At 37.2% G+C, this 144179-nt stretch overlaps 3 protein-coding genes, 3 long non-coding RNA genes and 1 other non-coding gene across 11 annotated transcripts; 4 read left to right on the top strand and 3 right to left on the bottom strand.

Annotated features, from left to right (window-relative positions):
* Positions 1-28309: 28309 nt before the first annotated feature.
* Positions 28310-31082, top strand: LOC135074459 (uncharacterized). Its single transcript, XR_010257849.1, has 4 exons — positions 28310-28541; positions 29089-29303; positions 29481-29708; positions 30587-31082. It is a non-coding gene; the product is annotated as an uncharacterized LOC135074459 (long non-coding RNA).
* Positions 31083-46891: 15809 nt separating this feature from the next.
* On the bottom strand, positions 46892-47680 carry LOC135074933 (uncharacterized). The gene is made up of 2 exons (XR_010257920.1): positions 47523-47680; positions 46892-47092 (listed from the first exon to the last, which is right to left on the bottom strand). It is a non-coding gene; the product is annotated as an uncharacterized LOC135074933 (long non-coding RNA).
* Positions 47681-47887: 207 nt separating this feature from the next.
* On the bottom strand, positions 47888-49167 carry LOC135074934 (uncharacterized). The gene is made up of 4 exons (XR_010257921.1): positions 48947-49167; positions 48565-48859; positions 48401-48463; positions 47888-48192 (listed from the first exon to the last, which is right to left on the bottom strand). It is a non-coding gene; the product is annotated as an uncharacterized LOC135074934 (long non-coding RNA).
* Positions 49168-94926: 45759 nt separating this feature from the next.
* Positions 94927-99111, bottom strand: LOC135074443 (deoxyhypusine hydroxylase). Its single transcript, XM_063968738.1, has 4 exons — positions 98760-99111; positions 97952-98272; positions 97452-97641; positions 94927-96896 (listed from the first exon to the last, which is right to left on the bottom strand). Exons 1-4 carry the CDS (start codon positions 99037-99039, stop codon positions 96770-96772), a joined length of 918 nt encoding a protein of 305 aa, XP_063824808.1. The 5' UTR covers positions 99040-99111; the 3' UTR covers positions 94927-96769.
* Positions 99112-101239: 2128 nt separating this feature from the next.
* LOC135074932 (globin-2 A chain-like) lies at positions 101240-106722 on the top strand. The gene is made up of 4 exons (XM_063969298.1): positions 101240-101330; positions 103788-103943; positions 104567-104792; positions 106339-106722. Exons 2-4 carry the CDS (start codon positions 103789-103791, stop codon positions 106456-106458), a joined length of 501 nt encoding a protein of 166 aa, XP_063825368.1. The 5' UTR covers positions 101240-101330; position 103788; the 3' UTR covers positions 106459-106722.
* On the top strand, positions 105890-105961 carry Trnam-cau (transfer RNA methionine (anticodon CAU)). Its single transcript has one exon. It is a non-coding gene; the product is annotated as a tRNA-Met (tRNA).
* An 8664-nt stretch (positions 106723-115386) lies between the features above and the next one.
* On the top strand, positions 115387-139281 carry LOC135074442 (cytoglobin-1-like). Of its 5 annotated transcripts, none has more exons than XM_063968734.1 (4): positions 115387-115469; positions 130078-130238; positions 136304-136529; positions 137255-139281. In XM_063968734.1, exons 2-4 carry the CDS (start codon positions 130084-130086, stop codon positions 137390-137392), a joined length of 519 nt encoding a protein of 172 aa, XP_063824804.1. In that variant the 5' UTR covers positions 115387-115469; positions 130078-130083; the 3' UTR covers positions 137393-139281. The 5 variants fall into 5 exon arrangements, with proteins under 5 accessions (XP_063824804.1, XP_063824807.1, XP_063824805.1 ...); XM_063968737.1 differs by lacking the exon at positions 115387-115469 and adding an exon at positions 115503-115624; XM_063968735.1 differs by lacking the exon at positions 115387-115469 and adding an exon at positions 127368-127477.
* Positions 139282-144179: the final 4898 nt, after the last annotated feature.

Here is a 144179-nt window from a genome sequence, read left to right as displayed (position 1 = left end):
AGGCAGGTACTATGGGTTAAATTTTGTTTGGGAATTAAGCATTTTGTCAAGTAAAAGTTTGTTTTCATAAAAAAGGAAGAGACAGTATATTTATTTAACTAACTAAATTATAATATTTTCCAGATGTCTATGTTCTTCTCTAATAGTGACTACAAAATAATACTGTTTGAGTGACTCGCCTACAATTTTTATTTATTTAAACTGTCCATTGCCATCGTCATTGTTAAACAAAACGTCATTAACTGTCAATTTCAATGAACTCCAAATTCCTTTTCACTTTAGAAAAAGCTTTTATTATCCTTATCGCCTTACGTTATTGAGTTAATCTGCATCTGCAATCTGAGCTCCCAGTCAAAGCAGCTCAGATAAACGGGAATCGCATCAGGCCCACCATTAAAGCAATGAGTGTAATGGTCAAGGTTGAGTTATGCTCTGTGCCCAGTTCTGAGGCCAGTGAGTTTTAGCTGAGCGGCGATGCTCAAACTGTGTGCAGCCTTCAGGCGGCCATATTAGACTGTCTTCTTCTTCTTATTCGTTACGCTCTTGGCAGAGCGGTCGTGGTCACGTTGAGGCGTTGTTCACATCGGTTGTAGAGGCGGATACAACTCTCCGCACGATCTCCCTCCATCTGTCTCTATTGGCAGACTGTCTGGTGCAGTCACATACGCCGTCTCCCATTGCTGCTTTCACTTGGTCGGTCCAGCGCATTGGTGACCTGCCACGCGATCGGGTTCCTTCGACTTTTCCCTGGACGACCAGTCGTTCTATGCATATTAGACTGTACCTGCCTACATTTATGGCCTGTTTAGCAGTGGATTTAGTGGTTTAACAACGTAAAGCGGTGGAAGATTTTAAATCTTCCCGTTCCACTACAATTAAAATTATGAGCTTCGAAGAAAGAATGATAAAACTTTATTGGCACTGCGTTTTTGTTTTAGTAAAACAATAATCACAAGTAGACATACGAGCCAGTGATGGATAACACCTTATTGACATACTAAAAGCCATCGGGGCAGATTTTAACTTATGCAAATAGGTCGGAAGATAGATAACCTTAATTTCGAACTCCTCCTATGTTCTTCTGATTAATTTCGTTGCGGGTCCAATGACAGTTTAACTTTCCCCCTGGACAAACTTGACCTTCACTGGTTGGGTTTTTATTGGCGGTCAAGCTCTAAATCCTGGCTACACAGGAATTGTAGTGGTGGGAACCAGAGGTGGGAACAGTCCCGTTATATAAATCCCTGATCCAAAATTCGATGCACCCCACAGTAACCACAAAGTCTGAACCTCTTGTGGGGATACTATACCTATCTGAAGTTTGGGAATCAACTATGAGATCCAAAGGCTAGTTCACACAACTACCGTTTTGCCGGCTAAATGGACCGTCGAGCCAGCTACCTCAATAACATTATGTTCGGCCGGTTTGGACAATTATGCCGGGCGAAAGCCGAAGCTGAAATCATGGGAGTTACCTACTAATTCCGTATTGTTAGTCAAACGAGACAACAGACAACACATTAGTAATTTGTATTTTAGATAATTGCTAAGCTTAAATGTGCTAGTTTAGCCTTTGTTTACTTATTTAAATAGCAGTTTCATCATTTATTGATGAACACTACAATGCTTGCCGTTCATTGTGGGAAACTTTGGGGGAGGCCTTTGTCCAGAAGTGGACGTCATTTGGCTGAAACGAACGAACGAACTAAATGCTTAATTTTGGTAGGTATCGTCTGTTGTGGTTGATAAGAGAATGAAGATAATTATTTCGAATTAATTTGGTATCCCTGACCTCTTTTTAGTTAAGGAAAAATTAATTAAAGTTGTGACATCACTTGGAATCGGCAGGATGCTAAACTCCTCACCAACGCCAAAAGTAAAGCTTAATTTCTAATGAAGTATTCAACTTTAATAATCCTTACAGGTAATCAGTACCTCATATCAAACTCAAAAAAAATGATTTCCTAGCCCTAGGTTATCGTTTTAGAGTAGGTATTTTAACGGAAAATGTCTCATTTTACGTATCTACAAAATCAATGTAATTAAAACCACTGCAAAACAGAAACTAGACCTCGTGATATAGATTATCGCGAACTAAGTTGTAACAGCAATCCACTCTAGCAACATACGTCTGTTACAGCCAAACCCAGCTTTAGGTACTGGTAGTAAATGAAAATGTGACTGGCAACACTGGCAAGCACCTGTCTGGGCGATAGTGCAGAATGTAGCGAAGATTTATACCAAAATACCGCTTTGAGCGGAGAACGGTCGTATCTAACAACCCTTTCGCTAGAAAGTTCAGCATAGTATAGTATACACATTACCTACACATTGTAGTTCATTATTTTCTTCCTTTTTCGCAGGTAATCCTCATTGATTTTTATGTTCTTCCTTCTTTCAGTAATTATCGATCAAAGACTGTTTGTAGATACTTACCTGAAATAAAGGTAAGTACAAAAACTAACGTGAAACGTAGAATTATTATTTTACCTGATAAAAGTTTTAAATCTTATTTTTTAAATTTCACTAATTTGTGACAAAAGGACAAAAAATTATCTGTAAAATAATAATTTAACTTTAATAATGATCACATTTAGGACTATCACGCACCTTTTCCTAGCAAAAAACCCACAGATGAACGGAGATTTCTCATTAATAATATTACTTTGGGCACATAAATACTATTAAGCAGACTGTAACCGTTAATAAATCTTTAACCTGTGTCGCTAATATATGACTCATCTCTGGCACAGAGATAAGCCTTTAGGCCTAATTTCCACCAAGGCAGCGCGATGCGGAGACGAGAGATGTGCGGCGAAGCTGGCAGACTAATTACACTAAAGCGAAGCGGAGAAAAGCGCAGACGAGAGATGTGTGAGCTGTGCGTAGCTGTCAGCTGACAGTCTATTGCTATCTGAGAAACACCGCACCGCTCCGCACATCTCCGTACTACTCCCCTCATCTCCGCACCAAGCCGCTCCGCGCCGCTGTCAAATTCTATAGAAAAACAAGCTTCGCCGCTCGTTCATTTCCACCGAAGTAGAGCTGAGTGGAAATGTGCAAATAATGGCATCTGATCAGTTTATGTTCAAAAATAGTTTAAATTTTATGTACTAAAACATTGTAAAGTTCTCTCCTGATCTCCACGACTCAGGCTTGCCTAGTGTGGAGTCCAAGATTAATATAAAAAATGTAATAATTTTCTTGCAATGAACGATTTTTTTATTATTATTAGTATTTATTCAAAAAACTTCTCTGCTCCGCTCCGCACTGCTCCGCTTTAGTGGAAACCGGGTCTTAGTTTCCAGGTCGATGTAACAGCACCTACCACCGAAACAATAGGACGAAATTTATATGTAAAAATTTGCATATCACGCCTAGCTGGATTCAATCGTTGCGTGGTAAATTGTCAGTTTTTGTTTTTACATTCCTGAAAAATAAAATAAGTTTTTTACTCTACCTACTGCTGAATTTCAAAGCTTCAAAGGAAAAATAATTGTATTTTCAACTAGTAACTAAAAGCCATTATTTTCAGCCGGTTTCTGAATTATCTGATACCAAATAAGGTTACTCAAAATTTCTCAAAAGACAATGGGTATTCTGTACCATGCATGAGCGACCATCAATGGAACTAGTATCATTTGAAAGCTATTAGAATGTTAGAAAGCGATCATTTGGAAAAAAGTTAGAGACAAAAAGACTAGGTAAGTATCACACTAAATTATAAAGTTGAAAGTTTGTGAGTGTGTATGTTTGTTACTTCTTCACGTCTAAACGCCTTCAGTGATTTTAATAGGTATAGAGTTAGCTGACAACCTGGATTAACATATAGTTTTACTGCGGGTAACACCGCAGGGCACAGCTACTAAAAATATAAAATTGTACGTATATAGGTACAACTGCGCAATCATCACAATATTCTGATCGTTTTCGCGTAACATGACAAACTCAGGATCAAAGTGAAATGGTCAAAGAGATGTATTTCGACGACTTTTCGTAGGTATCGGTCGTTCACCCCTGAACTTGACAAAGCTTTTGAAGTTCAGTTCAAATGAACAAGTACACTCGGCAGATAATACTATGTATTGTATTGTAAAATGGTATTTATTGCAATCACATAAGATTCCACAGAGTTCAGCCTGACATACAGACGTCTGTACATATTGTTATTCAAAATACAAAGCAATGTGAAGCGGATTAGTACTGGGAAAAACATTCAAAATTAAATCTAAGGTGGGTGGACCATGGAAGGCCACGCTCCTTTGAAGGCCAACTATCAAAAAGTCGTAGTTATTGACATAAAAACACATATTCCTTCGGCTATACACTAAGATCCATCAAACTCAAGGCCACAGATGCGGCGGCGAGTCGCTCGCGCCGCTATTGTGGCAGTGCGATCTCACGATTCGTGGACTTCGGTCATCGACGTTACAATTGTTATTCGCGCGCACAGCAAAACGTACGTTTTTAGTTAGATAACCTATTATTATTTCATATTTTTTTACTGTGAATTGTCGTATAAGGATATGTTTATGGTACTAAAGAAAAAAATAATAGTTTTGCCTCGATTTAAGTTAAAATATTGGTAGTGTTCCCAGGAAAGCCAATGGTTCCTTATAAGGCCCATCAAAAATTTGACAGTTGGCCTTGCTAGGGTACATGGGCCTTACAAAGAACATGTACAAACCATGAACATATGAACAGTTACTTTTTAGTTATAAATACGTACCGTTACAGTTAAAACAATGTTTTATATTTATAATATTTTTATTTATAAGGGTTATTAAACTTTTTAACACATATTAACTCATTTTGGCCTTACAAAGAACGGACCCATAAGAAGGCCATTTGAGGTAAAAAAAAAAGTTTTTAATTTCATTATAATACGCGTTGGCAAGTTATTTGATGTCAATATAATACTCATTACTACTGTTTTTAAATAATTTCCATTAATATATTCTTAGTTATACGATGGTGTTCAAGTAATGTTCTTTGAGTTTTTTATAAATGATAAAAATATATTGAGCATTTAATGTTTTGCTTAAATGAAAGAGCTTATTATGTAGTTTTAGTAAAAGCGAATATATTAATAGTTACAACTCTATTTTTAAGTTGAACGACTGATGTATAATATTGGCCTTGTTTGGAGCCGTGTTGCTTGCAAGGCCATTTGGAAGAGCTTAACAAAACTTAAGTTTAATGAATACTGATTAAAGCTAGGTTAAAAAAAAGTGATTTATATGGTACACAATAAAACAAACTATTATTTAATCATTTGTTTTTTTCATTTATCCAGTTAATAAAGGAATAAAAAGCGTTTAATCGTTAGAGTGGCCTTCCATGGTCCACCCACCTTAAATTGTGTTTTGTTTAAGCCCAGAAATTATACAAGTAGAATACTGCGATTTAGTAAAATACTAGTTTTCCGCCCGCGGTTTCGCCCGCGTGGAATTTTGTCTGTTACAGAAAAAGTTTATCGCGCGCGTCCGTTTCAAAAACCGGGATAAAAACAATCCTATGTCCTTTCCCGGGACCCAAACTATCTCTATGCCAAATTTCATTAAAATCGATTCAGTTTTTTAGGCGTGAGAGCAAGACAGACAGACAGAGTTACTTTCGCATTTATAATATTAGTATAGATAGTATAGATAAATGACTGATACCTACTACAGGCATTTTATCGGCGGATAGTTTGGTCGACTCCTAATTTGTATGAGCACTCGGCCGATACGAATAGTCAATTATACTCACTGAATATCAAATCGGTTTAATGTGCGTAATTTTACATGTTCATACAAATTCACAGCCTGATTAAACTATCGACCGACAAGTCTGTAGTGTGCGGAGACTCAAGATTGTCTCTAGTTAATAAAACAATAAAATAAAAAGTCACAAAATAAATGTTTTCCATCAAAGTTATCTCAAATATCTCCGAAGGCTAACGAGATCGAACAGAAATGCTTTGGAACGAAACAAAAACTCAGATTACCCTCTTATTTGAATGGAACCTTAAGGATTGCTGATCATTACTTACTTGCCTATAGGCTAAGGGACAGCCTTCACTGAATAATTCGATAAAGAATATTAAGGTAATAATTTTAGTTTTAAAAAAATTATGAAACAATTTTTTGATGAATAAACTCGAAAACTAGCGATCAGATTCACGCTTCTATCATGTATAAAGAGCTAAACTATACTTGCTAATAATATTATCATATTAGTCAGTGAGAATACCTCATAGTTCCTAGTGGATATGTAAAAGAATGTGTCTATGAACTAAAAAAATTTTTGCATACGGTACAAAAAAAATAGACAACTTTAAAAAGCAACTTGTGCTTAAATAACCCTTAATTGTTAACAAAAATACAGTCCTAGAGAACTTTTAATTAACTACTATCTACGTGAAACATTTTTGCTGTGAAAAATTAACTGCTGTAAGAAAAACATGCTCATAATTTCTCTAAAGTAATTAGCTAAAATAATTGCCAATTACAGTGTAATCAATTTCACAATACGGGCCCCTAGACATTACCTTAGCATTTTTATATTTTCGCAACGTAATAAAAGTAGATTCGCTTAGGTCTTATCTTAGAAATGTACCAGCCTTTCTGAAGCAGAGAGGACTTACCCGTCGAAAACAAAAGCATAGAGTCAGCCTACGTTTAGAAAAAGTGCTAATAAACACCCTTGTGTGACTATGAATATAATTATGTGAATCGTGTTTGTTTGCTAATGTTTTTTTTTCTATTAAACGAAAATAAATTAACGTTTTTCCTAAAAATGTGTTCCTTTAATTAAACGAACACAACTCGATTCACTTTCAAGCGACAGATGAGGCTTTTGATCAGTTGAATTTCAATATTTAGACCAACTACAGTGCATAAAATCTATGTACGAATATGCTGCGTTACAAAGTGATGTTCAAAAGTCCATTCATTTTAGTTTCCCCCAGGGCTGCGGGTCTCTTTTGGTGGCAGTAGTCCCTTGTCTCAAAAAAATTAAATAAAAAACTTTCAATTTAGAAATTTTTGACTGGTTCAATATACATTTTTAGGATTTAGAGCGTTATGTAATACATCTTTAGTGTCAGACTTAAAGCACTCGCCACACTTCTGTGCTTTATTCTTTCACCAGGCACAATTTATAACAACGGATCCTGCGTTATGAAAGAAAACGTCTTTTTCACGTAAGATGATTCGTATGACGTTTCGAGTTTGAAAGTTATAGAGATGTCACATTACTAAACCATAGCGATTTATCTATCGATTTTTTCTAAGAGAGTTAGTAAAAGCTACTTTTAGAGAAATATTTTGTATAGATGTCATTTAACAAAAAACATGTTTTTTTTAATTACAAATATTTTTGTAACAATTTTTTATTGATAATATTCAAATTCCATGTACTTCGTGTTCAAAAAAACGATTTCTAAAAAGTACTGGTTATATTTCTTTACATTAAAAACTATGAATTTTTTTTTTTTTTAATAAATTTGTGGACAATTTCACACAGCGCCAGCTAGCCCCAAAGTAAGCAACTCAATGCTTGTGTTATGGGTGCTAGCTTAACGGATATACTACTTATATACTTTTTTTTATTAAATACATACATATTATACATATTTACACCCAGACCCGTCACATAAATTAAAATTCATCATTTCAATTTCTGCCCGGCCGGGAATCGAACCCGGGACCTCTCGGCATAGTAGTCCGTTCTGAACCACTACACCAAACGGCCGGTTTATTTTCGGCAAATTTATTTTCAATGCGTTTATTAAAGTCAACAATCGAAAAATATAGTTGATTTTTGTGATGTTTTTAATAACTAAGTATTCACTGCAATCGATTACTGAACCGCGGAAATAATCGATTTTGTTATACAACAAATACCCCAGCGCTAAATCTATTCCGTTTTACACATTGCGTACATTAAATAAAAAATATTTTTACATCGTATTTAATTAAAATATAATCAATAGACTCAGATTTTACTGTAAATATTTCAAGAAATGTAGTTAATTTTTTTTTTATTATATTGCTAATAAAATTCAAATATTTTTTCAAAAATATTCTGCATATGTAGTATGCGTAATATGGATAACCATGAAGTGTCATACGGATCATCTTAGGTGAAAAAGACTATAGTTAGTATGCTCACATGGCGTGGCATACTAACATGGCGTACATGGCGGTCCCAGCAGGCGTGGGACATGGCATTTTTACTGGCAATGCCTTTTAGTTCATGGTAGGTATATTCACGTCACTTTATAACAATAAGTTATTTATTGGTTCTAGATTTCTGGTTACTCGTTAAGTTTGATCTCTAAATAACAGAAAAATAAACGCATTTTAAAAAATAAATAAATAAATTTTACTACGACTAAAAGTCGATTGAGCGATTTATTATGTAGGGGGGCAAGTAGTTCATAGCATGCCATTAGTGCGAAAATTATGACCACTATAAAACGGTATTCAACTAAATTCAACTAAAAAACAATAACGTTGTAAGAGGGTCGGAAAAGGGTATGGAAATCTACCATTATAGAACCTATTTATTATCTTTCAATTTCATTTATAACAATGGTTCTAACTGGAAATCGGCTTACAGAAGCCAGCCAATAGTATGATGAATGACGTTCGCTTCGAAGCACAATAGAACCAATACTGTGATAGAAGTTTAGGTACTATTATAGTATTTATTCAGTGGTATAACGGAGAAGATTTGCCTTGGAACTGGAAAGACACTTAGTTTCAAAGAAAATCGTAACTTTGCCTGTCTTTTACAAAGTCTTTTGATTGTAGGTGACTTCAACTGATGTTTTATCTGTTTCTATTTCAGCATGAATACTATAAAATATATTTAAATATACTTTATGCTCGATATTTTAGGTACTTTATAGGTTTTAGAGTCACGCTGACGCACGCTGACCGTCATCGCTGACAGCCGAAATGTATGAAGCGTCGGCGCCGAGCGATAAGCGTCACTCAGGAACGTTCCCTTCAATTACATACATATTGATCTGTCAGCGCCGACGATCAGCGAGCGGTCAGCGCGATTTTAAAACCCGCCTTAATATCCAAAACAATTATTATAGTTATCCATGTTTTTATGGGCCTGAGGTCGAGTCCATTACAACAAGCCATTTCTATGTTTACCTACTCGTATAATATTATTGTAGAATACATGAAAATGTTTATTTAGACATTTAAAACGTTATTTTGTTTCAGGAGGATAATTGCAGCGACTTCTCAACAACAATCGCAACAATTACCTACTTGAGAAAAAAAAAGAAGAAAGAACATACCTCACACACTTGGTTAAATAATTAAAGTTACAAGCGATACTTATACTTGATTTCTTTGTCAAAATCATCCCCCATATACCCCCTACATTCAAGGACTCTTTAGTTATTGTAGCCAGCATCTCATAGCTGGAGACGACAAGCAATTTTTCATTCGTATAAATAAATGAATAACACCCTTATGACACTCGTAAATCCCCAATTCAGCAAATGGCGGACTGAGTGCCGATAAACGTTATATTGTTGTGCACAGAATTATTTTATCATATTGGTGTAGTGATGGGAAAAGTCACTCGAGTAAAATATTAATCGGAGCAAATGTATTTTATTTTTTACCGCCGATTTGGCGCGAGTCAGTTTTTTTTTACTTTGTTTAATATTAAGTACTTACTGCCCATGTACGCTGTAGTACTTTGCAGAAGACTAGCACCGATGAAAACTTTGTTACAATTGCAACAACTTTTTACCACTTTGGGTGTCACGAACTATTTGACGCTGGCTGTACTTTGATTAATATGAATACTCGTATGAGTAGTTACCTACTTTGATTAATATGAATACTCAAATGAGTAGTTACCTAGTGGTATTGCGCAGTCGCTCTAATAATAGATACTAATCAAATTAGTTTCACTCCGGTAATTCAGATCAAATAACAATTATTACGGTTATGCTTTTGACAATCACATGATAGACATTGTTTCATGAATTGTTTCCACTAAACAAACTTTACTTGATTATTGACTTTATATAAATTCGTAATTCCAAATAAGGGTGTTTTATTAAGGGTATTTCATAATTTGTATGAAAAGGAGACTTGCGCATGTGGGAAAATGCCGCATCCTAAGTTGAAAGTTCATGGGAAGCCGACTTTGCGTCATCAAAGTGTAACTTACGGCTGAGTCTTCCCACTGGAACCAAACTAAAAGTGAGCCAAGTCGCTGGTTTGAATTTTTAAATTGTTTTTCTTCCAGTGACTGGACCCACCTTCAATGTTTTAATATTAAATTAAATACCAAATCTAGAGGTGGGCCCATGGACCTAGCTAAAAGTGGGCCAAGTCACTGGAAGTATTACGGCGAGGGCTCACGCATCGATATTTTTGTTAAAATTTTAGTTTGGTTCACATCCCTATTTTCAATAAAATCACCGTATATTTCAGGTATATCGCTCTATTTCACCACATCACAAGGTTTAGTGTATCATAAAGAGATTTGTGAGGTACCGTGGACCCCACATCAGAAGTATGTCATGAAACCAACATAATCTTACATCGGATGGACTTGTTTTGACGACAACTTATATTGTAGTTTTATTGGCAGATTTTATTGCTTATTTCTAGATCTGGGGGGATGGGAAATGGAACCTGAGTTAAGGGTGAAATAAAGAAAATTAACTGATTAATGATTAAATTGTTATGAAGATAGGACTAAGGTCAAAAAAAAATTAAATACTTCAGATCTATCTCGATTTAAATGAGGGAGAAGAATAGATCCCACAATACAATCGTTGAAGATCATCTTCATTTCATTGAACGCAGTGCGCTTATGCTCTTTAACTTCTACAAAACTAAGCACAAACTTTTATAAGACAAAAGGATTTTAAAATGTTAACCTCATTTTATTCCTCTTAAGTTCCAATCCAAACACAGTTATTTAAACTTGCTATATTACATAAGGGCTAAGTTAAACGAGCATACCTACATAACCTAAATTTCAATCATGGTCTTTCAGTATATTCTTGGTTAACGTTTCATAATACGTGTCTATGACACGTTAACCAAAGTGGTAGAGGGAATATCTATCTGTCAAAGAACTAAACTGTGAGAACTATTGGTAATCTGTGGTAGGAGCAAAGCTTTCATGGAGACCGTGAATGACATGTGCATTCGGAATTTCCCGCCCATTTGATAATCCAAGGATATAGTGACCGTGAAAGCGAATGATACAGCAATGGAAAGCAAATGATACAGAATTGTAAACTGATAGCCGATAATTGTTTTGATAAGATATTTATAATCAGATTTGAGGCTCATATCAAAGATATTCTAGGCATTAATACATTATGTAGCTTAAAGGTACTACAAAAAGACTTATTTATTACATTAGGTATTTAATTGTAGCATCACTAAGTCAGTGTTTAATAGTAGTACGTAGTTGCTACTAAGTTATTTATAAGCTTTAAGTTGAAACACAAGTCCTTTGAACAGTATTGAACTCTAAGTGCCACCCCTAGCAAAATGTAACAAACTTCAATTGCAAGGACCGATCGCGGAACCTTCTAGATAGAATCATCAATCGGCCAAGATAGAGGTTAAAGCGAAGACTTTTAATTTTACCGTTGCCATTTAGTTCACAAAGTTCCCTTGGATCGTTAAAGCCATCGTTAAAACTTCCCTGTGATTTTTATAATATCTTTTATTATCTTTGCGAGGTTTTTAATACTGGCCTCCAATAAATCCTGCTTAATGTAGCTCCACGCGTTATCGTTGAGTTCTGAAGCGGAGAAATATTATATGGTTTTTGAGTGGAGCGGAAAAATCTTCAACTCATATGGCGCTTTAAGTTACCTTTTAAATTCATTCCGTAAAAAACAAGCATAAGTCATACCTTGCATCCATCTACTTACTTTTCAATATTGCGCAATGTATTTTATAACAAAAATTTTAGTTTACACAAACGAACTGAAGGCCTCAGTCTTATTAGGTAGGTAAAAATTGTATGTGTTGTAGTAGGTATATTTAATTAATAAGTAGGTACTAGCTTTCGCCAGCAGTTTCCCGCATTTCAAATTAATTGACAGTCAAATCCTTATAAAACTGGGATAAATTAACCTATCCTATGTTGTACCCTGGGTCTTAATCTATTTATTTTGCTTGCAACCGAATCGCTACATTGGTTTTTAAGCATGAAAAGGTGACTTGACACAAACAGACAGAGTGACTTTTTTATTTATTATAGGCATTAGGTAGAGAAGTAGAGATTACGTTATGAGCTTCAAAAGCGTTCCAGGAATCATCCAGAAAAGAACTTCTGAAACTTTTGTTTTTAGACATTAAAAGTTCTATAATCTGCAGCTTGAAGACTACTTTGCTTTATATCTAATTGATTAAATTGCATTCAGTTATTTTCAATACCAGTTTTTGCTCTGAAACTATAAACGAGATTAATAGTAACTCCTCGAATCTAGATTTTATCGTATTAATTTAAACCTTATAGCTGAAGGCATTAGTGCGATTTCATTATCATTTTCTAAATAGGTTTCTTTCCGCGTTTGAATCGCATTTCTTGCTACCAAACCGCAAAAATAAAATCCAGGCCAGTTCCAGTTGTCCAGTGTAAGTTGACCTCTGATGAATATAGAAAGCTGATGTATAGGCGGTTCAAGATAAAGGTAGGTTGCAGAGAAATATTACGATGAAATTAAGTTGAGATATTACAAGCTATCATACAAGGATGAGTTTTCCTCGCTTGGTATCACAGCAAGTTTGTCATCGGTGAAAAAAATATGTACTTAGTTCGAAACGTTAATTAGAAAATGTAGCAATACTTTTTTACTTTTAGGGATTCAGGCGTGCAGCATAAGCAAGCACCTAGAAAGTGTGTTTGATTATGTTTTGTTAAAATCAATCCGAATTCGTGTACAAGATAATTATCATTCCATAAAGAAGTTTTTTTTCTCTGTCTTCTCAACTAAATATACTCGTATTTCTCTGTCTATCGAGTATTTATCGAACTAATGAATAGAATTATCATATGATTCAATGAACCGTAATCGTAAACCTACTGTAATTAAATACCTAACCCGTCACATAGAAAGGGCTTTGCCCTTTATTAAGGAACTCCAGCCAGGTGAAGTGAGGTCTCTGGTAGAATTTTTTTATACATGACAAGGTCGCATTTGACCGCAATCGCACCTGGTGTTAAGTGAGATGCAGTCTAGGATGGTACATATCTGCCCTGTAAGTGCCTATTCACTCTCGCCTTGAAAAGGCCCGGATTAAAGTGTTCAGGAAAGACAGCAGAAGGCAGCGAATTCCAGTCCCTAGCTGAACGACTCATGTCCAGCAGTGAACTGCTATCTTCGTTAATATACCCATTACCCACGACAATTTTCTTGTCCCATCTCGGTTGCTATACAATATACACTGATAGACCTATTTTTGAAATTTTTGCATGTCTTGTAGACGAAACATGTTGAACCTGATTGTTTTTATCTGACATCTGTATTGTACCATGTTTCTGTGCAAATAAAATTAATTTGAATTTGAATTCGTAAGATACACAATAAAATGCATGGTAAATCCAGAGAACTGCTCCCAATTCAATAACGTACCATTATTTATTTCAACCGGTAGTGGTGACTGAGTTTGTTGTGGTGCTTCTTCTCAGCACTTGCCAAATGTTGGTCTCGAAGCGCTGGTAGAGCAAAAAAGTATGAGACGTGTATGTATTAAGTAGTATTTTATTTTTATTTTCTTGAAATATTTCACGATTTGTAAGCACTATTTAATAGTACGCACTAATAACGGAATTTTTGAATTTGACTTTGTGCTAAGAAGAAATCAAGTCTCCAGTCAGTATTATAATTTGACGAATCAACTCTACTACTTTACTAAGCTGCGTGGGAGGAAAATTCTTTCACCTGGATTCAGCCTAAAAACCTCTTTTACACCGGCATAACTTTAATTTATAAACCTGTAAAAACTGCGGAACATTGTTAGTCTACGGAAGTACGTAATTTATTCCTTTGAAAAACCAACTAGAGGTGAAATTAATTAAAAAGCCCCCAGAGTAGTACGGTCATAGTTCGCAAGATAAATAGATTGAACTTTTGAAGAAAGTTGGGTCGTTTTTAAATAAAGTTTGGGATTCAAGTTTATTCTTTTCACAAATTGATGTCTGACAACGGGTGAGAGATAATCATCATCATCATCATTCAGCCACAGGACGTCCACTGCTGAACATAGGCCTCCCCCAATTACTTCCACATCGCACGGTTGGTAGCGGCCTGCATACAGCACCTTCCTGCTACCTTTATCAGATCGTCGGTCTGATAGGAGATAATCTCACGTCATATTTCCAAGTTATTTTAACTTCGTCTAAAAAAAGAAAGCTAAGTCTATGGGTAGGTTTTCGAAGTTATGTTGTCGAAAAGTTAGTTTTAGTTACTTTCCAAGAAGTTCATTATCTTCTTTAAAAGACTGAAAACAAAATGGGGCAAACTATAGTCACTAACCGTATTTTCAACCATTTTTACTGGCGTAATTCAAAAACATGGGATAAAGTTTTCCAAGAAAATACAACTTTAAATATTATCGACTGTTTTTCTCCGAGATTCATTTTCGAAATTGATTACTTGTTCAGAAAGAGCTTGCAATATATTTTTGCTAATCCATTAGTGAGAGTCATGGGAAATAAGTTAAGTACACACTCACATAAAATTCAATGAATAAATGAAATATGTATGGTGGTAAAACGTGTTTTGTGTTTTTACTTCTCTCATGTTCTCTCCTCCTATGTTCTTCTGATTAATTTCGTTGCGGGTCCAATGACAGTTTAACTTTCCCCCGGGACAAACTTGACCTTCATTGGTTGGGTTTTTGTGGCGATCAAGCTGTAGATCCTGGCTACACAGGAGTTGCAGTGGTGGGAACGAGAGGTGGGAATAGTCCCGTTCTCTCATGTTAATTAAAACCTTTATACTCATTATAGTTTTAAGTAAGTAATTTTAATAAACCCATTATAGTGCCACTAAGATTCCAGAAAAAGAATAAAAGTATACGAGTCTAATATTTTCTAATTATTTGTCTGACGGACAAATAATTGAAGTTTTGTCATCTAGCCTATTATTATTCGCAAAATTCCTACTTGTAAACGTATTCATTAAATTCGAAGAAGGTCCATACGAAGAGAAATATTATTGAAAATGTTCCTGGAAATATTTCGAATTCCGAACGTCCTTTTACTATATGGGATAATATGGATTTGTAAAATGATAATTTGTAAGGCCCAGACAATATCTGTCTGACAACTAAAACGAGAATTTACAAGATAATAATTAACTTTTTAAAAAAATAAAACCGACTTCAAATGCGTGAACACAAAAAAAAACTAAAAATTAAAAATATTGCGTATAAAATAGTTCATCCCCAATTTTCCACCCTTGGGGGTGAAATATTTTCTTCAAATTCGCATGAAACCACCCCTTTGATAATACCTATTCAACAAAAAAATAATCGTTCAAATTGATTTATAATCGGCGGAGATATTGCGTATAAAAAAGTTCATCCCCAATTTTCCACCCTTGGGGGTTGTTTTTTCTATTATTAAATTTAAATGGGACCACCCTTGAGGTATTACCTATACGCCGAAAAAAGATTTGTTCAAATCGGTTCATAATTGACGGAGTTATCGCGTAACAAACATAGAAAAAAAAAAAAAAAAAAAACATACGGGTCGAATTGAGAACCTCCTCCTTTTTTTTGAAGTCGGTTGAAAATGATGTTGTCGCAAAAAAAACTAACGAATTAACTTAGGGTCTGTCTTAGAACATGACACACCCCGAATGGTACCATTTTAGTTCTAACATGTAATTAAATTAATTTTACTAAACTGTGTAATCTCATGAACCAAATAAAAAAAAATTGATTTTTTTTTACTAAACAAACAATTATTTCTATATCTATGATGTCCTATCTCTATGATGTTTAACCGATTGAGTCCCAGACGGCATTAATTAATGTCATAACAATTGATTATCTATTGTGTCTAGATTCGCGGAGCTTGAAGGATTAAGCTAAACACACACTTCACGCTAGAATTGATGGAACAAGCTCTTCCCTTCTATTCTATGTCTAGGGTAAAATCATATAATTAATAGGGTATAGTGGTACAATCATATGAGATTGATGGTAAGAGAGATCGCTCCAAGATAAATGTTGAGAGTTAGATTCTAGGCGGTAAATGTATTCTAGAAGAATTGTTTAACCACTCATTTAATCATAAAAAGTCACACACAAATCCAAGTTACTTTTACACCATCTTATTTAGTAAACTAAGCGACAATCCAACTTAATCCTTTAGCACTCAAAACAGAAATACGCTTACGCGAAGTAAGACAAAGCTCGCATCTGAGTAAGCTTAAACTTTTACAAAGCACATGCGGATTTAGTTTTTAAAAGCTCTGGGACAAAAGCGTCTCAGAAGTATTTATTTGACCATTATTGGTTCACAATTTTATTATTAAGATTCGTTCTAAAGGTCCGGTTTCTATACACAATTTAAGAGTAAACGAAAATCGTGTATTTTGGATTTTATGTTTGTTGTTAAGGCGGCTATAAAAATGAAACATTAAGTAAAAATGTCAACTGTCTCCCTTATTATTGCGAGATAAAAAAAATATGTTATGGAACCTTATTTAAGTATGAAAATGCTAACTTGAAAATTTCAGTGCATCTTACCACAGACGAGAACCAAACATTACAATAACACTAATGTGTACTCAGCTTTAATTACCCTTATCCGTGTACATAGGGTCATGACACCTGTTCGCGTCCACCTACCTATAATTTGAAAATACTCAACTTCGGTTTTGATAGTGTCGGTATAGTTACTTTCCGCGGTTTTTAGAGCAAATCAGTTTGAACTTAAATTTTCAGCTTGGTCTAAAGGTTGATTAGAATACAATGCCTTATGGAATTAAGTTCGCCTTTTGTGCTCTGTTTTTTGTGTGCAAAAAAGTTTAAAAAACTTTTTTGAGATACAGTCTATTAGACGTTAATATGTCGGTGGACGTAAACAGGCGACTTGACCTTACTGCAATAACCGGTTTATCCGTGTACTGCCGAAGCATCGAGCAAACGTAATTGCGTCAGCAGTCGCGTTTCCTGTCGAGTCTAGCTGAAGTGGCTGTTTGGGAATATATCCCGATTAGCTGGCTTGCTTGCTTAGAACAAAGGATGTACAAGCATAGTACAATGGTACAGCACTAAAGTACAGATAACTGGGTTTATACAAACATACTGGGTTTATGCCATCATATTTTGAACTTATGTGAGATTACGTAACAACACCATGAAAAAATTTTTCTCTATAGGTATCAGTTAAAGGATATAGGTTCCATATTTAGACCATTTACCCCATTTCTTAAAATACAAGGCTCTCCTCAGATTTATTAAAAAGAGGTGATACCCCGAATTTACTCAGAAACTTTTGCTTTACGGGTAAAATATTCGTAGTTCCTGTGTCAAAACGCCTTAAATACGATGAAAATAATTTTTCTCCCGCCGCGTTGTCTCTTTTTCGAGGAATTTAATAATTCATTCAGAAATGTCGTCCCGTGTTGCCAAGATTAAAATATAAAGTGTGAAAAACCTAGCCCTTTGTGCCCTTAGAAGTATTTCCAGGATAGATTGAATCCCTTGTTCGTTTAGGCATAATTGTAATGCCTTTGAGCTCTGAGAGATTATTTATTTTAGGATCAAAGAATTTTAAGCCAGAAACATTATTTCAAGTTCTCGGTTCCAGCCAAATTAGGTTGTCGACGGAGTGGAATCCACGTGGAATCCAGATGAAATGCTAGTCCAACTTAATAATTTATAAACGCAGATATTCAATTTCAACTTCTTTATTGCTCCATGTTGGTATACAAAGGTTCTTTGCCTAGGTGCAGACCACCCACTTTTAGTCAACCGATAGTTGAGCCCAATTTTAATTTGTACGAGAATGAATCGGTGTAATGTGCGCACTTACATACATCTCCATACTGATTAAAAGCCCGACCCAACTATCGGCCAACTAAAAGTCGGTGGTCTGCGCCAAGCTTACATAATTATTTGTTAATCCTTCACATAAAACATCTACAAGTTTGATGAACCTTTACAATAATATAGCTTCATCATCATCATCATCATCATCATCATTTCAGCCGTAAGACGTCAACTACTAAACATAGACATCCCCCAATGATTTCTATAAAATAGCTTAGCTAAAGGTATTTTTTTTTGCAATTAGGCTTTTTTCCATCCACAACGAGGAAGCTCTTGACTTTTCATTTTACGAATCAAAATCCATGCGAGCGAAACCACGGGACTATTAGATTATGTCAATTTTATAGGACTTTATGCCAGCATTTAAAAAAATTAAAGCGTACCAAGCAACCTACTAAATTACCCATAATTTATGAAGTAAATTGCATTACATTTAAAAAGGTACAGTACGTTTTAAAAACAACAAAATGAGAACATTAAGAGAATTCAGGGTAATATACGCGAAAATAAATACTGGGGATTTCAATCAGGGGAAAGGCGGGGTAAATTATCCCCATTCGAGGGTGATCGCGGGGTATTTACATTTTGTCGGAAACTCATTATCGTTTGGGGCAGGTGCATGGGAATGTATTCAAATGTATCTGTTGTGGCCAGATAAAGTTAACTGCGCCCCTACCACGGTTTAATTTGAACTTTAGGTTTTGTAGGCTTAAGATCTTTTTTATTCACGTCAGATTTCTAAAAAAAATTTGCGATATTGCGATACCGGGATCAGGAATAACGCCCGTATTCACAAACTATGCTTGCTTAAGTGATGCAGCGAAATAGAAATCGAACGCACAGCGTTGAATACAGTTCTGTGATTGGTTCGTGCGTGACCCCATGCGTTCATGCGCACTGTGAGACCTTATAGTAATGTTTGTGAGTACGCAAGTATCCTAGAAAATGTTTGCTTATTAGTATGGCGATGGCTTATTAGTGATTTGTCAATCTTATGATAAAATGTCAAAAGGTTTGGTTCATCAGGAAACCTATTATTCTGTAACATAGACAGTTACGTTTTCAGAACACAGATATTTAGCAAATATTTTAATAAAATCTAACAACATGTTTCGTATAATGAATTAAATTAATAAGTACCTAATTAATTAACGAACATGACTTTCAGAAAAAACTCAAGTACTTCTCTAAAAATACCCTGTAAATATGAGTATTGTACCTTAGTAAGTAAAAATTAATAATCTTGAACAAAACGAAATAAGTTTCTATTTACACGTTAAGTACCTTCTAAAATTGTTTTTAGCAATCTCACTAAGAAAACGGAATTCCAAAGTTAATTAAAAAACAGCTTACAAACTTCCTCCAAAACAAATAAGGCAAAAACACCTAATTTGCGAGAAAAAGATTTGTATTTTTCTATAACATTTCATGGTATTTTGAAACAGGATTTAGAAGGAAAATCTTTTATTTCGGATGTCGTGATTAAACTTATTTTAAACGTTACTTACAAGTTATTAATACTTAATTTAGTACCTCAACGAGCCGTAGTTAAATTACCTACTTATCGTTCAGTTCCTAAAACTCGTAGATTGAAGATTACACAATTACATCTTTTTTTTTTTTTTTTTTTATGTGATAGGAGGCAAACGAGCAGACGGATCACCTGATGGTAAGCAATTGCCGTCGCCCATGTACACCCGCAACATCAGTGAAGTCACAAGTGCGCTGCCAACCTTTTAAATCCCATTCCCCCCAATTGGGCCTCCGGTATCCTCACTCACTCGGCGAAACACAGCGCAAGCGCTGCTTCACGCCGGTTTTCTGTGAGGCCGTGGTATCTTATTAAGGCTCTTCGTCTTCAATCATCTGCTATTCATTAAATGCTGAACTTGAGAGGAATCTTTATTTTCCTGTAAAAATGCTAAGGCTTGATTTCCTTTTAGGCTGACATCGGTGACCGACATCAGCGGCGCGCACGATTACACACTAGTTCTATGTAATCATCTGCCGCTGACGACGGCGTTGCAGTGCGGTGCTTCATAGAACATTGTGTTTATTCGTACTGTTATGACGGGATATTAAAATGTCTTTTTAAAAAACAATTATTTTTTATTAACTGAAATACGTTTACTTTAAACACAGAATTTACTTAGAATATCCGAACTGACTCTATTTTGAATGCCCGAAAGTTAGAGGTCCTTACTGGATGGATGCCCGGTCTGAACTGCGCCTCCGAACTGGAGGTTCAGGCTCGCTGCATCGTGAAAATGCTGACTCTGCAGGTTAGGATGGCAATACAGCAGTTTAGCCAACATTTTCAAGGTGTAACAGCCCCCCGTTTAAGATGAAACTTACGCTATTTGCGAAGTTTCAGGATAGTATTCTAATTCTTGGAGCAGGTATTTCTGCTAATTCTTGAGCATTTTCCGAATCATTATCATTACTATTAGAGTTATTTCCAACCTTGTAACTAAATTTCGGGCATTTACTAATAAGCTTTTTATAAAATATAAAAATTAAAATTATAAAGATTACAATCGTTACACAATAAGTGAGAATGGGGTAATGCGAATCATATTCAATTAATGGGCTAGGTTCATTTAAAATTTTATCAACATCTGTTACTATCTGATTATTATCGACAGTTAAAAGTTTTTTCAATTTAACATCAGTTAATTTAAGAGGTTTCGTTTTTTCTTGTAACAATTTAAGCTTTTCTACATTGCAACAGTTATCTTTAATTAAATTAAAATCTGAATATTTTATATTTATTGTAAAATTTAAATTAGATTTAGCAATTAATTCTCTATTCTTGCAAAAGGCAATACATCCAGATTGTAAATTAAGGATGCCTGTACCTGATAATTTAGTCTCTGTAACTTGGGAACCACACTCTACGGTAAGTTTAGTAGGTTCACTTTCAACAAATATCCATCGGTTGCCCTTCAATTCTTGCCAGATGTCTATTTGACCATAAATTAACTTTGATTTACATTGTTGCGGTAATTTATTTACTACTTTTAATAACATTTCAGTTTCACAAATAGGTGTATGTTGTACAGACAAAACGTTTAGATCGCCGCATATATAGACTTGGTTATTTGGTTTAGCGCATTCCCCAATATCTCTGCTACATACATATGTTAACTTATCTCTACTTACAGCTACATAATTACAGAAAGGCACAATCATGGCAAATGTATCTGGATTTTCTTTATTATGTGGTACTGGTATCGGTAAAGGTTTATACAGATTATACTCAATTCCATGAACTAATGGTATTTTAATTACAAAAACAATTTTATTTATAGTGTAATAACAATTTAATTTTGAAACATCTATTAAATTATGAACAGTTTCCAAACTTAGACTTATGGGCAACTCTTGGTATTTCGGTAAATTTCTGACACTATTTATTAATTCATCATAAAATTGTTTTGGTGTAAGAATAGATGGATGAAGAGAGTGACTTTTAGTAAACATTATTGCATTAACCAAATCGTCAATTTTGAATGATAAAGTAAGTAAACTTGTATAGTTCATTACAGACTATATCCATTTTGGATTCTATTATTAACTTATTAGAAACTACAGATAGGTTCTTAACACTAGCTGACAAATTTTCAATAGCGTCATTCAAACGTGCTTCATTTACGGTAATGGCTGTTATGGTTTCATTGTAATGCAAAAGTGCCGTACTAGTCATTAAGATGTTGTCCTTAAGTTATGATGCAAGTTTTTTATCATTACGTTGAAGGGTTTGAATGGCGTTACCATATTTAATAGCGTCGTCTTCGTCCATTGTACCGATTATTTGTTTAAAAGCGGTTCCAATTCCGGCGAACCAGGCTGATCTTTTATCGCGATTTGAAATCAAATGTGAGATAGAACTATAATCTCGTTTTATGTCACTGAGTCTTGAAACCAGGGGTTGTAATAAACTATTACATTCAATATCTGAAATATAATCATTTTGTTGGCAAAGATACCTAGCAGTTCCCAGGATGGAATTTATATTGTCTATGTGAGGTTTTATATATGCTATGTCTACCGGAACCAAAACGTGAAGGTCATCACTGGTGATTCTAACTGTTCCAATTGGGTCGAAGTAAATTCCTGGATTCTCGTCTATCTGTTGCACTATATCTGAAGCGACAATGGTGAGGCTGATTGAAACCGTTCTGTAATATAATATAAAACTACATGTTATAATTATATAATAGAAGGAGAGAATTAGTTAAGACTAATTCTTATATTAAAATAAAATGCCTTAAGGGCAGTCCTAACTAACTAAGCTTGGGTTTGCAAGCTTCAGTTCGTCGTAGTGATGCTTCACATGTCGACGATTGATAAGTATCGATAAGGTGTTTCCTCCGTGTATTTTTACGACCTTATACGGCCCTTTCCATACCGGGGCTAAGGCTTTGCCTAGCCGGGGGTGATTTTTAAGGTAAACAAAATCACCAATTTTGTACTTCACTGCACGGACATGTTGATCATAATATGTTTTAGATCTTTCTTTGGAGGATGTTATATTTTCTATTGCTTTTTGGCGGGAAACCTTAAGTCGGTGATGAAGTGTTTTAATATATTCAGGGTATGTGAGGTCTTCTCGTAGATCATATACTGAATCTGGAATGAAGGGTTTGTGCCCAAAAACTAATTCATATGGTGTAAACTTAGTTGTAGAGTGAACTGCACTATTGTAAGAGAGCATGGCTGTATAAACAAATCTATGCCAATTGGTTTCATTATCATTAACATATGATTTAAGGTACTCTTTGAGGGTACTGTGGCTCCGCTCTAGAGCACCTTGTGTTTGTAGATGGTATGGAGCTGACCAAATTTGTTTTATTTTCAGAAATTCACACGTTTTCTTGAAAAGTTCTGCAGTAAAGTTTGTGCCCTGATCAGTTAATATAGACTTTGGAATTCCAAAAAGTGATATGAAATGAACTAGACATTCGCAGGTTTCTTCAGCTGTTGCGTTGGAAATGGGGTATGCTATAGAGAATTTTGTTAAATCGTCCTGTAGAGTGAGTATGTATCGTAACTTGTTAAGTCCAGCTTCAGGCAAGGGACCTACTATATCGAGACTAACCCGTTCAAAAGGACGTGTGGATGTTGTTGTTATTTGCATGGGTGCACGATTAATCTGTCTTAAGGCTTTGTTGGATTGACAGGCTGAGCAGTTTTTTACGTAGTGTTATATGTCTGATTTCATGTTTTTCCAATAATATCTTTCTCTAATTCTATTGAGCATTCTTTCAGTACCAAGGTGTCCGGCAATAGGAATATCATGGTTCTCTTTCATGATCTTTGAGATCTCACTGGGTGTAGGATAAATAATGTTGTTATGGTATATATTTACAGAGACAGAAGTGTTGTTAAAAAGGTATGTTAGCATATTATAAATTTTGACAAAAGAATGTTTTTCAAACGCATTTTTGAAATCTGATATAGCGAATTGTGAAACATGAGCCTCGGATAGTAGTTCAGTTTTTACATTTTCTAATGTTCGGAATATATCGGGGTAAGTTGCTTCGTCAAAGTAATGTACTTTTGTGAAAATGAAATAATATATTTTATTATTACAAGGGATTTTTTGATATCTAAAAAGTTCTTTTTCAGCTGCAACATAGGAGTTTGGATCATCTACTTTGGATAAGATTTCTTGCACATACGGATTTGAGTCATCTAAATCCAATGAAGTGGGGATAAGTATTATTGAACAGTTACTTTTAGTTAAACTTTCATTATGTTCCAAAATGTTTGTGTCAAAAGATTTATTTTTATCTCCAATTGCTTTAAGAAATTGACTGTAGTTACTGTTTTGTATATTATGTTCATTAATATTTATATTTTCTGTTTCAGGTGCGGTAGCGTGAGAAGGTGACGAGACGGGAGAACCGGTATTGGCTGATGGTGGTGGACGAGCGGCAGGACCTGGTGTTTCGACAGGTAAGGTATCAGGTTGTGGAGAGGGAATTTCTAAGACGTCGAAATCAACGTTGAGATCATCACTATGAGGGCTGATTTCAAGGAGTCCGAAATCATCAAGATTAATGTCGAGCAAAGGATCTTGGGATGGTGCTGGATCATTAAGTGGAGGATCTCGATTACTGGAAGAAGCAGGAGGATCATCGTTGTGAGAATTCTGTGGCTCAGTTGAATGTTGTACAGGATTTACTGGATAGCGGGATAACGCATCAGCGTTACTGTTAACTCTACCCTTTTTATATTCGATCTCATAATCAAACTCTTCGAGTTTAAGTCGCCATCGGACTAATTTTGATCCAGGATCTTTACAATTGAAGAGCCATTTGAGAGGCTTGTGATCCGTTAAAATTTTGAAACGGTGCCCATATAAGTATGGACGGAAGACTTTAGTTCCCCACACGATTGCTAAACATTCTTTCTCCGTTACACTGTAATTACATTCCGCTTTGTTCAAGGTTCGAGACGCATATGCTACTGGTTGATCCTTTCCAATGGGACCTTGGGACAGGATTGCGGAGATCGCGTGGTTGGATGCATCGCAGGTAAGGTTAAATGGCTGACTAAAATCTGGATAGGATAAGATAGGAGCAGTGGTAAGTTTTTGCTTCAGTTCATCGAAAGCAAGTTGTTGAGGATTTTCCCATATAAAAGGTTCGTCTTTCTTTAATAAAGAAGTAAGTGGTTTGGCAATCTTTGAAAATTCTGGAATAAATCTTCTATAATAAGAAACGAGCCCGAGGAAGGATTTGACATCTTTTGGGGATTCAGGAATGGGGAATTCAGTAACTGCTTTAATCTTGTCTGGATTCGGTTTGACACCTTCATTTGTTATTACATGACCAAGATAAGTGACTTCCTTTCTGAGGAACTCACACTTATCTGGTTGTAGTTTTAAATTGAATTTCCGAAGTTTGTGGAATACTGACGCTAAATTATTTACGTGTGAGTTTAAATCTGGTGAATAAATGACAATATCATCAAGGTAAACGAAGCATTGTATACCATTGAGTCCGGATAGGGCGGTATTCATTAATCGCTGAAAGGTTGAAGGTGCGTTTTTGAGGCCGAAGGGCATTCTGGTGAACTCGTAATGCCCTTGAGGAATATTGAATGCTGTTTTGGGCGCATCGTTTTCATTTAATTTAATTTGATGGAAACCTGAGGCTAGGTCTAAGGTTGAGAAATATTTGCTATTTCCAAGTTGATCTAATATTTCATTAATTTGAGGTAGGGGATATGTATCACCAATGGTAATATCGTTCAATTTTCTATAATCGACAACGACGCGCCATTTGCGTTGTCCGGATGCATCGAGCTTTTTGGGGACCACCCATATAGGGGATGACCATGGAGAATTGGAAGGTTTGATGATTCCATCATTGAGCATCTTATTGATTTGAGTATCAACTTCTGATTTGTGACATTCTGGGAATCTGTACGATTTGACGTGAATAGGATTTTGAGAAGTTGTCGTGATATCATGTTTTATAGCGTCAGTATAGGTAAGTTTTTCGTTAGGAAGATGAAAAATATCTGAATACGTAGAGCAGATTTCATGAAGAGCTTCAATTTCTTCTTTATTCATATGAGATGTACGGAGGAGTTGTAGAACTTTTTGAGTCCGTTCGAAACAGTCATAGGAATTGGAGAATTGAGAATTAATTGGTTCGACATTGTCTTTGATAGGTTCTTCCAAGGGAGTAAGTTTTAGTTTCAGGTTCGAGTTAACGGTTGTTGGGTTTTCGGATGTATTCAAAATTGAAATATTGATTCTGTGATTTTGTTTTACTTTTGTTACACAATTTGCAACAAACAATTGGTCAGAAATATGTTGGTCAAGAACAAGTCCTTCTTTTACATCTGGATTTAATACGGAACATTCAATGACGGTTTCTGATCGTGGTGGAATCACGTACACGGGGTCATTGAAGTAAAGATTCAAATTGAATTGATTGATCATAAGGATATTTTTGTTGTAATTAATATTACATTTTAAATTGCTGAGGAAATCGTTTCCAATGATTCCATCGTAGGGGAGGTGAATATCTTTAACTATGTGGAATTTGTAATTAATATAATTACAAGGGATTTTATCAGACAAATAAAGAGTTAAATTTAGATGTCCAAGAGTTGGAGTTGGTTTTTCTACAGGATCAATTCCTTTGATCTGAATAGGTTCTCTGATTATTTTGGGTCGATTTAGAATTGAAGTTCTTTTCAAAAGACTGATGGAAGAACCTGTAGGGTAATTCAAGTGCAATCTGTCATTTCAATCTATTCTATTTGTCATTTAGCTTGTTTAATCTGTGCTGAATAAAGTGCACAATATTTAAGCAGGATATGGTTGCACGCGGATTTTTAGAGAGTTAAATCTTTTGGCCAATAGAAAACGTCATAATAGTTATTATATGAACTGGGATTGGTCAATGACTTTTGAAATTAAAATCCGATGGCCTGAAAAAATCGGTTATCCAACAAACGTCAGTTACGCGCAAGGAGGTTTAGCTATTTATCCATCGAAGTTAATAAGGGAGAAGACATAAGACTAATTTTATTATTTGCCTGCCGCGACCCGGTTTTTACGAACAATGACGATGACGAACGATGAACCAGTAATGAGGAGCACACTTAGCAATGCTTCCAGGTTGCGCCTCGGTATCAATTAAGTAACATTTTCCGTTAAGTTTACTTTATGGCCAACTAAAGGACTTTTGCCGTCTCCATGGACAAACTCGAAGTATGATAACTACAGTCATTGTCAAAATTTTGCACTGCCATTGCCGCTGGATACCATATATCGCTACTATATTCATAGATAATAGACTTTCAGTTAATCGTCAAAATTGACATTGTTTTTTAAATAACAACAAATGGTATGAATTTTTAAATGTGATATTTTTATAAAGGTAAGTCCCTAAAACAACATTTGATAGCCTATTTTCTTTCGTTGGCATCTAAGTTCCTGTTTTCTACATATATGTTACTACTACCTATTGGATAAGTAACTAAGAACTTTGTCGTTTATTCCATGTGAACAAAATCCCTAAAAGCCCATTTGTAATAATATTCTTACTAAACACTGCTGAAAAAGGACTAAACTTCTGAGCTATGAACGTATAATCCAGTAGCATTAAGTAAGTAGGTACGTATAGCGACGTTGGAACTTGATATAGGAGTTAGCTGTTTTATATTTTTTTTCACAGCAGAAATCTTTATCTTTGATCTTAATATCTGATCGTACGTATTGTCTTTTAAAATATTACATTTGCCTAAATAAAAATAACCGACCTGCTGCTTATGTAAATTATAATTATTTATAACCCTACTTACAATGCATAACAATCATAATTAGGTATTATAACCCTACTTAACAATGCATAACAATCATAAGATAGTTTGGCGTATAAAGTAGGTAGGTAGGTACCTACTATCTAGGCCGAAGGTGGAAGCGATCGACCCGGAAATATTCTCAACCATCTCAACTATCATAATATGTATTTAGAACAGTCCCTCCTTACCAATGATATTATAGATAATACCATTGCTCCTTACCATCAATGCAATCGAGCAGACAAAGGACATTGATAAAAATCGCCCTAAGATTTTCAAAGACTTAGTATGTACCATAATTTTATGTATATTTTATTTATTTACTTGCAAGTGTCCAAACCTATCGGACAAGTTGCAGTTCGAAAAAATATTTTAAAAGTATTTAAACGAAATCAAAGTCACCGACATATTGACAGAGCAGAGACAGAGATGCGCTTTTTTAATTCGATTTAAGTAAATAATGGTATGATCGATTAGACTAGAGTCTAATCATTAGACCTTTAGACGGGCGCAGATCCGCCGCGCCCGCAGCGCTTCAGTGGATTATTGCATTTTATGTATATTTAATCACATTTATTTACCTACATTTACATATTTACTCTTTTCTTTAAGTGTAGACACTGTTTATGCATAAGTCCACTATTGCATGCCGTGGCAACCTATAATTAAGGCAGCACTTAGATTAAGTTAAATACGTTGTAAATATTGATTGTCTTCCAGTGTATGTCTTGTTGGTTGTCCTATTAAATAAATAAAATAAATATTTATAGCAACACAATGTTTAAAAATAAAATTTTTCAAAAACGATCAATTTAATCGATTATGTCTATTCTAAATGGACATCCCTATTTGTTAGTCAAATTGTCATTCACTCGCATCACCTTTTCTCTCTCACTCACTCTTGCTGTGTTGCTGTCTTGCTTGATCCTTCTTTGTGATTCGTTTGTGTTTTAGCTTTTATTTTCGGAACTTTATTAACTACAAACTTGGCTATTCAAACGGACTCTGATTGATTGCAATAACGACATACTCAGCCTGGGATTTACTGTTTTTGTGTGGCTCGGCCAAGGCTCGGCTGGTGGTTCTATGGTGTTAGAAAATGAGCAACTTAATTATACACAACAATGGGCAGCACCTCGATCGGTAAGTACCTACATTTTGCTCTGCAATCTTATGAATAAGTACTAGCCTTGCCAAACTTCTGAATTGCCATTCTCATGGCGGGTTGTCTTGAAATTAATGTTCCGCTATTATCTGTGGTTCAACCCTGGACAGTGTGGACAGCCAGGCCCGATTCGATTGTAAGAAACTAGTCGATGGTACAGCGCAATGGAGGCATGAGCGAAACAACAATTATGTTGACAATCCAGCTGGTTTTGGTGTAAATCTAAGGAATTATTTACTTTGACACTATCTCCCTGCTCTCAATGAAAGCTTGTTTTGTTTTGTTTTTTGGAACTAAGACTACTAGATTATTATTTTTTGTAACTAAGTTTGTAACACGTCATAATTAATTATTATAACAACAATGCTTATTTACTAAAGCTGTTTAACCCTACCCTCTGACCCAAAATTCTACTAACAGCACATAATATTGAATTATCATTTTTTTTATGGTTTGCGGCTCAATTTATTCAACGCACAGGAGTATGTGTGGCATGGCATGCAATGAATCTATTTATTTTTACAGGTTACAGCTCATGATCTTATATGCACAACATGTTGGACCCAAGCCCAAGATACAACACAAATGCATCTACTTCAAATCTTAGCAGAAAATGTGTGCTTTGCAGTAGAACACTAGAGCCTAGAACACGTTCACATCAGCTCATGTCCCTGAGAACTAACACTCAACATCATATTAACATCAGGAACATAATTGTGGAACGACTAACTCCATTAGAGGTAATGCACGCTAAAGTCCTTATTTAATAAAATGTTATTGGCTATACAATCAGTCTAATTCTTGTAAAGTTATTGGTTTCTGTAAATTAATACTAAAATAAAATAATTTAAGTGCGGGACATTAAAAAACTGATAATTTTTTTAAACTTATTTCTAATTATTATTATTTTTAAACAGGTTACTGCAAATGACTACATCTGTGGGGCTTGTCACTCATTATTGCAAAGAGATACCACACCTACTTCACAAGACTCTCCAGATATGCCAACCGGTGCCCCGGTAGGTCACCAACAAGTTTGTGTTGGATGTGGTTGTTCATTATTGCGAACTTGAAGTCATTGTTTGGATACAGAGAATAATCAAGATATATTAAACATTGTTCGAAATTGGATTCAACCCAGAGAGGTAAGAGCCCTGCCAGTTTTATAATACATAAAAATAATTATGCCGGTTTATTATAATAATAAAAAAGGTTTTTTCCGAATCAGCCTTCCCATCCTTCAACTCCTTCCATTGCTTTCAATCTGCCACTACTCTCATCCATACAGGTTATACAGGGTGGAAACGATAAGTGATCTCACTCGATTATTTCTAAACTACACAAGATATCGAAAAACTGGTTACTCATCCTGAAAGTGCTTCACGAGCTCTTTCTAACGGTATCAGTAAATAGTTACAGAATTAACTGGATCTATCCGAAAATTCAATGTTTTCAGCCTCCATACTAAATGTATGCCAGCCACACAATATTAAAAGTGTTATAGATCACTTATCGTTTCCACCCTGTATAATACAAATAGACTTATGCACGTTTTCACCATCAATCCCTAATTTTTAAGTAACCCCTATGAACACAAAATTCCTGTTATGTGTTACCATAGGGGTCACTTAAAAATTAGGGATTAATGGTGAAAACGGGCATTATATTATTAAAATATTGCAATATTATTACTTACATAATATTAAACATAATTTTTACTATTATAAAGCCAGTTAAAAATTCCCTGAGCCAAATAAACTCAGTAAAGTTTTATTTATACTTCCTGCTTAACAACAGACTACTCTTTTAAACTACCACTATTCTCACTCTCAATCCTCGTTCCTCATTCATCCCTTTCGTTTCCTCCATAGACCAATCATTCCTCATCATTCAGCGTTCAAATCATAAATTATCTTTCATCACTCATCTTACTATTCCGTTACACACAAAAGTCGTTAATCCTATATAAATATTGCTCTTCTTATTGTTGAACTGTGAATCTGATGTTTTATTTTATTTTCAGATTCGTCCTTCAGATCTTCTTTGCCATAGATACTATCAGAGAGCACGAATTACTACAGTTGGTGCTTATTTAATGAAGCTGAGGACCGGTGATTCAGATGACAGAATAGCTACATTACTTGGCATTTCAAGGAGTACTCTTACAAAATATGTAATGAAAGCACGCAGTATGATGGAGGAACATTTTGTACCAGCACATTTAGGGTTACAACATATTAGTAGAGAGGAAGTAGCCCAAAGAAACCTTTATGTTCCAGTCTCTTTTCGGGAAGCCAGGAAACGATTTACCACAAAGAAAGGCTATTGTCATCATGGATGGTACATACATACATTTATGTGCAAAAAAGTAGCAATTATGCATACCAAAAAAAAAACTTATTCCCTAAGTATACAAATATCGGAATCTCGTTAAACCATTTATGGTACTTTGTTGTGATGGCGACATCATTGATGTATTGGGCCCATATTTAATAGAAAATGTAGAACATGACCATTAATAAATAATAAGTACCTACATACGTATTTTCATTTATACCTACATAACTGCCTACTTACCCTTGGGTCGGAATAAAGATATTTTTGGATTTAAATGTAAGTAAAATATATTAACTTCTTTTTAAAAAATGTTTGGCTTTTCCGTAGGCATTCCTATTTTTCCAATACGCAAAGTTCTATTTGCTGCTATTCATACGGTTTGACAAAGGGGTTCTTTATCGATCTACGATTTAAAGTGTAATTAAGACGTCTCTCCTACATATCTATACCTACTTATAATAAATCTGTAGAGAGGTCAATTCTGTACATGAAATATAATTTTCAAAATAACTATCAGGGGGTGATACTGATGCCAAAAATGCAATCAGTAAAATTTTTGTCTGTCTGTCTGTCCGTCTGTATGTTCCTTATAGAAACAAAAACTACTCGACGGATTTTAACGAAACTTGGTACAATTATTCTTCATACTCCTGGGCAGGTTATAGTATACTTAGGAATTCTCACGGGAACAGGAATTAGCGGGAAAATCCTTTTGTATGAAAAATCTAAACCGCTTAAGTTAGACGCTTTAAATTTCGCACGTAGGTACTTTAGTAAACTAATTCCCACGGGAACGGGAATTCGCATTATTATACATATAATTCTTGACAATAAATAGTTTTATTAGCAACTAGCGGCCGCCCGCGACTTCGTACGCGTGGATCCCGTTTTACCCCCTTCATCTATCTTACGCGGTTTAGATTTTTTCGTTCAAATGTTTTTTCCCGTTCACGTGGGAATTTTGCAATATCCTGTTGTAACTAAGCTTTAAGTTTATTAAGATACCTACATGTCAAATTTCAAGCGTCTAACTAAAGCGGTTTAGATTTTTCATACAAAGGGATTTTCCCACGAATTCCAGTTCCCGTGGGAATTAGTTTACAAAAGTACCTACGTGCGAAATTTAAAGCGTCTAACTTAAGCGGTTTAGATTTTTCATACAAAAGGATTTTCCCGCTAATTCCTGTTCCCGTGGGAATTCCTAAGTATACTAACTATAACCTGCCCAGGAGTATGAAGAATAATTGTACCAAGTTTCGTTAAAATCCGTCGAGTAGTTTTTGTTTCTATAAGGAACATACAGACAGACAGACAGACAAAAATTTTACTGATTGCATTTTTGGCATCAGTATCACCCCCTGATAGTTATTTTGAAAATATATTTCATGTACAGAGTTGACCTCTCTACAGATTTATTATAAGTACCTATAGAAGATAGAAAATGGAAATGTACTTCTGTTATGCTAATAACCTCAAAATCTGAAGCATTTTTCCTATTGTAACGAATCTCCCGCTTATCCGTGCTTTAAGTATCTAGGTACACTAATATTATAAAGAGGAAAACTTTGTTTGTTTGGTTGTAATGAATAGACTCAAAAACTATTGGACCGTTTTTATTAAATTCTTTCACCATTCGAAAGCTACATTATCCACGAGTAACAGGCTAAATTTTATTTTGGAAAATAATAGGGTTCCGTAAAATATGTAGGTACCTAATGTAGGCCACGCGCGCGAAGCCGCGAGCGAAAAGCTAGTGGAGTATAAGGTGACAATCGTTAAGTAATTTCACATATAAAAATCATTATTTCATTGCTTGGGGGTCTTGGGGCGAACGATGTATGGACGCAGAACAATATCCTTTATTTTCAAATTTAAGCAAAAAGCATTATGTGGTTATAAAATACCTATGCTTATTTGCACCTAGTTTATCAATCACCATGTTAATTCCATGCTTTCTATCCAGTCGACTGCTCTAACGACAAGGGTGGGCAGTCGTTGAGATGACAGCGCGAAAATCGTCGGCATCCACTAATTATGACCCTTATGTACCACTATATTGACAAAGTTCTCCGTCTTCGTACGCGATATTGGAAATTTGGCATCTACCATCGGCTGATCTGACATTAGGCGTAGTCTGGCTTTGATATTCAATTTTCAACTGTATTACCTTGACAATCAGTTCAAAATTGATTACTAGAAAATTATTTGACAGACGATTTCTACTCTCGACAAATGCATTTGAATTAGCCCACTGAGTCAACTAGTAGACATAGAGGTATATCAGATACTGATGTTTGGATTAGCACATGTGGTAACGATTTTTTTGTAGGATCAGTTAGGATTTCGTAGACTTCTTTGTTTGTATCCTTACAGGATTTAGGAATTGTGGGTATATATTTTTCTGTTTTGATATTTGAATGGACACTTGTTTGGGGCTGGTTACCCGTGTGGTCCTGGATTTTGGAGAATTGGACACTTGCTTGGGGCTGGTTACCCGTGTGGTCCTGGATTTTGGAGGATTGGACACTTGCTTGGGGCTGGTTACCCGTGTGGTCCTGGATTTTGTAGGATTGGACACTTGCTTGGGGCTGGTTACCCGTGTGGTCCTGGATTTTGGAGGATTGGACACTTGCTTGGGGCTGGTTACCCGTGTGGTCCTGGATTTTGTAGGATTGGACACTTGCTTGGGGCTGGTTAGGATTTTGATTGGGATTTTGAATATTATTTATTGTGGGTCTAAATAAATTATTTCCCGTATTGTTAAATCGGGGACGCGGTGATGGCCCGGCCACAGGAGCAGGATTATGGCGGGTCATCAATTTTTGGATCTTTTCTTCTGAAATGGCTAGGTTTACGGCTTCATTTAATGTTGCGGGTTCTTTCATTCTGATAATATTTGAGATTTTGGGTGTTAATCCCAGAAGGAAGGTATGGAGAGCTAAATCTTCCATTGCAGCGATTTTTCCGACTAATTCTTTTGATTTTTTATTGGATAGTGTGATTTCTGTTAATAATTTTGAAAGGCAAGTTTCAATCCGTAACCCGAATTGATTAACGGGCTCAGAATTTGACTGCCTACATTCCTGTAATTCAGCAAGGAGGTGAGTGTAGTGCTTCTTTTCTCCGAATTGGGTTTTCAGGAATTCACTGAGCTGGTCCCAACTGTCGAAGTCTTTTATAGAGCAAGCTACCTCAGCCTTGCCTTCGAGCTGGCTCAATATATATTTAAATAAAATCGGCTTTTGTGTTGAATGTGCGAGAGAGTTGGCATTATTGCAGTTACTTAGAAATGAATTTAGATTTTCGCGTTTTCCGTCGAATGGTTTAATAAATTTGAACAAAACTGATATGTCTAATTTCTCCTCTGACGTTTCGGTTTCTGGTTTTGGCGGCATTTTTAATTTAATGTATTACTGAATTGATGAATATTATTTATGAAATATTTTAACTTGCTGAAAACAATGAACACGACAAAAAATAATATAAGAGCACAATAATTGAATGATTACGTAAAATTCACGAGGAAAATCTGTAATAAAAACCGACACACAAACAAAATAAATTTACGAAGAGACCCTGTATAAAAATATTGTTTAATTTAGCCACCTGGTTTGAAGACACTGCGAGCGGCGAGTACAGCGATAACGAAGGTATGTGAATGCGTGGGCGCCGGACGAGGCGACGCTTGTTTTGACTAACACTTACTTACAGGAACAGATATTAATTAAGTACAAAGTTTAATTTAATATGTTGTTACTCTAATGAATAATGTTAATGCTATGATATAGTTATTTTTCTAAAAATTATTCACTGGATGTTGTTGAATTTATCACTGAATTAGGTCTTGAACCGAAGTAAATAAAAAGTTGTTTTAACTCACAGGATGATGCACTTCATTTTACGATGCACTAAACGGGATTCGAAGTGTTGACCTTGGAACTGGAACACTGTAGTTGAACTCGTTGACACTGGACACGTAGACACGACTTGCAGAGCAGGATACAGCGGGATATAGAAGAGCGATGCGCGACCACTGGAGAGCCGGGATAATTTCGGCTTTGGATGAACCGGGATACTTCCGGCCTCTGGATGATGATGAGTCCAAACCGGGATGACGACGATGATGATGATGACGGACACTGGGCTATGATAGTTCGGGTGATGACGATGTTGGATGCGTGGCACTGCTGATTATTTTTGCACACTTGGAGACGTCCTTGAGATGTACTTTTACATCCCTTCTCGCTGACACCAATGTTATGACGGGATATTAAAATGTCTTTTTAAAAAACAATTATTTTTTATTAACTGAAATACGTTTACTTTAAACACAGAATTTACTTAGAATATCCGAACTGACTCTATTTTGAATGCCCGAAAGTTAGAGGTCCTTACTGGATGGATGCCCGGTCTGAACTGCGCCTCCGAACTGGAGGTTCAGGCTCGCTGCATCGTGAAAATGCTGACTCTGCAGGTTAGGATGGCAATACAGCAGTTTAGCCAACATTTTCAAGGTGTAACAGTACGCTCGACCGATGTACGCGACAGACGTCAGCGTAGGAGGAAATCAAGCCTAAACCCACCTACGGCCTACAACAACTTTAAGTAGGTACTATGTAGTCATGTAGTGAGTCCGCAAAAGCTTTAGTCAACCCAAAAAACATTCTTCAGCTGAGTGGATTGCTAAAACTTGAACTTTTCATGGCTGGTAAAATTAAGCTCTAGGCATTGATCTTGAAATATTTCAGCCATATTACGTCCACTGCTGAACATAGCCTCCCTCAATGATTTCCACGAAGACCGGTTGGTAGCGGCCTGCATCCAGCGCCTTCCTGCTACCTTTATGAGGTCGTCGATCCACCATGTGTGTGGACGACGTGGACGTCCTACGCTGCGCTTTCCGTTTTCTTTAATAAATATAAATTATGAAAACTATGATTGCGAACCTAGCAAAGTTATTCGAGCCTAAATATCCATTTCCCGGTATTTTTAAGGTACGGCGAACCCTAAAAAACCAATACTCAATAGTCAGTCTATTAAAAACCAGACCAATACATGGCATATACCATGAATGTCACCACAGACCGAATGCCAAAAAGGAGCATGCGATTCCTATTCATTTTTCATACTACTAGTAACGCCTTTGAGTCCACATTTCGACGCGAGCGCCTGCATTCCGCGTGTTTTTTTTTCCGCGTACATTTTTAATATCGGGCGCGACAGTCTCGCTGGACGGCGATGTCATACCATCGCGTACCTACAAGGGTGCTATGTTGGAACCACTCGAATGTATGTGCTCTAACGACACACTTGAATTTAGGCGAGAATAGGTTGTAGTCAGCAGAGTTTGTTTATTTTGAAAAACTAACTAAAGGCAGTTGCTCTGAATTGAAAAAACAAAATTATTCTAATCAGGATATTAGTCTATGAGGGAAGATTCATTTAACATTCGTAACACTCCCATTGATAAAATATTAGACATCACATTATCGGGCCAAATCAGTATTTTTTTTTTTTGTTAGTGAGTGTTATTGAGATACACATGCAATGGTAGCTAGTGGAGTACTCCAATTGCAGTGCAGTGATTTAGTTTGTGAATTATGATGATTGTAATTTGTTAGTTCCTTAAGTTTGGTTAAATTCTTTTAGGTGATCGACTATATGGGCAATGTAGGCTTTGAAGCTTTTTGCTGTGTCTTCTTTTCTAATTATGTCTGGTAGATTATATGGGTTGATATTTAGCAAGCGGGATGTCATTTCATGGTTATATCGGGCTGAAGCAAATCTAGGGCACTGTGTTAAGAGGTGTTTCCAAGTTTGTGGAGGCCAAATCAGTATTGTAAACTGTTTTAGTAGCCTCTAACAAAAAAACATCAAAACATGAAACATTGCAACTGCTCGATTTTAATGTATTTCTGTCGGCAACACTAAAATATGCAGAAGTTTGTCCTAAATAACCTACTAATGCTGTAACGGCCAGCTGAAATTGTTTTTAATAAAGTACGACGTTCTCGAGCGATGCTATAATTAAGGTGCTTTTCCTGTCCCACGCGGCTGCGGCTGCTCTATATGGATAGCGGAGTCTCCGCGATGACTCCTGTTTATAATGAAAGTATGAAACAACAATCGCGACCCCTCTTACTTTTAATCCCTAAAGTCACAGTCTCAATTACGCGGAGTCCTACGTCAGACAGACTCGGCAAAATACTGAATATATTTACGATCATTTATGAACGAACAAATAACACTGAAAACATAATTGGAGATTGGAAAATGATTGTCATATCGGGGATCCGATTTTGGGAATTAAGAATCACAGTCAAAGTATATTATACACTAGCTTTTGCCCGCGGTTCCACCCGCGTGAAATTTGGTTTGTCACAGATCGTTATAAATTATAGCCTATATGTTATTCTGGGTTATAAACAATAATACTGTAAAGTTTCACCAAAATCCGTTCAGTAGTTTTTGCGTGAAAGAGTAACAAACATGTTAACAACCAGACATCCATACAAACTTTAGCATTTATAATATTAGTAGGATATTTAGCCACAGTAAGGCCTAAGTAAGCACTTTAATTAAAAATCTCGCATATCCCTTGCACGCCTCAAAACTATGTAAACTTTTAATCTTCTTCTATAGTGTTGTAATATTTTGTGATCCACCTAAACATCTGAAGTGATTCAATCGGACTGAAACCAAACTAGGACCAAACAAAGTCGCACAAAGTGATTAGGGCGTAAGCAAACCTAGGTATAAAGCTTTTTGTACAACCCTCAACGATAACGAGGTCGCCAGGATAAAATGAAAACTATGCTAGAGGCATCATTTATTGATGATCAAGCAATTTCGTACCTGATGGGCGTGCATTTCATTCATTTTCATTTGAAAGAAACAAATGTTAGCGCGTGCTAAAAGAGCACAGCGCCACCTGTTATCCCAATTAAGAAATAGTTTTTGCTTACGTTTGTTCTTGGTGGGCTTGCTTTTACACACAAACTTATACACCTTTCAAAAGAATCCACGGGCTATCTGTCTTATTAGGAGTTGTATCTAATTAAAGGAGATACTCGTACATCTTAATTTAATATCTTAACAACCTAATCATAATTGCTTAATTTTTCCACAAAATAATTTTCCAGGCATTCTTTTCATTATCACCTCCGCCTTTATGAAGAGCTATTTTAATTGGGGTGAATAACTGAGAGAATTTTAATTATGGGGGGAAATATTTGTCACCTTTCAAGAAGGTAATCTTTTGAATTCCATCTATTGAATGTAATAGGGATAAAAACTCGGAAGGAATTATTTAAAAATGTATCAAAGTAGCTTTTTATACATTGGAACTAAGTAGGTATGTAGCTGAATTTCTTCAAAAAAGGTAATACAGAACGTTAAAAGTAATAAAGTAAGAGTACCTTTAATAATCCGTATGAAATATTAATGAACATTTGGAACAGGTTGAAATATTAACAAAATAATACCTATTAAGTACCGTGCCGTGTGGGGACGGCCGTAAAAGAATACTTTTCCCCACCGCCAACAGGAGGCGTGTCGTAAGAGGCGACAAACTCCTGTAGCACCGGACGGGCAGCAGCGTCTGCGTGCGAAACCAAGCAAAAAAACTGCGATCGCCAACCCGCCTGCCAAGCGTGGCGATTAGGGCAAAACCCTCCAAATGGTGGTAAAAACAAAAAAACGGCCCCTAGTCCCCGGCGGCCCCACTATCCCGGACCACGGTAGCGGTCACGGTAACGGTGGGGCAAGGGGTGCGAAGAATCCCCGGGGGATGCCAGGCTACCAACACCGACGACCTCTGGCCCTGGCAACCTATAACGCTCGCACACTGCGTACAGACGTGAAGCTAATGGAACTCGAGGAAGAGTTGAGCAGGTTACGGTGGGATATCGTAGGATTATGTGAAGTCCGAAGAGAGGGGGAGGACACCATAATTCTTAAATCCGGAAACCTGCTCTATTTCCGGGAGGGCGACCAGCAGTCCCAGGGTGGTGTCGGGTTTATCGTCCACAAGTCCCTTGTCAACAACGTGGTCCAGATCGAGAGTGTTTCGGCGAGGGTAGTGTACCTGATACTCAGAATCACCAAACGGTATTCGCTGAAGGTCATACAGGTATACGCACCGACCACGGAACACCCCGACGACGAAGTGGAGACCATGTATGAGGATATTTCCAGAGCCATACATGGCTCCCGGTCCCATTTTACCGTTGTGATGGGGGACTTCAACGCGAAGCTAGGTAAACGAAGCGATAATGAGCCGAAAGTGGGGCAATTTGGGTACGGAGAGAGGAACGCACGTGGCCAACTGCTGGCTGGCTTTATGGAGAAGGAGGGCCTCTTTATGATGAACTCCTTCTTCAGAAAGCCAAAACAGCGAAAGTGGACATGGCTGCATCCCAATGGCGCTACAAAAAATGAGATAGACTTCATCTTGTCGACGAAGAAGCATATATTCAATGATGTCTCTGTGATCAATTCGGTCAAAACAGGAAGCGATCACCGAATGGTAAGAGGCACATTGAATATCAGACCCAAGCTCGAGAGATGTCGACTGATGAAGTCTACGCTCCGCCCAGCGCCCATCCAACTCCAAAACCCCGAAAGCTTTCAGCTCGAGTTGCAAAATCGTTTCGAATGCCTAGGAGACTGCGAAAATGTGGACAAATACAATGACAGGTTCGTGGAAATTGTCCAAACGACTGGGTCTAAGTTCTTTAAAACCCGTCGTTCAAAAGGAACCAAAAAGATCTCTGACCTCACCAATCAACTCATGGAAGAGAGACGGAACTTGGTTCTGCAGTCCTCTGAAGATGCTGCTCAGTATCGGCGCCTTAACAGACAGATCTCCAAGTCTTTGACTCGCGACCTACGCCAATTTAATACAGACCGTATTAAAGAGGCGATTGAGCGAAACAAGGGCTCTAAAGTGTTCGCAAGAGATCTGTCTGTTGGCCAAAGTCAACTGACCAAGCTGAAGACAGAGGATGGCAGAGCCATTTCGTCGGGGCCGGAGATATTGGAAGAGGTCGAGAAGTTCTACGGACAATTATACACGAGTGTACGTGCACCTGTCACAAATCTAGCCGAAGACCCAAGAGCTAGACTGACCCGACACTATACCGAAGATATCCCGGACGTCAGTCTGTACGAGATTAGAATGGCTCTCAAACAGCTGAAGAACAACAAGGCACCGGGTGATGATGGAATCACGGCTGAGCTTTTGAAGGCAGGCGGAACGCCGGTACTGAGGGCTCTTCAGAAGCTGTTCAATTCCGTCACCCTCGAAGGAAAAACGCCTACGACATGGCACAGAAGTGTGGTGGTACTCTTCTTCAAAAAAGGTGACAAAACCTTATTGAAGAATTATAGACCCATCTCACTTCTGAGCCATGTCTACAAGCTGTTTTCAAGAGTCATTACGAATCGTCTCGCTCGCAGGCTCGACGACTTCCAGCCTCCCGAACAAGCCGGTTTCCGAAAAGGCTTTAGTACCATAGACCACATACATACGCTAAGGCAGATTATACAGAAGACCGAGGAGTATAATCAACCACTTTGCCTGGCGTTTGTGGATTATGAGAAAGCCTTCGATTCGGTCGAGACCTGGGCAGTGCTACAGTCTCTCCAAAGGTGCCAAATTGACTATCGATATATCGAAGTGTTGAGGGGTTTGTACAAAAACGCCACAATGTCGGTCCGCCTTCAGGATCGGGATTCGAAACCTATCCAGTTGCAGCGAGGGGTAAGACAGGGAGACGTCATATCTCCAAAACTGTTTACCACCGCCCTGGAAGATGTCTTCAAGCTTCTGGACTGGAACGGATTTGGCATAAATATCAACGGCGAGTACATCACCCACCTTCGATTCGCGGACGATATCGTAGTCATGGCTGAGACCTTGGAGGATCTAGGCACAATGCTCGATGGCCTCAGTAGAGCCTCTCAACAAGTGGGCCTCAGAATGAACATGGACAAGACAAAAATCATGTCTAATGTCCGTGTTGCACCCACTCCTCTGAAGGTTGGAGACTCTACACTCGAAGTTGTCGACAATTATGTATACCTGGGACAAACAGTCCAGTTAGGTAGGTCCAACTTCGAGAAAGAGGTCAATCGTCGAATCCAACTCGGATGGGCAGCGTTCGGGAAGCTTCGCCATATACTCATGTCCGAAATACCGCAGTGTCTCAAGACGAAAGTCTTCGAACAGTGTGTGTTGCCAGTGTTGACATATGGATCCGAAACGTGGTCGCTTACTATGGGCCTCATAAGAAGGCTCAAGGTCACCCAAAGGGCGATGGAGCGGGCTATGCTCGGAGTTTCCCTGCGTGATCGAATCAGAAATGAGGAGATCCGTAGGAGAACCAAAGTAACCGACATAGCTCGCAGAATTGCTAAAATCAAGTGGCAGTGGGCGGGGCACATAGCTCGTAGAGACGATGGCCGTTGGGGCAGGAAAGTTCTCGAGTGGCGACCACGGGCTGGAAAACGTAGCGTGGGCAGGCCTCCTACTAGGTGGACCGACGATCTGGTAAGGGTCGCGGGAAGAGCCTGGATGCGGGCAGCGCAGGACCGTTCATTGTGGAAAACCTTGGGGGAGGCCTTTGTCCAGCAGTGGACGTCATTTGGCTGAAACGAACCTATTAAGTAATGTTAAGGATGCGCAAAGAAGCGCACCTTAACATGTTTTTGTTCTTGAGTTTCCCAAATTAGTACCTGTCTCAGTAATCATTAACTTAATACGCACATTCATAGTTAAAAGTACTTAGGTAAGTACGTATTAAACTCCAAAAATGGCGCCATAATACTAATATCAAGTTTATATCCTACATACGACAAAACATAAAATTATTCTTTTAAAACATCAAAGGAGCACTCCAATTGATTACCCCTAGCAACACATCGGGTATTTGGCGAAGCTGTCACTTGAAAAAATGATACGAAACCATCGCGAAGCGTAACAACAAAATGGGGAAAACGTGTATTGTGCTGTATTTCATTGGGATCGCCTATTCACCCAAATGTTCTGTACTATCACATTGGAAGTTCGTGCAGTGGGCTCTCTTTCTTGTCACGAAAAAGCTAAATAATATATAAAATACGGAAAACGCAGCGTGGGTCTTCCACCCACAAGGTAAACTGTCTTTGCGCTGGAGTCGCTACCGAACGAACGATGTGGAAATCATTAGGTGAGGCCTATACTCAGCAGCGGACGTCATGTGGCTAAAATGATGATGATGTCATAATTTTAACTTGTAAGACCGAGGTCAACTAAAGCACAAAAATGCGAACATCAGGCCTTCCTAGCGAGTCGGGCAAGCTTCAGGAGTGGAGGCCAAATCCTCCAGTGCTTCTGGTAAGTTAGGAAGAGAGCAACTCCTGCAGTGAAGACTATATGATCTGATGATGATGATACACTCTTGAAGAAATGATCGCTCCGAATTCCAAGTATAATTCAGTTCAACCTACTTAATCATGCGTAGTGTAAACGGTTCATAATTACTCATAACATATCAACTTGAAACTTTGCAAGGGATTTAATGTCATCATCATCATCATCATTTCAGCCATTGGACGTCCACTGCTGAACATAGGCCTCCCCCAATGCTTTCCACGTTGATCGATTGGTAGCGGCTTGCATCCAGCGCTTCCCTGCTACCTTTACGATGTCGTCGGTCCACCTTGTAGGTGGACGTTCCACGCTGCCACGGATTTAATGTGATATTATGTTTTTGTTTGGTGTCAGAGCTAACCTAATAATAAGGGTAGATAAATTAGAAGACTCGGTAGCGGTTTCTCATTAATTCAGTTAATTGTGTTGGTAAGAAAAAAGTGGAACAGGAAAGATAGTAGGTATGTACATTTTTTAAACAAGATTGTAGTGAACCTACTGTAAAACCTATACGTTTATTTATACACTAGTTTCAGATGTGAATGAACGCGACTGAAATTCAGCTGAAATCTGTCTAGTGTCATAGAAATAACGGTAATCAACAAACAATATTGGATATCATAAATGAATAACATCCATCTACAGTCCCGCTTTTATCCTCAATCTTTGAAATACTTTCCTAATCTTTCGGACTGGCCGACTCGTGATCTGGAGAACGCGGGTTCGAATCCCGCCGCCGCACGACTATTGTGGCCACTCGTGACACAAGCATATTTAGCTTAGGACGAGGGGCTAACGGGACTATTAGTAATTTGTGCAATATCTTTATAAAAATAAAAGAAAAAATATTGGCCTCCACAACCTCTTTGGCTAGCGTGGGGAAGTAGGCCAAATGCTCCATTTGCCTCGGGTATTAGAGAGGGTAGTGCACCTGCAGTGGAGACTGAATGACTTGATGATGACGAAATCCCCAACCCGTCTGGCCAGCGCGCAGCGTGGGCAGTATATGCCAAATACTCCATTTACCTCTGGTACATTAGAGGGTCATGCTTCTGCAGTGGAGACTAAAGCCCGTATTCACAAACGATACATGCTTAAGTGAAGCAGCAAATCGAACGCACAGCTCTGTGATTGGTTCGTGTGTCACCCTGTGCGTCCACGCGCACTGTGAGATCTCATAGTAATGTTTGTGAATACGGGCGTAATTTCGTAAATTACCTGATGAAATACTTTACAGATTATTAAAATATGAGTACTTCTGGTCCTAACCCAGTGGTTCATAGTATGCCAGACTGTTCCTCGGGAAACCTAACCGATTATGTATGGCATATTGTGTCATAGTATGATATGTAGTTACAAAACTTCATTATAATAATTATAGCCAAGTTCGAGGATTCTTAGAATCTGTTATACCTATGAAATACGGAACCACGCATCTATACGTGTTTGTGAGTACACGTGCGTTTCCTGCCCGCCTTCCTGACTTATTGCCTTAATTATAAATACCTCAGCAGCGAGTGGCGCCCCCTCGTGGCGGAATTACGCAACGTAAGCTTTTCCTTTTTCTTAATATCGTTAGGGACTGCGATCACTGCCCCGGTGGTAGGAAAATGCCTACCCTTGGCGAATATTCGGCAATACACACGTGGTTAGTTAATATGTGGGGCACATCAGCTAATTATATGGTTTGGAGCAAGAGATTTACTTAAAAAAGACTTAATTCAAGGTTTTTTTTCGAATCCGACTGTTACCTTATGCGTGAATTACTCCTAGGCCAGTAAAATTCAATGCTAGATTCCATATAATATATCGTCATTAATACTTCATGATAAGAGGGATTACTATTGTGAACAGCTAAAAAGATACAATACTTAGCCAAAAAATTCTGGCAACGTAGAAAATGTAAATAAAAACGCTGACGCAATTTTGTATTTGTTTTGGTACTTTAGCCAATCTAACCACACTTACAATTTCAATTCCCATACAAAAACTTTATTGTATTTAAGCAATAAAGCACCAGAATTTTTAAATTGATCCCATTCGATTCAAACAGGGTTTGTTACACAAAATGTGATTTTTAAAAGCCGAAACTATAGAAAAATACTGAATTGTACAGACGACACATCAAATCAGACATTTTTGTTGCAAAATCGCCCGTATTACCTCTGAATAAGATGCCAATGTGAAGCTTTATGTGCCGTCGTTCGTACAAGCGTAGACTCAAAATAATTCGCTCTCATATTTTACGTTCGTTCTTCGAGCGTGACAACGCATACGGAGTGCAGAGTTGTGTTCTATACATTTGTCGAACACGTGCTAACTAATATGGCTACAAAATTCAGAGTTTTGGAACATTTTGAATTATCCCAGGAGATTTTGCTTATTATATGACGAGAAGTTTGGAGCAGTGGTTGAGAAAGAAGTGACAAAGACGGTGACAGAAGTCTAGAATTCAATCTTCGCACCTACAAAAATTTGTACGCTTTAGCTAGTTTTTTCAGTTCGCGTGAAGTTTTAGTCTAACACGTGGCATTAGAAACTTTGTGTCGATTTATTGCAATATTTACCCTTTGAGTAAGCATTAGGACGTCCACCCACAAGGTGGACCGACGACCTCGTAAAGGTAGCAGGAAGGTGCTGGATGCAGGCCGCCACCAACTGGCCATTGTGGAAATCATTGGGGAGGCGTATGTTCAGCAGCAGACGTCCTATAGCTGAAATGATGATAATGGTGATGATGATCATGATGAAGCATTAAATGTAAGTGTACAAATACTCTAGTAAAAGTAAATAAAGGTGAAATCAAAAACTACTTAAACGCTAACCAATAGCTATCTAATACTAAAGTCAGCATTTGCGTTTGTAACATTCAAACCTTTCACTGTACCTAATATAAAAATATTTCAAAGCAAGTATTCAATTCCCCTTCATACAGGGTGAGCATTGAAAGCTATTTTTGCATTAAAGCTATTCGAATACGAAATCGTTTCTAATGCAGCATCAATTTCGAACGGCTCGCTCAACTAAAGGAATCTACACACCATACCCGCTGACTTTCCGGCGGCTTGAAGTAGCTGGCTTTATTTCAATAGAATCGTGTCGACGCGACGACTTGAACTGAACAGTAAGAAATTATAGGTTAACGAGTGAGGGTGTGACTCGTTGGGAACTAGCGACCAAAAAGTTCGCAATACGTATTTGTTACAATAATTGGAATAAGGTTGTGTTGTCGACTTTAGATAACATGTCTGCGACTTGCGTAAGTAAGTGCTTATTTGCCCGCCGACACTCCAGAAATACAACACGCGGCTGTGTATTGTCTAGTGACTGATAGGCCTCAGCCTCGAGTTTAGCGGGCAGCGGGGCGGGAGCGGCGGCGGCGCGGGAGCGGCAGGATCTTATGCGTAAAATCAAATAGACCGGTTGCGTTGCGGGCCTGCGTTGCCCGCCCCGCTCCCGCGCCGCCGCCGCTCCCGCCCCGCTGCCCGCTAAACTCGAGGCTGAGGCCATAGCCGATAGCATCTGCCAAAAAAGTTGCTAATATCGCGCTGCCAAAATTTTCCAATTTCAACGAGATACTTACATATATGAGCTGCAAAAATAATTGCAAATAAATTATTAGAATTTAAAATGAAGTCGCCGACTAACCGCTGACCTAGCGAATCGGCGGGTCGGCAAGTTTGGTGTGTAGACTCTATTATAACGGCTCGCTCAACCTAGAGATGACATGTGTAACGAGACGCCATTATGCGTTTCCAGTTTCCACCACTTGTAAAAGTAGATGGGCGAGCACTTGCGTAAAATCTCTTTTAGGATTTTATTAAGATAACATTGGGGATGTGAAATTTTCAGTGTCCGGCACGGAAAGAATTTTCCTAGGAGATATCGACGATGATAGCAAATAACAGAAGAAAGTTTTGAATGCTCGTGATCGTTGTTTGTTTCAAGTGAAATCAACAAGATCAAAAAATAAAAAACTTACCAACCGAATTGAGAACCTCCTCCTTTTTTGGAGTCGGTTAATAAATACGTATTTTATCCTTCTTCATTTCATTATGAATGCACAGAAATAAACTACTTGGGCTAGGCAGAAAATGTTAAAAAAGTCATTCATTACCTATCTAAGTCATATTAATTCACCGTAAAAATTCAATGATATTTTTAAATACCATGCTTTTCAAATAACCCTCCTTCTCTGCAGTCGGGTAAATATACAGCCAGATTATTAACCAGGATAATATGGAAACTATGGAACGATGAGTGAACATTCATAAAGGGAAGATGAATATCCTCCTCCGACATAATAAATGGTCGCGCTCAAAACGCAAATACGGAAACGTAAAGACAAATTCTACACTGAAAATATTATTCTTTGGTCTGAATAGAAATAGGTCAAATCTAACAAAAATAAGGAGTAAGTATTAGGTATTCGGGTAGAGTCATCGCAAACGTTCGTATTTCTCCACTACGAGGAAGCTCTTGTTAATCTACACTCATAAAATGTTTCTATGGATCAAGATGTTTTTACAAATATTTGATCATCCTGTAATGTGGGAATTTTAAAATAATTCACAACACTTACAAAGAAAATTAATTTTGTTTATTCATTGTAACATTGCATAGTTAGTTAATACTATATTGTGGGATATTGTGGGTAAGTTGGCCGAGATAAGGTGGTTTGGCTTGCTGTGCAGAGCGGTACTGCCCTGGTGATGATGAATCCTTGGCAGGACAACGACGTAGGGTATGCTCGCCAGATCGAAGCTCGTACAGTGAACCCTATAACAACCAGACTCGGTTAGGACACATAAAATTATGGTCCATGTATGCCAACTTTATAGCCGACCTGCGGTCACAATGATTCAACCTACTTATTGTTGTTTGTCTGTGGCGGCATACATAGATCGGAACGGAGATTAATAAGGTTTTGAATATTAATAAACTAGTAGGTAGCATTAGCAAAATCAATTAATGAGGTGGTGGATGATACTTTCTTTAAATCGTGAAACATTATAATTATTGTTTATGTTGTGGCTAAATCAAATAAATCAATGAGGAAGCGTTGTAACCATGATTTCAATCCAATGATCTAGTAAGTACGCCATCTTGACTAGCTATGTGCGTCCTCGGCTGATGCAATAATTTAAACAAGCAAAATCATCCTTTCTAAACCACTATACAAACTAAATATAATATTGTTCACACTTACCCAATAAGTGGGGGATACACACGCACAGAGTTTATTATTAATCTTTCTTTGGATACGGCAAATAAATTTAAAGTAAAAATTAGGGACGTTACGACGAAAGTTTGACAGCACGGACGACAATAACGCTGCGTCTACTCAACTCCGACGTCCCGAGCGAATGAAATCACAGATTAGAGAGTATGTCTAAAGACAGATAGGAAACGGCCCTAGTATTGGTTAAACGATAAACAAACTGGTACCGAGCTAGATTGTCCAGTAGGTGGCGCTGAATACAATATGGCGTCTGCCGCCCACAGATTAAATATACCTGTCATACTTTTTTATGATCCGTTCCTTTTCATGTATTGCGGTTAAAAATAAAACTATTGAAGTATCAAATGAAACTTTATTGATGAAATATAACATGAAATATTTTGTTTACGAAAATCAATAAGCATTAAAACTATTGGATTTTAAAAGATTACAGTTACTGTTGTGATTACAGTAGGTACATTGTTTTAGTTTTTACATAATGTACTCACGGCTTGACATTTGTATGTAACTCATACAAAACAAGTTGCGTTATGACTTATAGTAAAATAGTTTTTAATGTTCTCCATAAATTCACACGTTCACTCTCACTTTGGTTATAGCCACTGTAAGCAGGCCAGATCTACACGTTTCTCACCACCTGTAAAATATATGAAATATTTGTAAATTAAGAGCAAAAAGATGCGCATGTCACCGTAAGACTGTAATCTCCTACATCATCTACATTCTACACTAATATTATAAAGAGTACAGCAGATGAACAAGTGATCTGTCTTATCTACCATACCTATCTTACTGTCTGTTTTGTTTCTAGATTTGCACTACTTTGTTAAATAAAATTAATTTACCTTGTCAAATGTGTACTTGTCAATCAATTACATGTACATTCACAGAATCTGGATTCCACCAATCTGTAATTAAATAATTAACTTTTATTTGATCCTAGTCGAAAAGCGTCAGAGGATAGTGTTAGAATCATTTTGAGGGTGTTTTAAATTTTAAAGATACTTACCAAAAATGTTCTTATCAACAGAAGTTAATATTCATCTAATACAAATCTTCCTAATTTAATGCATTTATGTCATGGCATAACTTGCAAATGAAATGAGTTCATCGTTTGTAATCAAGCATTCTTGGTCTGGTTTTATTGCTTATATAGGTTTCTTCTAAACTTATTTGAATAGGAAGTAAAGGTTGGTTCATCTGGATTTTAAGTAACAGTTGACAATAATGATCAGCACCGGTGATTCCATAGCAAGCACTTTTATTGTAATTGCAACTTAACACCTTATAAGTTCGATATTAACCTGAAACAAATAGGTACTTAGATTCACTGTATAAAACACGTATCATCATTCACTGTGTCCTGCAATCTATGCCTGCAATGTACCTACGTGTATTGTATTTTGGGTCCAAACTCCAAAGTATGTTGTTACTCCATGAAACGATCCATATTTAGTTTCCATTGATTTAAATGGAGTTATGAATGATATTGTAATGAAGATTTAATCCTTTGTGTGGTTCAATACTTGATAAAACATGATGTTGCTGCAAGCTGCAATAACCTTTCTCGAGTGGATATCTTACTTGAGAGAAATTTCTTCTTAACAAACATCAATCCTGTTATGAATATTAAGTTTTGTAAGGTATTCACATAAAAGTAATGTGACACAATATATTGTTTAAAGTGGGTATCCACATTTCTGTTTGTCCAGTGCTCTCGCCAGTCGAATAATAAACGCAGTATAGAACGCACGACGGGTCTTTTATTTATCAGTGGCGAACGAGGACGGTAAAAAAAATATGGCGGTTAAGTTCGGTGAATTTAACATGGACACAGGAAACTGGACTTCATATTGTGAACGATTAGAAATGCATTTTGTGGCGAATGGCATCGCGGCGGGAAATAGATTGCCGACATTAATATCTATTATTGGTGAATCGGCATACGAATTGATGGTGAATTTGTGTAGTCCGAGAAAACCGTTCGAAATGAAATATGATGACGTAGTGAAGCTTATGTCGGAACATTTGCAGCCAAAGACATCTATACTGGCTGCGAGATATGTGTTTAGGCAGCGATTTCAACATAACGGTGAGACAATCACTCAATACGTGGCTGAGTTGAAACGATTGTCACGGTCGTGCGACTTCAAGGACAGACTAGACGAAAACCTAAGGGACCAGTTCGTGTGTGGGCTACGTAATGATACTATACGACAGAGACTTTTCGCAGAAGAAAATTTGGATTGGGCAAATGCAAATAAATTAGCCAATATTATCGAGTCAGCGGCCCGGGATGCATCGGTAGTGGATACGGCGGAGGTAACTACCTACAACAGCGGAATCTGAGAAGGGTATGTCCACTTGGAAAAAAACCTCAGGACGGAAACAAGGTTCGAGGGGGGCCGGTGCGTGGTGGCATGCGCGGTGGCGGAGCGGCGAGCGCCAGCGGGCGCGGGCGGCGCGGCGCCGGGTGGCGGGCGGCGCCGGGCGGCGGTGGCGGTGCGCGCGCGCACTACGTGCAGGAGGACGACGAGGGCCGGGAGGGCCAGCACGGCGAGCAACAGGAGGAGGAGGAGCCCATGTACTTAATGTCACTTGGGAACTACAAGCCGGTAAACATTAAAATTTGTGTACAAAATAAATTAATTAATATGGAAGTAGACACAGGTTCGGCATTATCATGTATTAGCGATAAAGAATATAGACAAAATTTCACTAATTTCACGTTAAAAGAATGTAATTTAACTTTAAAATTTTACAATGGTTTAAAAGCGAAACCCCTAGGGGTTTTTGAAGTAAATGTTACCTACGGCAAAGTAACAAAATTATTAGATCTTTATGTAATTCAGAACGGCGCAACAAATTTATTAGGTCGCCAGTGGTTAGCAGAGTTAAACATACCTATACCAAAAATATCAATTTCCACCGAAACAACTTTTAATAACATTGAAAATGTAGATAGTGATAAAATAATAAAGGATATGTTTTGTAGGTACAAGGAGCTATTTAATGAAGAGCTAGGGAAGTTCTCCGGTGGGCGGGCCCGGCTCCGCGTAGGCGCGGGCGCGCGGCCCGTGTTCTGCCGCGCGCGCCCGCTGCCGTACGCGCTGCGCGAGCGCGTGGACGCCGAGCTGGACGCCATGCTGCGCGCCGGCATCATCGAGCCCGTCGACCACTCCGACTGGGCCACGCCACTGGTGATTGTGCATAAGCCTGATGGATCGCTTCGCATATGCGCCGATTATAAGGTCACATTGAATCAAGCCCTGCTCGTTGACAAATTTCCTGTTCCAAAGATAGAGGATGTATTTTCTAAAATTAGCGGTAGTCAATATTTTTCGAAATTAGATTTATCGCAAGCTTACAACCAGGTGCTTTTAGATGATGAGTCAACTCAGTTAACTGTGATAAATACACATCGAGGACTTTTTAAATATAACAGATTAGTCTATGGTCTAGCTTCCAGTCCGGGAATTTTTCAAAGATTGATGAATGAATTGTTAAAAAACGTGCCTAATGTTAGCTATTTTTTAGACGATATTTTAATCAGTACACCTACCCTTGAGCAAAATATAAAAACGGTAAATATTGTTTTAGAAATTTTGCAAAAATATGGTTTAAAAATTAAAAAGCAAAAATGTTCTTTTTTTTCAAATGAGGTGAAATATTTAGGGTTTGTGATAGATAAAGTGGGAATAAGGGTAGATCCAGAGAAAATAAAACCAATAACATCAATGACACCCCCAAATAATGTCAGTGAGTTAAGATCATTTATAGGAATGATCAATTTTTATGGGAAATTTATTAAAAACTTGAGTGAACAGCTAGCCCCTTTGTATAGTTTATTAAAAAAACACTCTAGATGGACTTGGGGTCCAAGTCAGCAAAGGGCATTCAATAAGGTTAAAGAATTGCTAAAAGGGGCGCAAGTGCTTGCATATTATGACATAAACAGGCCGCTGGTGCTGACGTGCGACGCGAGCCCGCACGGGCTGGGCGCGGTGCTGGCGCAGCGGGACGCGGCCGGCGCCGAGCGCGTCATAGCCTACGCTTCGCGCGCGCTCACGCCGCCAGAAATCAATTATAGCCAGATACATAAAGAAGCTTTAGCCATAATCTTTTCGGTAAAAAAATTTCACCAGTATTTATATGGTCGCCATTTTACATTAAAAACTGACCATAAACCATTAGTAAGTATATTCGGACCGGGGGCAGGAATACCAAATATGACAGCCAGTCGTTTACAACGCTGGGCACTAATATTATCAGCCTACAATTTTACGATAGAATACATAAAGTCGGACGACAACACGGCTGATGCATTATCTCGATTGATATCTACATATAAGGATAACTCAGGTAAAAACGAAGAGTATCCAGAGCAAACTTACCTTCATTTTGCATCTGAAGCCCTTTTACTTGATTATAATATTATTCGTAAGGAAACACAAAAAGACCATATTCTAAGTAGGGTGTTAAGCTATATTCGTGATGGTTGGCCACATGAAGTCGATATAAAGGAATTAAAACCGTATTACAATCGTAGGTCGGAATTATATTGCGAATTAGACTGCATTATGTGGGGTCACCGGGTGGTCATACCGGAAAGTTGTCAAAATAAAGTATTGCGCGAACTTCACGATTCTCACATGGGGGTGGTAAAAACTAAGAGCTTGGCTAGGAGTTATGTGTGGTGGCCGGGAGTGGACGAGGCAGTGGAGGCGCGGTGCCGCGCGTGCGAGGTGTGCGCGGCGCTGGCGAGCGCCCCGCCGGCGCACGAGCCGCGCGCGTGGCCGTGGCCGCCGCGGCCTTGGTCACGAATCCACGTTGATTTTCTGGGACCTATTCATGGCGTTAAGTACTTAGTCATAATAGATTCGACCACCAAGTGGATAGAGATTTTTAAAATGACAACCACTACCGCAAAAATGGTTATAAATAAATTTAGAGAAGTATTTGCACGTTTTGGCCTGCCTAAACAAATAATCAGCGATAACGGTCCACCTTTCTCGAGTGATGAAATGAATGATTTTTATAAATGTAACGGTATAGAATCAATATTTACAGCCCCATATCATCCTGCTTCAAATGGTGCTGCAGAAAATGCAGTAAAGATTTGTAAAAGGGTTATTAAGAAAGCTTTGGTCCAACAAGTAGATGTAGATATAGCTTTGAATAGGTTCTTATTGATCTATAGAAATACCAGTCACAGTACCACGGGAGAAAGTCCCGCTCAACTTCTTTTCGGACGTTCTTTGCGAACTAGACTTGATTGTATAAAACCAGATCGGGAAAAGAAAATTGATAATTTACAGCGAAAGCAAGGAAGTATGGCTGGTGGTAGGTTACGTTCGTTTGAGGAAGGGAAAGACGTGTGGTATAGAAATTTTGGAACAGGAACTAGGTGGGAAAAGGGTACAGTTGTAAAAAAAGTTAGGTGACACCGATTACCACATACGTTCGTTAGATGGGCAAATCGTACATCGTCATGTTGACCAATTAAAAAGGCGTGAGCTAAAGATAGATTCAACTCAAGAGCGAATGGGCGAGCGATTATCAGGGAAAACAGTGGCTGGGGCTAGATCGGAGGGTTCGGGGCTCGATGGTTTCGGCGCGGAAGAACCGCGGCCTCTCGCGAGCTCAGTGTGCGTCGCCGTGCCCGCCGCGGCTGCCCCCGCCGGCGATGGCGGTGCCGCCGCGGACGCGGGGGGCGCGGGGGCGCGCGCGGGCCCACGGGAGGCGGCGCCGGCGAGCCCGGGACCGCCACACCGGGAATGTAGGATACGTAGACCACCAGTTCGATATGGTTTTGAAATTGATTAGTTAGTATCATTCTTATCTTTGCGGTGTAGGTTAACCACACGATCAGTAAAAAAATAATAATTTAGTATTTGTCTAATTTGTGTAAAATTGATTTGTTATTTGTAGTAAGTAACTTAGATATAAGTGAATAAATACATTTTGTTTATAATGTATCGAAAATACGTCCTACCTACCTAGCTAGTATAATATGATATACTTAGATAATATTTTTGTGTATGTATCTTTAAATAAGGGTGGAGATGTTATGAATATTAAGTTTTGTAAGGTATTCACATAAAAGTAATGTGACACAATATATTGTTTAAAGTGGGTATCCACATTTCTGTTTGTCCAGTGCTCTCGCCAGTCGAATAATAAACGCAGTATAGAACGCACGACGGGTCTTTTATTTATCAAATCCAACTGGCAATCCATGCACATGTAGTTCTTATTAATATTGATTGAGAAATTATTGATTTTAGATAAAATTTGTTTAAAGAAAAACACGTTTTTTCGATGAAAATTTTTGACGTTTTTTTTTTTAATAATGTCACAGTTGTAGACTTGAGACGGAACTAAATTGATTAAAGTGAAAATTACGACTTTGAATTAATATACTTTTAAATAAACATTTCATTTATAGAATGCAAATAGATTCAATAAAATAATTTATAAATAAAAGTTGAAGTTGTAATTCGAAAATGTTTACTAACTTGATTCCAGACACGCAAAAGACCATTGCCATTGTCGCATAAAGGACAACTATAAAAAAAGTCACTTCCTCTCGGAACTGTCAAAAAAATTCACTCTCTATGGAGCTGTCAAACTCTATGGCGTTTCCACCCCGTGAATGAAATGGCCGACGCGGGCTGCCGCGACGTGAACCTCGTGCGCTTGATCGCTGAAGGAAACGAAATAGAGATGCGGTACAGTCGATAACCGCAATCGGAAATATCGATAAACGTTGTAATCAATTTGTACAGATATTATTACTATTATAAGAGTATTATTTTATCAATGTTTTGTTTATAAGAAATTGTTTTATTTAATGAGTAGTTATTTAATTTAAAATATTTATTTAATTTTAACTTAAGTTGGCGATTATTTATATCTAGATAAAAATAACGCTACAATCCGTGTGTCCATATTTCTGATCGAACGTTGTTTAGACTGGAGAAGGACTTCTAGACAAAGTAATTCGTGCAGATTCAATTACGTGATTGCTTCTTTTTATTTTATAACAGTTTTCCCAAGTCACTTTTCTTTTGCCTAACTTCTCTATTTACAAGACTACGCCTATATTATTTTGCACACCGAGATAAATAATAACAAAACTCAAAAAAATCCACAATCAAGTGACTAGAGAATTAGAACTTGCCGTTCCTATAAAAAACTTTTTTGAGTTGCTCTACTCTTTATTTCAGTGTGCGGTGTATTATTGCTCTTTTAACGAAATACTTACTGTTTATGGAGTCGGTTTTAATTTAACTAACAAACACCATAAAGTAAACAACACTCATAAGAAGCTTCGCCGCGTAAGGTAGTTTTAACAATGGTGCGTCCACATTGGGCGAACGGGCTCGCGCGGCACGCTGGTCATCCTGCCCACTCTGCTCTTGAGTGAGCAGGATGTATAGTTTGCCCGTTCGCCCAGTGTGGACGCACCACAAGGATGATTCTCTCACGCAAAACTAGACGAGCGTAATACTCCAGACCGCAGAATACTTAATAGTAAACCTAAAACGGCTGTAGCGGTGGCTGAGTGCAGGTGGCCCGTATCTACAATCCAATTTGAGCGCACGAAGCGGACCGGGCTGTAAATATTAGTGAAAGGTGAGAATAGGCAAATCTTACTTCTCCAGGATATTATTTTAAAATATAAGGGAAGAATGTATTATTTCTATTAACATACCAATTATAGTCAACCAAACAAAGGCACTTTAGCTAGTGGATAAACGAAGATAATATGGTTAAAAAGGTGATAAAAAGATTAGCAAGTGGTAAAGGAAAATATCCACCCACAAGGTGGACCGACGACATCATAAAGGTAGGAGGAAGGCGCTGGACGCATTCCGCTACCAACCGGGCAACATGGAAAGCATTGGGGGAGGCCTATGTTCAGCAGTGGACGTCCTATGGCTGTGATGATGATGATAATGATGATGAAAGGAAGATATTAATATGTCATGATTCAAAAAGAGGACAAAAAGATGGCTGGATGCATGATGTGTCCAAGTTCAATTGGTTCAACTTGGCATCAAATTGCGCTCATCTGAGTATTTGCCCTATTTAAATAAATTCTTTTCACTAAGTATACCACGCCAATATTTGAATTTCCAGATCCCGTATCCCTGTTTTTAAAAGCTATGTTATTATACCATAACATAATGGACCCTAATCTCAATAAGATAAACTTAAATTCAGTTTTAAAAGTTAACAGTTCAATGCAATTTAAAAATCCAATACGCGATTGGATAAAGTTTTCCTTCCAAACGTTTAAAGGACGGTGCACACTGAGAGTAGCCGAGAGCATTCGCTGCATGAGCGTACGTTTGTTGCGGCAAAAATTGCAAACTGGTTCACAATTCAGCGTAGCAAAATTGAAATTAATATGTTGAAAAGAAATATCTGAGTTCTGTCCATTTTACGTTTCTCGGAAAATTTTTAGAAAAGACTTTGGTGAATGATAATTTTAGCGAAAATAATATTTAGGTAGAACAAAAAGTGCTGAGGAAAAAGTTGTTTACCTGTAACCAAACGCATAATAGATATTAAATAATTACTGATTGACTGATAATATTCCTGTTTCAATCATCCAAAATTGTTTCCTCTTAAAGCCCAGCTCTTAAAACTTTCGGCTCGCGTTACAAACGATTTGCTCGCGAACCTTTGCACTGAAATGCTCCCAGTAAGCACCGCCCTTAAGCCGGACCTCGATGTTGCTCAAAACTGTTTAAACTTGTTGCCAGGCGGTGTATTTTAAATCCCAAATCCGCATAAAAGCGAGCTCCCGCACCGCAGGCACAGCGTGCATTAGTTCGATTGCATTCCGCATTCGATCTTTTAAGATGACATGTACTCGGCTTAATATCGCTGAAAGTTTGCGAAACTCCGAAACATATTAGATTTGTGGTGCCAAATCTTGGTAAGTTTGCAGATTTTTTAGTTTTAGTGTCGTAAGATACTGTTTTAGCGTAGCATAAAGTTTTGAATTATTGTTATCTGTTGTTTAGATAACGCAATGTACCATTCTCTACTGATTGATATTCCACAGTTCAAAGCAATAAACTGTATAAACAAAGCAATAAACGATACAGTTTTTGGTATGTGTACATAATGAAATTGAGAGGAAATAAGGAAAATAAATCATCATCATCATCATTTCAGCCACAGGACGTCCACTGCTGAACATTATAGGCATCCCTAATGACTTGTTACCTTTTCAGGTTGTCGGTCCACCTCGTGGGTTGACGTCCTCGCTGCATTTTCCGGTAGATACGTGGCCTCCACTCCATGAATGAATGAATTAAATGTGATGTGTGATGTGCTATTATTTGAAATGCTAGCATAAGTAAGGTGCAGTTTAGATATGAGGTACATACTTTGATACAATGATTTTCACTAATTGGGAGTCACGCGTGGACCTAATTCACGACCTTACGTGTTCATTCGTTTCGTTTCAGCCGAATGACGTCCACTGCTGAACAAAGGCCTCCCCCAAAGTTCACCCGCGCAAGTTCATCCAAGTATGGACAAGGACATCGCACCAAACGATTCTTGATAGACAAATAGTGTGAGAACAGCCTTACCCTACTCGTACAAATCCGTGAAACTTTGAAGTCAGCATTGAAAAGAATGCCATTCAACACGAGGAAAGGCCAAACTTCCAAACGTAGGTGTCGACTTTTAATTGCAGCACTAATATAAACAAATAAATAAAATTGATGTGTCTGTCTATTTGTGTCGTCAAAATAACAGATTTTACTAAATGATTTCTAAAGTTTATCATCATCATCATCATTTCAGCCATAGGACGTCCACTGCTGAACATAGGCCTCCCCCAATGATTTCCACTATGACCGGTTGGTGTTTACCTATACGATACTTGTAATAGAAATATCACTGAAACGGCTGTACCGATTCTGATAAGATCTTTACTAGTAGAAGTAAATATACTCGTAATAAAGTGTAACAGTAAAGCGTGTAAAAGTAGCCTATACTTTTATTTTAGGAAACCTACCAATCCTTCACGAAAAAAATCTAAATCCTTAAAACCGAAATCCACGCAAGTAAATCCGCGTGTAAAACTTATTATTAAAGAATTCTAAAAGTTTTTACTTGTTATGCGACGTGTTCATCAGAACTTGACAATAGAAATCGTTTTCATATTTTGTATGGAATATTTAAACCTGCCGGACTAGGATGCGCCGTGATAAAATCTTATCAATGATTTTAGACGACAAATGTATGGGCTTATCGCGAAAAATCAATAAAATGGCGTGATAACCGCTTATCGCGGCGTACATTCTAGGCCTACTGGTATAGTACCTACTTGTGCGAAGCTTCGCTTTAACTCTGCTTTGGCTTTAATCTCGTTTGATGTTTAACGGTGTATGAGGACTTTATTAGCATCTTTAATCATAAAGTGCTTTGATGTGTGTTAAATAGATATAGGTATACGCGATATTTTTGCCACCTACATTTTGCATACATGCATTAATTATGAAAATAAAACCAGTGGGTGAGATTTGCGTGAGTTTGTAAGAATGGCAATTCACCACTGTTCTAAAATCGTAGAAGGATTTTTTTTAAAGTTTGAATGAATATTTCTTTGAAGACTTCATAATGGTTAAGTAGGTATACTGATTGATAGACAGAGAAATAGTGGATCCTGCCTATAGTTATGACTATTTTTCTCATTAATGCATCTTGATAAAAATGGTCTGGAATCAAGGCACCTTTTACACAAATTATTATTTATTTTACTGTAAATAAAAGCATAAATACAAAATTAGTAATTTAAATCAAATTTCACTAAACAAATCTTCCCAAAATCAATTAAGGATGCTTCAAACCGTACAGGAATAACCATTCCGATGACCCACTTGATAATTCGCTAACCAACCTGTCAAATCCCGTTCAAAACGTTCAAACAAAGCGAGCCCGTCAAAGGCAGTATTAATGAAAATTAGCAGATAATTGATAATGTTTGATGACGTAGCAGTTCTGATTGTTCTCCCTGAAATTTATTTCCGCATCTCCGGCGCGGAGTTGCCCGCGGTAAAATCCTGAAAGACATTACCGTATTTCACGTTGACATGAAGTAAATGAGGTTTAACCTTAGACACAGAGTGAGATGAACAGCCAGCCCAATTTAAGTAAAGATTTAAATGGTGGAAATTTTTAATGTCAAAAACCAACCGAATTGAGAACCTCCTCTTTTTGTTGAAGTCGGTTAAAAAGTTATGAATTTCTTATGAAATGTGGTATTTTTACAGCACTTTTCAGTTTCTGAATGTCAGTCAGTCAGTGAAATCCATCGCATCTAGCTATTATAACGGAACTCCTTAAAATGGCAACCTCAATATATTTTTTTGGGACAAAACCATACTTTACTAAGTCCTCTTTCACATCATTTGAAACAAATCACTACATATTATACAATCACTACATATATTATAAAACTCTCTGTCCGTATGCTTAGATCTTTAAAACTACGCAACGGACTTTAATGCGTTTTTTTTAAATAGATAGAGTGGTTCAAGCGAAAGGTTTTTAAGTATAATACATTGTACCTGTGCAAAGCGGGGGCGGGTCGCTAGTTAAGAATAACTTAATGAATGCAAGATATTCAATTTCAACTATTGATCTCAATCATTACATAGCAATTGCAATTACGACAATTGTAATCAGTGATTGTGCTGTCATTAATTGCGACTGAGAGCTGCTTTAATACAGCACTACCGATCCGTTCCGATTATATTAATGTGAATAGATTGTATCAAGGAATCCATCAGATTCTGCATCTTAGCCTCTTAATTTACGTAGTTCGTATATTGATAAGTTCAGTAAAAGAGTCAAGCCGTAGTTCCTGGCAATATAAATCCTTAGAATTCCTACTTACTTACTTTTGTTGCGAATATAATGACATGAATGGTTTTTATTGACGGTAAAGCTGTATCAGAATCAGAAATGAGATCCGCAGGAGAACCAAAGTGACCGACATGCGGGGCACATATCTCGTAGAGACGATGGGCGTTGGGGCAGAAAATTTCTCGAGTGGCAACCACGGGCCGGAAGCCGCAGCGTGGACAGGCCTTCCACTAGGTGGACCGACGCGACGTTCTGGTGAAGGTCGGACCGGTTGTTATGGAAATCCTTGGCCTTTCTCCAGCACTGGACGTCATTTGGCTGAAACGAAAGCTGTATTGGGATTACATCAGTAGGAACAAGATGTGGACATAGTGCATCTAAATAATACGACCTGGCTGTAATCTCCTGCTTACGCCCCAAAAGAGGGGACTCAAATGAGTGCTTTTCATGCCGTTTTATGATCCGCCGTGTTGACATTGTCTAAACAATTCCTATTGTCCGTGTCACAGCACTTTCGTATAATTTCGTTGATAATGTCATCGTTTTATCGGCGGCGGAAACGGCGGCGGCGGCGGCGCAGATAGGCGGCGGGTAATCTTGAACGACCCGCAGTGAGGAAGGAAACATCTCATTATGTTTTTGTATTTTAATTATTGAGCCCGGAACAAAATGTGGGAAAAAATGGGCAATAAACTCGTACTAAAACCGTTCCACTCTGCCAAGAGTTCAATTTTGAATTTGATTTTAAGCATCATCATTTTGACCAAGAGCCCATTTATTGTGGTAACAAACCAAAAGTAAATTGACATCTCAAAAAAATATTTATGCTTACTCGTATTTAATCCGTAGTCTTGTAGGTACCAATAGTACAAGGTTTGCTTAGTTTGGGACTAGAGACGCGGTGTAAAATGCCCAAGGATATTTTATATAAAAAAAATCTTCTGGTAAAGCTCATCATTATAATTATTAAGTTTGTACGCTTTGGAGCTCACGGGTCAAAAGTGGCCCGGTCCTTTATAAGGCTTGCGTGGGGATACATATCCAACATTATTAATATTATTATCCTGTCTTTGAGTAAGATTATGAACAACAGCGATTCGATTCAACATATTAAGATAAACGAATTAAATAAAGTACCGCCAACCTACCAAAAGGAATCTCGCTAACATTTTTGGGATAAACATTATCTTAAAATTATCACTTCACGGGATTTATTGCAACAATATCTATTTTAACGGTAAATAATATTTACGCCGCATCTCTTCAGTCTGCCCGCGACCATGACTCGTGCAACCGAGCCGAAACGTCGGGAGGGTAAATATTATTTACCGTTAAAATAGATATTGTTGCAATAAATCCCGTGAAGTGATAATTTTATAGTAAAAAATGCAACATAATAGTTTAAAACATTATCTTGTTTTCCTAAAAATAAACAAGCTATACCTGTACCTAGGCATTTTACCATTTAAAAAAAAAACAATTTGAAAAAAGTTTAATTTAAGACGAAAACAGAGCCCCCAATGGGATGAATTGCCTTCACCTTGTCATCCCACGCTAGTTTGAGGTATTTTGTAGGTATTCTACAACTCATCCCACGCCTTTTTAAGATATTCCGTAAGTTTTCTAAAACGAATTTATTGTAGGGAGGTATTTAGTCTCAATGTTGGAATTTGCCTAATCCGAGATTTAGAGATTGAATCGAATTTTGAAGAAGTATTTCTATGAATAAGCTTATTTCCAAAATGCATAATTTATATTGAAACCTAAATTCGTTCTGAAATCTGAATCTACGTTTTAGTGTGTAAACGTGATAAAACAAATCACAAACTTAAATAGAGTTTCAAGCTTCGTATAATACAAGTTTTATGAACGTTTAGATAATAGGTATTTGCTACAAAATAACAGTGTGACGAATTTACACAATATGTCTTTTTTCGTGACGAATCGACTTTGTGGCAAATCGTTAACCCTTTACTATCAGAACCTTTAATTTTTACTTTACATACCGTCAACTCACGCATTATAATATCAGGTTGTTAACCCCTCCATCTAGGTCGGCCCATCTGGCTAGGAATGTAAATTGATAGGAACCATCGGCCCGCAAATTGCAGAAATTAATACATACCGACCGGGAATATCAGGATTTATTCCCACTCCCCGGCGGGGTTATGAGTGTAGGGCATAGATTGCCACGAAATACCCGGGTAATTTTTCCCGTTTTGATCAGCTTAATGTCAGTGTTCTAGACCAAAATTGCTGGTTTTTAGGTAATGAATTTACTGTTTATTGAACCTTATCTTCGTATAATAAGAAACTGACAACTAGCTGAATATTAGGCTGAAAAAAAGTTTGACAACCTTCTCATAAAATACTTTTAGGTCGTGCTTACACGACACGAGTAATAGCTATTATTTCGTAATCGTCGTAATCTATACAAGGAAAGCACAAATAAGATCATAAAAAAACTTCTGTAAGTTAACGACGGTTAATTGGAATTAAAAACTGGTTAGGGCGTTTTACACTTAAAATATGAAAATGAACTAAAACTGTATGTATAGTATCAATATTCATTATCTACTCTAATTTGCTATAGGTAATTGGCAATCCACTAAACACTACCTACCTACTTAATTTTGAGTATCAAGCTTTGAGCGAGTGAACTACCACGATCACCATGCGTGCCTAACTGACCGAAAGCCTAACTACAAAATTACCTTTATGGCACAAACTTTGATTCAAACACCATGAAAGTATGTACAGTAGGTCCACTACCAACCAATATCGCTTAAGTGAAGATATCTACCTAAAAGATCTACTTAATTAGAAAAAGTTCTGAGACTACTGGGACCCATAATTATCGCAAATCACTGTGTCATAATCTAATATGGTTCCATGGTTTCCATTGTCACAATGTGTTGTGATTGAATAACAGTCATGTTAGCCACGACACGAATTTTCGATCAATAAAATATGTGGTATTTCTGAGATCAGCACAACGCGGTGTGGTCATCTCCATAAGAACCCTTAAAGGGTTGCGTTTTAAGCTGTTTTTTCGCTAAAGAGCGTAACTTAAAGGTTAATTCATACAAACGTCCATGACTCCCAGTTTTCATGAAACTAAAATGTTCTCCTAGTTAAACCTAAACCCTCAACTGCAGCTAGCGTCGTACCTCGCTAAAAACAGACCAGGAATGTTGCAGTGTTTCAAATTGACCCTTCTGTACCTTTTTGTTTTATGTCCAAAATTTGCTATTTTAAACGTTATCGGCAATTAAGCGACCTCAATGGGCACCACAGAGTTCAACGATGTTGAACACCCACACGGGTTAGAACGGCCCTCGGGGTTAGAAGCTGCATGGGTTAACACCACACATCATTATTGATGAAGTTCGTGAACCTTATGCCGTATGCAATAAGTTCTATTTTGCTACAAAAATATTTAGTCTGATGCAGTCGATTGAAAATTGCGTAAATCGTTAACGCTTAATCAACTTAACTTTAACCGCATCATTAATATAATTGTCATAAAACTTATTTTGTTTTCCACTAAAGTTACTGCATTCAGCTAGAATTGGCGATAATTAATGATGATTCTGTAAATTAATTGCATGATTATTTAAATAAGCATTTTCTTTAGAATAATTTAAAACTACTTCGTGTAGAGTCGCGCAACGCGACAAACTTACTCTTTACAAAATCGCACCTGTTTATTTCGAAGCGCTGCTAAGGCAAAAAATAATGAGACATGTAAAGGTTCCTTAAGAGCATTTAATGATTTTCGATTTGATTCAAAGTTACTTGATTTGCGTTTAAAATTGTCGACTTCAAATCGTTCATTAAAAATTCTTCGTAACAATCGTCACCAGAAACCTGGGGTATAATTACTAGAGATGAAACGGATATCCGGTAACTATCCGGTAGGCCGGATATCCGGCCTAAATTTACTATCCGGCCGGATACCGAATAGTAACTCACTATCCGGCCGGATACCGGATATTAAAAAACTACGACATTTTCCTATTAATAAAATGAAATACATTAATCTTTGAGGTAAATATCAATGAAATGGCTTATAATAATGACGGCTTTTATTTAAGGTCCAAAAGTTACAAAAAAGCCTTTCAAAAAACTAATTTCTTTTTCTGGGCTAATCACTCTAATGACGAATACATAAATAGTAAACATCTGTTAATGTTGAAATATTGCCTAATAAAAAAAGGCTACCTTTTTTCACTGATGGTCTGGTGACATGATGCATGCAGTTCAGTCAGATTACGCAGCAAGTAAACTAATTTAATTTTCGCTATTCATTCACACACTCGCTATAGCAACCGAAATCACCCGAATTGATCTGCCCCCTAGACTAGTGGCAAAATCTGACATTCTATTCGGACTGATTCGATTTTCGAAAAGTGTGACTAGTCTAGTCTACTAATAGACCCACTGATCGCGTTCGAAGCACCTGTGCGGCGCTAAACTTGTCACGACATGCAACGAGACAATGGGCCAACTATCCGGCCGCCGGATATCCGGCTATCCGGCCTAGCAGCTGGCCGGATATCCGGTATCCGGTATCCGGCCAAACAACTATCCGTTTCATCTCTAATAATTACCCCAAAATGTGCCCAAAGGATATTTACGCGAGGCGCAACTCCTAAGTTCTTTAAAATTACCCCGATTCCGAATGAACCAGGGGACTGAGACGGTTCGGCTGAGAACAATTTAATTTCTGTCTAAAACTCAAAAGTGCTTGCTATTCAATTATGCTCTCAAAGGGTTTGGAGTTTCATCAGCGTTTTTGGACTAGAAAAAGGAAAAGCTGCCGATGGAAATTCTGTTACACTAGCCTTCAAAGTTAACGTCCTTTCCCCGCATAGTAATGAAGTTTTCCTGGTTGTACTTTGTATATCTTTTTTTATACACGAAATATTCAAACAACTCTTCTGCAAAAAGGTAAAGATAATATCACGAAACCCATGAAAATAAAAGCAGCAAATACACGTGTGCTATAATTATGTTACAAATTAATATTATAAAATAATAATATCACTTCACATTAGCAGAAACAAATATTTTTAAGGGAAACATAAATCGTCAACGACTTGAAATTATGGTTGCCATTTACAACAATAAAAAATTCCAATCAAGACCAAGTGCGACATCGTCTGCGACACCAAAATCAAAAAAAAAATTAGTAGCGCAAAAACACGTCGAAAAGATCAGATTTTCCTTGAACTCGCACTACAAACTCACTATCTTCTTTATATTTAAAATTCCCCACGCCTCAGCATTTTCATCCGCAATAACACGGCTCACAAAATAAAAATTCCAATGATCTTCCTAAAACCATCCCATCACACCCTCTGACGTTGTAATTCGGGGGCCAATAAACCTCTATTGAAACTAAATGACTTTTACTATCGCCCGGCCCCTTGAAAGGTCGTGTATATCACATTACCGGCTTACCCCCGTCAAACAAAATAAAAAGATATGCCGCGCGCCCAGTAAGCCTCCCTATAATTACGACGTAATCTAGTTATGAAGATGCCACTTCTTAGGGTGCGGTTACGTCAGCTTCGAAGGCCGTAACGTGAACTGAAAGATTTTAATATTCTAAGTAGATGCCCTGGTCAGACACTTGAGGGTTGAGGACTTCGAAGCAATAGAAAATATAAGGGACAACCAGGCTATTCAAGCTCTCATACCTTTACAAGTTGGTCACGACTCTCGTTACACATCTCGAAGAGTTGTTTGTGCATGGATGGACAAAGGCTCGTACATGGAAACCATTTTGTTTTACATTAATATTGTCTTGTCTACTAAAGTTACATTTATCGCCTATTCTATATGACTACAATGAGAAATAGACACCTTAATACGATTAGGTACATCAGCAATAAAAAAATGTAGCATTTAGTTCGCGTTCAGAGCACAAATGTAGAGGCACCTTTGTACCTTGATATATGATAGTATTTCTGTCTTTTTCGTACGTGCGCGGATTTGTAGTTGCCGTCCTTTGTTTTTCAGGTAATATCAGGTGTAATTAAAAGTGAATAGAAATGGGAAACTAAACTCGACGCTACGTCGAAAGTTGTAAGCTAGTCCAGTCATTATATACTTACGAGCAAAAGTATGGAATCACCCCTTTGTGTTCCGAGCGGTCTTAAGAACTGAATTACTATGTATTATTATGTATCTATGGTATCAATTTAAAGTTTATAATATCACCTTTAAAATGGTGCCATTTTTATTGATCTTCTATTAGTCATTTAGTTCTTATGATCGCTCGGAATAAATAGGGTGATTCCATATTTTTGCTCGCGAGTGTAGTAAGTTCACCTCGGAATTCGAGATACCCAGCTGTAAGTCTGTAAATACGTGTATATTGACACCCTAAAAGTTGTCTCAAAACCTACATATGGTAGGGTGTAAGCAACTATTAAATTTTAAGGTCAACGGTCACAAAAATCGGTTTTTTGCGCTTTTTTTAGAAATATCTCATTTCCTATGGGTTTTTGCTAGTTGTATTTGTTATCAATATTGTAGAATACTAAATTATCTACAAATTTTGTTTAAAAATTTTTTTTATACTGTGAACCGTTTTCGAGATAGAGGGCGGAGAGCGCGCGGTCACTGCATCACTTCAGGTCAACTTAAGCGGTTTAGATTTTTTATACAAAAGGATTTTCCCGCTAATTCCCGTGGGAATTTCGGGAATTCCTTGTTGTAAATAAGCTTTAAGTTTACTAAGGTACCTACATGCCAAATTTCAAGCGTCTAACTTCCGCTAAGCGTTTAGATTTTACATACAAAAGGATTTTCCCGCTAATTCTTGTTCCCGTGGGAATTCCTAAGTATACTATAACCTGCCCAGGTGTATGAAGAATAATTGTACCAAGTTTCGTTAAAATCCGTCGAGCAGTTTTTGTTTCTATAAGGAACATACAGACGGACAGACAGACAGACAAAAATTTTACTGATTGCATTTTTGGCATCAGTATCGATCACTAATCACCCCCTGATAGTTATTTTGAAAATATGTTTCATGTATAGAATTGACCTCTCTACAGATTTATTATAAGTACTAGCGGCAGAGTGACTGACATAGCCCGCAGAATCGCTAAAATCAAGTGGCAGTGGGCGGGGCACATAGCTCGAAGAGCTGATGGCCGCTGGGGCAGGAAAGTTCTTGAGTGGCGACCACGAGCTGGAAGACGTAGCGTGGGCAGGCCTCCCACTAGGTGGACCGACGATCTGGTGAAGGTCGCGGGAAGTACCTGGATGCAAGCGGCGCAGGACCGGTCTTTGTGGAAATCCTTGGGGGAGGCCTTTGTCCAGCAGTGGACGTCTTTCGGCTGAAACGACGACGACTAGCGGCCGCCCTCTATCTCGAAAACGGTTCACCGTATAAAAAATTTTTTTGAACAAAATTTGTAGAGAATTTTGTATTCTACAATATTGATAATAAATACAAATAGCAAAAACCCATAGGAAATGAGATATTTCCAAAAAAAGCGCAAAAAACTGATTTTTGTGACCTTTGACCTTAAAATTTAATAGTTGCTTACACCCTACCATATGTAGGTTTTGAGACAACTTTTAGGGTGTCAATATACAAGTATTTACAGACTTACAGCTGGGTATCTCGAATTCCGAGATTCTTACATAATTTAAGCTTAAATGACTGGACTAAGCTGTAACCATTTATGATAACAACGCATCGTAGGTAATCCTTTGTCTTATGCATAAATATAATACAGCGGATAATGTATTCGGGGAACTAATGCATTATCATAATCTGCAAGATTTGAATTACCAAACATCACGCTTCGCATTATAGATAGACGACATACGAGGTGACAAAGCTCTGCAGTAGCAAAATAATCTCAAAAACAAGGTAAAAATGTTCCAACTTACAAGAGTTTAGAACTCAATGTCGCAAAGAAAAAGCTTAAAAACCATAACAATTTAAAAGCATTAATGTAACGTGATGAAAGGAACTGTAATGGTATAAATTCTTGCAACTCACGAAAGCAAGTGAACTTTATATGTGTGGTGGCTCGCTACTGTTCGTTTTTCAAAAGTTTTGATAGATATTACACTATTGTTATGTCAGATAAGTGCATGTACACGTACACACACAAGTAAAGCTCACTCGCCTTCGTGAGTTGCAAGAACTATATGTATATTTGCTCGTTTACCCCCTGTCACATAAAAAAAAATATTGCATTCAATACCTACATCTAAACTCGCGAGAAGTATACGAACATGATGCGGGAAAAAGTTAGTTACTTCCATATGAATACATACAAGACCTTATTATGAAGTACCTATCTCGTCCACAACTTCCGAAGTAATTTGAGATCTCCTTCGATCCCGGGGTCAAGCGAACTGTACTACTGACATAGTTACGAACTTTTTCGGGTTCAACGTAGCAGCGTTCTTGGAACTATACCGGACTGGACTTTGATTGAAACTTCGAAATACGATAGCCATTTCAAAATTGCACACTGAAAAATTTTACGAATTTTCTTTTTTTGATAAAATATGTACTCATTGAATATGGTAGCAACGTAATATCTTTTACGTCAATGAAAAATAACATTATTTGAAGCCTAGTTTATAAAAAAAAACTCCAAATACCACTGAAAATTGTCATGAAAGCAAATACGCATTTATTTAAGATTCGAAGACGAAAGTTGTTCATGCTAGAGGTACTGTTTTCCAATGAAAACCGATTTTGATCAAATTTAAAACCAGTCTAAAATCATAAATTTCCCAAATCAGCTTGTTAAATACCTGTATTCTCATAATTAGACGTCAAATCATACTTAAAAACTTACTTCTATTTTAAATCCGGTAAAAAATAATCTATTTGATCAGTTAAACATGTCACACATCCCTTTAAACTCTCACTCAAAGTTTGACCCCATGTACTACCAAGGTACTACCTACTACCAAAAAGGTTCGAACTGAAGTTAACAAAGCCTGAGGCACTACCGAAAACATTTCAAAATCTGAACTCCCGGCATTATATCAGTAAATGTACCTGAAATCTGATGAAATCCGATGTAGAATAAGCCGTGGTTCCATTTTGGTTCGCGAAAGTTCCCTAACCCTTCCCTGCGATTGAAAATTGACAAAGTTTCGCACTAAGCGGTGGAGCTGGGGATTGGCGTTTAAATACCGGATTTTTGTTTATTGCAAAATCTTTGCCTAAAAATTTTATGCAATGAATTGTGATTTTTTCAAATGGGTGAAATGATGATGGTGAAAGTTGTAAAGAATTTAGAAATAAGTTAATGTGTAAAAATTAAAAGGCATTTATGGAAAGAAATACGTTTTTGATATTTCGTTATCTTATGTTAGTAGTTTTTTTAAACTGTCAATTAAGTTACTCAATGAAGATTTTCTTTTTCCAACAGTATGAGGTACCTTTGATAATCAGAATATCAAATGCTATTTCTTAAGTAGCACTTTTTTGTTGAGAAATTCTGCTCTTAGTTTTTTTATAGCTTGTAGGTACTCGTACATGTATATTTATAGCCTTGTATGCAAAGTGCCACCTGTGCACACGTATATCAGAGGTTATTTTCAAATTACTTAACGCACTTACCAGAAAAAGGGGTTAACGTCGTAGGCATGATAGTGTGCTGCATAAAAATGCTAGCAAAAACCTTGTCAAAGATTAAAGAGTGCCTATTTTAAATGATCCTTCCTAACACACATAAATGTATTCTACGTAATCACGTGGCATCTTTTTATTAGTTCTTGTGCCTATTGTTGTCACCATCATCAGTTCATAATTTCCGCTGCTGGAGCGTCATCAACACCACCAGAGACATAATGTATGGATGATTAAAATTTGGTCTAAGTACACGCTAGCCAGTCAGTTGGGGGAGGCGTGATGGGCGCATTACTATTGTCTCTTAATAGCCTTTTACAAAATCCACAGGAAGAGTGGGAGTGGTCCTGTTCTACTATGCCAGAACTACAAGGCTAGTAATGTAGTTGTAATGTGATGCTACTTCCTATGTACTGTCAACTGTATTATCGTATTCTCTGCTCATATGCGATTCTGATCAAGTATTAAAAATCATCCCTAAAGCCTCACAAACGTGACACTATTTATTAAAGCGGCCAAAGCGTCAAGTCAGCGAATGGCAAAGAGCTGTAAATCAGCCGCAGAAGCGACACACCCGTGACAAATGACTTTTGTACCTGCGCCTATTATGAGCGCTGGCGACGTGGCGTAAATAAAACTACGCTCGGGTCCGCTCATTTGGTAAAGGTGGATCCACATTGGTAATCTTACAACGATTAAATATATGCTACAATTAAAATCTATTCTGGTTTTTATTTATTCAGAAATACAGACTGAGGCGGAGACCAAAGCGGAAGAGGAGATGAGGTGTCTTTGAATAAACAATTGGGAGGAAGGTGGTCCTATTATACCTATCGGAACCACCACAACGCTAAGTATCAGTCTGTTTATAAAAATAAATGATCTTTAGTTTTATCTGTATTATGCATGTAACGAATGTAGACTAACCAACAAATTTTAAAATACATATGTAATAATAGAACTTACCTGATTTTCCGGAGACGCCGTTTCTTCGAACAAGTTCAGTTACCCAGCGCTGCACTTCAACCATCTCTGCCGCACTGATGAAATTTTCCACCACTTCACACACAATCAATGTCTGTAGGCACCATTTAAAATAAGTAACGTTTAGTTACTAGCGCGATTCGAAACGAACGCGACGCGACGACATGTTCAACTGACAGTGTTGCCACTTTCAACAAAATGTTACTACATAAAAATATTATAAAATTGCAATAATAAAGAAACATTTTCTTTAAATAAAACTAACATAAAAAATCCTATTTACGGTAAGTATTATAATTATTTTTATTTATTTTGTAAAATTCGGTTTTCATCATAAGCAATATGGAGTTCGGTTAGTATCGGTCTGTTGTCTGAATCTTTTTTTTTAATTCGGAACAAGATAAACGTCGCTTAATTCAATAAATAAAATAATATATAAATAAAAAAAAGTCATAGAGGAGACCGAGGAGAGTTGTAACCTAGGAGAGTTGAGACATTGACGATTTTTTTGAACTTATTAACTACTAGCGAGTTCGTAACAGTGCGCGCTTTTTAGTTCAAGCCTCGAGCTAAAAAATACGTGCTGTTGCGAGCTCGCTGATAGTTAATAAGTTCCAAAAAATCGTCAATGTCTCAACTCTCCTCTGTTACAACTCTCCTCGGTCTCCCCTACTCCATTTTGACAAATCAAAAATCACCCCGCGACACCACACTAATGTGAATCCACCTTAATGCTTTTCTTACGAATTTACCGCTCGCTACTCAAGATTTATGAGCCTTATAATGTTAATTAAGGTAACGATTACACTCCTATTATACTGTTTTGGCCTCGTAACACCTAAACTTGGGGAATGCTTTATTTCAGGATAATTAAAAAAATAGGTTGGACAACCAGCGTCTGAAACCAGAGACAAATGTTGAGAAAAATGACTGAATTAGAAAACAGGTTCTTTATAGTAAACGAGTTTATCTTTTAATCGAGTTAAGCCTACCTACCTACAAATATAGTTTACGTAGTTTAAGTAGACAATATGCTTTCCAAAAGATAAGCATTCATAAGGTACTCTTATGAACAATTTTATACAAAATGAGTTTAAATTGTGAAATGAACGATAAACTGAAGCAACACTCAGATTAATGAACAGCTTTCATAAAGTAAATCCCTTCCCTTTGAAGAATTATTCGCTTATGATATTGCCAATTGAACTGACGAGGTGCAGTCCCAAGCACAGCTGTAAATGAGTCGCGATAATTAACTTTTTTTAAAAATAAAACCGACTTCAAAGGCGTGAACACAAAAAAAACTAAAAATTAAAAATATTGCGTATAAAAAAGTTCATCCCCAATTTTCCACCCTTGGGGGTGAAATATTTTCTTCAAATTCGCATAAAACCACCCTTTTGATAATACCTATTCAACAAAAAAATTATCGTTCAAATTGATTTATAATCGGCGGAGATATTGCGTATAAAAAAGTTCATCCCCAATTTTCCACCCTTGGGGGTTGTTTTTTCTATTATTAAATTTAAATGGGACCACCCTTGAGGTATTACCTATACGCCGAAAAAAGATTTGTTCAAATCGGTTCATAATTGGCGGAGTTATCGCGTAACAAACATAGAAAAAAAAAAACATACGGGTCGAATTGAGAACCTCCTCCTTTTTTGAAGTCGGTTGAAAATTATTAAATTGTGAACTACTACCACTTTCCAGCATCAGTTCATAATATTTTGTCCTGAAGTGAAGGTAGAGTAAGCTATATCGTCAGTTGCAGGTTCACTTGGGGTAACTGACAAAATACGGTTTTTGAGTTAAATATACAGTTTTTCTTAGTTTTTTCTGCTCTTTCGAATGGTATACGTAAAAAATTTTATAAAAAAAAATAAAACCGACTTCAAAAAACCTACACTAAAAAGTAGAATAATAATTACCTACTTATTTATTAGGACGAATTATTAATATTTATGTAGGTATACCATGATTGATACTTCTGGAGTCGGTGCCAAGATTATGAAACATGTAAAGTTTGCCTGCACCGACTCCAAAAGTATCAATCATGGTATACCTACATAAATATTAATAATTCGTCCTAATAAATAAGTAGGTAATTATTATTCTACTTTTTAGTGTAGGTTTTTTGAAGTCGGTTTTATTTTTTTTTATAAAATTTTACTTATTTCCTGCTTTTTAGTTAACTAATTATTACCTTGATGTTACCACTGAAGGTAGGCAGTACATTGAGACCATATTCTTAATGTATATTATAAAAAAGTTCAACCCCAATTTTCCACCCTTGGGGGTGAAATATTTTCTTCAAATTCGCATGAAACCACCCTTTTGATAATACCTATTCAACAAAAAAGTAATCGTTCTAATTGGTTTATAATCGTCGGAGATATTGCGTATAAAAAAGTTCATCCCCAATTTTCCACCCTTGGGGGTTGTTTTTTTTATTATTAAATTTAAATGGGACCACCCTTGAGGTATTACCTATACGCTGAAAAAAGATTTGTTCAAATCGGTTCATAAATGGCGGAGTTATCGCGTAACAAACATAGAAAAAAAAAAAAAAAAAAAAACATACGGGTCGAATTGAGAACCTCCTCCTTTTTTGAAGTCGGTTGAAAAATTCTAGCTTTAAAAAAATTACAACTACACGGACATTTTCAGGTGTGAACTTTTCAGATTTCCTTCACAATTTTGGTGTAACTGACATTGTAATAATTTTACCAGGTTGAATTGGTGTATCTGTAATAATGTAAAAATTTTGCTACAAAACTTTGCAATTACACTGATTTGCTAAGGTTTATAACATGAAATAAATAGGAATTTAGTAAGTTTTAAGGCATATTACATTATTATTATACCAGCAGTATCAGTTAAAGAAGTTAAAGTTAGCTCAACAAAAAAAATAATTGAAATTGAGCAACTATCCAGCCAACTAGGCGTCACTGCGCGTTGCTAACATTAACCTGTTATTACTCTGTTACTTTTACTGTTGTAGTACTCATGACCTTAATTCAACATTGCTATAAAACCATATCCATATTAAATCCATTTTGTTTTCTGTTTAAGTTGCCCCGTAGAGCTAAATACGGTATTGGTAAGTCAAAGCTTAAAAAAAAATTGAAATTACTTAGTTTCACAGTAATACTTTAGTTATTTCAATATTTCTGTTTTAAAAAACTTAAATACACATATTTTCTTGATTCCCATGGCTTTTTTAACATTTTTTAATGAATAAAATAAAAGTTACTTCTAATAAAATAAAAAAAAAACAAAGAAAACGACAAAATGTTATGTTTTTCATGAATTCTCTTATTTTTTAATACTTTTACATAAATTATACAGCAACTAAGTAAACAAAACCCAGCAAAAACATCAAATTATTTTAATTTGGGCAGTACTTACACCAATTTGACCTATGTTTTTTCCAAAAGTTTGGTGTAAAATTAGTGTAACTGTCAAAAGTACAAAAATACATTGGTGTAACTGCAATTTATTTCCTTAACTAAGACATATTAGATAATTCTTTTTATTTAAACTAAAACCGCGTAGAATTCTAAGCATTTCTGTAAAAACAGATCCAAAAAAGGTTAAATAGGAAAAAAGTTATGTCCGATTTAAGACGAAAAAAAACTTTAAACGGCTCTACTGAAAAACTGTATTTTGTCAGTTACCCCAAGTGAACCTGCAACTGACGATATTTGGGACGTGGACGTGCCCTGAGAGGAATTTTTGAAACCTTCGTTGGGTCCTATTTTCAAAAAAAAGAATCTCTACACACACGAAAAACTCAAACATTAGTTATTGGACATTCCCTCTTCGATTCTAAAATGTAAATTCATTTTTGGGTGTCCTATTTTATAATAAAAAAAATTCTGGCTGTGTAGACATTCATTTTATGGACAGGAAAAACAATTGAAAAACAACGGGAAGCTGTGGGTCTAGACAAAGTGCAAATTATAATCGCAAACCAGTCGAAAAGTGGTCGAAAAGCCCCTTTTCAACCGACTTCAAGAAAGGAAAGGTTCTCAATTCGACCCGTATGTTTTTTTTTTTTCTATGTTTGTTACGCGATAACTCCGCCAATTATGAACCGATTTGAACAAATCTTTTTTCGGCGTATAGGTAATACCTCAAGGGTGGTCCCATTTAAATTTAATAATAGAAAAAACAACCCCCAAGGGTGGAAAATTGGGGATGAACTTTTTTATACGCAATATCTCCGCCGATTATAAATCAATTTGAACGATTATTTTTTTGTTGAATAGGTATTATCAAAAGGATGGTTTCATGCGAATTTGAAGAAAATATTTCACCCCCAAGGGTGGAAAATTGGGGATGAACTTTTTTATACGCAATATTTTTAATTTTTAGTTTTTTTTTGTGTTCACGCATTTGAAGTCGGTTTTATTTTTTTAAAAAGTTAATTATTTGTATGGAGTTTTGACGGATTCGATTTTCGATTCGATCAAAAAGTGCGTTTTGTCTAAGGCCTCATTCGCACGAGAGTTTAAACAGCGTTGCGTTATAACCCGGCGTCGGCGCTTTTATAACATCCTCAACGTGATCATTCATACGAACGCTTTTAAATCACTTTCGTCTCGTCCCTCGCTTTAGTAAGACGTGGGAATGGTTTCTGCTAAATTACTAGCAATAGCGATTTGTGTTGCTAGAAGACGAAGAAAGAAACAAAGGACATTCTGGGTACATCCTCTGAATGAACAGAGATATTTAAGACAAATGTATACCATGATTGATATTTTTGGAGTCGGTGCCGGTAAATTTAGAACATTTCTTGAGCTTGGCACTGAGCAGGCTGGCACCGACTCCGAGAATATCTCGAATCTACGATTATTCTGTCAAACTCTTTGTTTAACTGACTTTATCGTACGTTATGAACTGTCAAATGATTACGATTGCTTTACACAATTCCACCTCTGGTTACAAAAACTGTTGTTTTGGGTTCTGGAAGTTCTGGAAGCCTGAACGTACTTATCAGAACGCGTTTTTCAGCGTGCCTGCTGTATCTTTTTGGTAAATAGTAGGTACTGGATTAACGGACTAAGGATAATTTAACGGAACTTACCGAGTCCGTTAACATTTTTTAAAGTTAACTTAAAAGTTAATCCGTTAATAGAAATGTTAACTTCGTTTATTAACGATTAACGGATTAACGAGTTAATGCCCAGCTATGGTTTTTGCGTATAGAAGTGGCCGAAATTCAACTTCTAAAATAAGGACTTCAGGATCCCACCCACGACATCGTATCGACGTTCTCGACAAGCACGCCCAAAAAACAAAACAGAACAAACACGTCCGACCACTAAGAGAGAGCGGGGCGTACTGACCGCAGCGCCGGCGCTTTTTTAACGCTCGTGTAAACAATAATAAAAAGTTTCATAGGGTCTATTCCCAACGCTCTGCGTTGAAAATGCAACACTGCTCGATAAAAAAGCGTCGCGTTTTAAAAGCGCCGACGTGTGAACACGTACATGGGTATGCATATGTTCTATTTGAACGTTTTTTTAACGGACGTTAAAAAAGCTCTCGTGTGAATTAGGCCTTACGTCCGTTAAAAAAGCGTTCAAATAGAACATATGCATACCCAAGTACGTGTTCACACGTCGGCGCTTTTAAAACGCGACGCTTTTTTATCGAGCAGTGTTGCATTTTCAACGCAGAGCGTTGGGAATAGACCCTATGAAACTTTATATTATTATTCACACGAGCGTTAAAAAAGCGCCGGCGCTGCGATCAGTACGCCGCGCACTCTCTTAGTGGTCGGACGTGTTTGTTCTGTTTTGTTTTTTTGTTGTTTGGTTGGAGATCCTGAAGTCCTTATTTTAGAAGTTGAATCTCGGCCACTTCTATACGCAAAAACCATAGCTGGGCATTAACTCGTTAATCGTTAATTAACGAAGTTAACATTTCTATTAACAGATTAACTTTGAAGTTAACTTTAAAAAATGTTAACGGACTCGGTAAGTTCCGTTAAATTATCCTTAGTCCGTTAATCCAGTACCTACTATTTACCAAAAAGATACAGCAGGCACGCTGAAAAACGCGTTCTGATAAGTACGTTCGGGCTTCCAGAACTTCCATAACCCAAAACAACAGTTTTCGTAACCAGAGGTGGAATTGTGTAAAGCAATCGTAATCATTTGACAGTTCATAACGTACGATAAAGTCAGTTAAACAAAGAGTTTGACAGAATAATCGTAGATTCGAAATATTCTCGGAGTCGGTGCCAGCCTGCTCAGTGCCAAGCTCAAGAAATGTTCTAAATTTACCGGCACCGACTCCAAAAATATCAATCATGGTATACATTTGTCTTAAGTATCTCTGTTCATTCAGAGGATGTACCCAGAATGTCCTTTGTTTCTTTCTTCGTCTTCTAGCAACACAAATCGCTATTGCTAGTAATTTAGCAGAAACCATTCCCACGTCTTACTAAAGCGAGGGACGAGACGAAAGTGATTTAAAAGCGTTCGTATGAATGATCACATTGAGGACGTTATAAAAGCGCCGACGCCGGGTTATAACGCAACGCTATTTAAACTCTCGTGCGAATGAGGCCTTAAGGGGGCTGTTTTATTTTTATTCCTTTAAATGTCACTTTTTTCGGTTGCGTGCAAATGTCACCTTTTTAATAGGATCAAAACCAGCCAGATGTAAACATCGGCCAAAGAGAATTTAATAACAAATTCACACACAAAATATCAAAATACTTTTTCCTCGATTTTTCTCCGATTTCCACCAATTAAATTAAAACATCTATATTCATTCCACGTCATTATTTTCCTCAAATATGCTCGTATTATTAGCTTACTAGCTGCTAAGCATTTCTCGTTTCGGTTCTATTCTCAGTTAACACAAAATAATGAAAAACGCCTTCGTGTTTTATTTAGTTTCTTTACAGTATTGCAGACTGGAACATCAAGGTTATGGTGGCAGCAGTGGCAGCCCACATAGGGTTGCCAGGTCCAAAAACACAAAAGCCGGACTCGTTGCTTCATTTGGCAATTAGAATTATAGCTTATAATAGGTGAGTACTACGAGTATCAACTATCACCTTGGAATCCGGTAGCCCAACATTCTATTCTGATACGCGTATGTGTGCTTTTAGCTGGGTGCGGCAGCCACAAAAAGCCTAACAAAAGCCGGACAGGCCGGACAGGAGAATTATTGGCCGGACAAGCCCCTAAAAAGCCGGACACCTGGCAACCCTAAGCCCACATGATAGAAAAAAGTAGAAGAAAAAATATTCATTCCGCTGCCGCTTATAGACTCTGCACCCAACCACACACCATCTGATGACAGAAACGATCCCATTAACCCTGCGATTTGTTATATGAATAAAAACGTTCCGCGATTTACTGTGTGTATCGATCTACTTGTATTGTCCGCCCATTCAATAGAGTGGTACAATGATATATGTATCTTATTGCTTTCGAGTTTTCCGGAATGCTGCTAGGCCATTCGATGCGGCATCCATCTTTTCGATAATAGCACAGAATGGATATTTCTTTATGAACGTGTATTATTACTAATGTCTACCTATTTTCATCAAACTGTGAACAAAGTAAGGCTCGGTTTCCACCAGAGCAGAGCAATAATGAAATCTGATTGGTTATTCTACACATTTCTTTGCTTCGCTCCGCTCTGCTCGCCTTTGGTGGAAACCGAGCCTTACCATCAAAAACAAGTGAGTACCTATTCCATGTTAACGTTTCAATGGAAAGTTTTAGCTCTGAAAACCAGTTCAAATATAATAATGTACATGTACAAATGTAAAGCACTTGATTTCGAGCCACGAGAGAACCTAATTAGATTTATTTCAACAACTTTCTCGTAATCACCGCAGGGAACATTCCAGCCATAATAAAATACAACGTTTGAAAATATAGAGTAATTATTATTGTGGCATTTTATGTTATTTATAATGAACTAACTTTTTACGCGTCTAGCAAGTTGTACGCGCAAGCGAAAATATTTTGTTACCATTGGACTGACGCAAGTGTGCGTAGCAAGGTGATGGAAATCAAATTACAATTAACAAATAACAAAATTCCAATGTGATCCTCCCACATGCACATCTCCTCGCGTTCAACCCACGTCGATGTGACGTCACGGCCGCCAGGTGCGCAGTTAATTCGACCGAGTTGTACGTTATTTTGATAGAAAGGTACGTCAAGTCTTACACCACAACAGCCTTACACAGTACCCACGTAAGATCGAAAATGCGTGAAATTCACACGCTATAAGTAGGTACAACTTTTAAGACTAAGTATGGAACACGAAACACAACTGTCATGGTGCTCCTTCTTTTACGCAAACCCTACACCAATTGCCAATAAAGGTCATAAAAAGCGAACATAAGCGGCCGTTAGTAACAACTTACTAAGCTTTTATAAAATCTGGAGGCGGTCGCTAATTTATCTCCAAAAATCTGAATTTGTGAAAACATCACACGGACGATATCGACTGGAGCTTAGTCATCACACCACAATCAATCAATCGTCTCAGTTTTCAATTAAGGCTTGAAAAAAATGGAAAGTAGGGGGAAGTGGGGAGTGGGGAAATGCCTTCGGAGTAGACGACGGCACGTATTATGAAACTGCAAACAATATGGCAGATATTAATTGCGCTGCTTTATCAGAATACTACCTTTTCCCGTGGCTGAAATCTGATTAGATTGGAAAAGCATGCTTTGTGTAATAAACGTATCTTTCTTTCTTTGAATTGTGGACAATCCATATTTTAATAAAAATCCCTTATAAAATCTAAAATTTTCCATCCTGAAATACGTTAAAAAAATCATAAAAGAGACTGTGTAAGTATACATTTATATTATTCATTCATACATACTTGCGAAGCTTTAATTATCTCGACAACTTTCTACGTAGATGGAGGCAAAAAAAATACAATCGGCACATAAATAAAATTTAATCTCTAACCCATCAGGAAAGACCGTAAAAACGGTAAATCCCAACTAAGTCAAACAATGAACCTTTTTAAAGACTTTAAAATAGGAAAAAATTAATAAAGGGATGAGGAAAGGAAAAGTTACATTGTTATACCATACTTACAATCGTTTTAATAATTAAAACGTAGATTATCATCCTGATGAACCAGTGTATTTATACTTTAGTAAATAATATTAAAATGCTGAAGAGTTTGTTGACGCTAATCTCGGGATATACTCGTCCGATTAAAAAAAATGGTTTGTTTTGGATAGCCCATATAAATGGGCCCAAATAAAGGTTTTATTTAGGTATAACTTCACGCTACATCCAATAGGAGCGGAGCAGTAAAGAAAAATGTTGCAAAAACGGATAATATTATTCAAACTATTTTCACGCGGACGGGACAGCTAGTGGATGATAAATGTAAATAATAGCGATCCATTACTAAGCATTCTATCTTATTCTTCTTCTTCTTCTCAGTCGGTATACTCTTGTCAGAGTGGTCGCGGTCATCATTGTGAATCACGATTCAGAGTGATGTTCCTCGTAATACGGCGCCATTCCTCGCGGACTGCAGCTTTCCGGGCACTTTCGCTAACCGAACACTTAGTTGCGGCCTTGATCTGGTCCGTCCATCTCATTGGTGATCTACCACGTGGTCTGGTGCCCTCAACTTTTCCCTGCACTACGAGACGCTCCATAGAGTCATTACTGCGCCGAGATACATGGCCGAAGAATATTCTATCTTACATTCACTACTTATAATTCTATCGAATTGTACATTCTCCATACATCGGAAACAACAAAACTGCATGTATTTCTCAAAAGTATTCCGCGAACAATAGCAAACTCTTCGAACAACTACTTTAGCTTAGTAAGCGCTCTTCTGCTAAAGTTTTTGCTTACTCCAAGTTTCAATTTCTGTTGTATGTACTTATCTCTTACTCCCATTGTATTTTACTTTGCAAAACTGTATCATGCATGTTAGTATTTTAGTTTACTTCACGAACTGACTTTATTACTGCTTTTACGTTAAATCGCAGATCCTTTTGTCTACAGCTTGAAATATTTGGTCGTTCCATAAAAATCTGTATATTTTCGATGTCATTTTGTCCTAAACTTTTTTAAGACGCTTTTGAATACTTTATTAGTTAATTTCTAAATGGGTGATGAATAAAACACACTGCGAGCTGTTATTTAACAATTTTGGAATAAAATATTAACAAATATTCCATGTGAAATGTGGCGCGGACTAAGAGTTGATATATTTTTGTGGAATGACCCATTTAGCAATAACGCAAATCCTGACATATCTTTTGGTACCTACGTTAGTTGGGCTGCTATATGAACCTTTGGGTAAACCTGTGAAAGACCATTAATTTGAATAAAATAGGAATCCTCTTAAACAAAAAGCAGTAACTACGTCACGTCACGTTAATACCCTGGGAGCCCCCCCTAGATACAACTGACTTTGACTAGACCGAAATAAATCATAAGATTACGGTGTTTTTACTTTGTACAATGAATATGAATATGAAAAGCCAAAGAGCTCTACGATATTACCTAACCCTTACTTAATTCAATTCAACGCGAGAATAATTTGGCACTCCAAATTTTATCGCACAAGATGTAAAATAGGTTCTAAATGTAAGTCCATGAATATAACATATTAAGTCCATTCGTGGATACCCGGGCCATTACAGGCCTTTAACAGGGACCTTTATAAAACCAAATGAAGCAATAACTATTCCGCTGTTGAAATAAGGATCGTGTGTTAATATCCCTACGGTGTAAAATATTTTAAATTGCTCATGTAAGTGAGTCGGAATCTATTCCGTGATGCGAGGATACTAATCGGTTCTGTAGATTGGGATCTTCCTATCCCTTTTACTCAAAGCGGGATCGCGTCGATTTAGAAACAATTCGTTTGTGATAGCAGTGAGTGATGCCCGTTTTCATCCTATCCAATCCCTAATTTTTAAGTGACCCCTATTGTGACAAATAACAGGAATTTTGTTTGCATAGGGGTCACTCAAAAATTAGGGATTGATGGTGAAAACGGGCATGAGACTCATAGACACCAGTTCTGCATTTCTGTGTGTCCAAGAAATATTAATAACCAATCTACAGATTGGTTCGAATACATATAGACCAAACGTTTGGCTACCTTTGTCGAAATATTAGGTTAATTTTTGTTTTTTAGGAATGTTGCATTTTTTACGCCTCTCTACCACTACTATCAGGCGACCACTGAAAACCAGCGTTGTGGTGCTACGCATTGCGGCATTATGCTGAGTGGAAGCCTTTTTGGCATCATTTCCAAATTAATTTATACAATACTAGCGACCCGCCCCGGCTTCGCACAGATGCTTAGTATACATAAACATTCCTCGTGAATCACTCTATCTAATAAAAAAATATGTCTTTTTTAACCCGTTGCGTAGTTTTAAAGGTCTAAGCATACATATCGACAAACAGCGGAAAGCGACTTTGTTTTATAAATACTATGTACTTAGTGAATGTTAAGATTTGTTATTTGTTGTTTTAATGTGCCAAATAAATGTAATTTTCTTTCTTTCCTCTTTATATACCTGATACATCACGAATCAGGCTCATCAAAGCATGGTTCAGGCTTAATGAATAAATTAATCGAAATAAAATCATTACACAGCCTGATTTCCCTTGACCTCGTTCCCTTCAATACAAAAGTAAGATAACAAACGAGGCAGACTACAATAAGATACCTTTCCAAAACTCCAAAATAAGTCTTCATAATACACGTAAGTATCAATTAAGTTGCCCCTTTACAGGAATAATTCCTTCAGTTAAAACGTCCTAAAATACAATGGACCATTTTCACCTATCCAGGATCATTAAAACGGTCCGTTTAGAAATTCCAGAGATACGGCTGGGATCGAAATAATTTTGGTAATTAAGTGCTTAACACAAGTAATCCTGGTGCACGACATAATAACACTTATGTATTCCATAGATAGCTATCGGAGGAATAAATTCTCTCTGTATCGCGTAATTAAGAAGGTCAGGACCTTTAATATAGCGAGACCCGCGATAACAAGTGCGTTTAAGCGCAATGTATATGGCTTCAGTAAGAACACTGCGTCTGCAGGCCCAGCATAATGATGATGTCATTGACTTTAAAAATTGTTAAGTCCATGTTATCAAAATGTGTTTAGCACGTCCAATTATCTATCATCAATATTAGTCTTAAACTTAGTCAATTTAAGAATGACCGAAAGAGTTCTACGCACCATGAAAAATATTGGAAGCTCTAGGTACATGCAAATAAATATCTTCATCTATCTACCGCATACTTACCTTGTCAACGGAAAACGCACCTTATGACAAAGGCATTCAGACCAATGGAAATGGCTAACTATAACTCTTCTAACATTATCTCAAAAAACCTCCTGAAGCACGAAATCACATTTTCTTTTCAGAAGTGAAACCTCAAATTTCTCAACTACGAGTAGGTATATTCAGCCAAAGGACGTCTAACTGCTGAACATAGGTCTCCCTCAAGTGCCTTCCTGCTACTTTTATGATGTCCGTCCTACACTGCGCTTGCCAGTGCATGGCCTTCACGATCTCGTAAAGAAACGCCAAAAACACCCCTCTCCATAGCATCCTATTTATAAACATTACTTAATATTAATGAGGTGACCCTACTGTTCCTACCTACATTGTGTTTATAGTGTTACAGACAGTTGAGTGTAGTAATATGACTTAAAATAATAGCCCCTCCCGTTAAACAGGCATCCAAACGTTAACTATAGTTTCGTGGAGGCTAAGCCTTATGAAACTGAATAATTTAAACCTAAAACTCGCCAAAGTGCGTTGAATCTGGCTAAATGTTTTCTATTATGATATGGAGGTATGGACGACAGAACATTAAGGTTAACACTGGTGCACTTTACACAGTTGTAATACGTGCTATTTTTCATCAAAAAATTAATTTTAAGTCTGATGTGCTGTCCATCAGCTGGGAACCAGACGCAGGTTAGCGTACCATCCCTACATTGTCCACATTCCACCAGCTCGCACTAAGCGTTTCGATGACTCTTTTATAATGCGAACAGCTAGGGACTGGAATTCGCTGCCTGCTGCTGTCTTTCCTGAACACTAAATCCGGGCCTTTTCAAGGCGAGAGTGAATAGGCACTTACAAGGCAGATATGTATCATCTTAGACTGCATCTCACTTAACACCAGGTGCGATTGCGGTCAAATACCTGCCTTGTCTTGCATAAAAAAGTGCTGTCGATTGAATATCGCTCTGTCACTAAGACTTTCCTGTGGGGTTATCCCGTTTTCAAAAACCGAACTGAGAACTATCCCGTTTTCTCCTTGACAAATTATACTAAAATTTTCTAATTAATTTTCTCTCTCTGTCTTTTGGTGAAAAACGCATGAAAACTACGTTTGATTTTTAAGTTTATCGCGAACAGATAGATCCGCCTACATAAATAAATAAATGATAGGTAAATAAAAGAAAACAAGATCCATTAAGTGTTTATCCACTTACAAAACAAATTAGACGAAAGTCAGAGCTGTTCTCTATTAGATTCTCAAGGATCTCTCATGAATAATTTATCTGTAGGTACTACGAAAATAGTCGTGGTGAATCATGAGAAAACAATACTTAGGTAATAATAGGCACTTAAGTGAAAACTTACGTATTCGGCGTTATTTTAAGTATTACCGATTTAATAATAATATGATCCAATAAGTAAAAGGTAACGATCTTGATATTAGAAACTACCTCCTGCCATTTTGTCTTAATTTTTTTATACCTATGCCAGTTTAATCTGTATTGTTTTAAAAACAAAAAGAATTTCTCGTAATGTTTAAGTATACTTAACCTAATTTATTTAATACTAGCGGTCGCCCGCGACTTCGTACGCGTGGATCCCGTTTTACCCCCTTCATCTATCTTACGCGGTTTAGATTTTTTCATACAAATGTTTTTTCCCGCTAATTCCTGTTCCCGTGGGAATTCCTAAGTATAGGTACTATAACCTGCCCAGTAGTATGAAGAATAATTGTACCGTTAAAATCCGTCGAGTAGTTTTTGTTTCTATAAGGAACATACAGACAGACAGACAGACAGACAAAAATTTTACTGATTGCATTTTTGGCATCAGTATCGATCACTAATCACCCCCTGATAGTTATTTTGAAAATATATTTCATGTACAGAATTGACATCTCTACAGATTTATTATAAGTATAGATGACAGCATGTTTTATTTAAATTTTTAATAATCGTGGTTTTACATAATTTTCTATTTAAAGGTTACGCTTTGCCCAAGTGATTTCGTTGATGTTATTTTCAGACAGAGAAACCAAACGCAGATCCAATTGATACTGCATTTTACATGTTGGCTGCTTATAGAATAAAAAGGTGCTTTTCTTATGCTCGGCTGCTTTTACACCGGCGTGTAAGGTTCGGTCATTATTTTCTTAGTACAAATTCTCTTTCTTTTTGTAGACAATTGCAACGAATGAGTCACAATTGATGAGCTCTGTGTAGGTTAAATTTATTAATCCACAACGTGTAAGCTCTTGAATTTTTTCACATAATAATGGGCTTATTATGGAAGACGTAGCCACGCCGACGAAAAATTGGGACCACTAACAATATCAAGTAAACATTGGTCATCTTATTGCATTCTAGAGTCTGCTTACCTATTTATTTTAAAGTGTTAGCTTTAAACGGCGATTCATAAGTACCTGTTATTGAATTACAAAATTAACGGTCGAGTATTCACTCAATAAATCAAAATACCTACACACGCCCACACTATTAACTATCCATTTCCGTTTTTGCTCTCGCTCTAATCAAATGGCGATTCTTTGCGATAGAACGAGATGACATGACTTTCAATGGGCAGTTAACACTGTTGGCGATAGTACCTAGCTCATATTAAATCTACTTACTTAAGATGCCATTGTTTAAGTGAATGTGCTATACCTAGCTACGGTGTGACTAAGCACACGCTCGTAGGCGTTGTCTACAAGAACGCAGTCTGTTCCTAGGGGGTGCATATAAATAAAAGATTGGATTACACCGAGACGTACCACGTAAGAACCTTAGGATGCGTTCACAATGGTGGAGATGCCGAATATGCGCCACTTAGCTAAGTAGGTACTAAGTAGGTCCATAATACTAGTAGGTACACTACTTTACTCAGTAAGACAGTAGAGACAGGCTGTGCTAAACTGAAATATTGCTGAAAAAGTTATCTATATTAACAACTTATTCGGTTGCTAACAAGTAAAAGGAGCAAATGCTAAGGTTGAAATGTAAAACCAACATCTTAAAGAATTTAAGAAAAGCGATACAACTTGAAAATTATAAATAACTTGAAAAATCGAACTGTCTAAGGCGGGAATTGAACCCATGACCTTCCGTTATTTATAATTTTCAAATTAGATTGCGAGAAATCTCTTAATGCTAAAAATTAAATAACTAAGCGATACAACGTTATGATTATAGCATTTTTAACAAAGTTTTTTTAAGTAGACAGCGTCCCACTGTTACATTTTTATTCTGAAAATCTCTGAAAACTAAGTAGGTAAGTAACACGTAATCATCACACTAACAAAGTCTACTTCAGTACAAACACACCCTTACCACCGTATTGGAAATCGGGCCATAAAATCGATGTTCCCCAAGCGATTTAAAATCCAGCTCATGAATTAGATATAGGGGAAAGTAGTACGAGATGATCCCCTTAAGCGGGAATCGCTGTAAAATACATATTTTTCAAGGTAAACCAAAAATAAAGACGATTACTACTAGTATATTTATCTATCCAACTTTCCTTATACTCAAAACCAGAAATTAATTGAGGTTTCATTAAAATATTTCATTTTTTGCAAAACCTTACAAAGTGATCATCTTGTACACCCCTGTGGGTAAGATGATCCCCCAGGTAGGGGTAAGATGATCTCTATGATTCTGTTCTATGATCTATTCTTTTCTGGTTATATTCCTTTCGGAGTACCTAATTATGCGAACAAATCGTTAAAAAGTTAGAAAAGAAAAACATTTACGAATTAAATAACGAAAATAACTGATTCTTTCTTAGTACCTGCTAAAAAGCGTTTAAATAATTGAAACGCTTTTTGGCTGGAGCTGTGTTGAATATATCACAAATAAATTCACTTGCTTCATCACCCTCTACCCCAGCACATGCTTTATGGCCCCATTTTCCACATGCATAACATTTTATCCATCCTTCACCCTTGGTATCGCTTGAAAACTTTTCTGTTCAGTACAGCCACTCAGTATCATCTCCTTCAGACTCAGGTGAGTTATATGAAGTTCTCTTTCTTTTATTTCACTTCCCTTTACCTACTCCATTGACTTTTTTGTTTTAATTCCCAGGGATCATCTCGTACTTCACTCAGGGATCATCACTTTTTGTTAAATATTTGCTAAAATAATCTACAAGTACGCGGCTACGTTTTTATGGTCAAAATATTAAAATTAAACATAATAGAAAGCCTAACGACAACAGTAATTACATTTAACATTGTTTGAATAAAAGTAACATAAGCTCAAAGTCATGCCTATTTTAGATCAGAAGTACACAATTTTTATTTTTTCTCGTCAAATTCGATGTATCGCTCACGCCACCATTACGATTTGACTGAGGCGGGGATGTGCCCAGAGCTATGTTTTACCAGTGAAAGAAACTAAATGACGTTAGTGGTTTCAGCACAATCGCGAAAGATCATCTTACCCCAGGGGATCAACTCGTACTACTTTCCCCTACAATCGCAGCATTTTGATTGCTTATATTCGATTGTGTTGAATATTTCACTCGGCGATTTTGAACGGCGGTATAAGTATCACGTTTGCACGTGTTGAAATCTGTTAGAGACAGACACTAGTTTTCTTGAAAAATTTTTCACGCTTGAAATCAATAATTGTCGCCTACCTTAAATGGTACTATTGCTGCTGCAATAACGTTTGTCTTGTCATAATTCGTTTTTCTCGATTACTTGAAACGACTGAAGGCTCAAATTTAAAATTTCTTGCACCATTACACCAGATTGGGGTCTAATATTAGCATGGTTAGATTTTCTCTTTTTTGACTTTAAACTCGGTAGGTAAAAGAAATTATTTAATGAACTTGAATTTCATCCTATACCTACCTACAACTACACAATAATACATCAAAATCTTATGATACGATATTATCTTAAGTTTTTAATCGTACACTTTTGACTAATATTTGCTACCAATAAGGCCCAGATTCCGTTGAGAGACCACACATGACGCGACCAGTTTGACCAGTTCAAATCGGTTTCAAACTGGTCGCATCATGTGTGGTCTCTCAACGGACAGAAACTTAGATGCAACTCAAAAGTAACTAGAAGTTGCAGTTTCGATGCAGTTGCGTTTCACCGTGTGTTCTGGGCCTAATTCTTCTAAGCGCTCCGCCCCCCGCCCGCAAAGGGCGCGTCGAAGCTATCGAAGTACCTCCGCACCTCCCGGTCGCCCTCCGCCTGCTCCCACACCGCGTCCTTCAGCTGCTGCACCAGCTCTGACGTCACACTGCTGAACTGTGCCGAGTGGGGGAGCCCGAAGAACGATCGAGCGCTCTACTAGTCTAGCTAGACCATCTGACGTTTTCATTTTTAGAGCGCAATTAGACTCAAACATGAGCTATCTAATGGTGTATTTTTCGTCTAATTAGACCCAACATTATTAGCGTTTTCCTAGCAGAATAAGTTTTTCTTTAATAACTACCGCTGAAACGGCTGCATAAAAAAAAGTTCAACCACGTTTACCTACATCAGTTAGGGTTCTAATTATTTGCATCAATATTTTCTTTTTTTCGACTGAGACTGTCATTACACATTACAGGAAATTAATATAATCTAAAAACGTTTCTTCTTATACCTTCAACTACACAATGAATCTCAAAATCATGTGATACAATAAAAACTTACTTAAGTAGGTAAGAATTATAATCGTGCACTTTTGACTAAAGGTTAAAATATTTTACGAGTAGGTATGTAATATCTAAATTACAAGAGAACCACTATGTCTTCTAAGTCCCTCTTCTAAGTCTCCCTCCGCCCCCCGCCCGCAAAGGGCGCGTCGAAGCTATCGAAGTACCTCCGCACCTCCCGGTCGCCCTCCGCCTGCTCCCACACCGCGTCCTTCAGCTGCTGCACCAGCTCTGACGTCACGCCGCTGAACTGCACCTCGTGAGTGAACCCGAAGAACGAGCGCTCTTCAATGTAGATCGTCTGATGTTTTTATCTTAAGGGCGCAAGCAGGCTCAAACTTGAGCTGTCTAATGGTAAGTATATCTAACCTAGACACAAGAAGTAAAAATGGTAGGTATTTCTGCGATAACATTATCCTGACAGAATTCGTTGTTCCTGAATACCTACAGCTGGAACAGCTGCAGCTGCAGGCTTTATAAAATGACCACATTAAAATTAGCATCAGATAAGGCTCTAATTATGTTTGCATCATTAGGTTTTCTTTTTTACGAGATACAGGATATACTTTGATAATATAACCCTATTACACACACATTACAGAAAATTACTTTATTAACTCGAGTTTCTTTCTAACCTACCTACAACTACACAATAATGCATCAAAATCATGTGACGCGAAAAAACTTATTTACACTTGACTAATATTTGCTACGAGGTACCTAAACTCCAAGAGAACCCTTCTTCTAAGAGCTCCGCCCTCCGCCCGCAAACGGCGCGTCGAAGCTATCGAAGTACCTCCGAACCTCCCGGTCGCCCTCCGCCTGCTCCCACACCGCGTCCTTCAGCTGCTGCACCAGCTCTGACGTCACACCGCGTCCTTTAGTTGCTGCACCAGCTCTGACGTCACGCTGCTGAACTGCGCCGAAGACCCGAAGAACGAGCGCTCTTCAATGTAGATCGTCTGATGTTTTTATGAAAGAGCGTTCTTCTAGTCTAAACTATCTGACGTTTTTAGTTATTTTAGGACGCAATTCAAGCTCAAATATTAAGTTGTCCAATAGGATACTTTTCATCTACCTTCACCTAACCTAGACTCAACAGGTCAAATGGTATTGCCGCAATAACGTTGTCTTGTCATAATTCGTTTTTCTCGATTACCTTGAAACGACTGAAGGCTCAAATATTTCTCGCACCATTATAGGTAGGATTCTAATTATTAGCATGGTTAGATTTTCTCTTTTTCGACTTAAACTTGGTAGGTATTAAAGAAATTATTTTATAAACTTGAATTTCATCCTATACCTACCTACAACTACACAATAATACATCAAAATCTTATGATACGATATTATCTTAAGTTTTTAATCGTACACTTTTGACTAATATTTGCTACGAATAAGGCCCAGATTCCGTTGAGAGACCACACATGACGCGACCAGTTTGACCAGTTCAAATCGGTTTCAAACTGGTCGCGTCATGTGTGGTCTCTCAACGGACAGAAACTTAGATGCAACTCAAAAGTAACTAGAAGTTGCAGTTTCGATGCAGTTGCGTTTCACCGTGTGTTCTGGGCCTAATTCTTCTAAGCGCTCCGCCCCCCGCCCGCAAACGGCGCGTCGAAGCTATCGAAGTACCTCCGCACCTCCCGGTCACCCTCCGCCTGCTCCCACACCGCGTCCTTTAGTTGCTGCACCAGCTCTGACGTCACACTGCTGAACTGCACCTCGTGAGTGAACCCGAAGAATGACAACGAGGAGCGCTCTTCAATGTAGATCGTCTAATGTTTTTTTGAGCGCTCTTTTAGTCAGACCATCTGACGTTTTTATTTTTAGAGCGTAATTAGGCTCAAACATGAGCTACTTATCTAATTCGTCTAACTAAGTAGACCCAACATTAACGTTACCCTAGCAGAAAGAGTTTTTTTAAAATAGGTACTGTTGAAACGACTGTAGGCTTAAAAAAATTCAACCACGTTTACCTACATCAGATAGCGTTCTAATTATTTGCATCATAATATATTTTCTTTTTTTCGACTGAAACTGTCATTACACATTACAGGAAATTAATATAATCTAAAAACTTTTCTTCTTATACCTTCAACTACACAATGAATCTCAAAATCATGTGATACGATAAAAACTTACATAAGTAGGTAAGAATTATAATCGTGCACTTTCGACTAAAGGTTAAAATATTTTACGAGTACGAGTAGGTACCTAAGTAATATCTAAATAACAAGAGAACCACTATGTCTTCTAAGTCCCTTTTCTAAGCGCTCCGCCCCCCGCCGGCAAAGGGTGCATCGAAGCTATCGAAGTACCTCCGCACCTCCCGGTCGCCCTCCGCCTGCTCCCACACCGCGTCCTTCAGCTGCTGCACCAGCTCTGACGTCACGCCGCTGAACTGCGACGAGTGGGGGAACCCGAAGAACGAGCGCTCTTCAATGTAGATCGTCTGATGTTTTTATCTTAAGTGCGCAAGCAGGCTCAAACTTGAGCCTTGATGGTAAGTATATCTAACCTAGACACAAGAAGTAAAAATGGTAGGTATTTCTGCAATAACATTATCCTGACAGAATTCGTTGTTCCTGAATACCTACTGCTGGAACGGCTACACGCTTTATAATGACCACATTTAGCATCAGATAAGGCTCTAATTATGTTTGCATCATTAGGTTTTTTTTTTACGAGATACAGGATAATATAACCCTATTACACACACATTACATAAAATTACTTTATTAACTCGAGTTTCTTTCTAACCTACCTACAACTACACAATAATGCATCAAAATCATGTGACGCGAGAGAAACTTATTTACACTTGACTAATATTTGCTACGAGGAGGTACCTATACTCTAAGAGAGCCCTGTCTTCTAAGCGCTCCGCCCCCCGCCGGCAAAGGGTGCATCGAAGCTATCGAAGTACCTTCGCACCTCCCGGTCGCCCTCCGCCTGCTCCCACACCGCGTCCTTCAGCTGCTGCACCAGCTCTGACGTCACGCCGCTGAACTGTATCTCGTGGGTGAACCCGAAGAACGACGAACGTTCTTCTTCGAGAACGTCTGACGTCTGGAAGTTGTAGGAGTTTTGGAAATATTTTACATCCTGGTCGAGTTACGGCGCTCTGAGGGCTGAATGTGAGTTTACATCAAAATTGTATGAAAATTTTAGTTCTTGAAAGTTTCCACTAGGGGTGCTTCGTCATACATTTAATGTCATTTTTTACGCGTGAGCACATCACATGAGTTTACATCAAGCAGTTAGCTCGATCGAGCTGTAGTTAGATGAACGGATTTTGGTTTTAGTAAAGGGCTTGGCTGTTGAGGTATTGTAAAAGCGGATTTGGGTCAGGATCAATTTTCACACTCGTCATCCGCTGGACTATTGTGGTCGACCCATCAACCCACTTATAACACAAGCACAATATTAGCTAGCCACAAACGGTTAACGGGATTACTATTAGTTAATTTGTACCAATTACTACAGACTCATAGAGCTACAATAAATTCATTTATAGGAATAAAACCTAATTTAAAATTTTAGAAGCCACGATAGCCGAACGGTGAAGGGGTCGGACTGGCCGACTCGTGATCCGGGGAACGCGGGTTCGGTCCCCGCCGCCGCGGCGCCGCTCGATTATTGTGGTGACACAAGCATTTTAGCTTAGTACGAGGGGCTAACGGGATTATTAGTACAAATCACTAATAATAATCTTTTTAAAAAAACTGGGGTATAAAATTTGGGCCCTTGACTTTATTGGACACCAGTCCCAAATTAATTAAAGGTAATCTTGAGTAGAAGACTTAATGTACGAGTTTAAAAGGGCACATTTTTATACAAATCATATTTTTCATACTACACTTACCACAGCAGTCGCTGTTAGGCAAAATGAGAATGCCATAACTTGAAATAACTCCATCTTTTGATACAATAATAAAGTTCCAGCTTGTATTTCAGCATTTATTTTCTTTACTTTTTTTCCAAACGTTAGTCATATTCTTACTTAGAAAAACTACGAGGGAAATGGTTCTGGAAGTGTATCAACTATTTGATTTATCGATTGTAATGTAATTTTATGAACATAAAATGAATAGCACGTGTGAATATACGTGACTGGTACGTGAATACACGTGGGTTAAAACACTACGTAGTACCTAGGTAATTCAATGTCGAAAACATGCTTGCTTCAACATTCGTTCGCGGAGTTTTGATTTCTCGAAATCATAGCGCACCAATAATAAGTATATCAACCTCATCATGGTTGACATGAAAAAACGGTCATCCCTCTGCAATGTGCACCGGCGCTGTTCAGAACTTGGTCTCGGGATAAAGCCACCAGTCTCCCGAAAGCGTCTTAGAACTTTCGAAACCCATGACTGGCTTATGTGGAGCTGACGTGCGACAGCTAGGGATTGCAATTGCTGGATCCAGCATACAGCAATCCAGCTGGATCCAGCGCTTTTTTAAACATGTTGGATCCAGCATACAGTGCTGGATCCAGCGATGCGGATCCGCAAACATATAAATTTTTATTGCTTAGTTTCGAATTGCCGCCATTTTCAAAACGGCGCGGTGCCGTTGCCGTTCTGTTGTAGTGTGCGTTGAACGGCGCCTCTCCGAAGTTACTGGTACGTTTGTTTGCTTGAAAAATCCAAAAAGTATGAAGAAGCAGTAAAAAATCAGTCTATTTTCCTTTGCCAAAAAAGAATGTGATGCGGCAGGAAATGAAAACTTTGTTAAAACGTGTAAATAAACAAAATATTGTAGAGCCGGCGCAAGAAGATGAAGACATCATGGAGTTAGAAGAGAATGGTCTAAATGATGACGCAGAACTCGTGAAAATGAATTTAGAGCAAGAGCTTGAGATGCAACTTAAAAGAGAGAAGGAGAACTTTAATAAACAAAAGCCAAAGCCAAGTGGTCAATTAGATTACGAAAAGGTCTTGAAAAAAGAAATGAGCGTTTATGAGACCGAAGGAGTGCGTGGTGAACATTTATCTATTATGGTGTATGACTATTTCATGACCCTAAAACCGACCAGTGTAGAGGCCGAAAGGGCATTCTCAGCAACCGGCTACATTTACTTCCAGAGGATTCAAAACAAGAAATAGTCAGTCTCATGTCGTCAGATTTTAAACTGCCTAATTATCGCAGAAGATTATTTCGGATTCGTAACTTCTATTGATACAAAAGATAGATTGCAGATTAAATTACGGTCCTTTTTGTAGTTAATTTTAAAAGAATTTGTAAGACTGTTTCCTACTGATTAGTCGTATTTCATAGATTATCGTATAAGAAGTAAAATGTGCAAGCAAAATCGAATAATTTCCGAGAAAACTCTAAAAATAGCCCTTTTTTCACGCGTGGACGGAAAACTAGTTACATAATAAAAAAAGTCTTAAAAATGTCGTATTTTTATTTGCGTTCCACATTTTGCTGGATCCGCGCTGGATCCAGCTGGATTCAGGTCAATCCAGCAAAAATCCAGCTGGATTGAAAACGCCGCTGGATTGCAATCCCTAGCGACAGCCCGCTGGCTGAGCCCTTCTTACAATTAATAGTGCAACGATTTGTGCTACTTCTGAAGGTGTAGAATCCCAGGTAAAGTGTTAAAAAAAGCGGAGATGTGTATGGATCAGCGTGTGAAAGCAAAAATCCGAAAACACGTGCTTTTATAGGGGGTAAATAGGCCGCAACTCGCGACGTATCAAACAGTTGATACATGTCTTTTTCCTTACTTCTTCACATCAGCCGGGATATCTTTTTAAATACTGGTGTGATTTAAATGAATTTGGTATCAATTTAAAGTTAAAAGTTTAATCTTTAAAATGGTGTCACTTTTTTTTGTTACTAACAAATTCGTTAGTACACAAGATCGCGTGGAAATAACTTCATGTAAGTGATTCCATACTTTGGCTCGCGAGTGTAGGTAGTTCGTGACACCCAAAGTGACCAAAAAGTTGATAACACAACCTTATTCCAATTGTAACAAAGACGTGTTACGAACTTATTGGCTGCTTTGGGTGTCACGAACTACTTGACGCTAAGGCCCAGAACAGACGGTGAAACGCACGAAACTGCAACTGCTAGTTACTTTTGAGTTGCATCTAAGTTTCTGCCATAGCGTCCGTTGAGAGATCACACATGACGCGACCAGTTTGAAACTTTCAGTTTTAGTTTTATTCATCAGAATCATCACAAAGTTGCAGTTTCGTTTCACCGTCTGTTCTGGGCCTAACTGTACGTCTAGTTTTTAAACGCCTGATACAGAATACCAAAGCGGGGTCAACCAGAGGTCATGAAAAGCAACCCCAGACTGAAGTCTACATACCAGACGATGCCCTCGGGTGTCGTATGAGTTGGGCAACGCAGGTCAGTGCCTTAGACCGACGACCTGTTTCAATAAAAGTATATGCACATTACTTGTAAAGGGTGTGTGATATTTTGTATAATGGCTCAAGTACACTATGCGGGAAATTGACCGACACGTGATAGTGTGAACACAAGCCGTGTGTCGCCCATACTTCGGTGTGCGATCTAGCGCTTCGTCTCGGTCAATTTGTACTTGCGCCATAACAGTTTGTGATGGCTAGCTAGTCCTCTGTGGACTCTGTGGTCGCATAATGTCGCACACTGCAGAAGTCACGTAACAATGTCAAATACATTTTACTGTAAAATAGCACTTATCACATCTACATAAGATACCAGTGTTTAGTTTGATGTGCCATTGTTTGTACAGTCAGCGTCAAATAGTTCGTGACACCCAAAGTAGCTAAAAAATACGCAACATATTGTCTTTCTTACAATTAGAATTAGGTTGTGTTGTGAACTGACTGTACCTAAATTATAGGTACTTTCAGTCGATTGCTCAGCGGTAGCAACAGGTATTAGAAAAAGGCCCGTCTTATAACAAAATGGTTTATTTACAAAAAACAATATTAAATAAGTCACATTTTAAAATTACTTTGAAAAAATACTCGGTTGGTATCAAATCTACTTCATGAAAAAAAATACTAGGTAAGCCATTTCATTCTGATATGAAATGTTTCAATACAATTTAACTGTGATGTTTACAATCGTCTCTCACTGACCTCTTAAAATGTTAGTCAGTCGTTTTGAAGATTGGTAAAGTACTATGATTTTTGACATAAGTACGCACTGAAGCGCAAATTAATAAATTATACGTATGTTTATTAATTCACACTGGCGAATCTAGCAGATTAAATCAAAACTGTCAATAAAGTCTTAAATTCAACATTCATTCAAAGTATTTCATTTTTTTTGCTTAATGCAAAAAACTGGACTGACTAGCAAAAACTAGTTGAAACGTTGCCGTGTGAATTTTCAAGTCCTTAAAAGTCAATATCTTGTCAAAACATTCAAATTTAAAGATTTATTTGCTTTACGATCTGATGGAAACGTTACTTAGGTCAGTTCCAGCTGCATTGAAAATTGGATACCTTTTTAGTTGGTCAATAATAATATGTTAAGTATCATTTCAAAGTATACATTATCAGAAGCGAATGCTCTCAATAACTTATGTCCAAAAGGACATGAAAGTATTAAGAGTCCATGTACAAGACGTTCAAAATAACATTCATTCAAATGGCGGCGCATGATTGGGAAAGCCGACCCCGCTTAACGGGATAAGGCGAGGCAGAAGAAGAAAAATGCTCTCAATAACACTCTGTAAAATCAATACGCAAGGTATTAGGTAAACTAAATAAAGGTTTTCCATCATTGCTAGATATAAGTAAGACCCGGTTTCCACTAAAGCGGAGCGGAGGAAGAGAGATGAGTCGGGCGGACTTATTTTTCTAAGAACGGCGGCGGCGTGGCACGGAATAGACAAAGTACCAAATCAACTAATTGGTTCACAAACTTATTTGAAACGCGCCCCTTTCGACCATACAAAAAATTCCGCGCCACCCTCCTCCAGTCAAGATGATTTATTGATGAGCAGTCAGGAATGCATTCTCTCAGCTGTCGCAAGTTTTTTTATACTTAAGTACACAGATGGCCCGCGCCCCCCTTTAAAGGTCTTTGCGCCCCCCACTTTGGGAACCAATGCATTAGTTAGACCCGGTTTCCACCAAGGCGGAGTAGAGCGGAGCGGAGAAATGTTTTGAATAACCAATCAGATTTCATTATTTCCACAACTCCCCTCCGCTCCGCTTCGGTTAAAATGGATCTAGCGGAAAGAGAGAAGACTCGGGCGGACTAATTTTTTTATGGAATTTGACAGCGATGTCGGATCGGAGCTGTGAGAAGCAGCACCGCACCGCACCGGTGCGGAGCTGTGCTAACTGACAGCTACGCAAAGCTCACACATCTCTCGTCTCGTCTCCTCTCCGCTCTTCTCCGCTCCACTTTGGTGGAAATAGCTGTCGCCGCACTTTTTTCGTCTCCGCTCCGCTCCGCCTTGGTGGAAGCCAGGCCAAACTTTATGTTGACCAACTAGCATCCTAGGTTCCACTGGCGACTGTACACGTTTTCGTTGTAATAACCACTCTAACCTCTGGTAAAGTCCGGTCACCGAGCAGATAGAATTTCGTCCAATGACTCCAAGCTACCCATCCTTATCGCTCGCGTGTAATTATTTTGCTGTCGCGCTCGCACACTCACTGCGGCCGCCCGTCGCACAGTCGCGACAGCAATATAATTACACGCGAGTGATAAGGATGGGTAGCTATCTGCTCGGCGACCGGACTTTAATAAAGCATACTTTGAAATGAACCTGTTATTGTCTACGCCTCAGCCTTGACAGCGAGCAGTGTGTTAGCATACTGGAACTCCGGGCTGTTCTCATATTCAGACATATCTAGAGCCACTTCGCAGCTTTCCCTGACCACTGGGCGAGGGTCGTGGAGGTACCTGCAATTGATTAAAAAAATAGTATTAGCTCAGAAATTAAAAACTGTGTAAATATTCCACATGTTCATTCGTTTAGAAAGATTGCATCTACTGCTGGACAAAAGGTTACCCCAAGGATTTCCCCAACTACGTTTGACCTGTATTTCCTGCAAATTTCTCCAGCCGGGCTAGGATGTCACTGTGATAAATCTTTATCAATGACTTTAAAAGACAAATATAAGGGCTTATCACGTAAAATCGATAGAGGCGCGACAGAAGTTTATAGGGGCGCGCATCTAGGCCTACTGATTGACTTACTACATATTTACTATAGACATTACGTGAAGTCGCGTTTGTTTGTTGTTCGTTACTTAATGATAACTTGATACTTCATGGCTTCAAGTTCAACTAGCTTTATTCACGTACATGTACACGACGTATTATTATTATTATTTTCACACCCAAGAAATCGACCAGCTATGATTTACTGTGATATTACACTGAGATTACTGACCCTAAACCTATTTTCTAAGCTAGTCTTTCTAAATAAAATATGCATTAAATAAAAAGGCTCACCTTTTCAAAACCTCTGTGCATTCGTCCGTAGCTATGGACCCTAACGCTTCAGCTGCTTCGTGCCTCACCATCTCATGTTCAGCGGTGTCCTCAAGGGCTTTCTTTAAGAAAGGTATACTCCGCTCATCTTGCATCTGGCCGAATACAAAGGCAACTTCGTGACGGAACAGGGCACTGCTAGCGTTGAGGCCTGGAAAAGTTAAATACAAAAGTATTTTATTATTTTTTATTTGCGTAATTCTTCATTGAAATTATATGTTTAGTTGTTTAGTTGTTTTATGACATTAAATTAAATTCCAGACAATAGTCTTCAAATCGGCAGGTATGTTATAGACAGATGAATAGTCTTAAAAAATATAGGTATTTTTAGATTTCAATGATCATAAATCATTCCTTGAGTCCCTGACATTTCTTGCACACTAGTGGGAACGACCTTTGCTATAACTGTGATGAGACTTGGTAATAATCAATGAAGGTAAAAATAACAATATTAATATTACCTTCTCCCAAAGCCTTTATACTCTCAGTAGTGGCCAGATTTCTCAAGCTGAACATTGCTCTGTACCTCTCATACAACGGTTTAGACTCATCCATCAATGTCTTGCTCAGTGTAGGTACATCATTTTCACTGCTCGGTGGCGCAGGATCTATCGAACAGTACGGACTCTTAGATAACTTCTCGCTAGCTCCATCATTGGCCACCCAGTCAAGTCTCTGTAGGGCTATCTGGCAAGTCTCCGCTACTTCAATTGCAGGGTCATTCTTGTACTTTTCAAGTAGTTCTCGGAGATTCGGATCACCTATAGCTCCAAGGGCTTCACCTGTAAAATTATTTAGAGTATTTTGTGAATATAAGTCAATATTTTGAGACATAAATAAATTAAATAGAAAATTATACAGATTATTCAACTTAGTCCACCTGGGTGTAATTTTCAATTTAAAGTGGTATAATTTTCTTAGTAGTACACAGCTGTGTTGCAACAGTCACAAGTGATTTTCTATTCTATCTTCTACTCTATTAATGATAATTCTGCATTACAGAACTAGGATGTCATTAAGTAGGTAATATTTGTTAATCAGTATTATTCATGTTATCTTTGACTCATCAAATTTCTATACAAGTTACTTCAAGCGCTTCAACTCATAGTCATTGAGGAAAATCATGATTTTTTGGTTACTCTCTCATGACATGGTATGGTTATCAATAGTATCTCGATATCTGTTCCTGGATAATGGCAATATTTAACAATTGCAAGTGTTATCAAGCGTACGTGATCTTTATTTTAAGTGATAAGAGATATTATTTACCTGCCTCATGGCGAACTATGGGGTCTTGGTTTTTGTCCTCTAAAACACTTCTCAGCACTGGAATGGCCCTTTTATCCAGCATTTGGCCTAGGCAATAAGCCAATTCATGTTTTAAAAGCACAGATTCATCTGTAAAACAATCACTGATACATTTTATAGCTGTTTCGCCGCCTAAGTTTCTTAGAGTGAATAATGCCCTGAAGCGCTCTTTCATGGGCCTAGACGGATCGTTTAAGACTTTTCCAATGTTTATTAGCTCTTGCTCGCCAATGTTAGACATGGTTTAATTATTATTTCTAATATATCACAGAAAAACGTGTTCGAAACACGGCACGGGGATTTAAGCTGTCAATGTCAGTCAAGTGTCATACGTCAATACTGTCATATTATTATTACGTGTTCCGATCTATTCGCTGGGTGCGAAGTACTAGGTGGGGGTAACATAATCTATCGCAGCGCTCATAGTGGTCAAAAGTAGAAATAATGTAAGCTCTGTCATCAGATGTATCTGTCAATGGCAAAGCGATTCTACATAATACATTTTAATATCATTAATTATTCGCATAAAAAGGGTCCTACTGGGAACTTAAATAAAAGAGTGAACTGTATTTCGATAGGGCTGGTTTAATAGCCGTTTACAATTTGGAAATAACTAGACTATACAACGTGGTAGTACAAAAATGAGTCACAGTAGTTGTTGTGCACAGATGTTTGCCTTAAGATGAGAGCGTGAATTATTGAACTCTGCCCTTGTTTTGTTCTTAATTCTTCTACATCTCGGACTTGTCCAGCCAATACCAACAACTTTCCGCTAAATACGGTTTGTGGTTGGAATTTTATATTGTAACACTCACAAACCCGGTCTTCAAAACAATACTCATTTCGATCTGAAAACGATATTTAATTTATTACTAGCGATACAGGAACATTTAAATATATTGACTGTTATTAATGAAACCGTTAAAGTAGCTTTTTCTTTTTGTTTTACTGTAAAACTACAACTATAAATGAAGTAAACAAACCCTGACACAATCAAAATTAAACACACTTTTTGGACTTACCTCATTTGATTTGAATGACCAAAATGATTTCAAAACCTTTTTTCCACCCAAATCGTGGTATCACAACAATTTATTAGTTGAAAATATTTGTTATCTTTTCATTTCAATATTTTTTCACAAATATACGACCTAAATGTCAATGTGACAGAGCCTGCAAAGTTGTGGACGCTAGTTGGCGCTGTAATCGTGCACAGAGCCAATAGCCTATTCGGAATAAAAACTTGGAGATTTCATACAATAAAAAAGGCAATGAAAATATAATATAAGAAAAAAATATGAAATTGTGTATTTTTATGTTTATTAATTGTGGAATGAATTTTGTTATTGATTAAAGGAATAATAATTTGTACAACAGGCTACGCAAGGATTCGGAACGCATTAGGAATTGCTGCTAAAAAAAACACACAACGGAAAAGGAAATGCACGGACTTGGCGGGAAAGTGAAGCGTCAAGTCACGGTCAAGTTGATTTGTTTCACAAATCATTTTTTTCTTTCTAACTTAGGTTCGTTCGTTCGTTCGTTCGTTTCAGCCGAAAGACGTCCACTGCTGGACAACGTACGTGCTGCAACGAGCTGGAAGACGTAGCGTGGGCAGGCCTCCCACTAGGTGGACCGACGATCTGGTGAAGGTCGCGGGAAGTACCTGGATGCAAGCGGCGCAGGACCGGTCTTTGTGGAAATCCTTGGGGGAGGCCTTTGTCCAGCAGTGGACGTCTTTCTAACTTAGGTAGGTACCTACAATATTGGTGGATTATAGATCGTCACGTGTTTGTGAACGTGGATGAGTGCAGGCAAAAGGCAAATGAAACCAAACAATGCAAAATAGTTCACAAATTAATTGTAAAGAAGTCCGTGTCAAATCTCGGTAACGCACATCTTTTCAACAACTCAAGGAAAGGGGAGTATCATCATCCACCATTCATCTAGTATCATCCACCATTAATTTTTGCCTGATTTCTAAAATTATTTTTTTTAGCTTGCACACAATGTTTCAAATTGTATTTCTACTTTAAACCACAGAATAATAGTAAGTCCCTAATAAACTCGTAAAATTTGATTTTAATGCGGGTTTCAATCTAGCTAGCGGTCTGATTTTAACTGGTTAAGTAAGTACCTAAGTACTATTTATTAAAAAAATACAAAGTTATAATTGGATAACTTTAAAAATCGCAGAACTGACCTATCTTTCCAGTTAAGCCAAAGTTCGTTTATCTCTTATCACTTCGCACACCATTTGAGAACTCTAAATTTTTTCTACGATACACTTTACTAGCACGTGAATAATAAATCGAATGATTGATGCCTAAAACAATCCAGGCTGTCTGTGAACAGCAATAATGTCCGTTTGTTTTGTCCATTGCATACGGCGTACGTACGTATGTACATTTTATAAGTGTACATTATCATTGATACACACAGTCAAAACCTAATCGACGGACGCGGTGGTGCGGCCGGCGGTCGTGCGTGCTAATACTTTTGTTTACATTCTACATTACGACTTTAAAACAGGTATGTCACTGCAATAACCGCTTTTAATTAAAATTTAACTCTACTTACTAAGTTTCAAGTCGCTAATCTGATACTACTATACCTACTTACTAGCTTTATCTTATCAACAAATAGGTATTCGGTTCATTTAAAACTAGAATTGTATCAAAGTTAAACCTAAATTAAAGTTGGCAGTAACTATTTATTAAAGCCAAACACAAGGAACTATCGGGTCTATTCCTATCGGGGGCACTTTTGACATTTAGGCTGAATTGCACCACCTAACTTTAACGGTAACTTTAACGATAACCGGTGTTTTTGTATGAAGTTTCACAGATTTTTGACGTTTGTTAAAGTTGAATTTAGATAAGCCCAGCATAGGTAAGTAAATTAAATCGGCATTTTATTTTACTTTATTTTCGTTTGGAATAACATCAAACAAAATTGCGTAATATTGCAAATCATAATTAAATATAGGTAGGTAGGTACCTATCGTTATGTTCATATTCATATTCATTTTATTCACTTCACAATGTACAAATATTAAAGACAGATGTTAAAAAAATGTTACATAGACTCGTAAACCTTTAAAAATCTTTACTGGTGCAGCTTTCATCTCCCTTTTCCTAAAAATGTAGTAAAAACATTATACTTATTTAGTTTTACAATTTAACGACATGTTTTGTCAAAAAATTCAACAAGTGTGATATAGACGAAGTTAGCGTCTCAAAGCCTCGCGTCATAGAAAATTTAATGCTCTAAAATGAAAGAGTCACAATTGCTGGCACAGTGGAAAATGACTGAATTTAATGCATTTCCAAAAGTGCGGAGGGAACCAATTATTTGTGGGTTTTGGGAGGTAGGCCTGACATACCTATACCCTGACATATCCACTTGCAATGTTTTTATCTTGACACGCCATACAATTGTTAGGCCTTTACTGACCCATGTAGTACTTTAGTTTTAGCAATCAAATATTACAGTAATAGCTCTTGGGGGCCAATGAGTGAATACAAATTCTGATGTAATACATAATGTTAATCTGTATGTAGATATGGTTAATTGAAAGCTTGATTATAATATCATCATGAAACCATCTTGATTAAGACAGTCCGGTGGACAGCGATGTACCTATAATCATGTTTCTTTTGAGGTACAAACCCCAAAAAAGCTTTCAACCAGGTAATAACATCATAATCATAGGCCAAATAAACTAAGTTCAAAACATTGCAAAAAACATAAATACTTCCTTAATACATAAGGTATCAAAAGAACTGCGCACCTCTATAAGTCATCGGTTATAATTATAGTTTTTTGCGAGTATGTATGCCAGACATACGATTACGTATTAAAATCTTTTATCTTTGGCACGTCACTAGAGCCTAGACCTAAACTACATAGTTTCTCAAACTTTGAGTCTAGTTAACTCTAAGCGGGAACTACAGGAGCATCGTAGATGAGGAATAGAAGGGGGCTTTAATTAATTCATCATCATCATCATCATCTCAGACATAGGACGTTCACTGCTGAACATAGGCCTCCCCCAATGCTTTCTATGTTGCCCGGTTGGAAGTAGTATTGAGAAAAATCGAGCTACATTGACAAAAACATTGGGAATCTCTGGTATCATAATTTCATCCAAAGCACGAAATCACGCGTTTTTCGTACAACTACCTACTGCCAGGCAAGCTAAGATTAGTGTCGTAGGTCCATTAAGCATAACCCTCCTTCTGGCGCAGTTGGGCAAAAAGCGGCCTGCACTACATTTCAAGAGACGTGGTCTCTATCTGATTGTACTTTCATCGAATCTAATACATACACTACTGCCACTTCAACTTAGTAGGTACTCTAATTACTACTGGTACTTTAACTTAGTTAGGTAAGTACTGTCGGCAACAGTGTTAACTACATGTCGTCTCGTTCTATCGCAAAGAATCACCATTAGATGAGAGCGAGAGCAAAAACGGAAATGGATAGTTAACACTGTGGCCGTGTATAGCTACTTACTACATTTTTGGACATAGCTAGCATACATAAATCTTCTGTCGAATGACCTTTTCCCAATAAGTTTGTTCCTTATAAAGAACCAAAAGCATCGACTTTTCCAAAACTTGCTGAGTGACGTCTAGTCATAGTTTTCGAAGTTTGTCCAAAAGCGTCGACTTTTCCAAAGCTTGCTGAGTGACGTTAAATTTAAAGCCCTGTATTGTTTCGAAGAGTGTCACATTCGTTCGTCTCAGCCAAATGACGTCCACTGCTGGACAAAGACCTCCCCCAAGGTTTTCCACAATGAACGGTCCTGCGCTGCCCGCATCCAATGGCAGTGGGCGGGGCACATAGCTCGTAGAGACGATGGCCGTTGGGGCAGGAAAGTTCTCTAGTGGCACGGGCTGGAAGACGTAGCGTGGGCAGGCCTCCTACTAGGTGGACCGACGATCTGGTAAAGGTGTCATATTATACGGTTATTATTTTCAACAGGATGTATTCCTTATGGAACAAGATAATGTGGGGAGGAGACCCCGACGAAGTGAACATCGTCACGGGACTGACGCGGCGGGACGTATACAAGATCAAAACCAGCTGGGCGGTCATGTATGCTGATGCAGAGAAGTATGGAATGGAGCTGTTTTTTGGGTAAGGGTAAAGTTTTTGTATTTGTAGTCACGACAAGACTTAAGCCATGTATTCATTAGGCAACATTTGTTGACAAACACTGTTTATAAACTGCTTATAAACAATGTTTCATAATGTTTCATCATCTCTGTAAACAGTTTACGAGTTCATAAACATAGGTGATGAAACATTGTTTATGAGTTGAGAGTAAATGTGGACGGCCAAGTTTCAGAAACCTGTGTTTATGGTAAACTTGTTTCACACTAGTCATAACAGTTTATCAACAAATGTTGCCTAATGAATACATGGCTTTATTATGTAAAACTGACCACAAACACCCAAGACTCTCCTGAAAGTTACGTTCAGGATTGTTTCATCAAATGCGTTTACTACCTTTTGCCCCATCTTCATCCGTGTAGAATTCGATGTACAGGGTGGAATTTTAAAATGCAGGTGGCATAAGTACTCTTAATACTGTAGATAGAAAAAGTTACTCATAGAAAACATTCCTATTTATGAAAAGAAAACAAACTTTCACTATGTATAGATAAATCTCTGTTGATAGGTACTTATTGGTGTACCTAGTTCTTGGTCTACCTACCCTAATAATTCATAAGCTAATCCAATCCATTCTTACACTCCAGATTATTCCGCCTCAATCCAGAAACGAAGACATTCTTCAAAACCATCCGCCACCTTAGCGAAGAGGAGATCAAACAAAGCGTCCAGTTCAGGGCCCACGTCATCAACCTGATGACGTCACTCCACACTGCGGTCATGCACCTTCACCAGCCTGAGTTGGTGATCGCACTGATGAACAAGTTAGGGGAAACTCATAAGAAGAGACGCGTTGAGACAAAGCACTTTAATGTGAGTTGAGGCAATCACTCTCGTACAGTCAGCGTCTAATAGTTCGTGACAGTTATTTATTATTTACTAGCGGCCGCCCGCGACGTCGTACGCGTGGATCCCGTTTTACCCCCTTCATCTATCTTAAGCGGTTTAGATTTTTCATACAAAAGGATTTTCCCGCTAATTCCCGTTCCCGTGGGAATTTCTAAGTATACTATAACCTGCCCAGGAGTATGAAGAATAATTGTACCAAGTTTCGTTAAAATCCGTCGAGTAGTTTTTGTTTCTATAAGGAACATACAGACGGACAGATAGACAAAAATTTTACTGATTGCATTTTTGGCATCAGTATCGATCACTAATCACCCCCTGATAGTTATTTTGAAAATATATTTCATGTACAGAATTGACCTCTCTACAGATTTATTATAAGTATAGATTTATTTATTACCCAAAGTGGTAAAAAAATTTACAACACAACCTTATTTATAATGTAACAAAGACGTGTTACGAACTATAATACGCTGAGTGTACCTACCTACTTTTAAAGCCCTTCTATAAAAATTTACACGCATGATGAACAGAACTTTTAAACGGCATTTCCATACCATGTACACTTTTATTAGAGTTATGCCCGTTTTCACCATAATCCCTAAATTCTAAGTGACCCCTATGAAAATAAAATGTCTGTTATGTGCTACCATAGATATACCTACCATACCATACTATACCATAAATACCTAATGACTAAAATAAAGTGACCCCTCACTTGGTGAAAATTGGCATTATTTTTTTTATTTTAGTCATTATTTTAATCGTAACACAAAATTAGTTGTTTTATTACATTCGAGGAAACCGTGAAAAAATTTAAATCATCATCGTTTGTTCGGGCAAACGGTTCCAGGACAGTTAGTTCGTTATTAAGGTTTTTTGCCAGTAGAGAAGTTATCAAAGAAGATGTAATTTGCAAAAAATATACAAAGGTTTTGAAGCTATTTTAGGTAGATATATTTTTTTACAATGTAAATCTGTAAGTGCCATTAATCTGTAAAAATAGGCACGTTAGAGATAAAATAAGTATTTTTACTTTCATAAATTCGTTAGCGCTGTACAGAAGCAGAGTGGCGCAGTGGAAGCGTGCTGGGCCCATAACCCAGAGGTCCGTGGATCGAAACCACGCTCTGCTAGATGATGAAGGATACTTTTTGTATATGTCACCGTAAAATTGAGAATTCCGTCAGATTATAATCTGACGTTGTTAAATTACAATCTAACCTAACCTAACCCACTGTTAGTTTACAATCTAACGCGTTATATTATAAACTGACAGAGTTCACAATTTCACGTTGACTTGATAAACTCAACTCATAAAACTCATTTTATTTTTGCAAGTAGGTATGCTTTTAAAATACACTTTTACACGTCCCAGTTAACCTTTGGGACAGCGCCAGAGCTGAGAAGAAGCAGGGCAAGAAACTCAATCACTATTGTCAGCCTCTTTTTCAAGGGTTTACAGTCTGATAGTTTTAATATTTAAAGAATCAAATATATTTTTTTGTTACAGCAACTGAAGGAAGTATTAGCAAATATCTTGACAAACCAAATGAATGCAAATGAAGAACTGGTAGCGTCGTGGGTGAGATTCGTGGACTTCATCTACCGTCACATTTTTGACAAACTTTGACATTAGTAGGTATATTTTATCATAGGGTCGTAATAATTGTAATATAATTTTAAGAAATGATATTTTATTACTTTGTGATACATAATAATGATATTATTATATTATGAGTATAGGTAGGTTGCCTTTGCAAGTAATGCAAAGTGTTCGGCATACCAAGTTTCGGTTTCGACCAAAATTCAGCTGAAACTTTGGTAACACTGAAATATTTAACATTGTTATTTTATGTTTGTGAATGTAAAATAAATATTTTCTTAGGTTTTTAAATTGTTGTTTTTTATTTTATTTAATACGTCTTGAAATATAGGGTGGATACGAACTTCCTAGATAGAAAACACCCAGAAAAACGTTTGGAAACTCACAAAATGATTGTAGTACTTGATACAGTGTGAAATAGAATGCGCGACCTCTGGCATACTTATTAGTAGTTAGGTACCTACATTAATTACGCAAACACATGGCAGCCCAATCGTCTGAACTGACAACTAAATGGGTTTTCAGGGCTAAAATAGTTTTGAGAAAAGTTTAAATTTAAACTTTACGTTGAAATTATTAGTTAATACCTACACAAATGAGCTTTGTGAATCACATACTATTTTGAAAAACCTACTGAAACAGGACATGTAGGTTTCTTCCTGACTTCCTCAGTCAGATCAACATGATGTATTTTCAATCCAATACAGCCCAATCATTTTCAGCCACCGTCCACTGCTGAACATAGGCCTCTCTCAATGATTTCCAGATTAGCCGGTTGGCAACGGCCTGTATCTATTTCCGATACATTTCATTTTATGGAAAACACTTCTAGAAAAAGAAAATTAGAGTAGTTTTTTTAATTTTAATTTGCAAGATTATGTGGCGGACTGTACTTGACCACGTGACTTCATTACGGCCTATTCATGTTTTATAATCACTTGACGTGAACAACTGTTGCCAAGAGAGGGCAAACATTTTTTTGATATGCCTCTATTGTGGGCGGTTTTAGTTTACAAGTAGTAGCCCATCAACGTAAGGCCTCAGCCTCGAATTTCGCGGGCAGCGGGGCGGCCGCGGTAGCGGCGCGGGAGCGGCAGGATCTTATGCGTAAAATCAAATAGACCGGTTCTCGAAAACAGCGGCGCGGGAGCGGGAAACGAGCGGGCAGCGCACTCCAGTCCAGCGGCGCTCACTTCTTCTTTTGCCCACAATAAATCGAGCGTTAGGAATAAATTTGAATCGAAATAAAATTGTCGCCGTTGTTCAGACATTTCGTTCGCGAATAAAAACAACACTTCGCCGCTAACACAGTAGATATATGAGCTAAAGCAGTACGGAAACTTAGCCCTTTCGGCGAGTTAAATACCTACACTTCAACTGAGTGTTAGGGTTGGCACTCTTAATCTTTATAAAATTAATAAGGTTCTGACTTACTTATTTATTGAAATGTTTATTTAGGTTTTTTAATTATCAAATACCTAATGGAATAAATTAATTGACTAAGTAGTTAACAAAAAAATAAAACGTTAATTAGGTTCTATAATGATCGAATACATAATCGAATAAATTGATTAAGGCCGGGTAGCAGAGAAAATGGCGAAAATGAGGTTTTCATTTTTCATTTTTGAGGTACTAAACAGTAAAATTAAAGGCTAAGATTTTTATTGGGCATAGTTGAGGATATTTTCTAGGGCTATTAACGGATGGAAACACGATTTGATGAAGTTGACTCGATAGAATAAATTCCCAAAGTTACCTCTATTCGTTTTCTATTTATGGTTTTATTTTTAAAATAAGCGATTTGAGATTCTAAATCTTTTACTAAACTAAAGTTCAGAAATAACTTGAGGGCTTTTAACGGATGAAATTTTTATATTGCGTCTTATTTAGTTACTATGTTAAAAAATGTGGAAAAAATCGTCCATGACGGCTTGAACAATCTCAATCAGTCGCGCGGTGGCGCTTACGGAGGACGGACGCGTGTCAGTTTGTTGGACGTGACAGTTCGCGATTTGTCAATATTTTTGACAATGATGACTTTGATGAGTCACAGTATAATAATATCAGTGTTACTGGAGAAAGCTAAAATGTTTGATAATTAAGAATTATCAATTTTGTCTACCTATTGAAATTTAAATGGTTCGCATCCTTTTAAACGAAGATTCTACTCATGATACATAGTACATTCCTCAAATATGAGACAAAACCAATGAGTTAAAATTACATTTTAATAGTACCTACATACAATCGTCTTACACTCTTTAGAAGAGCACACTGATACCAATAACTAATAAAATATTAGGTCAGTGGGTCAAATATAGGGGCAGCTGCACGTCACTGAAAGACGATCCTGTTTACTCGGCGTCTGGTCTGGAGAACATGAACCCTTGTTTACAGATGCAGATGTAAATGGAGTTATAACTGGACAAATTTTACATGAAATGTTTAACAGAAATCAGTTAAAAGACACATACATGGAATACCAATAAGGTTGCGGAGGGAAAGCTACCTATTAAAGTTTCAACAAAATCCCTTAAGTAGTTTTTGCGTGAAAGAGTAACAAACATCCAGACATCCAGACATCATGACATCCAAACTTTCGCCTTCATAATATTAGTAGGATAGGATATTTCACAATCCAAACTAATATTTACTATTTAGCATTTATAAATAACTCATTAAGATAGTAGCGCCCTCCTGTCAATGACATACCTGGAACGATAGAGTATTGGACAACTAATAAAAATGCTTTGTCCTAAATGACTGACGGATATCGTAGAGACCTGAAAGTTGGAAGGTGTGTTCTTTGTATGACGTAGGCATCCGATTTTCCGAAATGGGGTCATGAAATGAAGGGGGTGAAAAAAGGGGGCAAAGTTTGTATGGGACAAAGTGATTTTTTGGTTCAATCTACTTGAAATTTTGCTTAACAATTCCTTAATATTATAATTCATGATGACAAACGTGTAAAAGGGGTAGAAAGTTATTTTGGGAGTCATTTGCTTCGAAGTTGATATCAATACTAGATACTTACTGCTTTTGATTTAATTACTTTTTATTTTTACAAGTGTTTGAAAACTCCATGTCAGATTGCAATCAATGTCAAGTGAAATCTCAAATTGTGATGCTCATAGTGATTTTCGATACATACGTTATACATAAATTATGGAAAGAAAACACCCAGATCAATACAAACAAATATGTATGCAATTTTAGTATGATATTTTTATTTATTATTAAACAAAAAGACTGAACAAAATTGATGCGTGTACTGATTAATGTAATTAATCACATGCAAAGTTTCGTGAATTGCAACAACTATAATTTATTATCCAAGCTCTAAATAATCGCTACTACGAGTAACTGATCATAAAATGTTTTTCCAATCGCTCAAGCTCCCGATGACCTTCCCATAGGTCGGGTGACGTAATCTTGAAATTATTTTGGCCGACGCGGAACTTCCGGAAGGTCGGGTGACGCCACGCCTCTTTGAACCGTGTTTACTTTGGCAGTTATATTTTATATTAATTTATTCGATTCTAAAATATATTCCCAAAAATTCTGAAAGTTGTTTTAATTTGTATCACTTGGATATAATTTGTATTAGAAAGTGCTGTGAGTGTGACGCTTGAACGGAAGGAAGTCAACCTAACCTAACCAACTGCGTATTTCTATACTGTGTAGCTGGAAATTGTGGCGGGAGCTCTTTGGCGCGCTGTTTTCGGCGAACAATTGCGCGCGCAGATTTTGACAGCGCGAAATACCTACTTTAGCAGAAATACCAAGCCTTAAGTACTATTAGAGGCCGGTAGAAGATATTCTATTCTCATAAATAAATATACCGGATACTTACTTTCACATAGCTATTGCCTCATTTTAAATACAGTTCATCACTTAGTACAAAAGCGCGCGGAGCAAATTACTTTATCAAATAGAACACATAAATTGTTAAAAAGCGTAATTACGTAATAATTTAAAAAGAACTATTACAAAATCAGATGTAAGCACTTTATTTAAAAAGTAATAAGTATTAAATCATTTTTACAATTCACAATTATTACGAAGTTTAAAAAATGAAAGTTCTGGTTTTGAAGATTCCGAGTTCAAGCAGCCGTATACTACTCAATACACTCGTGGCATGTTTTTTAAAAATACAGCGGACAGCGCATGCAATAAAATTATTATTAAAAACACAACGCGCGCGACAGCCGCGACGGATGGACTGCGAGGTTCGCTTAGAGCTCGTGTAAAGCGTGCGTCTGTGTGCGTGAGTCTGATTTCGAGCGTTTGTATGAAGCTTCCGTACTGTTTGATTTATCTACTGTGCCGCTAAAGTGCCGCGCGAGCTGCCCGCTTGTTTGGAGAACGGGTCTGCGTTGCCCGCCCCGCTCCGCGCCGCATCCGCTCCCGCGCCGCTTCCCGCTAAATTCGAGGCTTAGGCCTAACACTTTGGCGCTTAACGAAATTATAATAGGGGCGATTTTAAAATAAAATGTATAGTCTGGTGTGTGTTTCATTGTACCTAAGTGTGTAGACTTTATTTATTTACTTTATAGTCCAAGTATGCTATGCCGCCTTCGTTATCGTAGGTCACGCACGACCACACACAATATTACGCAATGTTATGTTTTTTTGCGTTTTTCGTAATTTAAGTATTTGCTTATTACCTTTATGGGAAAGCTAAGATTTTTTTCCATGTGTGAAAGATGTTTCTTACTTTCATTCAAAGACGTCACTAAGAAAAGAAATAAAAATATAACTAGCTAATTTAACTCGTTTAAGCAGATTATACGAGTATTAGCGTTTTTACCCAAATGGCTTTCCTTAAGCACTGGAATCAGTGTTCAATTTACTGTAAAATTAGAAGCAGATTTGAAATACTAAAAGAAAAGAGTTCTTTTCTTTTTGTATTTCAGTTGAAATTTTCTTTTTGTATCTTTCAGTTGAAACAGTTGGTGAATATGTGATTTCATAAGTTTCTATGGGGAGTCGCGTTTTGACAAAAGAGTAAATGCCCCTAAGCGAGTACCTAGTCTACATAAATTCAAAATGTATAGTAGACAGAGGCTTCCCGGTGACCTTACTTACCTTGTGTTCATTCGTGACATTTGCAGTGTTCTGGCATTTAGCGAGTTATTTTATTAATGAGAGATATCGACGTAACCTTTTCCAAAATAAAGATACAAACTATAGCAGTGAAGACCAATGAATAAGTGCGTACTTTACTAGTAGGCATATGAAAAGTTGAGGCTGAACTTAGGCTAAGTTAAAGAGGTATATATTCCTATCGTGAAGTGAAGGTGATAAAGAAAATACGATCGATAACGATCTATAACAGTCAAATCACGCTCACTCAGACAAAATTAAGTTTTTTGCTAAGTGCCATAGAAACCATCTAACTACCCTTCCAGACTTGGTTGTGTAAGTAATATATGAAGGAAGCTTAGACCCGAATTCCATGCCGTGGTCCAATAATCTGAAAAAGCTCACGGAAAGCTCTAGGATACGGACAGCACACACTGAAAAATATATTATGTTTGGTTACTGCTTACACAAAAAAAATGACTAGGGAACATTTTGGTTGTGAGGAACAAAATGTTGTGTAAATTAAACAAACAATTTTGTAGTGAACTAATCTTGGTTTGGTTTTAGTTAACACTTGGTTCACCAGTTACTTTTTTGTGTAGCAGTAACCAAGCATTTTTTCAGTGCATTAAGTACCAGTCAAACTTTATCCAGCAGAAAGCCTTTGTCCAGCAGTAGACGTCTTTAAACTGAAACAAAAGAACATAAAGGTGTAAATAGCACTCTACATTCAATAAAATAACATCATTAGGCATTCAACACGCACTTAATATAAATCATTTAGCCAACAAACGTCGTCGGTATCGTATACAAATAAATTAGCCCTTAATTGATGATACTATCTATTAATGAGGTATTGTCAACGCCTATTTGTGCGAATGGTGACATGTGGTAGAGCCAAAGAATACTAATTTGATGTACACAATGGCCTACCCATATCCCATATTATTATGCTAGTTGCATTCTGAGGATGTATTCTACAAATCTGTTTCCACACTACTCTTTATTTAGCACTAGCAAATAAATACTTTGACATTGACTTTTGACTAGCTTTCCGCCCGCGGCTTCGCCCTCGTGGAATTTTGTCTGTCACAGAAAAACTTAATCGCGCGCGTCCCTGTTTCTAAAACCGGGATAAAAACTACCCTATGTCCTTTCCCGGGACTCAAACTATCTCTATGCCAAATTTCATCAAAATCGGTTCAGTGGTTAAGGCGTGAAAGCGAGACAGACAGACAGAGTTACTTTCGCATTTAAATATTATAGAAGTATAGATTTCGGTATGAGTGAGAGAGACGTACAGCTGAAATTAGAATGGTTTTGTAGGATCTTCATTGCAGAGACATTGATATGATTTGATTTGTCTTGCAGTGAAAAGAAGTATGCAGTTAGTAGTCAGTAAGTATAAGGGTAAGATGGGCTGACCAGGTCAAACCCGCACTCAATGGTCCACTCCACGAGTGCACAAGAAGGGCTGCAGTGCGGGAGGAATGGCGACGAATTGTGAGGCTTGCCACCGGACTGGGTGTGACGACCACGACCACTCTGGCACGAGTGTAGCGATAAAGAAGAAGTATATAAAGAGTCATCGTTTACGGATCTCCTCATTTCTGATTCGATCTCGTAAAGAAACACCGAGCATAGCCCTCTCCATAGCACGCTGTGCAACTTTGAGCTTCTGTATACAGGGTGGAAACGTTAAGTGATCTCACTCAATTATTTCTAAACTATTCAAGATATTGAAAAACTCGTTACTGATCCTGAAAGTGCTTCATGAGCTCTTTCAAACGGTACCAATAATAGGTTACAGAATAAACTGGATCTATCTGAAAATTCAATGTTTCCAGCTTCCATACTAAATGTATGCCAGACACACAATATTAGAAGTGTGTTTTTTTTTCATTGAATAATAAACTCTTAAAATAAACTCGTAAATTGTATTCTTATTTAAAATTATTCATGGAAAACATTGGTTTTAGGCTTTACTTGCTATAATATTGTCAAGAGATGAGTGTCATGACTGTGGTAGTACTAAATGTATGGAAGAAGGAAACATTGAATTTTTTGATAGATCCAGTTTATACTGTAACCTAATATTGATACCATTGGATAGAGCTTGTGAAGCACTTTTAGAATCAGTGATCAGTTTTACGATATCATGTGTAGTTTTTAAAATAATGTGATTTTACCAAATGTATGGAAGCTGGAAACATTGAATTTTCGGATAGATCCAGATTATTCTGTAACATATTATTAATACCGTTTGATAGAGCTCATGAAGCACTTTCAGGATCAGTAACTAGTTTTTTGATATCTTGTATAGCTTAGAAATAATCGAGTGAGATCACTTAACGTTTCCACCCTGTATAGAGTATAGAGAGTACTGCAGGAAAAATCATAATTATAGGTATGTACCTAAGTCGAAATAATTTTAGATACCTTTAATGGGTTTCCGGCCTACTGGTTCACGTAACAGACTACTCATTTATTCAGTAGCGTTTACGCCAACGTTATTGGTTTACAATTATTTTGCTTGTTGTAGGACAGATATTTTTTTTTTAATTAATGATAATGCAATCAACTTTTCATTAAGAATTATATCAAGTAGGAATGGATTTATGGTAAATAGTAAATGTATTCATGGATTTAAGATGACCAATAGTTTAAAATATTGTGCAATTTGTAAGTACGTCGTGTAATTATGTAGCTTCACAGAACTCTTGTGTGGTCTGTGCGTAGCTTATGCAAATGACTCCATCAATAATGTAATATTGTGCAATTATTATTGGCCAACCAATAAATAAAATAAAAACTATATTAATATACTACAGTTGACGACAGTTTTCAAATATTTAAAAGTTAGCGAGTTCAAATTTTAAAAATATTATTAATAACATAAAAACAAAAAAGCAAACTATGGCATAAGAAAATTGAAAAGAGATGACCTCATGAATTTAATTTTCTACTACGAGTACCTATAGTACTTACTTAGTACTCATAAAAGTTCTTTCCTACTTGCATAAATGAATGAGTTTTATGAGTTTTTTTAACTTATTATTAAGTAGGCAATATAAAAGCATTGAATACCTATCTCAAAGCTGCCTACGAGTAGGCAAGAATTCCAATTCAGAGTAGGTAGTATCTAATACTAATATCTAAATAGATATTTTAAACTGAAACTATCAATGTACACAAACTTATTCTTCAGTTAAAAGCTATCCGACGACTGAAAAATACCCTTTAATTATTATCCGGTTGCGGTTTTTTAATCGTCTTGCTATCGTATCACTTTAAACTATTGGCTGAGTTTCTAAAGATTTTCAGGACAAAGATAAAAATAATTTTATTAATGTGTTAAATATACACATAGAACATAGTTATGTGACTGACGGCAGCAAGCTAAATATTGCGATAAAACCCCTAAAAGTCATTTATTTTTGCAAGTAGGCTTTTAAAATCACTTTTACACTCTTTTGGTATCAATCATGAAATAGTTGTGATAGGTCGACTTTGCAACATAAATGTAGAGTCTGATTGGCTAGCAATTTAGTTTCTTTTTACAAAAATTTAATAATTTTGTTTTATCTTTTATCACTTATTTTGTACTAAACTTAATACATAATAATTTTAAGACTCTTTTAATTCGAATAAAACACTAACCAATTAAAAGTACAACATCTAAAAACGTATTCAGCAAAACCCTTAACCCTGAAATTTCATTTCAGTTTCGTGACTATTCCGAGTAAAATAAAACTTGTTGAGTGAAGTTAATGAAATTGTAGAGTTCAAGAATTCCGCCGCAATTCGCTTAGTTCACGACGGGGTGACTACCCCTTTACTCGCTAGGGATGGCAGTAGGGCGGGCGGCGCGTAAACTCGCAGTAGTAGACTGGCCGCCATACGTAACGCGCGTGTTAACCCACCGCGTAACATCGCGCGAAAACACCAAGTCTGTAAGTATCGAATATCGAGTGACATTTTCACAACGTGAACGGCAAAGTGTTAACAAAACGTGTTCGCTTATCGAATTAGTGCGATACTTTATATTGATTCGTTATCGATGCTTATAATTTGTCGCTGATTGTTTGAGTGTTATCGGCGAGTTGAAGTGAGTTTACGTTTGAAAATACTTGTACGGCAGCACATTGAGCTAAGCACTGTATAGTGTATTATGTAGTAAGTAATACGAGTGATTTTACAACAAAACTGTAGTCTGATGTGCTGTCGTTCGTACAAAAACTAAAGTCTAACACTATTTAAAGTTATGCTGACCTTTAACTTGTGCGTAAATACAACTGACGTTGAAAATTAACAAACTTTTTATTGGAAGTCAAACTAACAACTGTAAACAACGCTAGTTTGTTGTTTCGTGCCGTAGTATTCGCGACCTTGAAATTAAAACGCGTAATCTTCGATACATGAAAAATAGTTTATTGGTAAACAAACGTAGAGCCGGCGAATTGAAACGACCATTTTTGACTATGCAGCGATTAACTTTACGCTTTTAATTAAGAATTTTATAATGACTTCATGGACTTACGTTGTTTAATATCGTAACAATAATAAAACTGAGTTGGGGTAACTCTAGGTGCAAAAAATCAGGGTTAAAACCTACTTAACTTATTAATTAAATGTGTACTTAACTGCCGGGAATTATAATGTAATCGAAAGACTATTCAAAGTGATTTCGAAAAAGTAGAGTACACAAAACTAGTGTTATTTCTGTTTCTAAAACACAAAAGTGAATACTAATATCCTGAAACATTATTTTGAACTCAAAAGTGTAGTGAAGAAAATTATTCCCACAAAACAACTTAAAATATAGATAGTGTTTTTTTTGTTCATAATAAACAAACCACTCGATGCTCTCTTCATAAAATATAGTCTGATTCTATAAACTAGCATAATAGCCTTAAAAATACTAGCTAATGATGAAAGTCACTAACAAAACAATGGCACATAATAATAGTAAAAGAACTTTTGGAATCGCTCCAGATATTCTAGCGGTTATTTACAAATAGATTTACAAACAAACACTTGACCTCTTTTATGTGTAGTGTGAATTAAAATAATATCTAACGATAATGGAATAAGAATTAATAGTCCAATATAAATCTTATTTATTTCTTTATAATGTGATGATCCATCCGACCGATTTCGGCCATGGCGACCACTCCGACTCCTAGCTGTCTTGGCGGCGCTGGTGTGCCCGAAGATGGCTTACGTAGCCTATTTTCGCGGTAAAACCCCTCGCGCATTGAGGGCATCTGAGCACGCCGCCAACATAGTTGTAGTGAAAGTAGAAGTTTATAATGTAAGTAGATACTTACAAAATTAAATGATTGTTTAAAACCATGTTCAAGCATTACGAATTAAATCATTCAATCTACCATTTATTTATGATAGAGAATACTAGTGTAAACAAAAAGGAGTCAATAAAATAAGTCAATTCCGTTTATTTGAATCAAACAATACTAAAAACTGTTGTGGTTTCACTGTTAAAGGTAATTCAGAGTGCTAGCACGTGCGCGAGATAAGCTTCAAAATTAATTATGATAAACAAATTGTAAAATTACTACTCGTAGGTACCTAATTGTAATCTGTTTTGCATCTCGAATAAACAAATATAAAAGTCCGAATTTTCTATCTACGTATGGGCTACATCGAAATTCATTCAATTTCACATCAGCAGTAGGTACCCTATTTTTTTAGCTTCCACGTTCCAACCGATATAACTTCCAATAGTAAGTACTAGGTAACTAGAAAATGTGTATGTAGAGTAAGTAAACCAATGAATTAACTACAGGTAGTTTTAAAAGCTGTCGCTAAAAGTGAGGTTGCCGTGTGGGGCTAATTGGAGGACCCGCCGAATTAGCCGCCGAATTCCGACACTAGCGACCGCCTGCTGGTTTTACTGTACACTGTATAAGTAAGGAAATATTCCGTGTTTGCTTCAATCAAAAGTCGGGTTTATAAAAATTTACCGAAAATAGAGGCGGTATTTCATGTTAAATTTTTTTTTCTTACATCATCGAAAATAAGGAACGCATTTTTAAATGACACATTTTTAGTTTTCTGCTCAGAAGAAGTTATGGCTAGCTTCGCCCGCGTAAGTTTCGACCTATCACCGAAAGTTTTTATCAAAGCTTCGCCAGTGTACTTAGGTTTACATGTTTTGGTCTGTCACAAAAATCACGTTTCACACTATCAAACTTGATTCTGGCTTAAAAACAAAATAAAAGTACCAACATTTTTAAATCTCTACCTGAGAAAGAACTGGTTTCATACAAATTTCAGCAGTCATAAAACCTAACAGTCAGACATTTTACGTTTGAATTTATTTAAAGCATACCTAAATAAAGGTCACCAGTACGTAGCCTATCAATTAAATGCATTTTCGAATTCCCTCAAAGCGAAGTGGTGGGCAAATTGGAGAGCCGCATAAAATTTTATGGCCGGGGAAGCACCTCTACCGATGTCATATGGAAATAAACGCACGTTTTATACTCCAATCTACTTACATGAACACATTCGTTTATTGTAAACTACATGCCGTTTGTCGTGAAACCTGGTGGTACAAGGTTTTTTATAGTCCTTCAAATTATTCAGTTTTATAAATACACATTGTTTAAGTAGGTAATTTTCAGGGCAATTATACTTATTACCTACCATTAATAGTTATTTATATTCGTTCGTTCGTTTCAACCAAATGACGTCCACTGCTGGACAAAGGCCTCCTCCAAGGTTTTCCACAATGCACAAAAGTTCCCGAGTGGCGACCACGGGCTGAAAGACGTAGCGTGGGCAGGCCTCCTACTAGGTGGACCGACGAACTGGTAAAGGTCGCGGGAAGAGCCTGGATGCGGGCAGCGCAGGACCGTGCATTGTGGAAAACCTTCGAGTTATTTATATTATCTACTTGAAACCTGTGTTGGTTGGTAAAATGCAATTTTTTTCTGACTGTACACTTTACATATTCAGGAATCCAGTCCTAAAAACAGTCAGAAAATATAAAGCATAAGAGCGTTTGATCCTATATTATTAGAAACAAGAACCCTATTATCACTATGGTTCTCTCCTATACTACAATCTAAATAACAGTAACGTCTCTATCATTTCAAATTACCATCAACATGCACACCAAAGAAAGTTATGTTTAACCATTTTGACCCCGTAGTGGAAAATTCAATTTTCTCTTCACCAAGTTTATAAAATACGGAACATTACTTCTCGCAGAATTTAAGTCTGGCAGAAAATTGACAGCCCTTAGTCAAAGGCAGAATTTAGGCAAAATAAGCCGCCGCTCCATTTCCGGGCGGGAATGCTCTTCCATTTCATCTCGCTAGGGCTGTCCCGTGTCCCGATGTGGGAGGGACGTCCCGCTTGTAAAAATCTAGATATTTGATGAGTGGGCCCTTATATCAATATCCTTTTAACAATTTATGTATTTTGTGTACTACTTATATAGTAGGTAGGTATTACTTATAGTAGAATAGATATGAGTTATCTGAGGTCTCTAAAGCCTATTATTGTAAAATGATTCAAGTAAAGCAATCCTGCTAAGTACAATCATCTAGCCATATTTTTTTATGATAAATAGATATTCTAAAAATATAAAATAATATTTGATTTGGCCGGCATTCAATTTTATCTCTTGACTTAGATTTTATCGGTTCAGTAATCAGTGATCGTTACATGATAGGCACCAATTCAGATTATACGTAAATGCACCTACTTCAGATTACATTGTTTGCTTTGGTCATACCAAATACTTTCGCGAACTTGTTTTGCTAAGTTTAAGCAGTAGATAGAGCTCAAAAGAGACTGTTTGAATTATTGATCTTACATGAATTTTTAGTGATAGGTTCTTTTATTGTTATATATATTTGACTATACCTACTCGTAGATGACTATTATGACTAAGGCTGGGTTGCACCATCTTACTTAAACATTAACAAACGTCAAAAGACTGTCATACTCCATACAAAAAACACCGATTATGGATAACCATAACCGGCGTTTTTTGTATACCTACCTACTATAAATTCAGTATTAAACTAAGGTGGTGCAACTCACACTAAGTAATTGTAGTAAGTATGAAATATATTTTCATTCTTTCTTTCATTTCTAATTGGAAACTTATTCCCAAAGCCTCAACGTGTGGTTGAGAGAACGCGTGCAGATCGCCATCACAATCGCCGACGCGATCAAAGGACAATGACAGGTCGCGCGACCCATGACAGTTCACGCGACCTGTCATTTCCCTATGATCGCGGCCATGATCACGCCGGCGATGGCGATAGCACAGACGTTAGGCACGCGTTGGTGTGGTTGAAGCATAAGAATCCTAAACTTGGGACATGTCCCGATGTCTCCAGCAGCCGGCAAGTGTGAGCGGCACTATTTATCTCTCAAGCTCGGAGTTCCGAAACTTCCCGACGTCTGTACATATGAAGTCTCCCCGCGTACAAGTTACATTCCTTTCATTTCATCTACACTTACCTACCTACATACAAATTACATTCGAGTGACTGTTTTAATGTCAATATTACAGCTCTTATTTACTTCATCCTTAAAATATTAACAAAATATATTTTATTTTAGTCTATTAGCTTTATTTTGGCTTTCTCCACATGCTTGGCTGGACCGATTATACATATCTAGTGATTATAGCTCATGCAACTTATCGCAAATGTATGCAATTTATTGCACAATATTTCCGACAAAACGCTACAAGTCAAATGATAAATCGAGTTTGATAAACTTACATAGGCCAACATTGATAAAGAAAACAAACATACTCGTATAATGCTTAGATCTAATCTAACTCTTATGACTTCAAGATAAAGTTGACTTCTATACAGATTTAGTCAGTAAAACGCGTGTCTTGATATCGAATTATGTGGCTGAATGTCGAATGATTCCAGTGACTTTATGACTTACTAGCTTTTTCCCGCGACTTCATCCGGTCATAAACAACAATACTGTAAAATTTCATCAAAATCCGTTCTGTAGTTTTTGCGTGAAAGAGTAACAAACATGTTAACATCCAGACATCCGTACAAACTGTCGCATTTTAATATTAGTAGGATTTTCTCCAAAATCATCAACATCGTTTCAGCCATAGGACGTCCACTGCTGAACAGAGGCCTCCCCTAATGATTTCCATAATGACCCGTTGGTAGCGTTAGAATAGGTACTTTAAAATTTTAAGTCAAATGCAAATGCTAAAAATTTTTCGGTTGGTGTACCTAGACGATCTTATGTACACGATCTCAAACAAAATATATTCATGCCAGACCACGTATTCAACAGTTTATTGGTAACAATCATCAATCTATATCAATAAAAATCAATTGCCACTTGTAGGAGCAACACTTGAGAACGACTCGACCTATTTTGCCTAATGGTGATTGATTTTGAAAGAGTTTCAACGAAAAACGGAACGAGTTTTCCTTCTCTCCTGAAAGATTTTCTCTAACAGCCTGGAATTCTTGCAGACGAAGCTACAGACAGAAGTTTCAATTAAAAATGTCGTAAGAAATATCAAGGAACGCTATGTTATCATAAAAATAAAAATTACTTCACCTTTACCGCGTAAGTCACAATACAACGTAATGTGAGGTAGGTCCATCGAGGACATACCCAATTATAGCGAAGAATTCAATGATCAACTTTTAATAAATTATTCGGCAGTACTTGAAATGCACAACTTAATATTCAGTCAAGAAAAATATGAATTCGACAAGCAAGCTATATCGGGGACGTGTGTGCCCCACGGTTAAAGGGTCTACATACTAATAAAGAGTTTGAATCAGAATTTTTCGCATTTCGTAGAAATTTCACTCACGCGAAGGCGTGTCTTTAGATTGATCAAGCTATAGTGAATACCTGCCTGAAGAATAAACACTATCGTAGTGATCAAAAGATGTTTATTATCCAATATCCATAAAACTGCAGATTCACCTTTGATCTCTGATATGATCCAGTAAGAGTCCTTTACGACTTTTATAAAGCTGGTGTTGGTAAGCACGCCGCGTAATACTTAAAAATATTTTTATATTTTACGTCTTATACTAAGGCTGGATTGCACCATCTCACTTTAACTTTGACAAACGTCAAAAATCTGTCAAACTCAATACAAAAAACCAAAAAACACCGGTTATCGTTTTAGTTACGGTCAAAGTTAGGTGGTGCAGCAACTCAGCGTTAGAATTGAAAATCATTACAAAGGCTAGCAATGAAATACTTTAAATACATGAAAGTCACTGAACCGCTATTTTCATGAATTACAAATCATGTTTCATTCATGTTCATTTACGTCCATACCAAACATTGATACAAGCGTAAAAATATATAGATTTATACTTTCGCGCTTATATCAATTAAGAGGTCCAGCTTTCAAGACATCCATATAGCTCCTTGAGTTCCTACAACCCCTGTTGTTGTGCATTACGTCCAAAGAATCTATGCTTTGACCCAAAAAATTAATAGAAGACTCAAAAACATCCATGAATATCCACCGCCATTATCAATTTTAACCAAGCTACGAGTAACTTCAGTGTTTTGGTCAAAACACGGCCATATTTCCCACGGCCGGTTCGTAAAAAGTTAATTGGTTTACAAGTGCTGTGCATGCCTTAATTACGCGCCTCGGATCATCCGTTGTAAGCTCATTTCAATACACACGGGCAAGTAATTTGGCGTGCTCTATTTGGCGACTCTTGATCGTCACAGAGAATCATTATGTCAAAGTAGAGGTAAATTATATGATAATGCAGCCACTTATGGCCAAAATTATGAAACTTGCCAAAAAAACTTGCGAAAAAAACAAAAACCCAATTGCGTAAAAATGATCAGAAAAGATAGAAACAAGATAACTAGTGTTTACAAATGCAATCGGAGGCATCAATTACTAGTTCTTTTGTTGATTATGTATTTGATGCCTGGAGGAGGCAGTCGGGTAAAAAATTAAAACGCTTCACATGAAAAGCGGCTACGCTCTAAATCTGTCCCCGTGTGTCCCCAATACGCCTGCTTTGTATTGTGTCGGTAAACTATGACGTCCCAATTAAACCTAATTGGCGCCTCTATCAACGTATTTGATGTCATTAGTTTCAATTTGTGGACTCCATTTGCGATCCAGGATGTCGAAGGCTAATAATAGTGACAATGTGTTAATTGCGACTGCTCAGTGTTGTGAAAAATACAATGTGCAAGTCAGTCAGACAGTTAACGAATGTTGGGCATGAGCTTTTTAAATTGCGTTTTTTCTCTTTTTATTTCTTTTTCATAAATTACGTTTTTCTTACCTTTAACTCCTTGAAAAAAGCAATGCTAAGTAAGTATTACGATTTATTCTTACTACAGTTTTTTCGTGGAAACTACCCTTAACTTGGGTTGCACCATCTTACTTTACTATAGATAACAAACGTCAAAAGTCTTTTTAACTCCATACAAAAACACCAGTTAAAGTTATAGTTACGGTTAAATTGAAGGTGATGCAACCTGCTTTAGACTTATCTATCTTAGTGCGTCAGTTTTCCCGGTATCTTGCTTGTATTGTAGTTAAATAATAAGTTTTTCAGGAGTTCATATAGTGTAGACTTGTTGCTATGTGACATTTTCCCACATTTTTTATGAGGCATAGCGTGATAGCGTGGGAGTTGCCTGTCAAGTGTTTGTAAAGTTTTTTGCTATTATTTAAAGCCTAAAATGGACGGCTCAATATGCGTAACGGCTTAATGGTAAACGTTTTTGGAAGGACAATGGGCTTGTTTTTGTATTTATTTGTATTTGTATTTATAAATCATTCAAATATTTTTTTTACTAACTTTACAGTGAAAAAGGAAAGAATAGGTAGGTCAAAATTGGCCTTTATTTCCAGAAACGCTTGCTATGCTAGTGGTATCACTGGATTTATACCGAATATTATGTACTATCAGTATTCTATTTTAGGCTAAATTGCATCACCTAACTTTGACCGTAACTTTAACGATAACGTCGATAACCGGTGTTTTTTGTATGGAGTTTGACAAATTTTTAACGTTTGTTGAATTCAAAGTAAGATGGTGCAACCCAGCCTTAACGTTTGCTATGTTGCCTTCCAGCGGCCAATATACCCTATTGTGACCAAAAACCACCTGACATACATAATAAGGTTCAATTGGCGATACGGCAGGGTTAATGCAATTATTGAAGTCCAATAAAGCGGTGGACTCCGTCACCCACCGGTCGAACCCAATTAATTTGGCCTAAACCATAGCTAAACAAGATGAAACAGAGCATTTTTGCTAAGTTTTGAATGCTTTTACAGATCAAAATACTTAGATGATAGAGCGGAATTAAAAATCCCTTTTTGCATAACTGTACTTCTCATTACCTTACATATTTGCCTGTCTAAGCTACCAAGTTTAACAGACTTTTTTTATGCAAGACAAGGCAGGTATTTGACCGCAATTGCACCTGGTGTTAAGTGGGATGCAGTCTAGGATGGTACATATCATAGAATTCTACATTTTTATTCAAATGCATCTTGTGTGTTAGGGATAATACCAGCAATCACTTTCAGACTAATTTTCTAAACCCGAGGTGCCTCTAGTGGAGCTTATATGAAAATTGCATTTATTCGGGAAATTCTCTACCTACATCATCCCATTTTAAAGAGATTTAATGATAATGCATTTTTCTCTTGTGTAGCAGCAGCACACGAGACTAAGTACCTAGATAGTAAAATCGTACCTGTTGCAATGACTTAAGATGCTATGGCAAGCCTGATGTTCGGTCGTCGGTACCTTGGAGCTCCCACAAATAACCAAATACTATACAAAGCACAGTGTCCATGTTATGGGTCTATGTCTATCACCTTTGTATACCAACATGGAGCAATAAAGAATTTGAATTTGAAAATGACGTGGCTGTTTTTGTCTCGCTACGTCCAAATACCGCGCGAACCGCCCGCCATTACTCACAAGGAATTACGCTTTCAATTTAATTAACAATCCCAATATTGAAACAATTAGAATTTTAAATGGATAACTTTGCTGTTTTGTAATTGACATATCAAGCTGATTGCCACTTCGGCCGCTTTGTTCTAAATTCTAATGGACTCTTTTGGGAAAGCAAAGTTCAATTTTATAGATGTGATTAAACTTTTTGGGATTGAATAAATATTACTAAAACACAATTAGCGCTATACATCATTTTAACAATGCTTTATTTTCATATTTAAAAACTTTTTTGCTCAAAATAAATATACAAAAGGTGGATTTAATGGTAAAAGCTTTCCTCCCCCAGTCAAACTTTGGGTTATGCAGAAAGCTGCTAGTGAAAATAACACTAAAATCGCTGTAACTATGCGAATTAAATCACTATTTTTCTATAAATATTGTGGTGACTTCTGTGATAGTGTCTAAATGCAATGGCTCAGATAGTTCAGTTACGAAAAAGCTTATTGCAGTAAGCCAGCTGTTTCAATTATATGAAAAAAGCCCCGCTAAGCGAAACCAATCTATATTTTACGTCACAGACCGAATCGTTAAATGTAAATTCTCATTCATCCAATTAGCATAAAATACTTTATGTTTTAAATAAACATGGCCGCGTTGTCGAGGCATTGCGGAAATACATATTTGCAGAGCGTTCGTTGCTCCGCCAACAGTCGCTCGTCTGTGCAAATATTGTCGCCGGTTTGTCGAGTGTTTGAGGCTCGAGCTATTGTTTGTATAAAGGCGCCTTTAGACTAGGCTGATGCACTGCGGTTGCATCACAGTCGCACTACTGTCGCGTCATATCACAGTTCTTTGCGCAACACAAGCTCTACATTTTTGCAATCGCAACAAGTGAATTAGGGACATACTTTTTATGAACTAGCTATCAAAATTCCTGACAGATTTTGTGAAAAATTGACCATATGACGTCACTAGTTTGCGTTTATTGACTCTTGATTTAAAAGCTACCTACCAAAAATATTGCAGTACCTAAATTAAAAATTTACACGGGTTTCAGGACTGAAATTATGTCTTAATGAAATTTTATCTTGGCATTATACCCATTGGATTTTATAAAAAAAAATCTCCTATAGAATCCATCGTATCGTGGCACTTGAAAAAAAAAGTTTTCTTTACGTAAATCGATTAAGTTACTGATTCTGAGTCGCACCAATAGGCAACAGTCGCCCGTATTCACAAACATTACTATGAGGTCTCATAGTGCGCGTGGATACACAGGGTGACACACGAACCAATCGCAGAGCTCTATTCAACGCTGTGCGTTCGATTTGCTGCTTCACTTATGCAAGCATCGTTTGTGAATACGGGCGAGTAACTGTTTGCAAAGTCACCCTGTAGAAGCACGTCTGTTATCACATCGCTGCAGCGCACACACATCTAATCTGAAGGCGCCCTAAAGTATGGTGGTGGTGCACAAAATGAGCCGTATTATTAGTGTGTTCACATTAGGTGGCTTAGCTGCACAGCCGCTGGAAAGCGCTGCAAAAGCAAATAAATGGCATTTTACTACAGCTATTATAGCGCTACATAACCGCTTGCGCTGCAAAGCTATCTTTTCGCTTAATATCAAACAAACATGAACAAAGTAAGGACCTCTTTAGATCTTAAGTTTGCATAAAAATTTATGTAATAATTAAATAACTGTTTATTACCGAATGCAAATATTTGATTAGCGTTCGTTTTTTCGCGAATAGGCGCTTGTCTGATTGTCGGCTATATTACCGGTTTTTGGAACTTTTGTTTTATAGTGCACTAATAATGACCTGCTGTAAACTGGATTTTTGTGCAGCGTATGCATGCAGTATAAAGCAGTTTCTCCGTTATTCCCAAACTAAAAGCCATTTGCAAGGCATAACAAAAGATCATATTTAAAAAAAAAAGTTAAAAAAACAACCGAATTGAAATTCCTCCTTTTGTTGAAGTCGGTGAAAAAGTACAGCGCTCTAGGATTCAGGCACAGTCGTTACGTGCCGAGTTGTGTTGTTTATAATATTTTAATTTGTAATTAATAATGATATTAATGCGCAATTGAGCTAAAAAAATTTAAAAAGAGTTAATGAAACCCAGAGATAAATTTTTTGATTACAGTATTTTAAATAAATATTTAAGCATGTAAGTAAAAGTATACATATTTAATCTGGGTCTTGGTATAGTTTGTTCAAGAGTTTGCACGTGGTTCAAGCGGTTTGTTTGCAACTGTTCCTCGTTAATATGATAATAAGTCACATGATTGGGAAAATAAACAACTGTTAGAACTGATAAATGTGCTCGTGACTTAATAACTAAATGACATTTCCACCAAACTCTATTTGTACATTAATTTCTTTTGAAACTATTAAGATCGTCGTTCTGTCTCCTTCCTAAAGTTGCTGTGCCCTAACTGGGTCCACATTGTATAACTGCCTAAATTGTAAGACCTAATGTGAATGTGCTAATGTGATTATGCAATAAACGATTGAGTATTGAAAGGTGACTGACTGACTGACTAACTGACTGACTGACATAGTGATCTATCAACGCACAGCCCAAACCACTGGACGGATCGAGCTGAAATTTGGCAGCAGGTAGATGTTATGACGTAGGCATCTGCTAAGAAAGGATTTTACGAAACTCCACCCCTAAGGGGGTAAAACGGGATCCACGCGTACGAAGTCGCGGGCGGCCGCTAGTAATAAATAAAAAACAACTTGATATCGAAGCTCACGTGAGCGTAGTGATAAAAACTATTTAAAGAAACACTTGGAACACAAATATTTTTTTCGCTTTAACTCTTGCAGAAAACTGTTAATAAGTTTATTGTTTATTAAGTAGATAAAGATAACTTCTGCGGAGTTCAAATAGCATCTTCATATCTGTACTAGAATTTAGTCAGTGCGGTATCCACTTCGCTGTGTATTTTGTGCTAGAAAATACTACATTTAGACTTTCGTGTTGCACTGTCATAAGCACAGGTAAGTTTTGTACTTAGGTAGTGCTAATTTACTATAAACTGTCTAGGTCTTCACAACGTAACCACGCGAAAACGTAGTCTTATGTTGTCTTGTTTTTTAAATATAAATTAGTAAAGCCTAGAGTCTAGAGAAACATTAGTCTGCCTAGACTTTCGTCATAACAATAGGCGGTCAAATATTTGGATTTAATGCGAAATGTAGCGCAGTTTGCACATGCAACGACTGACAGAACTAACAACGCTTATTTGTACTTGTCAGTTACCTTAGATAACTCCTCCCATGTTTGGTGAACAAAACACAAAACTTAGCAGGCAATTTTGATACAAACCAGTATGGTAGAGTCTTCTGTACAGTCAGTTTCGGTTTAAAGTTTCGCGAAAATGCTACTTTTCGTATACCTGTCTTCAATATTTATGTTGCTGACAGCGATTTTAGTGCTGAAGAAATCCAAGCACCCTAAGGTAAAAGTGCAAAGATTCATCAAAGCATAAGATTGCGTATAGGTGAGGTTTTGATACACAAAATCTATTTTAACCTGTCAGGAGAAAGTTACCTTTCAAAAGTCAGTTTTTCTCTATTTAGCAAGGTAGTAGACGTTTTCACTATAAATTTATGATCTATACTATCTATACTTCTCTATACTAATATTATAAATGCAAAAGTAACTCTGTCTATCTGTCTTGCTTTCACACCTAAACCACTAAACCGATTTTGATGAAATTTGGCATAGAGATAGTTTGAGTCCCGGGAAAGGACATAGGATAGTTTTTATCCCAGTTTTTTAAACATGGATGCGCGCGTTAAATTTTTTCTGTGACAGAAAAAATTCAACGCGGGCGAAGCCGCGGGCGGAAAGCTAGTAGATTATGATTGAGATGATTTACGTAATATTTTAGCAGGATTAGTTCCAATTATATGAATATTGTAAAATACATATCTAATAACATCTAATGAAGAGGTACCTAATTATCATTCATGCTAATAATTGTACTAATCTTGTTCAATACTTATCATACTCATCATCACGACTTTGAGGTTTTATTTTATATTAATCGATCAATTTTTGACGAATATCTCCTGCTTTTTACGTATTTTTTGTTCTAAGTACGTTGTTTGAATACCTACCTGAAAGATGATTGAAAGTTCTTCATATGTTTAAAAAATATTTTTTAACTTTGTTTAACTTATTTTAGTAAAGTTTATCAATTTATCGTCCCACTTGCAACTGACTTATGATCATGGACTCTATATTCGTCACAAAGATAAGTCTATTATCAATTTATGAAATATTTAATTTTATATCTTAAGTAGAGCTCAATATAGAGAATCTTCTGATATCATTTGATTATGTATATGATTTTAACCAGTCATGTAGAGTCACATAACATAATATTTTTTAGCAAAATAGCAACTGTTACAACTGTATTAGATGCGAAAGTGCTTATCTTATCCATCATAGTTAGATATTAGATTGATCTAACAATCAGTAAATCACTTGATTAAAAAATATTGCATAAATGTATTTTATCTAATCATGATAACTACGAGTATGATAAGATTCAAATTTAGTTAAAACCGGACTTAGATACTTCCTATCTATTGATATAAGATACCTTGATAATCTTTTCGCATTTTTAAAAATATAAGAATTTTTTTGCAAATTGAAATGCAACTTGCGACTTCTACATGTCTTAAATTCGCGGATTATAGTTTTTATATGCTCGCAATGTTTTTGGTGCTCTCTTTGGTGTCCCCTAGAAGTGCAGTAGCAATTGCTTAATTTGCTTATGGGTGAATCCGGCACTACATGAAAGACTGTCATAAAATTGGGAATCAGAACATCGAACGCACAGCTTTGAATAGAACTCTGTCTTCTCGTATGTCACCCTGTGCGTTCACGCGCACTATGAAACCTCATAGTAATGTTTGTAAATACGGGCGTAAGTGCCCTGGAAAGGGCCTATTTACTGAATAAACTATTGTAATTATCTTTATTTACAATAAACGCTGCTCTCAACGACGCCATCAAGAGAGCCCTTGCCAGCATCAAAGTTCCTTCCACGTTAGAACCACGTGGATTGGTCCGTGATGATGGCAAGAGACCTGATGGTCTCACTCTGGTTCCTTGGGAACGGGGACGGGCTTTAGTTTGGGACGCTACATGTGTCGATACTTTAGCTCCTTCCCACCTCAGGGAATCAGTTGCTAAAGCTGGGGCTGCAGCGGAGTCGGCTGAGTTTCACTCAGGAACGGCGCAAATATGAGTCACTTTCTAATGATTACATATTTGCGCCTTTTGGTGTCGAGACCTTCGGACCTTGGGGACCGAATGCAAAATTATTGTTTCGGACCATTTCCCCTAAATTAATTAAAATTTCGGAAAATCTAAATGCTGGCTCTTTCCTTGCACAAAGGCTTAGTATTGCCATTCAGCGAGGAAATGCAGCCAGCATCCTCGCCTCTTTGCCTCACGGACACACTTTTATTTTTGAGTAAAATAAGTTTATATTTTTATTTTGTTTAGAGTTAAGTTTGCCTAAGTTTAAAAAAAATCTGTTTATTATAAACTATTTCATTTCAAAGATCTTCTTTTGTTCCAGTTAACGATGGGCGCGTGGTTGAGCTACATCTGGTGGGGCGGAGACCCTGACGCGGTAAACCCAGTGTCCGGGCTCACCAAGAGAGAGATTTACGCCGTGCAGAAATCCTGGGCACCAGTGTATGCCAATTCAGTGGCCAACGGGACGGAAATTTTGAACAGGTATGCCATTTTTTTTAGACTGGGTTGCACCATCTTACTATAACTTTAGCAACTGTCAAAAGTCTGTCAAACTCCATACAAAAAAGACTGGTTGTGGTTTAATCACGGTTAAAATAAGGTGGTGCAACTCAGCCTTAGTGTTCAATAAAAACATCTCAACAGTCAAATTTAATTTTGGTTAAGAACCTGTGAGATATCCTCCGGGATTCCATAATAAAATCATTAATCATTGATGACGAATCTAGTCACTGTAGACAAATCAGTTCGGTAGTTAGAACAGAAATCTACAGGATCATTTTCATGAGGAACTTTCATTTTCACGTGATAACGTAACAAACAAATAGACAGAATAGTCATGAAAGTACTTAGGTAGGTACATAAAACTATTATATAACTTAATACTCGTTCACCTCCGAAAAATCCAAACTAGAGCAAAAGCATAATGTATGCAAGGAAACTAAAAGTGTACTTATAGTTATTTATTTTTCCATCTAATAGAACATACATTGTATTATTCGCCACAAACAAATATTGGCATTTATTTCCAGTATTTGCTGAACCGAATGCTATTATTGTTTTAAACAACACGTGCGGGACTGTGTGGCCGATTGCGGGCGTAAAACTTTATTATACAACAGCACTCAAATTCAACACTATTATGCCAAAATAGTACCTACTTATTACAACTACATAGAATGTTCGTATTCAACTTGATGTGCTTATTCTATACTTATAAAAGGCGAATTACAAATAGCGAATACATAAGCGAAATAGGTTTTGTATTCTCGCTAAATCATTATGGAATAGATACTAATTTAATGCTTTACTTGGATTCCTTATTCTTACTGCTCAATTCGATCAGAATCAATATTCTGAAGCCAGCTGCTAAACCCAAATAGTTTGCTTTTTAGTTTTTAATCTTACCTACATTTTTGATAGTGTATATTATTATTATGAAGGTACAATACATTTGTCACCAACCCCTACTCTTCCCGCGGGTGTTGTAAGAGGCGACTACTAAATATAAGAGGAGACACATCAAACAGAGAACGGGCAGGAGCGCTCTCTGAAAAACATCAATCTTTTAAACTGCGATCTCCAACCCGCCTGCCAAGCGTGGGGATTATGGCAAAACCCTCCATTTTAGTGGAGGAGGCTCATAGTCCAGCAGTGGACTGTAAAGGGCTGTTGATGATGATGATGATGATTATTATTATGAGAACTTCAACTCTATTTGGATACTGTTAAAGAGCTGGAAGCTTCATAAAAGTTTTCGCTACCTCCTGCCTTCACGTGACCGCAAACCGTGAACTGTGCATACCTTACCATCCAGTTATTACTGATACTGTCTTAGTACTATGTGTGCTATATCAGTCTCTACTGCACCCTTTCCTCGCGTGACAGTGAGACGTGAACGGGGTATCCTTCCCTTCGCAATTTAGATACATTTAACTCATAAATATCTACTTGAAATGAGTCTAGGTCGATAATCGATTCTAGGTTAAGTAAGCCCTTTTTCAAATAAGACGTGTTAAGCCGCTGCATGACCGAATGCGGAACATTGTACGACTGCGTTGAAATAAAAGTATCAATTACCAACAGTGTGCGGTCTTTCAAACGCATGACTGGCCTACTCAAAACGTTACGGCAGCCCTAAACGATCGATTTATTCGTAATTATTATTATAGACGTGATTGCTACCATGTATGTAGGTACTTTAATTTTGAGTCTCCGATATTTCGGCACTGTTGCAAGCACCATGATCACGGATGGACGATGGTAGCAATCCCGTCAATAATAATTATTATATTAGTGAGTTTAGTTACCATGAAATTTTAAAGTTTGATAATATGGCTACCACTCGCAAGTTTAGACGAATGCGATTGTTTTCCCGCGGCGACACCGACGATACGACATCGTAAAGCTAAAAGTGTCGCGACTCGATCAAATCAATACGTGTTCTGGGAAATTAGAGCTGATTTATAGCGTCGCTGTGGTGCGATTTACTACCGACGACTTTGACGTGAGATTTCCGCAAATCTTTGAATTTTAACTGAAGTAGGATAGGCGAGACCGAGGAGAGTTGTGACAGAGGAGAGTTGTGACATTGTCCATTTTTGAAAACCTATATTTAACTATCGATGAGCTCGCAACAGCGCGTATTTGTTAACTCGAGACTTGAACTAAAAACGCGCACTGTTACGAGCTCGCTAGTAGGTAGTTAAGTTCCAAAAAATCGACAATGTCACAATTACTACTCTGTCACAACTTTCCTCGGTCTCCTCTAAGAAATGAAAATAAAAGCTCAGCTCAACTGCTAAATTACAAACGTAGTTTGAAGAAAATATCCAAATATTTGTTTTAAGATTACTTAACAGTAAATGAAGAAAGCTGCAAAAAGCTACAAAAATGTTGACTACGAAAGATCTTTTCGTAGCAACTACAATCCTGCAACTGGAAAAGCTCGGCTGAAATCTAGGTGCCTGTAGTTTTCTTGATGCGGTCTATTCAGATAGGTAATACCACAATTGGAACAAAGAGGAATGATTCTAGTAGATTAACATTTATTCAAAAATGTTGTTAATAATAATAATAAGACAACTTCAAGTCTCGTAGCATTAACTGTTATCGGATTTTAAAATGACCAAATACTTTTAGCATTAAGTCCACCCTTTATACATTTTTATTAAAGTTTTTTTTAAAACCCTGTCGGGTGTAAACCGGGTTTTCAAATACCACAGTCTCAAACACCATTAGCACTGGAAGTTTAAAGCGCTTGGCACGCTTTACGAAACTATTCCAAAAATGCCTGCCAGTTTTGCTGACATATTTCTTCCGATAATTTCTAAGCTTGACTGAAGTGAATTTCTGTGTAAATCATCACAAAAATTTGACGTTTTTTTTATTACATACTTACTTTATTGTTTTATTTAAGGTAAAAAAGCTTTTGTTTTTAATTAATGAAACTTGGAAACGTTGTTTAACTCCCACCCAAAGCAAATATATTTTTTTTATATTTTTAAATTAGTTTTTGTAACATGTTTTAATTTTGGTATAACCACCTACTAGTAAATTTTCTAATTTATTTCAAAGTTTATAGTTCTGGTAATTCTGCGAAAGGCTTTTAGACGATATTATTAATTTTGAAAAAGTAATATTTGTCATTTCAAAAACTATAGCCTACTGCTAAGTAGGAATTACCTAGTAAGTAGGAAGTGTAAAACCACAAGTAGACCACGAAGGCAGACTTAAATAAATAAACCACATTGGTAACCTAATCGCATAAACCCATAAGTATTTGTATTAAAGGTGCTCTCTCACTAGGAGTAATGTAAGTAATGGAAAATTCTATTTTACGTGTACCTAATGCTTTGCAGTGAGCACAATATTAAATCTACTTATGGTACACGCAAGAACCTCTGTGGCGTGTTAATGATGTTCCTGAAATCTGAATTGAGATCACAACCAATTAATTTCGATAAGATTTCCGTGCTTGTTTTGTTTTCTTTCACTCTTACTTAGAAGATATTACATACTTACTTCAGGCCATAGGTGTTGTAATCTGAATTCAGATTTCAGGAACATACTTAGATGTTACAGTCAATAGTCATACTTAATCCCTGAAATTCCCAAATGTACTTACCTACTCAAAGATGTGCACTTGCTTATGAACATTGCATTAGTCTTGACAAATTAAAAGGAATTTTCATTCGATATTGAGATTGATTTTGTGATGCAACTACGTATTTGTATCCTTGATATGCACACAAATGGGCATTAAAGTTTCAAGCAGACATACCTATCAACTATCAATCATGGTTTTTACGATTTAAACTAGTAGCCAGTAAGTGCTATAGTCGTAAAGGAGTACACTTATCCGATTTATTACAGCTTTAAACATTTCAACGCGTTGCAAATAGAGAATGCTGTTAGACAGCTTACTTGGCAGTTTTATTTATGATCGCTGTAAATTCTTACTTTTCACATAATGGCAGAACAAACCCATTGTTCGTTTAAGATGACAGTGTTTATCGCTCATGAAACTCTATGTATTCAAGTAATTCTGTGGTAATACTGAAATATAAAATTGGAAAGTTGAAACTGTGAGGATGGATGCATATTTTTGAGCAGCAATGTCAAGGGACCCGCTGAAAATCGGTGTCGAGGCATGCCTACGGCATGCTCCAATTAATGCTGAGCGGGCCCCTATTTGACAGCAGGGCACAATGTTTTTCTTTTTATAATTTATGTAAATGTGATGTCGCTCTTTTTGTCAAATAAAACATTTTTTACTTTTTACATTTGTGATTTTTTACACCAACACTACGGGACCATTCTACGGGACTAGTAGTTTTAATAAAACGTTCGTTCGTTCGTTTCAGCAAAATGACGTCCACTGCTGGACAAAGGCCTCCCCTAAGGATTTCCATAACGACCGGTCATGCGCTGCCCGCATCCAGGCTCTTCCCGCGACCTTCACCAGATCAGATCGTCAGAAAACGTTACAGTACCTAATAAAGCTTATTGATAGAACATGGTACGGTACGTCTATGAAACTTGATGTGTTAGCTGGTCTATGACTAGAATGGTCGTTGAATTGGGGGCAATTCGGTGACAATGCCACGAAATACAATATCGGATTGAATAAATCCTGTCCGTCTGACGAGTGAATGTCCATTCAATTTGAATTCAGTGGCCACACCGTAAATTCCTGACATTGGGTAGCCAACATCAAAAATTAAAATAGGCTAGTTTCCATAAAATATTTTTTATTCCGTCAATTTCAATATCAAAAAATATTATTCATCACATCACATATATTTTAATCAAACAAATAATTACAAGGGTATGGTGCGTTGAAGTTCCGCGCGACGTCACAAAGTGCTGCACTTTTCAGCGAACATTGAGTCAGCCTCTTCTTTTGAACTTTCGCGCATTATCTCTTTACATTTTCGTTAGTTTGAAAAAGTAAGTCTCGTGTATTTTTGTTAACTGACGGACTAATTAAAACTTTGGCTTTTTTACCCAGAAAACATCCTTATTGTAGGTAAAATAAAGTCTAAAAGAAAATATTATACCTTCTGAATTAAATTGGAACTAAAGTTCATAATTATGCTCATATCTGCATATGTTCAATAATGCTCTGTAACTTGATGTTAATACTGTGTTCTTAGTTCATTCCTGAAAACTTAGTCATCTCAGTTATCCAGACTAGCTTCTTAAGAGCAGCTGAGTATTTGTTTAACAGCAACGTATGGTTACTCTACTAATGTGATGCGTGGTACTGTTACCGCGGTTCATATGACAGCTTATTAACTGGCATTCCAGCTGCCTTCAGGTTTGGAAGTGATGTCCAATGTTATTATTATCATCGTAATAAAACTTAAAACAACTAAAATACGCGTATAGGTTGGTAAATGTTAATAGGGCCTTGTTGGGTAGGTAAAAAGTAGGTAAATGACAACAAAAACTAATTTTATTGTAACTGTGTTATGGATAAATTAATGACAAAATAATTTGATCTGGTGTCCGAAACCGAACACAAATTCAGTATGATTAAGTAATTATCTGCGTAGAAACAATCAAAAATTAAGCTCTTTTTTAGTGAGTTCGAGGACCAGACCCTTTTTTGCTTTACTTTAAATTCTTAATTTTACAACTCATTCTCAGAAATCACTGATCATGATGATGAAATAATCAATTCAAAATTAAACCTATATTGATGAAGGTTAATTCAGTATGAACCTTTAATTTATCGAATGAAACTTACGAGTGAGTCGTGCAATGAAAATAGTAATTTGAGAAGACATCATTTATTAGCTCAATGGATTTATTTTCGACATCGGACTGTCCAATTTGGCAGATCGGTAGTTCCAATTCAACCGATTACTTACAAGACTTGTTTTTAAAGTAATTAGTATTTTTTGTAGAGTGCACAAAATATCAGTATGAGGAAAAGCCATGCTGCGTGCTTTAGCAAAAAGCTGCCATGAATACCCATATTATCTACAGTCACCATACAACTTAATTAAATATAAATTTAAACAATGTATTTTTTATTCCAGACTATTCACCACCTACCCAGAAACGAAGAACTACTTCAAAATGATCCGCAATTTACCAGACGGCGAGTACGCCCAGAATTTCCAGTTTAAAGCGCACGTGATCAACCTGATGTCAGCTTTGAACCTAGCCATCATGAACCTGAACCAGCCTGAAATTGTAGCAGCCATGATGGTGAAGCTTGGCGAATCACATAAGAGAAGAGAAATAAAAGAACAAAACTTTCATGTAAGTTAATATACACTTCCATAGATAAATCTTTGAGGGACCAGTCCAATCTAAGTAACCTATAGTCATGAATCTAACAGTGTGGCCTCTAATGAATTCCAAACAGTTAAAGGTTGAGTTGACCAGAGTAGAATTTTAGAAACATCGACATTGATTTATAGTTATTCTATTTACTTATTTTGTAATTCACGTCCGTTAAATCAACAATTTATTAAGTTGTTTAAAATTTTCTGCGTGAATTACAATCTCATTGGCTTGCTGGTCAGTTGCATTAAAGATCTTTAACTTTTAATGTCAGCATTTACACATAATCGAACCTCAATTCAAATATTTATGTGCGCAGCAAGTTTAATGCAAAAAATTGTGTGTGCCTTGCCTATTAATTTAAGTAGGTACTAAACCAGCTTAGCACGTAGCTAAACACAAATTCGCTTTATTGCGTAGGTACTAAGTAAGTGGTAGAGGTAGAGTGAAAAATACTTATCTAAATCTTAATCACAAAAAACTAATCAACGTACAATAGTGCCAACGTTCTGAATTGATTGATGTAATCTTCCCTAGGCTTAAACATAAATGATAACTTATTTTTAGAAAAACATGAATTAACTAGAATTAAAATCATACATACTGTTAATAAGTGCATAGCAAGCGGGCTCCACTTCACAAAATCTCTTCAGCAAATGAGCGGCCATTGTTCCACGACTGACCCCTCTGTTTGCCCGCAGGACTTGAAAAACGTGCTAGTGAAGATGTTCATCGAAGTACTAAATCTCGACGCAGCGACTCTCGGAGCGTGGGGGAAGACCGTAGACTTCTGGTACAAGAACATATTCCAATCATTGAATGCTGAGGAGAGTAGATAACACCACCAGTTCCCATTTGACGACCGCGGGTCTCTCTGCTTGGTTTAAAGTTATTGTAAATGCTAAGGGTGCTTTCGTAAAGAAATTACGCTCGGTCGTGTGCCTGTTTCTGATGGTACCTTTTCTATTTTGATAAGCCAGTTTTAATGTTGACATGATGAAAGCCCAAATATTTTCATGCAAGTGTTTTCTTTTCTGATACACATCCGGCGTTAGTGCAATGTTAAATTGGTAGTAGGTAGGTAAACGTGTGTGCAATTTTGAAAAATTGATGAATTTTAATTTCTGTGACGGGTCTGGGTGTGACTATGTATAATATTTATGTATTTAAAAAAAAAAAGTATACAAGTAGTATATCCGTTAAGCTAGCACCCATAACACAAGCATTAAGTTGCTTACTTTGGGGCTAGCTGGCGCTGTGTGAAATTGTCCAAAGATTTATTTATTTAAATGTAAGCTGGTTGCTGCTATAAGTTGCCTGTCACTATTTAACAACTGTCAAATTATGTAGTGAGTTAACACCACAGATGGTTAACACCAATGAGATACTTTAAGGCTAGGTTGCGAAATCTTACTTTAGCTTTGACGAACTTCAAAAATATGTCAAACTCCATACAAAAAGCACCGGATAATGTTATAGTTGCCGTTAAAGTTAGGTGGTGCAACTCAGCCTAATGGGTTGTCGAATCGCAGTAATTAATGCAATAACGCTTTTAATTTAGATTTCAAAGCTACACCCTACTTTTCATGGAAAATTGATAGAGTTTTCAGGACTAGTATTAGTCTAATGACTAGTCTAATATCGCGCTTAACATAGCGCTGCGACCACGCCAGCTGTGTGTGTGTGTCAGAAGTTTGCAATCAATATCTTACCTACTTATTTACTTCTGTTTATTTTGTCAACGGTTCCTTCTTTCTATAAAAAGTTAGCAAATCCTGACGAGTCCTCGTTCCAAATGATTGAACTTTACAGGATTTCAGCGAACATTAAACAAACATTAAGTCCTCGTACGGCTCACACTTTCATGTTTATTTAAGTTGCAAAGTTTGGGCTAAGTCTTACCTTAACGATACTTTCAAAGTCAGTTAACAAACTCCTAACAACTTGGCTTGTTAAAAATGGATGTAGTTACATCTACTTCTCTACCTGAGGATTTTACAGAGAGAATTATAAGTTTAGTCTTTTAGATATAACTTAACTTTAACTTAAGTTTAAAAAAAATAGATTTTGTAACAAAAGAGGTTCGTTTTTGCACTTGAATATAATGAAACTTAGATATTATTTTATTAAATTGAATAATATTTGAGTACAAATCATTTTACTAGCAGAGTACCGTGCGATAAAATCATTAATCGACCAATTTTCTATATAAAATAGTAAGTAGGTGCTTTACTAAGTAAAGGCATTTATTATTATAATTGTAGTGCCCGTTCAAATAATAAACTAATTAAAATATAATTTGTACAAATGAAAAAGAAATTGACAAAAACTTGGCTCTCCCGGCTCGAGTTTTTATCAAACAAAAAGTAATTTAAATGTCAAATCTATATGATTCAAGTCATTATTTGTAAGTAATTTTGAACGGGTTTTGTTTAACAATTAATACTAACATTGTAGATATAATAAATCGCTTATATACCAGTTTAAAACATTATTATTTTACAACATGGTTGTTTTTGAATATAACTATTGTAGCAAACCCGCCTAGGAATCGACGGCAGCGCCGCCTACCGGCCCGTTTTAGTGATTACAACTTAAAATAATTTTTTGTCTATGGCAATGTAAGATATTCGTCTTCTCTCTGGCCACCCGGCACATGTATTGTAACAGCACCGTAATTTTATTTTATAATCGTCAAGTAAGAGTGGAGTAAACTCATTCACAGGTTTTCTGGACTTTTAATTCGGGCCCTTTCAAGATCCCTATAAAAGTGGCTGCCCAACGTGACGCCCGAATGTGAAAGTGAACTCTGATAGCCGTGAATGAGTTTTCGTGTCAGCGCAGTTATTTCGCTGGATTTAGTGTTAAATCGCGTCTGCCTGATATCCCCGGACTCGAAAATCAAGTTTTTTCTTTGGTGCAACGTGTATTATATCGTTTTTTAGCGAAAATACAGTTGAGAAAAACTGGACGATACCATTTTGCGAGTGTGAAGTGCACAGTAGGCGATACCATTTTCCTATTGGTCGATAGACAATTTTGCCGCCTATAGAACTGTCACTGTCAATAGTGTCGTAGTCGAAGTGTCAAAGCTGTCAAAACGTACGAACTTGTTTACGTAAAAAGTTTTGTGTATAAACTTGGTGAAAATTGGAATAAAGTGTACTTATTGACTTAAATTGGGTGTAAACACAATTCCTACAGCTTTGAAGTGACTTTGAACAGTATACGTGAAAGTTAGAACTGTGTACGCGTGTATTTTGACGTTCGTATCTGGAGTTGTTGATATCGGTTCTATCCGCCGATATTCGTTCCCAACAGCTCATGTTACCATACGAATATACCGTGCTGCACTAACCACGTCTGGACTGCTGTATTTAGTGAAAGTTACGCATAATAATGGTCCTAACGAGATCGCGTACAAATAGCCCGGCGCAAAGGCCTGAGACGTCCACGGAGACACCAGCTGCGGCTGAGGTGGAGATGATGGAATCACCAAGGGAGTCTACAGAGGTGCGTGACGCACCTGGTCCAGTGATGGCTCCTGCACAACCGGTGCCTGTCGTTATGACGGATAGTCAATTGGCTTTGTTGCTGTCCCAGATTGGAAGCAGAGCTGCACCTGTACCTGCAATGCAGTCTAACTTTGCTGCGTGCACACACCGATTTGATGGCAATAAAAATGTCATCCCGTTTCTAGAAGCCATCGAGATCTACAAGGAAAGCGTTGCTATGACTGATGCTATGGCGATGCGTGGACTGCCGATGTTGCTGACAGACTTCGCTGCGGAGTGGTGGCAAGGTGTAAAGCATTCAGTTACGACATGGAGTGAGGCACTAGCATTATTGAGGAATACCTATGGACCAAGATTGCCCCCACACATGATATATAAGGAATTGTTCCGGAGAGAACAGGGTGATGAAAACACAGATGTTTTTGTGTGCAAGTCAAGAGCACTACTATCACAGTTGCCTGCTAATACTATACCAGAGGACCCTGTGCAGTTGGATATGGTCTACGGGCTGCTGCACCGCCGTATTCGGAGACAAGTTGCCAGGACAAGCTTCTCATCCTTCCAGCAGTTGTTGGAGTTAGCACGTGTGGTGGAGGAGTTGGAAGAGGAGTGCCCAGCTGTTACCAAAACTGAGGTTACTTCGCCTGAGATGCCAACTAGGAGTGAATCTCTTCCTCAGGACCGAACCACAGATAGAGATGCTACTACAAATAGGAAGGCTAGGCTCCGTTGTAACTATTGTAAGCAATGCGGCCATATGAAAGATGAGTGCCAGAAAGGCCAACGGAAGAAGCAAAATGAGCAACTTGAGACAGAGCAAGAGGAGAGACCAGAATCTACAAAGCCACCTGTCACCTGTTTTGGTTGTGGTTTACCAGGAGTAATTAGATCTAATTGTCCAAATTGTAAAAGTACTAAATCTGACTGTAATGTTAATTTACCAGCATTTGCTGCATTTAGTCCTAAACTTATTGATGTTTGTATGAGACCTAAGCTAGGTATTGAAATTTTGGGATTGCATGGTTCTGCCTTGGTGGACACTGGGGCAAAGCAATCAGTAGCAAGTGATAGTTTGTATAGAGTGTTGGTGGATAAAGGCCAAAAGTTTGATACAGTTAAATTGTTTATTAGTTTAGCCGATGGCTCTAAACAATGTAGAATTGTTAAAACTGCAAAAGTAAATGTAAAAGTTCATGCAATTGTAGTACCTACCTTATTTATTGTAATACCAGGTGCTACAGACTCTCTACTCGGTATGGATTTTATTCAGGATTCTGGCATGATACTGAACTTTACACAGAATTGTTATTCTTTTAGATCTCATCCTATGTCTTACCAGCTGAGGTATGAAACTGAGGACCCTGTTGGGGCCTGTGCTGCAGTTTCACCTGCTGTTGACCTCCGCGGCAAGGAAGGTGAGTTGTTGGAGGCTGCTGACCGGGAGTTGTTGAAGAAGCTCCGGTGTGACAAAGGCATCTTCAAGCGAGGGGGAGCCCCCACGACATCTGCTGTCCAGCATAAAGGTACAGGTGAGAATGTCCCTGTAACCATACCACCTTACCAGGTTTCTCCGGTAAAGAAGAGGTCAGGAAGAAGGATCGGAGACATGTTATCTCCGCGAAAGGTACAGTACCCATCCAGGATTAAGGAAATTTTGCAGCAGAAAATGTGAACGAATGAAGGCCCTAGCCAACGATTAATAAAGTTGAATATGCTCCAGGTAGGATCAATGGTTGCTGATAATGTCAGTCATCCCCCTGATTCAACTTTTACCATTTATAATATTATTATGTGTCCGGTAATATACTTACCTCCCCTGAAGCACGTCGCACGGTGGATGCTGATGACGCTCGGAGACCTGGACCTGACATCATTAGAGATCAGGTATTACTCACCACTCACGCCCCCAGTCCTGCTGCTCGCGGCGTCACCCATAAGTTCTGTTCTCGTCGAGAAGGCCGTTACCGCCCGGGTAAGGTCATTAGTCCGACCACTTATGAGGTAATAGGTAGAGTCGGTCAAAGGTAGGTCGGTATCATGCCGAAGGCATTGTCCCCTATCGTGGTCCTGGAGAGTTAAAGGTTGTTCAGCGTAGAAAGGCCAACACACCTACGGGTCGTTCAGGTGTGTTGGAGGGGGAGTCTGTAGCAAACCCGCCTAGGAATCGATGGCAGCGCCGCCTACCGGCCCGTTTTAGTGATTACAACTTAAAATAATTTTTTGTCTATGGCAATGTAAGATATTCGTCTTCTCTCTGGCCACCCGGCACATGTATTGTAACAGCACCGTAATTTTATTTTATAATCGTCAAGTAAGAGTGGAGTAAACTCATTCACAGGTTTTCTGGACTTTTAATTCGGGCCCTTTCAAGATCCCTATACTATGTAATACATTTTAATACTACCGCATTTAAAATACAATAATGTTATTCAAATTCCATTTTGTGGCGACGAGCAATGTATGTAAATAGGTGTTCATATGAGATGTAAATAAAGTTGAGTTTTTTAAGGTGTGTTTCATTTAACGTGGTATTAATACCTACTTAATATACAGGGTGAAAAAACGCATCACGAATCCTGAAACTGCACGTCAAGCTATGAATGTACATTGGGAAGTTCCTATTATCTAAAAATATTTATGAAACTTTTTTTTTCACAACCAATATTTGCAAAACCATAACATTTCCAGATACCTAATTAAGAAAAAAAAATAGATTAGGATCATAGATTTGTAGCGAATACTTGGTAGAGGAATTATATTCTGTGGTAGAGGCTTCATAGGTTTTTTACACCCATTATGTGAGTGAATATATTAAAATGTAAATCGTAGAATAACAATGTGTTAATCTGACTGTGTAATAAATATTCACTAATCGATTAGCAATTCAGTATCAGTGTCGCTTGTAAATTTAAGATACCTATTTACTTGAGCCTACATACATTTATTAGAACTTGGCGACCTTGCGTGATGGCGTACAAGTTAAAACCCAGGTGCAATTTTAATCAATTTAGTTCGTGTTTTGAATGTAATATTTTTTAATCAAAATTTTGAATAAAAATAAATGGTACGTAAAGTTGTAGAGTTGTAGTATTTGTAGGTTTCGTATCAGTTCTAAGACGCGTATCAAAACTATTTTTTTATTAGTTCTATCGCAGTCGCATTCAAAATATTTTTATCACTTTATTCAAATCAATACGGGCAATAAGTAAGGTTAACAAGACAAGTTGGAGTCAACCACTGTTTGAACTGTATCAATTATTTGCTTCTGTTGGGGTGGAACACCCTGTATAAATAAAAAACGACCCATTTACCCTTCATTGACCCAGTTAAGGATTACCTTAACTGATTTTGATTACACCGGGAAATCAGAGCGAGATCATACGTGACCCTACAGAGGCTGCATATTTAAACAGATCGCGTGCATTTCCTTAGAGCCCACATTTGGTACCTACCTATGTGCTTTAGAGAAAAAACCACAAAAAACATACATAATGTATGTAACCTACTTTTAACAACTTACAGAATACAGTTTTGGTATGTGATTATTAAAAAGATTTGGAGTTAAAAATCTTCTCCTAAAAGTAGGTAAGGGTACCTAGGTAATTGTTTAATTTTCCAATTTTCTCCGTCAGGGACGTAGTAGGTAGGTAATGTCGAATTTTTATGATGATTTAGAAAGATCAAAAAAAGCAAGTCAACTAAATTCAGAAAATTAACTCTAAAATGTAGAGTCCTAACTGATAACCCAACCTGGCTGGCGCAGCCACTATTCTCTACAAATACAGTGAAACTTTGCTAAATGGGACCTGGATAACTGAGGAACCTCCATAACTCTGGAACTCATGCATAGGCACAGAATAAGTAATAGTACCAAGGTACAGAAGAATTACTCCGCAAGACTAGATAAATGAGTCTTGCTACGACGCGACTGTAACGCTTTTGGTTTTTCTTGAGTTTCAAAGTTGGTTTACGACTGTTATCTAAGATTAAAATAACAAAAGCGAGACAGCTGTATGACACCTCATGTATAGAAATTTCGGCACCTCAAAAGAGTTATGTTTTGTTTAAATGTTGATGATGTCGTTTTCCACAGTGGCATCTCGAAGGGAAC

This window comes from Ostrinia nubilalis, chromosome 9, assembly GCF_963855985.1.
Source record: "Ostrinia nubilalis chromosome 9, ilOstNubi1.1, whole genome shotgun sequence".
Classification (NCBI taxonomy): Eukaryota; Metazoa; Arthropoda; class Insecta; order Lepidoptera; family Crambidae; genus Ostrinia; species Ostrinia nubilalis.
This window is presented reverse-complemented; position numbering and strand designations above follow the sequence as displayed.

Excerpts from the sequence above, each read along its gene's own strand:
- LOC135074932 (XM_063969298.1), top strand. The coding sequence starts at position 103,789 with ATGTATTCCTTATGGAACAAGATAATGTGGGGAGGAGACCCCGACGAA. Across the intron at positions 103,944-104,566 it reads GGAATGGAGCTGTTTTTTGG|ATTATTCCGCCTCAATCCAG; the intron begins GTAAGGGTAAAG and ends CTTACACTCCAG. Across the intron at positions 104,793-106,338 it reads TTGAGACAAAGCACTTTAAT|CAACTGAAGGAAGTATTAGC; the intron begins GTGAGTTGAGGC and ends TTTTTGTTACAG.
- LOC135074443 (XM_063968738.1), bottom strand. The coding sequence starts at position 99,039 with ATGTCTAACATTGGCGAGCAAGAGCTAATAAACATTGGAAAAGTCTTA. Across the intron at positions 98,273-98,759 it reads CATAGTTCGCCATGAGGCAG|GTGAAGCCCTTGGAGCTATA; the intron begins GTAAATAATATC and ends ATAATTTTACAG. Across the intron at positions 97,642-97,951 it reads TATAAAGGCTTTGGGAGAAG|GCCTCAACGCTAGCAGTGCC; the intron begins GTAATATTAATA and ends TAACTTTTCCAG.
- LOC135074442 (XM_063968733.1), top strand. The coding sequence starts at position 127,858 with ATGCTACTTTTCGTATACCTGTCTTCAATATTTATGTTGCTGACAGCG. Across the intron at positions 127,939-130,077 it reads AGAAATCCAAGCACCCTAAG|TTAACGATGGGCGCGTGGTT; the intron begins GTAAAAGTGCAA and ends CTTTTGTTCCAG. Across the intron at positions 130,239-136,303 it reads GGGACGGAAATTTTGAACAG|ACTATTCACCACCTACCCAG; the intron begins GTATGCCATTTT and ends TTTTTATTCCAG.